This window comes from Sprattus sprattus (genome assembly GCF_963457725.1).
Source record: "Sprattus sprattus genome assembly, chromosome: 5".
NCBI classification, from domain to species: domain Eukaryota; kingdom Metazoa; phylum Chordata; class Actinopteri; order Clupeiformes; family Clupeidae; genus Sprattus; species Sprattus sprattus.
In genome coordinates this window covers 18,182,582-18,326,760 of record NC_137924.1, presented here as the reverse complement: position 1 = coordinate 18,326,760, position 144,179 = coordinate 18,182,582, and the positions used below count along the sequence as shown (strand labels likewise).

The following is a 144,179-nucleotide window of genomic DNA, read 5'->3' as shown; positions in this document are numbered from 1 at the left end:
TTAAAAATGGAGGCTTCGGGAAAGCTGGCTCCACACGTTATACACGGAAGGCATAAATGTTGCATAAATCCATCCCAGCAGCACTGCCGCGAACACATTTGGCTTAACAAGTCATCTCTGGCTTCTGCTCCCATCAAGCAAAGCAGAGCTGGTGTGCTGTTCTCTCTTCACTGACTTTTAAGTATTTTTGAAGGTACACACAAGGGAGAGTCCTGTGAATGCTTCATCTAGAGATGAGAGGCGCTGTTGAATGGGGGCCTCTAGTGGAAACAGAACTTACCTTCTTGTGGTCCAAAAAGATTCTAACAGTAATGTAAAATCTTCTTAATTCTATGTTTAGAGGAAGGCGTTTAGAGGACACTGGTGAGTTGATGTGGTGGAACTGAAGAAGGTCATGTGTTGGCTCAAAATAAACAAGCGTTTAACAGTTGCTTCTCAAAGGAAGACTTACATGACCACACGTTATCTCTAACACCCTGCAATTTAAGATGGATAAAATAGGTTTTCCAAAGTCCAAATCCCTCTGAAACATGTCTGTTCACACCAGCAGATGAGAGCTTGCTCAGTGTCACCAGCAAGCGCACTTCAAAAAAGCGTACTGAAGAGGTGTTATAATTCTCTGCTATTTATCACATTAACCTATAGTAAACCTCCTTAATGACAAAACAGACCGGCAGATCAATCACCAACCAAATATAACCAACTCTCTCTCTCTCTCTCTCTCTCCTCTCCCTGATGGCCCAGGAGGCCGCCGACTGAGGCCTGGATCTGTACCGGATCTGTACCGGATCTGTACCGGATCTCTGCCAGCTCTCTGCCGGGGTCAGGAGTTATCTAGGGGCCGCTGTACACTCTGACGCTGTGCTGGTCCGGAATGCTAATGCAGCGTGCCATTTTCGTGTTGCGCGCAGCACTTTGTGTTCCGCTGATCTGCGGCTGCGTGACTGGCACCACTGAGCTCAACTTTGATGAGAGGCCATTGCTGCAGAGCACCTCTTAACGTTCTCTTACGTAAATGGCAGCTTCCCACATCGGTAGGAAGGAAGTAGGGAGAGAGTGGGGGAGAGGAAGAGAGAGAGAGAGAGAGAGAGAGAGGGAATGAGGGAGAGTGTGTCAGAGAGAGAGGGAGTGTGTAAGAGAGAGAGAGAGAGAGAGAGAGAGAGAGAGAGAGAGAGAGAGAGAGAGAGAGAGAGAAGAAAGTGAGTCTGCAGCAGGGGCAGTTTGCGTGGGAGCAGGTGAGGGCCACTCCATGGCACCTAAACTCTGATGGAGCTCCAGAGCGGCTGAAGAGCGACCGCCGGGAAGCATTCACAGGAGGGGCAGAGGGAGAGAGAGAACACGTTTGGGCACATACAGCATGAGCAATGCCCATGCACACACACACACACACGCGCTCACACACACGCATACACACACACACCTACACTCACACACACACAAACACACACACACACACACACACACACACACACACACACACACACACACACACACACACACACACACACACACACACACACACACAGGAACAAACATACACAGCACTGAAGCAGAGATACAAGTAAAAAAAAAAAGAGGAAAGAAGACAGGAATGCTTTTTGGCTTCAAACAGCATACAGTGTCAGTGTACCCTACACACACACAAACATACATTCCTCAGAGGTATATTATCTTACCTATCCCCTCATTTCAGGCCAGCAATGCCTGCTTTACCTGCAATGCCTGCATCAGTAGATTTCCTCCTCAGATATTCACCGACAGGAACAAACCCAAATGAAACACCACATTTATTGACGTTTGAGGGGGAAATCAATACCCCTGGGAAGCAAGAGTGGTTTAATGAAAAGCTTCGAGGTGAATTACCCGTAGATCCGAGAGGTAAAATTCATACTCTGACACCACAGGCCCGGTAGGCCCCACTGACGCATTCCGTCTTTGACTCATTTGTGTTTGGTCTCTAAATAATGCAGCGCGCACCTTTCTCTCCATGCGACATTTGTGGAAAATTAGGGCATGTTTGACAGAGCAGAAAAGAGATGGCAGAGAAGAGCCAGGGGAGGGCTTACCTTTGAGAGGTGCTTTTGTACTTCTGCCTGCAAAAACAAAATTGGCATGCGTTAGAGAGAGCGCAAAAAAAATGAAAGTCAAGGACACAGAGCACACTTCACATGAGAGCAAGAATCTGCTGAAGGGTGGTATTACGGCTGTGCCATCAACAGGCAGAAGGGACATGTGCTTTGACGGCTTAGTCCAGAACACTCAGAGACAACAGTTCAGTGCAAATGTACATCAGGAAATTACAGCTTTTATCAAATCAGGTGATGGAATTGTACCAAAGGGGGAAAAAAACTGTCAACCGTTCTCATATATAGAGACCTTTGCAGGCCAACTTGTGGCTTTTCGACTTATGCTGCTGAAATCAGTTGCCCTTGACTTGGGACTAAGATGCTGTGTTCCCACTACGACGGCATTTTTGTTTCTGCGCTACTCTTCAGCCCACAGCCACACAGATTTGAATTGAAAATGAGACACCCACTTTCGGCTTTGGTTCCAGGGATTTTGCACCCATGTTGCCGCGAACAGTGTAGGCGTACCAGTCATTTTCATACGTACAAGACAAGTGTCAATGTCCATACATACACTTATGGGCCACACTTATGGGCCACACTTATGGGCAACACTTATGGGCCACAGTATGGATAGAACTTTACAGTCCATAAGGGCCCTTCTGCTGTGCGTGTAGGAGGAGGACATTCTACCTTCCATGGTTAAAAAAAATTAAAAAAAACCCTCCTGCCTCTTCTTCATCTGTTCGCCCTGGTGGGGTTGCGACACAGAAACCGCACCACGGCGTGCCTCTCTGGGTGTGAAAAACCCACTGAGCACAGCCATCAGTTCGCACATCCACAGCCATCATTTCAGAGCGGAGAATTAATCATCCCTTCCCCTTCTCCTCAGCACTCATCCGCTCAAAGGTTACAGACTTTTACGTGACGAAAAAAGAAAAATTGAAAAAAACCTACTTGTACATATCTGTCAAAGCTGATCCATAAAATGAAATATCGGTTAATGTGCAATAGGTTGTATTATCCATGTTTTTTGATTGTGTTATGTAAATATTATTTTATTGTTGAATATCATCCGCAGCACTGCTTTCCTTTTGTAAAATCAGAAACGTAAGGTCTCAAATGTCAGGGGGGTAGCTGCAAATGAATGTTCACACTTGCCCCTTGTTCCTACCACTGGTAACTACACCATAAAGGGTTGATTAGTAATGGAAGATATTGAATATCACTGAGTAACAGGGGATTAGGGTTACAATTGGTGTAAGGCGACATGTATACACATGGTACCTGTGTGTTCTTACCAAATGATTAATTAAAAGTAATGCTTTACTTAATGGTGTTATGTAACAAATGTTATTTAAAGTGTTATCTAATAAAGCACTTTTGAAAGAAGTTTTCTGCTCTTCCTCATAGAAGGACTCACTCTCTAGAACTGTCTGGGTCCTCTTCGAACCTTTCGCCTCTTAGTTTCAGAGTGAAGAACATTTGGAGGATTGTTTTTTCCATGTGTAGACATTTTACTTTTCTCTACAATACCATCAACATCAACATGGACCAACATCAACATGGCTTAAAATTGTGAAATGTTTCAACCCAACGTATTTAGGAGTTCTACTGTAAGACCACAGTAACTAAGTACCTCTGTTAAGAGTTCCATCATGACAACAAGCCTGAAAAAACTGACCCCCCCCCCCCCCCCCCCCCAAGGAATGTTGAACAGCAGAAGCATGTGAGTTACTGTGTTATCTAAAATGCAAGTTAGACCAAGATTGACTTGAATCATTCAAATTCAACTCACACCTGAGAGTCTTCACACACAAGCAGTAATTTGTGATGGGGATGAGGAGCAGGTGGGGAGGTGCGGGGGGAGGTTCATAACAAAAGTTGTTATGATGAGACAAAATGGAGGAGGAAAACTGCACATAATTGCTTTTTCATGTGCAGCTGCATGATGAAGTAGTCACTGAGTAAGTAGGTGAATAAGTGAGTGAGTGATCAAAAGAATGAATGACTGAATGTGCATATACACTGGGAAATGGAGAGACAGCGAGAGGGGGGACAGAGTGACTATGAGAGTGATATGACCAGTGAGTGAGTGAGTGAGTGAGTGAGTGAGTGAGTGAGTGAGTGAGTGAGTGAGTGAATGAATGATTGAGTGAGTGAGTGATTGAGTGAGTGAGTGAGTGAGTAAGTGAGTGAGTGAATGAGCAAGTTAGTGAGCGAATGAGTAAAAAAGTGAGAGAAGGAGGTAGTGGGTAAGTTAGTCGCCAGCCAGTTTGCTTTCTTGTGTGTGTGTGATATCTGTCCTTGAGTGTGTTTGTGTGCTGTGGCTATAAGCAAATGTGAATATGTGTGTGTGTTTGTGTGTGTGAGAGAGAGAGAGAATAAGAGGAAGAGAAAGAGAGAGTGTGTGTATTTCTGTGTGTGTGTGTGTGTGTGTGTGTGTGCGTGCGTGAGTGAGTGCATGTGTGTGAGAGACTCCAGTGTGACTTGAGTCCAGCTCTGGATGACTCCCGGGCTCCGCACCAGTGCTCAGCGGGGAGGCATGAATGAGCAAATGTGACCCCGTCCACACACACACACACACACACACACACACACACACAGACACACACAGACACACACACACACACACACACACACACACACAAACACACACACACACACACACTCCAATCTACTCCACGCTCCACAAACCCCACTGATTGGGGCCACTACAGTTCAGGACCACTTTTTTTAGGGGGAACTTTCTTTTAACAGCCAGCTGGAGCCACTATCACTCACACAGCCACACACACACACACACACACACACACACACACACACACACACACACACACACAGACACACAGACACACAGACACACACACACACACACACACACACACACCCACACACACACACACACACACACACACACACACACACACACACACACACACACACACACACACACACACAAACACACACACACACACACACACACACACACACACACAAACACACACACACATCCTCAATTGTGACTGCACACAGTCACCCCTACCACAACCGTCCTCCATGGAAACACTTCGTCAGCGGCTGCCCCATGGGTATGAACAAGGGATTACACATGACAAAACACTCCCACGCCCCATTAGCATCGACAGGGGTGCTGCCAGGGGGGGTTAGGTGCCCCCCCATCTTATCTGGCTATGCTAATAGAACACTGACACCTGCTGAATGTCAACAATAACAACTGATCAAGCCACACACAAACCACATTAGGAACAGGTTCAAACCAAAACGATCGGTAGTATGTGGAGTTAAAAACCTCGATTACGTAATATAGTACACAGATGGAGAGATAAATCAACCCAATAGGTGAATCCAAAACAACAGCAGTCCTTAAATGATCCAAGTGCATCACTACCTGGACTGAGCCAGGACATTCACAAAAGCATTTTAAACAGGAAACCAAATCCATTAAAAAAGGATGGATTGAGGTCATGGTTTCAAGGCTAATCTGCAAAGATGACAAAAATAATAACAATATAATATATACCTACAAGCCTGTCACGTCTAAATAATACACTAAGAGTACTTTAGGCAATAACGCATGACAGAATTGTTTATTGTTGACCGGGAAAAAAACAAACAGAAATAAAAACAATGAACATGCACGCTTGTATAATGAAGACAAAAGATGAACTGAGAGATGTGAGTGAGTCTTCTAGCGGAGAGAGTTATCGAGCATGAGTTGGTAGATCATCATCTGTCAGAATTGTTCTCTTCCTCGAGTTCAAGTGGATGGAAACCCGCTCTACAACTTACACGGTGGCTGCACTTACTCTAAAGACACTGTATCCAGTCACACATACACGCACACACAAACACACACAGAAGACGCTGATAAGACACATATCAACAACAAAGGCCAAATCACAAACAAACAAACAAACATAAATGACAACAACCAAACTTACATTCCTTTGACTCGCTTCCACATTTTCTCGGTTTGCTCATTTTTCGGGTACTTTATCGAGTTGTTCTCCAGTCCGTCCAGGGGTGCGCAGTTGCCGAGCAGGGCGTCCATGGTGTGAGTCCGTGGCCGATTCAGCAGGTGTCGGGTAGCGCATCGGCACCAGGGCGCGCGCCAGGTCCTCAGATCATGGCAGTTGCCGAGGGTTACGCGTGTCTCTGGGTGTTTTAGCAAAAGGAGCTCAGTGGATTGAGCGGGTGCCGGTGGCAGAGAGAGAGAGAGAGGGAGGGAGGGAGGCTGCACAGAGGCAGCGGGTGGTGCGTTCTCTCTCCGGATCTAATACCGTTTGCGCGTGAGGTACACGCGCAGCACTCTTTCCCTTTCTCTCCCCCACCTCTCTCTCTCCCTCTTCTCTATTGCTGCCAGTGAGGCAATGCACACTTGCTCACTGCTCTCTCTCTCACACACGCTCTCTCACTATCTCTCTCAAGGGTAGGTTGGAAGCGGCAGCAGCAGTTCAAACAATACCAACAGTAGCTGGAGTGTCTGTCTCTCTGTCTCTTTCTTTTCAGAAATCCCTTATTGGTTTACCTCACCACGCAGCGAATCTCTCCTCCTATCCTATCTCTCTATCTCTGACTCTCTCAGAATCTCTCACTGTAACCTACTCCTCCTCTCACTCTCTCTCTCTCTCCTCCTCTCTATGTGTCTCTTACTGTAATGCTCTGTCTCTCTCACTATCGTCTCTCTCTCTCTCTCTTTCTCTTACTGTGCTGCTGTGTTATGATGGCAAAAGCACTCCTCCCTCCTCATGCCATGAGGATATCTGCTCATAATAATGCAGGTGGCTGGTTTATATAGTACTGCGCCTCTAAGGACACACGCATACTCTTCTCTCTCTCTCTCTCTCTCTCTCTCTCTCTCTCTCTCTCTCTCTCTCTCTCTCTCTCTCTCTCTCTCTCTCTCTGTCTCTCTCCCACACACATGCACACACACTCTCTCACCCACAGACACAGAAACGGCACTCCCACAGACACACAGACACACGCTACGGCACCAGCCGGTCAGAGAGAGAGCAGCACCTGTGAGCATTGCCGGCACGGTTCCCACAAGTAGATGGCACCGTCAGCTCTGACAGCGACCCAAGAGAGTGCTGGGACAGATGGCAACTGACACCACCAAGGCGACGGAGATAACGACGATGATGATGATGATGATGATGATGATGACGGCACCCCTCTTCCCCCTCCCAGCTACACCCAGACAAAGAGAGAAAAGGAAAGATGCCAAAGCTCCAGCAGCGCGAAAAAGCAGAGATCGATAAAAGAGGATAAAAAAAGGGCAAGACAGCGCAAGAGAGGTATGTCTCCCACCACCGCACGCCTCCTCCCCCTTACACTGGCATCCTACCCTGCATGCTGGAGGGTGGGGTAGTGGGGGTGCGGAGGCCCTAACGCAGCGTTGAGATGCTCAGTCCCTGCCCAGAGTCGTCCCGGTCCAGAGCGCAAGCCAGAGCAGTAGCTGCCGATGCAGTGCAATCGCTGAGCGTATCTCCATATTTCCCTCCCTCCCTGCCTCTGTCTCTTGCTCGCTCCCTCTCTTCCTTACTCCCTCTCTTCTCCGCCTCCTCCTGCGGACATCTCTTGCTCGACTGCTTGCATTTTGTGTGTGTATGTGTGTGTGTGTGTGCTCGTCTGTGCAAAAAGGGAGGCTAACGCTGGGAATAAAAATAAACCCTTGAGCAGCTCCCGGACGTGGACGAAACAATCATGGACGCGCTAGGGGGAACGGAACCAAGCGCGGCTCGCGAGCCACAGCTCTGCACTCTTTTTCCTGCCAAACGGCCCCACCGCTAAAAGCCGCAATCTCCCTCATCACCCCCCACTAGACACACACACACACACACACACACACACAAAAACACACACACAAACACACACACACGCACACACAATCACACACCTCTCCAATCCCCTTATTCCAGCAGCACAGGAGCACAGACAGATGTTGGAAGTGACTGATGCAAATTTTATGACTGTTTGAGGAGGCACAAGGAGGCATACAGGCTGATTCGTGTGAAATGAATGGGGAGAAGAGTGAGGGAGAGAGCCAGTGCATGACCTGCCATACATCATCTCAATGTACCACAGAGATGCAGGGGGCTGGGGGGGGGGGGGGGGGGGGGGGGGCAGTCGTCAGTGGAGAGAGAGAGAGAGAGAGAGAGAGAGAGAGAGAGAGAGAGAGAGAGAGAGAGAGAGAGAGAGAGAGAGAGAACACATTCCACATGCCACTTCTTTGCCCACAGGAGCGTCTGTGGCACTGAACAAAAGGGGGTCAACCTCAGTTTCAGTGCAGCTTCATCAGTGACTGACCTGAGACCCAAACCAGGCTGCTTCCTCATTCGTTTTCCAAATGCGGACAAAACGCATGACAGTAGGGAATGGCTGATTGCCAAAACAAACTGAATACTGATCGGCGACTACTCAATCATGCAGTGTAATGAAAATGAGCTTAGTTGTAGAGAAATTAGCATAGACACAAAACAGAATGTTCCCTCGATTAAAACCACTGTGGGGCCTTCACACAGGGCCGGGTTACCTGCAAGCTAGAGAAAATCTCATTCCACATCTATGAAAGAAACTGTCAATCCAATTCACATTCTTTGCACTTCTCGCAAATAAAAATGTAAGTAAACATAAGGGAGATGTGGAGAGAAAACAACAACCACATCATATGTAATTACAGGGCTGTTTACAATTTTTATGACATAAAACGCGGAGCAAAAAGAAACATTGAGCACTGTGGATATCAAGTGGTTTTATTGTTTATTGGGTCCGCTATCATAAAGACCGATAGATGTTCTGTGGAAATGTCATTAACACACAGTCGGATAGAGCTCTGGGTGGTAAGTGCGTGTGTGTTCGTATCTTTTTTACTTTCTCTCTGCCGTCTTTATGAAATGCTGAATTGTTGCCGTTTTCTCCGCAACACAAGTCAGTTAATGAGCGTCTGAATTAGCCCCATTCGTTTCATGTGAAGCTATTTCAATAAGGAGACCGAAAAGTGGCCGTGACGCTCCGCTCGCCAGTAAATAAAACATTATTCATACTCACTCCCGGCTCCAAAAGGGTGATTGATGAGGAGGGGTTTCCATGGAAACCAGCACCACCAAGCTACACAAATGGCTATGCAGGGAGCGATGATAATTTCTGTGTAGCAGAATGGACCTGACACTGGGGGGGAAAGGCTGTTGCGTGTTAAAGTGCGATCAACGCATCTCTTACATTTGTCTGAAAACTCTCCTACTTTGCTTGCTCAAACACTGATAACATTCCGCTGTACGGAAAAGGCAGGAGCGGTGACTTACATTAGTCCTGCATAGCTGTAAATATTTGACTTTGATTTGTCTGGCTAAGTGTAGCCAATGTCTTTAAACATCTCTGTGTGAAGGCATACAGACATCGGCAAAATTCTCAAAATGACAAAGAAAACATTATTCCAAAGGATAATTCATTTTCATTTTCACTTGTTTGAAAATATATACTGCATATGGCCGTCATACTTCTGTAAGCGCACAACAAAACAAATGCATTGAGCACATGTAATATGCACACTTAGTTCATGACGATAGCCCAGGGCACTGACCCCATTACTTAACGGGCATATGTCACAGGTGGGTCAGTTACCGTTCAGTGGTCATGTTTCAGGGCCCACAGGCCCACAAGGGTCTCTTCACTCACTCTCTCTCAGGTGTCGCCGCTGTCACTGGGCCAGTTCATCCGATACGGCCACTGGCGCACGTCATGCACCCGCCTGCCCGCCAGCCTGCCCAAGCTGAGCTGTCACTCAAGCGTGCAGGGCAGCGGGGCAGCTCAGCCGGCGTAGAATAAACCACTCCGATCCCTCTCTCCACTGAGCACTGACAGCTGCCTGACAAGCCGCTGAGAGGCAAATAATGCACCTGATTATGCTCTTTTAACAAACATTTGCTTTTAATCTTTGTGGCTCCCCTCAGTCTCGCCATGGTGACGGACACTCGGCAGCCGTGACGTCAAAGCTAGCTTGGAACAATCGTCAACGGGCAGGTTATTGTTACCTCAACACGTGGGTGTTTGATTTCCCTTCTGACCCCCTCTGCAACCCCCTCTTAATTTAATTGAGGTTTAAAGTCCTCCCCTTTCGCAATATTCATCTCCTGCCTGAGGGACAATAACACATACTGTACCTTACCAAACATATTACACATAGGGCCATAATTTCACTGACAGGCAACCGTCAACGAGCACTGAGCACCAAGCAAAGTGTGCCACACATGAACTCAAGCTAGTTTAATAACTTGGCAAAATCATTTCGCTAATTTAATACCATGAGAAAGATCCTTAATGCAAACATGGGTTATCTCAGTGCTCCCTCGTGCCACCTGCTAGCTTTCGTTCATGCGTGACGGACTTGCTCCTTGTATGTTGCTTTGCTTATTGCCTGAATGCCTGTCAATGAAATTAGGGCCCTTAATGTACTATTTCAAGATGAATATTCTCACTAGATGAGTAAGATTATTCACACTTAGGGCTTTATTGGGCTTTGCTCAGTAGTGGCTTGTCCGTTCTGCTCATCTATATACTAATTTGTGAAACACACTCGTAGATTAGCTGTCTACCTTCACTATGGGTAATAATGGTTAACCATCAGGTGAGGTCTCTCTGCAGTATCATACAGCTGAGCATTGTTCCTGAATAGCTAAATTGCTGAACATTTTAGCATGAACATTAGCCTTCTACAACAGGTTATAAAGACATGCTACCAATGAGTTCCATTTAAAAAAAAGATGTTGAAGTCAATGCAAGATAACTATAGCCCATATTCTATTACTACTAAACAATATATCTGTAATGTTTTAAGTAACTGCTTGGAACCTCTCTGACAACTAGCTCTAATGGCTTAATGCACAGTCTGAAGAGACAAGTGGAATGACACTCTTAAACTCAAAGACACATCAATATTCAGCCCTGCTTTCTAATGTGAGGGATTGCGTTGGCTGTCACCATGGAAACCTACTCTGCAATGCCAGAGAGATATAAAAAACAAACACTTTGACTGCTATGTATTCTCTGGGTACTTGTAGCTGTTAACCGTATGAAGAGAGACCAATAAAAGGCGTGGTAGTCGGGGAAACTGCGAGTCAGGACCTGATGACTGTGTTCAACGACTGCCACATGATCACCTCGAGGTATGTATGTTGTATAGCTCTCAATGTCTAGTTGTCTAGTCTAGCCGTCAATGTAAGCCAAGTAACATTTGTGCATTAACTCTGTCTCCAAATCCACACCTAACACTAATTTGAACAATATCACAATTTCACAAATCACAAAATAAACATCATTTAAATGTCTGGAAGGCACAGTGTTAAATCCTCTATTTCTCATGTGACAGTGGCAATGATAAACCTGGATGTCAAAACTGTGGCTTTTGTGCGTCACTCTACAATATGATTAAGAGCTTGGCTGATCAACTACAAATGTAACAAAGGACACCAAAGCCTCTCATCGGCCTCATTAGTTATTGATTGTGTCCCAACGGGAACACTCTCTGACAATGGCTTCCACTTCACCACTTACACCGTTCACAAGCAGACACTGACAAAAAAGGGACAAGAGGCTCAAAGCCCGTCAGGAAACGGTAGAGATGTATAGCCTTTCTGTTGGCTTAGAGAGCCCATACTAATGTGGCTGTGTCCACGGCAGGCACGACAGGGAGGGCGACCGATCACTGAAATATTCCACAGGAATGCAAGTGAACTAAAGCAGATTTTTTTCAAAAACACGATGGCTGCTAATCGTGGAGCTACCATGCATGAAGTCATCTCTCATGGGACAACAGAACGCACACAAGTGCACAACCACACAAACACAAACACACACACACACACACACACACACACACACACACACACACACACACACACACACACACACACACACACACACACACATCATTACCCTGAGAGGAATAGGAGCTTTCCCAGTCCCAAGCACTCTCTCTCTCTCCTCTCTCTCTCCTCTCTCTCTTTATCGCTCTCTCTATCTCTCTCTCTCTTTTTCTCTCTTTCTACTCACATGTTCGGATGCCTGTGGGTTCAGCTGGCTCTAGAACAGTGGCACAGAGAACTGGATCTTCTTGGGACTGTTGGGCTCCATGCTTTCCTCGCACACACACACACACACACACACACACACACACACACACACACACACACACACACACACACACACACACACACACACACACACACACGCACACAAACACACATAGATAGATACACACACACACTGCACATGCTACATCTTTTTAGATTTAGCCTGGGTAATTTGGGGAGCTCTCTCGCATCCTGCCAATTTGTCCTTCATTAGCCTTGTGCATGTTTTTGTGGCATTCTCTGTGGCAGTGGAAGTAGTGTGTTTTGTATGTGTGTGTGTGTGTTTTGTATGTGTGTGTGTGTGTATATTTGTGTCTGTATGTGTATGTGTGTGTGTGTGTGTATATGTGTGTCTGTATGTGTATGTGTGTGTGTGTGTGTGTGTGTGTGTGTGTGTGTGTGTGTGTGTGTGTGTGTGTGTGTGTGTGTTTGTGTGTGTGTGTGTGTGTGTGTGTGTGTGTGTGTGTGTGTGTGTGTGTGTTTGTGTGTGAGTGTGTTTTTGTGTGTGTGTGCAAGGACACAGGATGGCCTACCACAGAGTCAACACAAACGTTGGTGAGCTAATTTGGCTTGTGCTGGGTGTAATTAGCATGCATGTAATCTAATTCTCCCAGTTACACAGCAGCCTGACTTCATCCAGTCGAGAAACAAAGAGAACATTACCTCGGCTCAGTCTTTCACTCTCTTTTCTCTAGTTCTCCTTTCTCTGCCAGACTTTTATAGTTCTATTTGTAATAATAATAAAAAAAAGGTCTACATAGAGATATGTGTACCCTTTGTCTATACATTTGAAATATTGAGGTACAATAACAAAGATAATTTTAAAACCACCTTTAATGTTGTGTCAACTCCAGTATTGTGACATAGCAGTGGAGACACTGGTATTATGTTCTTACATTTTTTTTATTTCCTAAAATTATTATTGGGTAATAACTATATAATATACATAATAACACATAAGTATAAGAACACAAGCTTCCTCTGTCCAAGGAAATAGGAAAATAGTATTAGAAAAAAAACAATGTTTTAATTAATTTAAGAGAGAAATGGAGACAGGTATGCAGTTCACACATTTGTCATAGTCCAATTTTGCACCCTTTCATGGCTCCTGGTTTAATGAGAGCAGGCTGTGTGTCTTTCGAGAGTGCTCTGACATTAAAGGAGAAAAGACTCCTGCATGGGCTCAAAGACAAGGAGGAACCTGAAGGATCTCAGTCTAGTGTTACGTAGACAGGACACACAGTCTCCAGTCCTGTTCACTATACTAGAGTTTCCTGAGGTTTAGTGAATGAGCCGTGAAAAATAGCTTATGGGAAAGGTTTGTATGTATGTATGAATGTATAGTACCAGTCAAAAGATTGGACACACCTTCGCATTCAATGGTTTTTCTTTATTTGTATTATTTTCTACATTGAAGATTAATACTGAAGACAATCTGATTGAGAGAATGCCAAGAGTTGTCATCAAAACAAAAGGTGGCTACTTTGAAGAATCAAAAATATAAAACATATTCTGGTTTGTTTAACACTATGCATGCGTATGTTTGTATGTATGTATGTATGTACAGCATGTGTTTGAATGTAATAGATATATATATGCATGTTTACAATGTAAGTGTCTCTAATACATCTGGAATTGGATGACTGGCCAGACTAATTCACTCACAGCAGCAGAGCAGTGCCCAGGCCTGAACAGGCCTCTTCATCAGCAAGACAAACTAAACAGGAGTACTTCCAGCCAGAAGTGACAATGAGTGTGAGATGGTAGGGACACATTCCAGACCCAACAGCGTGGACCACTATATGAAGGCTCCACATTCATTTCCAACACGAGAGACTAGTCAAAGAGGACATGCCCATCTACCAAGACTGTGAATGACTGTGAATCCTGGGGATGCAAAACAACCCCAAATGTGAGCTTAGCAGGAAGTGACCTCAAGCCTGCTGAGGAGACTTCAAAGCGATCTAATTAGCTGCTGTGAATTGTTGCCAGTATTTTTGTTTTTGAGGATATCAAAAAGATGGTCTTTTGCCTTTAGATTTTTGCAAAATTTTATGGGGCTAATGTTCTGAAGTCAATGATGCATCATTATGCTTCATTGTAGCTTCCATTATCATAATTTCAGTGCAGACACTGCTTGTTTCAGCGCAAGAATCACAAGGCCCTTTTAGTGTTGCTATGGCTACTGTACCTGTCAAGTTTCACTGAGAAAAATTCTAGAAGTGCACAGTGAATGGTCATGTGTGATATGTGTGTCCTTTTAAAAACACCTCCATGTTTCATGTGACTGCCATTGACCATCCTATCACACAAATCTGACTACAAAACTGCACATGTTGAAAGACACAGCTGTAAAACAACATTCTACTCACAATGAATCCACAAAAAAATACAAGCTTTTAATTAAGGCCAAGGGTGTTATTATTTCCACTATACCTAGTTGCCTCTTATAGTTTCACTATACAGTTGCTGCTTACTCTATTTATAGAGGTATACAATTCCTGTGCTTGCCAGCCCATAATTAAGCATGAAAGCTAAACTCATTTGAATGGGCTTCTTAAATATTGTGTGGCCAGGAAACTGCATTATGTTTTCGATTAGGAAAGCCCGTGGTTTGTTGACAGGCTTTACAGCAGCTGGAGGAGTCATTTCATGAAACACAGTCAGCATCCCCTCCCAGTTATCAACAATACCAAACCAAGCAAGAGAAATGAGATCCCATGTTTCTGTGATTACAATCACTATTATCAGCGGTAGCATGACTCAGAGATTACTATCCTGATTAAAGCCACCTGGTGGTCTGGATGCCTGATGGCTGGCAGTTGGTCACCTCACCTGATCCTGGGGTCTATGGGCACGGTGACGTACCTCCCCGCCTGGCTCCGGGCGTGGCCGCCGACAGCGCTGCACCTGCTCCTTTGAGGCAGCCTGGGGTCCTGGGGCACGGCAGAGAGGGAGTGCAGAGAGTCTCCTGCAGAGGAGGAGAAGAGCGGAGCGTTCACTCCTCACGCTGGGGAGTCGGAGCCCAAGCTGTGCCGAAGTGTTATTCAAACAAACAGCACAAAATGATCTGCGCCTCCACCTCCCCTCCCACTGAAGTTATAAGCAGTGCTGTCATAAATACCCTAAGAAACACAAATAAGTGTTCCATGAGTAAGTCTTTCATTTTGGAAACAGACTCCCTTAATTTCTCATGATCTGCTCGTAATTGGCAACCAAACCCTGAATTATCTTAAGCACAGAATCTGCTAAATATTCCCTTAATATTCTTGCTAAGTGTTTCATAGTTAGCCTGAAACATTCCAGATTTAAGGAACTTCTAAAGAAGAAAGTCGTTTTCCTCTGAATACATGCACAGGGTAATAATATTAATAAAAGACTCCACAAATTAGTCCACAATTGTAATTGAATACACTTTTTTTTTGTCAAATTCAGCTGGCTCCACACGGTTCTCTAGCTAATCGTTCAGTGTGTGCGCTCTGGCGTTTGTACACAGTCCTAGCACTGTAAATGGTAAACAAACATATTGGCTCGGACTGAGCCATAAACTATTCAGGCCAATCGGCACGTTGCCTCATGAGCACAGATGGATGTAATTAGATACGCTGTTGAACTAAAATATAAACAAAAAATGTCACCAGGCCGACTCCCCCTTCAAGATGATGGGTTTCTGTTTGAACAGCATTCATGATTTTAGAGACTTCAAGAGAATGCTAGAACTTCTTAGATGCTAGAGCAGACAGTTCACACTCAGAGGACGGAGACGGGGAATCAATCAAGGCACAACACAGCCACTTTAAAATTTAAATCACATTTACTCCGTCTCCTAAAACATTCTGCAGGCAAACTGAAAGTACAATAATCTGTAGGGCTTTATTACACATGACACTGACCTTCAATTGTTTTAAATGAAACACAGCAAGGACACAGTCTAGGCAAAACAAAACAAAAAAGGCCCCTGGAACACAAAACCCCACCATTTTAGGTTCTCTAGATATCCTCGGTTCTACTTTTTGCCAGTGGAGATATATGACGGTCTGACATTCCTATTACAATTACGATAGATTATTGCCATCTAGAGATTCTAATTATTTCCTGCCATTGGCATTTAGATATGCTCTCCATTAATCTCCCCTGAGTTATTTTGGTGAGACTGTTGAAATGGTGAGCCTTAGGGAGATCAGGAGATGAGGAGAGGAATAACAGCTATTTCAGTTAACTTGTTAATACACTGTACCTGGTAGTACTGCTAGGTGTACCACCTATCCCATCAGTATCTTACAGTTTATTGATCTAATCTATGTACTGTAAGTAAATTCCTAATATAGTAAATAGTATGTAAAAAACCTAAAGAAACATTTCAAAATGATTTGGGATACTTCTTCAGTTCCTCATGTAGCGGACGCCACAATTACTGCTTCATTTTGGACATGATGTCAGTGAAATAGGATATATTGTTTGCGATAGAAATAAACTGAGAGTGGTCCCTGCAAATTGAGTGCTGAAACCCATGGCAAAGCTTTTCATCTATGAAGTCAAATGGTATAATGTATAAATACTCTTCTTTTCCCTCCAGTGTATGAAAGCCACATGGAAGGTCTGCCTGCGCAAATGTGTGTCATCTGAATGGAACACACACACACACACACACACACACAAGCACACACATAAGCACATAAAAATGTCCAGATGGACTGGGAAACACATTCATGCATGCACACACACAAATACAGGCACTCTTACAAACACATGACATGCAAAGACACTCACAGAGAATAGTGAGAGAGAGAGAGAGAGAGAGAGAGAGAGAGAGAGAGAGAGAGAGAGAGAGAGGGAGAGAGTATGATGCCGACAAACAGAGAGTGAGAAAGAGAGTGAGTGAGAGAGAGAGAGAGAGTGAGGGGGAGAGGGGCAGGTGTGAGTGAAATCGCCTCAATTAAAATTTCACTTCCCGTCTTGGCCAGCAACTGTGTCCAACCATGTTATTTCAGCTGAGGTCACAGGCATGAAATCTCGCGCTGGAAAGCCGGGGAGCAAAGCAGCCGTGCTGCTAATCAGCAGAACAAGCGTGGAACATAATAGGCTTCGGGGGCTCACTGAAACACAAAATACTCTCCTCGCATCTCCACATCTTCGCAGATCATTAGTTTAGCAAAGGAGGACAAATGCTCTTATCTCACATCCCCATATCTTAAACTTCCTTGTGGGATTTATATGAATTATGTATGTATTTCTTAAAGAAACTGTTAAAAGAGGTTTTTTTTTTTAAACTTAGTATAATAATGGGTCAACAGCAACATACCTTAGCCTGGCAACATTAAGGGTAAATTAGAATACAGAATAAGAACAGGGAGTCTCAATGTATCTGTATCACAGTGATACCAACAGTATTAAACAGGGCTGCAACAATACCCGCATCACCGCCATACCGCAGTACTAGGAGTGCTGCCATCCGCATATGGCTTGTGGCTTGGTCCGTGGGCTTGACTACACGTATCCAGATACTTCAGAAAACTCAGCTCAACAATATCATCATATTAAGGGACAAGAACTGTCAAATGAATGAACTAGAGAGTGCAGGCCAAGGCCATATGCCATATCTAGCAACATTAGCGAAAATTAGACACAATTTGTAGATTTCTATGATTCAGATTCACTCCAAAATGTAAAGGGTTCTTCCTTGACCCATTATATACCTTTCTTTCTAACAAATTTCGCCTAATCCTGACAGACAAACAGCCACACTGAAAACGTAAGGTCTTTGGCGGAAATAAGTAAACACAAGGGGGGTATAACTGCAATCCACAAGGTCGCATTCTTTGAAATCTGCGGTAAAGAAATGTCTATACCGTTGCAGCCCCTTACTTTAGAGAATCACAATCATGTGAAATGATGTGCATTGACAGCTGCACAAAGCCCAACTCTTGCTACAGTCCATTCACTCAAATTGGCCTTCCAACATCGCTATTCACCAGACTAACTGCATGCCATCATCATGTACAGACTTTACATTACAGAGTCAATTTATTACTGATTCTTTTTTAAAATAGCCTATTAGAGCCAGTCCCTATGAGAGGTGGGCCAAGGCAGCAGCCCTCATATAAGTTCATTAGAGAATTCTTATTGCATTCCCATTTCCCATGATGCTCTCTGGCAAACAGAGACAAAACAGAAAATGAGAGGGAATCTAGAAGGGAACACACAAACTGAAAGGCAAAGGTTAACAACATGATTGTATGACTATCGGAGGACATATAGGTGTTGAAAACATAACAGTGCGGTTTGTTGAGGTAGAACAACTCCATAAAAGACTGAAAAGAAAAACAATGTTTTTTAGATGGTTTCGGAGAGGGGAGGTCACACTATTACCTCTCTCTGGCTAACCTCACCTCTTGTAAAGGGATTTTAATGCATTTCACCTGGCATGATTGACTTTCAGCACACATGACTTACACATCATGCAGACAACCATAAAGATTTTTAGATTATTAGGTCATGCTTCTGAGGTATGCCAAAAACTCAAACAATTGCTTAGATCTTGAAAGCAGTCATTGGTTACAAACTTTGCTGCTTTCCTAAAACAAATCACAACTGGAAACCTCCTTCCTGGGCACATCTGCCTGGGACACGAATAAATCCAGGCAAAGAGAATATCTCAGTAATGCTAATGCCCTGAAGCCCAATCAGTAGTGCATTGTTAGAGTGCATTATGAATACCAAATGACTGCCACTCGCACACACACAAGAGAACATATGGACAAAGAATGAGAGTCACTTATACAAGGAAATTGCACATGCTCACACAACACAGACAAACTATAGTCTGTCTAATAACAGTGTATAAGGGTGACCTTGTTACAGTGTAACTGTACTATTCAGTACACTGTTACATTTGAGCAGTGATTAGCACACACATTGATATTTCATACTTTAGGATTGGAGTTCCTGTTTTATGTAAAAACAGACTCGGATTGTTACACATTGTTATTCAGGATGTTACACTGTATACAATGGTACAATAACAATGTAATGGAGACCTATGTCTAAATGCATCTTTTTTGAAGAGCCAAGAACAGCTAGTTGTTTCAGTGAAAGGGATTCATTACAGGGTAAGTGTATGGCAAAATGTGTCCGATGTGTGTGAAAAAAATCGCCTGCATAATCACGTAAACATCTCATAATGGGCGCCATTGTGTGATTTCAATGTAGTGTGTTCTATTGAGACCGAGCTGCGACTCACAGGAATATGTTTATGCGGGGCAGAGGCAGTGCCTTACCCCGTTAAAGAGCGTCAGGCTGCTTTCTTCTGCTTTCTTTAAGAACACACACTGCTGCAGTCATTTTCACACCAGGGCATTTGAGAGCAGTTGATGCAAGGCAGCAGTCCAGCAGTCTGAGTGAGGAGACTGATGAGATGAACAAACTGTCAACCGTCAGAGGCCAAATTTGCCCTCTTCCAGCTCAGCCACCCTGTGGCATCTGGGTAATGAGAAGAGGGGGAGAGAAAGGGAGGGAGGGAGAGTGCTGGGCCTCTCCCCAGATTCCCATTCAATCTTTCTGACTTTACTGCTTTCACCTGACCTCCAAATACCCACACCAGGAAACCCCTGCTGGCTCTGCCACTGATCATCCTCCGCACCCCAAATCCCTAATCAAAAATGGAGAGGCTGAGTCACCTCATGCCACAAGCAAGGATGGACAGAGAGTTATTTTTCTCATTTTATATATTTTTCCCCACAATGACTAAATGTGCTCTTGGTAACAAAAGCAAGGTCGACTGTAATCTCACATAACACTAAAATGATTTCCATCTGATGCTGAGCGTATGCCACTTACCAATAAAGCAGATATTAATTAGTGCATTACTAGAAGAGCCTCATGCAAATATCATGATTCACATTCAGTGCACATATTGCAAGCTGTGCTATGCATTTAATAGGTTTCAAGACTGCCGAATGGTAGCATATCTGCAAGGGCAGAATTAATACCAAATCCAATCAAAGCGCTGCATGCGATCACAGCATTCCTGTCACAGAGATAGGCATCATTTCACTTCTGTATTTTATTGGACTGTCAAAGACGTTATTGGTCTACAATATATATAAATATTTCTCATGTTGTGTTTCCTTCATTTAGCATCTGGGAGGCAGGGCTCTGTGCTGCTGGACTTGGGTGGGGGCTCTGAATCAAATGATTTGACAAAGGGGTAGGGTCTGTGTGTGTGTGTCTTATAAAAGCTTAATCAAAAGGTTCCTTGCCCCTATGTTTCATTGCTCCCCTGTCACATCACAATTTAACCAAACAGGCTCTGCCAAAGATTGGGTAGATTCTGGTAAGAAATGTAAACCAAGGGCATCGCTGCGTAACATTTGAAATCCTTCCTGGATGCGTCGTAGTCTAGCCTAGGTTCTGACCATGTATTTGATTCTATATTGCTGTGCCATTTTTCTACCATGTTTGCAAAAGCAGAGTCCATTGCCCCAACAATGAACAGAGATGGTATCCTCATAATCTCCTACTGACTGATACCTGAGACAATGGGGAAATAAACTGCATATTAGCACTTGTTTTATCAAAACAGAACAAGAGAGAGAAAGAGGGACACAAGAGAGAGCGAAAGTGAGAGAGGGAGAGAGAGTCTGTGTACCTACACGTTTGTTTGTGACTGTCTTTGTGTGCTTTGACTTTGTGTACAGTTCCACCAAAAACAAAAGTCCTTGCCTTAATGAGAGGCTAACATGGCCTCCCTCCAGCAGTTAATTTAATTAATTGCACTTTTATCCTTGAGGTATCCTCCCCACTCACACTAACTCACGGCTCCAATCAATAACTCTCAGTGCAATGACGTATGTCTTGTCTGGATTGGAGGGCCTTATTTACAGCTGGTTGGGCGCCCGTATTTCTGATGTCAGTGAAAACGAAGAGACAGTACCGGAGGGAGCCCTGAAAGAGATCCGTGCTGTCTCCACATCAGCACTGGACACCATGAATCAAACACCTCCACTTCTTCAAGCACCTCAGAGGATACTAAAGAAGAGTCTCAAGAACCATAAACCAAACAGAGTGGGGGGGTCTTTAATGAAGACAGCACAAAATGTCTGGTTCATAAAGCGGATATATGAAAATAGTCTGAGAATATTGCCCATTGTGGGGTGATTACTAATTAACAATGTCTGCTCTGTGCCTCTGCAGGGAAAAAATAAAGATAAAAAAAGGGCAATCTGTGATTTATCATGATTTCAATGGGTCTTGAATTAAATATAAGACACATTAGGGAGATGATATCTTACTTCTTGTCCATGTAAAAATAGCCGTCTAATTGAAGAGCGAACATATTCAGCGTGTAATAAAGGGACCCACCACCCTGTGACTCCTCCCGCACTGAATCACTGTCATGCCACTGACAGAATTAGTATCAACCTAGAGGGATGGTTCACAGATCAATCTAAAGGCTTTCCTCCAGATGACGCCTGATGCCTTATCTGAACTCCGTTCAGCTCAAGCCACCGCTGCTTCTCACCCTCTGTCTTACAGCACAACCATGACTTTCATATATATACTATATATACTGTATATATATATATATTAACAGGCCTAGTAAAAGTGATTGAATGGTTATTTTGTCATTGTATTTTGGAAAATATAGTCATGTTGACAGCCGTGTTGTTGTAACAGGCACATTAAAGAATGCATAAAAGGCACATAAAATAATGTGTCGGTAATCAGACAGATACATATTTTGAGGGTGAATAAGTGGTGCAGCTGATGCTGCTTTGATGATGCTTGGTGCTAACAGGCCTTCAAGCTGACAGACGTCTCCACTCACACCCCGACCACACAGCAGTCACTCCAGGCATTTCTCACTATGCAGACATAATTAAGGCCTACGTCTAAGTGAGTCACTACATTGTTTTCATGTACCCTGATCAAGTGTGGGACAATTATGTAAAAATGAAATATTGTGTAATCATTACATAAGCAGGCTTTTGCTTTCTAGAAACAGAATTGGGACAGGTGAAAGGCTGCCCGTAACTGGTTTTAATTGTGCAGCTGAGAGAGGATAAAACAGGGTTATCACACTCTAGGAGAAAAGTGCATACGAAAGTCTGTGTCTATGTTCTCCAGAGGTGTGACAGACATTCGCATAGGGATGATAAATTGATTCACTTCGACCTGGACATTCAAATCATTCTTTTCTCTCTTTTTTTGTCTTCGCTCCAGGAGGTTGTAGTCATCAGCTCATTACTCCTGTAATTTGTTAGCGCTCAGGTCAAACCTTTGATTATAATCCTGTCACACATCACGATTGTTCAAAGGCCACTTCTAATCCCCTTGCACGTGACTCAATTGCTTACGTTTCGTGACGATACTCAATCCCGACACATGAAGAGAGATGAAGAGGGGGTGGGGGATGAAAAGGTACGTTAATGAGTTTTATCAAAGATCAGCTTAGGGTTTCTGGATAATTTTGTCTCATTAAAGAAGCCGTAATGTCAAACACTGCACATGGTTAAAGCTAGCATGAAGAGCTCAGGGGAGTTTGCAGACCTACCCGGAGGCTAGAGATGCAGCACCAGACAAACATGGCCTTTGGATGGAGAAGAAATGGATGGCAGAAATATAGTGATGAAACCCTGAACTATAGTGAGAAGTGATTTTTAATGGCAGATGTTGCTGGGTCAGAAACACAATTAAAGATGCCTTAGATCTGATTATGGTAGAAGATCTATAGGTGTGCACAGGGTACAATTATTTTGTAGAAATACTGTTATGTTACTCCAGCTGGAATAACAGAGCCTGCACTCCGGGTGTTGCAGACAAGTGAGAATACCAAAGTCTCTCATGATTGAAGGGAGCCACCTGATGGTCAAAATGAAAACTGCAGCCTGTCCACTCTTAAGTCTCCAGAACTATTTCAAGTCATACTTATCATAGAAGGAATACCAATATTCTGAAGGTGGCCTAAAGTATAGCTGATCAAACTGATAATTTGAAAGCATTTAGGCTACAACATATTTAAATTAAGCTGACAGGTACTAAAACACAATGGCAATAAATATATCCAGCATATTCTACAAAGAATGTCCTCTGCTCCCTCCCTCAAGTGGAATAAAACGTAGACAAATATTAAAAACGTAGCTCTCAGAAGGCTTTTTTAGACCTCACATCATAATATTTATCTCCACATCAAAACTATTATACCTCGTCTCAGAGCCGAAGAATGGGATCTGTGATCAGTCCCCACATGGATAATGACAGTGGAATGGTCCTGTAAGGCTGATGCAATGCCCCAAGTCCTGCTGACACAAAGACCAAGCTGCAGTACAATCTGGCAGAATAATCAGGCCTATTGTTCAGAGAGACACTCCTGATCATAAAAAGAGATGATGCGGGGGGCTCTTAGCTCTTAGCTCTTAAAAAACTCTCTCCTTTACCCCACTTCGTATTTTAGTTTTGTTAACTATCACAATAAGTGTCCACTCATCATATACGCAAGGCGTTGTATGTATAATGGCGTGATGGAAATATCACTGAAGGTCATCATCCGCTAGTAGACCTCTGACTGCGCTATAGGGTTGTCATGGAATATGTGATGAGCGTGTGGTTGAGCGCCCCCGGCTTAATAAATAATTGCTCCGGCTTGCATCTCCCGCTTGTTGCACCTTCGTCAGGCACATCCCATGGGCCCCCCAGTGTACAAGAATAGGCAGCAGATGTCTGCAAACAGAGTGTGTGTGTATGTGTGTGTGTGTGTGTGTGTGTGTTTCTGGGGTTGGATTGGCGTGACTCTTAAAGTACCATAAATCTGACATGTACTCCACACCTTGCAGCCTGACGGCTCATATACCGGCGGGCGGTTAGAGGCGGCTTCTAAATTACACGTAAATACCCATATGTGGAGATCATTAGCAGTGCTGGGACAAGTCATTACAGCAAGGAGACAAAGTGTCAGTGATACTGAAATATAGATTACAACATCAATTACCAGAATCACACGAACAACACAGATGCATCATGTCTCGATGGGGTGTGAGGGAGTGTTCCTTGCTCAGACGCTTTCCATTCATTAAGTCACAGGATAGTGACACTGCCAAAAAGAGACAGAAAAATGACATTGCTTTTTTTATCTTTGTAAAACAAAGCGTAGTCTTTGGGCCCCAACAACGTGCGACGGCTACAGCACGAGCTACCGTGCTGAGGTGATAAGTTATTTTGGTGGCATCTCCCTGGAAAAATACAGTGCAGATTGACCCTGGTGGCACTTATGCTAATCTAATGTCTAACAGCTCTTCACTGTGATTGTGAAATAAAGGGCCTGAATCCATTCCTCTTAATTATGCTTCATTTGGCTATAAGACAAAATCTTTAATTGCTTTCCTAGCAGCCATCCAGCAGCTCTGGCAAGCAAACACAGAGGACAGCAAATTAGACCTCCAATCTGCAGAGCACAATCTACTACCCAGAGAGGCCTAATAATGAATTCCACGGCTTTGTTCTTCCCAATCAACCCAGTGCTTCAAGGGGGCTTGAAACAAAATAGTAAGATTCAGTTATTATGATGCTCTCGCTATAAAAAAGGATAACTGTGTCATAATAATATTCTGCTTTTTTGTAGGCTTGGAGGTTGCCATGACAAGAGGAAACGTAAATATTGACCCAACGGCATTATGCATCTTCAGTATGTATGTTGCTAGTATTTGTAAAATGACCCACACTGTGGTTTGCATATAGTCTTGTCGTTATGAGTAACCAGGACGGACGGAGTAACCAAGAGAATAATTATTTTCTCAGCTGAAAGCTGACTTGTTATTGCTATAAGATATATTGTGGTTAACTTACATTTCTGAAAACTATTCAAATGTTGGTTATTAGTGCCTTATAATAATAATAATTATTATTATTATTATGTTATTACGTGGGCTACAATAGATGGCTATATGGTGTTTTTTCTTCCACCCCAATGTCTTGCAATTCCTTTAGAAAGAAATGTGTCATGTTTAAACTTTAAATCTTATAAACAAAAACAAGGTGCCTCACAAAGAAATCCCCAATTCTCAGTGCACTGTCACCAAAGTCCACTGGAGCTAGGAAACCCTCCTGTGCATATCCCAAGACCCTATGAGATTTATGCCCCTGTGGAGTGGTAGGTCCCACCTGTGATTCCGTCCCTATGGCCTCAAGTTTCTAACCGACACATACAGAGCGTTGTTGTTAGAGAAAGTGTTCGTTCCTTAGTGTAAAGATTGCAATGTAATAGTCCTTTTTTTTTAGGTCCCAAGGAAACAGTCTGGCTCACATCCCCAGTGCCTGCCTCCGTGACTGAACAACTACCTGAGAAAACAGGGTCGTCCCTGAGGAGTACCTCGAGGGAGTAAACCACCTGTGAATTATACCATACGCAATCCAACTATGCTTTTTAAGATTTGCTGAAACATCTGAATATTGTTAAAAATGATCAGGTAACGTTTACAAAAGTATGACCTTTTAGAGTGTATAAGGTAAACAAACAAAACCTAAAATACTATCCTACTCTGACACAAGTGACAGAACTGGAAAGAAGCGGCTCAAATATGTGGTCAATGTGTGCCCAAATAAGGAACTTCGATCGTTGACAAACAAATGATCAATCACTTGCCTTCCTCCGAAATGAAAGACACCTTCCGTACTTCCCGGGTGACCCTACGAACAGCATTTTTGATGACAGCGTTTTGGCTGTCAGCTACGTCCAAGGTTGTTCTGCCATCCGGTTCCCTCTCTTTGACAGCAACTGACGCAACTTTCCTCCTTGCGAGCGTGGAAGAAAGAGTGCCCATGTAGAAAGACAAATACCTCTCAAAACTGTCAACTGCATTAGATCCACAACTGTTCAGACAGGTTCAAACATACACGAAATCACTGCTCCACTTCATTTTAAGGTGTTTTCCTCCCCCTTATGCATCTAAATTAATATCGCGGTGGGTGTGAGGCATTCCCAGATCGCCCAGCACGCTCAGACGAATCCACGGTTGGTGAAGTAAATTAAATGCTGTTAGCATGTGCAACGCAGGAGGCACTGTGATACCAAATATCAGGACATTGTAATCAAAATCTCAAATTATGTATATAAAAAATATTTTATGAGATAGGCCTACCAAGAGACCAAAATGACGCTGGTAAATCTGAAAAATGCAGAACACACAACTATAAAACATTTGGCAACTGAACTGCCATTTATATCCTCAACTGTCAATTTATTCTGAACAAGTGTTACATAGGCTACACACAAAACAAATAAATCAAAACAAAACAAAAAAATACTCTGCTCCAGTGCAAGATATTTGGGGGGTTCACACAAAGCTTTTTTTTCTTGTGAAATAATTTGTCATAGGAACATAATAAACAACATTGCTGGGAGTTACTGGATTGGTTTAACATTGTGTAATATATACAGCCAAAGAAATAGAGGGATGGCAAATGGGGGTATCTTTAAAATCTATATGCATGAAATAGAATTCCCATGATGTACAATGGACTAAAGCAACAGCTAACATCCATCACAGATTCTTTAGGGCTACAGGAGTTACAGTATTGTTCCTTTCACTCACAAAGAAAGTCAAACATGTTGCAAAGGTCTAGTTCAAATGTTTTATGAGCAACAAGCCAAGTGTGAAACCCTTGTGTCAGTTAGAAAATGGGTACATGCGATTCAAAATTGCAATAACAACGTAACTGAGCCCATATCTATCCAAAGATAGTTATTTAAAAACTTCAAAAATACTAAAGCAAATATAAAACATTAAAAAGCCATTTGATATGAACCCATCTATCTGAAAAATCAATGGAGCTACATTTTTATTAATAAATTACATCTTTTAACCATAGAGCAGTGAGAGAAATCAATTGAAAGACAATATTAGGACCTATAGTCATTAAGACATGAATACAATTCACTTGAAATCAGAGGAGCCTTCTAAGTTGGAATCAGTATTTGACTGAAATTAGACTAGCCAAAAAATATGTTTCTCTTTGACTAATGTACACTTTAGGAGTAAGTTGATAGAGTTAATAGAGAAAGATTATAGGCAAAAGATTAAAATGAGCTAATGTTATGCTATTGCTTTGACCAAGGAATTACAGAATGGCGAATTGCAAGGCTAAGACTATCAAAATATCTTGTGGACTGAATCATTGACCATACTATGAAGATTGTAATTTCATAACAATACTTTAGAATTATATCAGTGTGAAAAAATGAAATGAAAAAATTAATCCATTAAAGCACATGCATACCAAAACTGGGAAGTTTGGTTCCATCACTTGCCATGAATAACACAAAAGTAAAATAGCTATTTTTATCAAGTGACCTTGCCCAGTATTTACAATGGTAGTTGTGCACTGTTTAAATTATGTTATGTGTGGTTTTTTTAGCAGTTCAAATACAATAATGCAGCCTTCACTCGTGCTATCCATGGCAATTTCATTTGTGCACCATGAATAGACTGTCAAGCTACAGATACATATAGAATTTTCAATGACCATTTATATGCGTGTTTGCTTGTGGTTTATAACTTTTCAGTTGTTCCAAGAAGCCTGGGTTTGGACAGGAGGCAGGTCGCGCCGACTTCACAAGGGCAAGTGCGTCATCGAATGCCTGGCCCTCTCTGGACATGAGGTATCCAATGACCACAGCGGCACAGCGAGAAACGCCAGAGTTGCAGTGAACCAACACAACTCCTCTCTAAGAAATGGAAAGGGGAAGACTCAGTGGCAGGGATATCTGATGAACACGCACTGTCATTGCGATGACACTGTATCTAGGGCCTCAGTAAGAGCCAAAGCACTTCTCTTCATTATACTTCTCAGGTTGGGAAAAACTACATTCAGGACCAGTAGTGCGGGATCAGATAGACTGGTACATGGTATGGAAATTCATGAAACCAACACCACTGATGGTGAACCACTCACAATGGCAAAATCACAAGTGGGAAGGTGAGAGAATGTTTCCTTTCTCAACTAAAAGCCACCACGTGTGATTAATTAAGGCAAAGCTACTGCCCATATCACTGGTTACATGGTAAGTAAGAGAGCGAAGAAACTACTCACTCATTTTACCCCAGGAATGGAAACTAATTTTGAATAGGCGCTGTAATCATAAACCCTTCTGAATTTGCATCATATGACAGTGTCAGGTTGTGGGCGACTGGCTCGTCTATTTGGTAAAGAGGTTGTATGACAAACAATGGCTGGTAGTGATATGGTCTTTCTACAACTTGCTCAATAATGCATGGTGAAAACTCAACATTCATTATTCACAATGCAGTGTGGATACCTAGAATAAGGGACGACGGCCATTGGCTAGCTTTTGAGTATCAGGTAGGCTGGGCATTAAAATCGAACACTCAGGAAATTACAGCACTTCGATGGGATAAAACATCACTTCTATGAGACTCTTAAAGAACACATCAGGTCAATGTGCTTAGTGCCAAGTGTATGGAGGAAAATATATTTTATTCTAACCCAATGAACTGTGACAAGCTACAAGCAACATCAAAGTACAGTATCAAAACGTACCTCAGCCTTGGCTTGTTCTATGAATTGTGTGCACTCCTGAAGATATGATATGATGTCGGTGTCAGGCTGATCCAATATGCTTATTGTTTTATAAATAAACAGATCTGGAAAAGCATTCTCGACACCGTAAGCAACATTCAATATATGCGTGACCTGAAAGACAAAAGGTAACATGACAACCAATTCATGTGACGTGTTTTAAATACTGAACTCTACATACAAGCAACAGCATCCTATTTAGAACTAATTTAACGTGACATAACTTTGACTTGTGCCTTTGTTTGGGTGGCAAACTAAGGAGATGAGACAGTCACTCATACCTTGAATTTCCTCATCGTCCCAAAGTCTTGTGCTGCATCTTGAGAGCCTGAGAGAATGAACAAACCACCTCAAATAAACTTCACTCAGCTCACACCTTTGGATAACATAACCTGCTAATGTTCATGGGCATGTTATTTGACATTTTAAACTATTACCTTACCTATAATGTCCTCTTGCCTATTGTAGGTTTACAGAGCGGAAAAACAGTTTGGTGGCCCATGTATACATAAATAATTTTAAAAACTCACCCAGCAATAAGTGTGGTTTAACAGTGCCGACTTGAAGGTCCCAGCTGGTGTCCTGCACATAACCAAATGTTGTCTCTGGCTGAACGGTATCCTCAACCACATGCACAGAGGATCCTTTCCAGGTCTCAATAATCCGCCTTCCACTCAGAGTCGTCACCCTGGTGCATTGTTTTCTCAGATTAGTTTTAGAGAAGGATTTTATTTCTTGGGCAAGCGACTGCATCACATGTGTCTGATGGTTTCCCCCACAGCAGAAAAAGTGAAGACTCCTGATGCTTGCTTGTCCCCGATGGAGCTGTGCTCTGTCACTCGTCCTGGTCAGCTGATACTGATGTTCACTTAGCGTACATTCCTTCCCCTTGGCTTTGCTGCAACCCAACCTGAAACTGAGAGCACCTCTTAGCCTACCTGAAAAAAGGGTCACTAATAGCACTGCCACCCATAGTGGGGAATGTAACTTCAGCAGCACCTATTGGTGATGATTAGTCTGTTGATGTTGAGGTCACAGGTGGTAACAAGCATTTATTCACTTTTGATGGTGTATGGTTCTTATAAACCCAACATTATTTTTGATAGTAGGTATTTAAAGTTTTTTTTTTTTTTTTTTTTTTTTTACAAAAATCAATAAAGACATTTAAATAAATAAATAAATAAATAGTGGGCTACCTCATATTTTTTTTAAGGGTATAAAATTAGACTTAAGGTCAACGGGCTGAACCGCAGTCCTGTGCTGAAGAAAAAAAATTAAACATCAAAACATTCAATCATTTTACAAAATAAAAATGTAATTTGAACAAAAACACAACTATTCTCTGACATAAGTAAAATATAATTTACCAATGGGTTTTGATAAAAATAATATAAATAATAAAAGATAATAATGTATTCACTTCCTTATATAGCCTAAAATGAACATATCATTTTGGCCTGTTTATCTCTACTATGTTAACGGGGTAAGAGGTTAAAGTATGAAATGCCTTATAGTGATCCCATTAAAAAATGTGTTAAATTCATAATTATACTTATTTGTGTGTATGTACAACCATCAAATATAAAGACTAATGTACCCTATCTATACATAAAGGAACATGAGCCTATATCAGTGTGTACAGGTCCTCAAATAAGAAAGAAATTGATAGCAAATAGTAAAATGAGCTTCTGCAAAAATATGACTGGGAATAGGCGGAAATACTGTATCTGCCGGAGGATGCTAGTCACGTGACATGCGTTGGTGTTGCAGGAAACAGCCTCGTTCTGATAGTTAGGGCAACACCTAGAAAAAACAGGGAGCCAGAGGAGGGGAGTGAGGAGTTGACGAGGATTTTAGCCCATAATATGGGCAAATTTTAACACTAAAACACATTTGTCTGCTTCTTTCTTTTGTAACACTACATCGAGTTTCTCGATCGGTTTCGATTCGTGGAGGAAATTAGCTAAATTGTCAGCATGTCGCGAGGTGTGTTACAACCTAGCCAGCAAAAGCTGGCGGAGAAATTGACCATTTTAAACGACAGGGGCATCGGGATGCTCACCCGCATCTACAATATCAAAAAGGTAAGGCGTTTGGAAGTGCCCTAAGCTATTGGTTTTATCAAGCTTTAATTAAATCGTAGTGCCCTATATTATTGTTAGCTATCATCATCTATCTCAACGACATTATTCCCAGTGAAAGATGACTGCAGCGATAGCACACAGGACAGGACAGCACCAGACAGGAATTCAGGGAAGGCCCTTACAGAAAAGGCTTCAATATCGACATTATTGTTAATTTGGACACTGCGCACGTTCTACTGATGACTTGGTTATTGTTTCTTAAATATTCATATATATAAACGATGCATTAACCTTTCCTCTCGGGACGTATTACAGCAAAATGGTGGTCCATGCTATTCTTCCCTACCAAGCTTTGGTTGTATGCATTTCTCTGACGGGTTTGATGATAACGTTAGCCTGCTTGCTAACTGGTTAGCTGGCTAACATAATCATTACAGCGGCAGCTTGTCACAAATCGATAGCTACATTTAAACTATGGTACCATTCATTCTGCGTCAGCCCAGACAGTCTCAGACTAAAGATTCATAAGCAAATCGCAGATGTTCGGACGCTATGTGATGCTTCTACCGTACAATCGTTAGCTGCTAGCTACTTAGCATGCTAGGTAGTTATCCTCCCTCAGACAGTAAATCCATATACTCACATACTGTGCTAACGCATAGTGAGTCAGTGTCAACCTGCTTGTAAGCCAGCAAGGAGTTTTTTTTTGGCTGAATGCATTTACACCAGACACTGAAGATGCCTGCTCCTCTGCGCAAGACTACGTTTTTTTATGTCTGTTTTATGTGTTTTCTGTTGACGTGGTGCATGTGGTGTTCAGTATATCAAGCATAGGATTGTCGTCGCTCTAACGTTAGCTCGCTACGTGACATATTACGCTGTCAAATAGCGAGCAACATCAGATAGGGATAATCCAATCCAGGCCCTGAGAGTTTGCTAAGCGTCCGCTGAAATCAATTAATTTGGACAGTTCGTGGCAAGCTACAGTTGCCAGCCAGGTGGATTGCAAGCGTTGAAGGTGCTTTAATGTTTTGGTGACTGCCCTCAATGATGACAGCAAAGGGAAGGACAATTGATTTATGAAGTGTAAGGGAAACAACAGCAGCGCACCAGACCGCAAGGATATTGACTAGTGTTTGTGAAGCACACTGGTAGTTCTAAGAAGACCATAACAGTTGTTCAGAAATGAATACATGGACAATAATATTTAAATGGGTTTATAATATAGAATCATGTTGCTGAGATTATGCACATTTTCAGTTGTTTTCTTTTAGGCTGTAGATTCCTAGTGTGCCTAGTAATTGTGGTGTGTGTATAACTATTCCTCGTTCCGAAGTGTTGCCCTTCTAGAAAATCCCCTCAATATCCAGGGTTCAAACGCCCTTGAATTCCTCTACAGGTAGTCTTGTGGTTTGGATGTGCTGGGTTGCCTGGTTTGTGATGACATGATTGACAGTATTTTAGAGCTACTGTGAACCTGAGATGGTAAAAGATTACCCTCAGCTGCACACAAAGCAGAACCTGTCACTTGGTTTCCTGCTGGACCTGTCAGTGTCATTCCTCTGTATCCACCCTCTGGGAGCAGAGAGAATATTCCTCCATTGGGTTTGATGCTCATCTCAAAGATGGAGGCTTCACAGTAAATGCTTTGGCAGTCTGTGAAACTGGCAGGAGCAAACTGGAAGCTGTCCAGCTTCAGTTAGCAGTAGAAAAGGAGGGTAGTTCAGAACTGTGCTAGGCTATCTGTTAGCACCCCCTCCCCCTGTCCACCCACTTCTGCCCCAACACCCCCACCCCTCAGCCCATTTGCTCTGTAGGCCTACTTTCCCTCTAGCCCCCACCTCCCCCTGCCATCCCCTCTTGCACATTGTCACCCCAAACCGGGTGGCATTGAACCCAACTCCAATGAGTGGTGCATATTCACTGCAGTGCCTTCCTCTGCCAATTAGGGCACAGAAGTGGCTCTATGCTGCAAAATGGGGGAGTGCACCAAAGAAGTTTCAGTCTCAACTGGTAGACACTGAACAAATAAGCACTATCTCACTCACTCACTCTCTCTCTCACTCTCTCTCCCTCCCTCCCTCTCTCCCCATCCAAGACATCCGACTTCATGCATTCAGCCAGTGCCGCCAAGTATCCAACCCAGTAGTGATCTTGCACTGCTCCATGTGTCCCATTTCTGTGTATTCCCATGAAAGCCATGCACCATTCACACGTTTTGCCATGTTAATCAGGAATATTTGAGTTCTGATAGGGCTATTCCATGTGGTTGAGTGTGGGCATTTTAGCGGAGCGCAAGCAAGCAGAGCATTGCATTTAGGTTTTCTGTTGCTTAGCAACTGTAAAGACATTCGCATCAGCACAGTCTAGATGCATTGAAAATTGCAGCAATCTCATTCAGTTGTGGCTGTAAATCAAGCGGTTGGCCAGCATTCAATCACTGCTTGCCTTAGATAGTGAGATTTCATCAAAGCGTTAAAAAAATGAGCTGCTTTGATTGGGGAAAAATGAAGATAAAATATAAATTCAGGACCATTCTAATGTGACATTACCATATTTGTAAAGGGCATACTTTAACTTGCTGTTCTGTTCATGGTTAATTGAGGAAATGTGTTTTGTGTATACAATTGCAGAATACAATGGCAGTTTTAATATCAGTAATTCGATAGATTAGTGCCAGTATGACCTATGTGATTATGGGAGGCTTACCCTAAATAAGCTGAGTAAAAAACAAAAACAAAACAAAACCAAGTCCACAGGAAAAGACACTAGGAATCCTCAGAAAAAGAAAGGAAGTCCATGTTGCTTATCTCACTCCCATTTAAGCGAACCACCCAGCCCTAGGGAGGGGAGTCTGTGTACCATGGCCGGTTGAAGTACCATTGAAGATCTGCACTGAAATACCGGAAGCTTATGTTTTTAAAAGAGAGTGGGATGCATCCATTTCTGTGGGTGCCACATAGTTTCATGTAATGTGCATGGGACGTTCATACAGCTTTGATTTTTGGTCTTTTATTTATTTATTTATTTTTCCTGTGTGGTAAATGCCAACAATAGGCAGGCATTAGCCTTTTTGTATGAAGTCTTTCTGCAAGACTTCATATAAAGGTCACGGGGAGGGCCTCCCACGGGACCAAGGGCTGCATATCCTTGACCTCAATCTGTTATTCCCAGCTATCTCTCCGCCCTGCTCTCGCTGGTTGGCCTAGGGCAAGTCTCCACTGCATGGCAGTCTTACAGATCTGAGCTATAATTAATTGTTGAGAAAAACATTTACCCCTGGCCTTTTGAAATCATTGGCAGTGACAGTTAGGCGTTTGATGGCTCAGATCGCTAGTTCGTGGTGCCTGCTAGTTTGTGGTGCCTGCTAGTTTGTGGTGCCCAGATACTATGTCATGCCATGTGTGCCACAAACAGTGCTGATGCTCTGCATGTATTGTTTGCCAGTGTTTTCATGTTGTGGGATCGTCCAACTGGCTGACATTTTTTTGTAGTGAAGTTCATTTGGGAGCCCACCTAAAGTATAGCTGAATTGTCACTGCAGATATTGCATGGGATGTTTCCAACATTTGATCAGTCGTGTGTATTGTTTTTTGAAATTCTCTGTTTAAATTCAGTTTCAATATTCTTCTTTTTATTTCTTCTTTTTTTTTAGTTTGTAATTATTTATTTTTTTGGCTTGCATGACTTTTTGATTTTTTTTCTTTGAACTAATCACGTAATTCCTGGTCTTTTCTGAAAACGTGGAACTTCAACCCTTGTAGTAGCCTCCTGTCTCCCTGTCCCTGGAGGAGTGGACTCTGCATGGTGTGTATGTTAGCTCTGGGAACGCCTCGCAGCTCTTAACAGATAGCCACCCAGTAACCCAAACAGTGTCCCTCTAAAGGAAAACTTACCTGTATGCGAAAACCCGCTATAGGACCGTAACGACTGACTAAGCTGAATCATCTATGACTTTAAAAGCAAAAGATAAGAAGAGAAATATACTCACACATTAGTTCCCAAAGCTAATCTTTATTTTGGACGTTAGACATGCATGATAGACATTTGGAAACCTGTGTTTTATGTGTAATTTTCTCTCTTTCTGTTACAATGCTTCCCCCCAGCAAGGACAAGTTTGGAAGGTTTGCACAGCTTTTCACCTTCCCTACACCCCTCCCCTCCCCGAAATCTCAGTCCTCCGTCTCCCCCCCCCCCCCCCCCTTTTCTGCTTTCCTTACCAGCCTCATGATCCCATAAACTCTGTATCAACTCACAATGCCGTAGCACAGTTCAAAGTAAAGGCCGTTCCCACTTCCCTTCCAAAAAAATCTTATATGTCAGTGCTATCAGGGATTGATTTGTTATAATTGATTTGTTTGTTTTGATTTATTTCCATTTTTTGGATTTTTGTTTGCTTCGTTGTTCAGTGTACATACATAATGTAGTAGTTTGCAAAATAGCTTTAGGTTACTGTTATTATAGGTCTTTGGAATTCTGGAACTCTTTAAGGCACAGCTGCAGAATCTTATACAGCCATGATCATTTACTGACCCTAGCACTTAAGTGCTTTGAGTAGGCTTTGGTACAGGTGGTACAGTAAATTGATGAAATCACTGTGATTTCATGATATGTTAGTGCCTGTTAGTAATTATTTAGTCTCAAATAATTCCCCCTTTTTTACAGTTGTATTGCCATACTCCATTACTCTTTCATTCAGTATTGGCAGGAGATTGCTGTAACCAGGCCTCTGTGTTCCCTGGAAACCAGTGGAGTTCCTCAACCCTAATGAAAAGGGAGCTGTAATATATCTACATAGCCATTGGAGGGAATATTCTGGAAATTCTGATTTAGTTGGACATATTGTTTTAAACTCACACTGAAAGCAATATTATTCACAACTCAACTATCTCTACTGTACTCAACGGGGATTTAATGGGAGATAAACCTGGGCGTCAGTTGCAGAAGTTTGTACGTATAAGAGTAGCCTTTTCAGTTCTCCACTTTGGTTCAATAAAATAGAAGAGTCTAGCACACTGTGGACGTCCAGCGTTGTGTAGTGCAGGTTTATTTGATTTGACCATCATTAGGTGGACGCTTTTTGAAGGTGTTACCAGGCATAAGTGCATGCCTTGCATCATGTTAACCATGTAATCATTCAACACCCCGCCCTGCACGTATGCCGACTTCCTCCGGCCCTTTCTAACCTCTGTAAGCCCCTTACTGCTTACAGAGAGACCGAGGCAAGCGCACCGGCCAACGGCCCACCTTTCTGTCCCCCCCTCCCCCCACCCCACCCCACCCTACCACCCCTCCACCCGTAGAAGTGCGTCCGCCCATGCACTGCCGTCTCACTAACTGCCCTCCAACTTATCATGCAGCACCCTGTCCGTCGAAAGAACATGTGAATCTACCACTCTCTCTCTTTCTTTTTCTCTCTCTTTCTTTTTGTCTGTCTCTCTCTCTCTCTCTCTCATTGCATTTTCTAGTTGTGACAAATTCAAAATCAATTCCCTGCACTCTGCCTTCTCATCCTGTTCACCTGTCGTCTGAAAACGTTCTATCTGTTTAGTTGTTTATTTTTGTATTCTCTGGCCTCTGGATGTGTTTTGTATTTGCCATTGTGTCTTGAGGCAGCTGTAGCATTTTGAGCGATCTCTTTTTCTCTTTCTCGCCCTCTCTCTCTTCTCTCCTCTTCTTTTCTCGGTCACAGGCATGCGGGGACCCCAAAGCGAAGCCCTCGTACCTGATCGACAAAAACCTGGAGTCGGCGGTGAAGTTCATCGTCCGAAAGTTCCCGGCCGTCGAGACGCGTAACAATAACGTAAGTGTCCGTGAAGACCAGTCCGTTGTGTCAGTCAATCAGCCCAGGCAATTCAATGAGAAATGTGTGCTAGAGTGTCCAGAGAGACCTATTGATTAATAGCGTTTGATGCATCTGACAGTGAAGTGAAGGTATAAATGCACATCTTAGTTACATGAAAATCAGTGGCAGCTGTATTTATTTGTGTAAATAGATGTCAGTGTATTTGGGTTGCTATGACTTTGCTTCAACGTTTCAGCAAGTTACGCTAAAGGACAATGACTGTGACCAATTAGAGACAGCTACTAAAATTGAGCTGTGCTGTCTGAGAAATGACTGTAAAATCAAATGGACAGTGTATGTTAAATCAAAAGAGAAGCCACCGGAGGGAATAGCGGAGATTTAACCAATTATGGCTAATTCTGGGCCGACCTGGCTGATTTTCTGTTCACTGCGCATGCTTCAAAAAGCACGTACTGCGCAGACTCAGGCTCCAGTTTGTTCAATATGGCCGACCAGTTTTGGCTTTACCTCTTCAGAACGTACGTGCATGACGCAATGCTGTCCATCTTTTTTCCAGTCATTGGTAGCGAGTGATGGAGTGTTTGTGTGGCAGAGCTGCTGACTGTTTGATTCAGGTCCAGGAGCTTGCATCAGAGAGGAGCTGTCTGAGTCATTCCTCTGCCCTAAGCCATCAGTGTGTTGAAACGGCCTCCGATAGGAATGTGGGCGTGTGGCTCTCTCTCTCACTCTCTCTCTATCCTCTTTCTATCTCTCTCTCTCTATCTCTCTCTCTCTCTCTCTCTCTCACCCTCTCTCTCACACACACACACACACACATACTCCCTTACTTTGGTCCTGTCATTTTTTACTCTGAGCTGCCCTTCCCTGTCATTGCAGTGTGTCTTTGTACCCTCTAATGATGCCACCCCCCCTCTAAAGGAAAAAACAGGGTCTGGTCATGATTTCTGCCCAGTTATCTCCCATATGATGTTCTCAAACATGCATTCCACGTTTCCAGTGTGACATGTCTGTGTTGTTCTGTGTGTGTGTGTGTCTTTTAATAATAATCAGTCTCCATTCCTGTTTATAAACAAATGTTTCCCAAATGCTTCTTTTTAGCTTTCTACTTTTGGTCTCTGCTGTGTATTTGTGTTAAAGATGTTTTTTAACTGCTACTTGGAATGACGTACAGCTTCCTCATGTTTAACTGTCTTTGAGTTTTTCCTTTTTGTGTTGTATTGTATTTTTACGTTGTGCATTTTTGTTTTCTTGCATGCTTAACATGGCTATTTTCTGGAATATTCTTTTTGGTAAGTTTTGCACTCCACTGGAGGCCATTTGCTTTGTTTGAGCGCCTTACCCACTTACTCGTGGGTTTTAACATTTTAGTTGTTCTCACATATATATCTGTATTCAGTCTTCAATACTGGGCAAAGGAATCTAAGAATAACACCTTCATTTTCATAAGAGCAGACACACAAGAAGAGAGATGTGAACACCATTGTGTCACAACAATTATCAACAGGCTACTTCATAGGGAAAGCATCACTATCATAAGCAATAAGAAAGCTGAACATCACCAGCAAGCTCTTTTTCTCTGAAAAGCAAACAAAAAGATTTATTTTTATCAGTAAAACATTGAAATGAGGTGTTATTTTTGGAAGTAAAGGGATGGAAATCATATTTCTGGAGATTGTGCTCTTCCTCCTTCTTGAAAACATTGAATGGTAGTAATGATATTTCTTGGTTGCCATATCTCCTTTTAACATAGAGAAATTGCAATGATTTATTTAGTGGAGTAGATACTAACTTGGTTCCAGGGCAAATCTGCACTGCTTTGCTGAGTAGCAGATGGGGGACACAGCTCATACGGAGTAAAGATTATGTTTCTAAATGCACCTTCAAATAGTCAGTGTAGCTGTTATGTACCCACTTAGACTGTGGAGGAGATGCTTGGGATTTCTTATGCAAATATGGCAATTCTCCAGCATCCACTTTGCAGTTGGATATGGGCTGACTTGATACACTGATTGGCTATTACACACTATCATTGCACAAAATGTAATGAACACGCCATTTAGCATTCAGCAACACGCCTGCAAAACATTGAATAGCTTATCTGGTTATCCAAAACACATACACTGTTCATTATTCAGAAATACATCTGTAATTTAATTCAACATTAAATGTTGGAAAAAATATATATAAAATGACAGACATAATCCGCTTAAGGCTGTGTCCAAATGCTCCCATCAGGTCTCTTGCAGTGCATATTTGTCCTGTGGTCGGAAATCTCATGCAAGTACCAACACGGAGAGGACTATTGGGCTTGTCAGGACTTGATGCAAGGTTCATTCACGTGTTTTACTGTCAAACCTAAACTTTGTATTGCTCACTGACTTGAATCTTACTACAGCCATTGCAATTTCTATTTAGGCATTTTCCCAGACAACCCAGACTTTAGAGGATTAAATGATATTTACTTGACATCTGACAAACTAAAGTGAATTAGCCTCGTCTGCGGTTTGGCTCAACCTCAGGCGTTCAAATTTCAAAAACTGCATTGATGACTCACTAACGAGTGTCTTCAGTGAATGAACCTTGCTGATTATATTTACAAAAAAAAATACTGTATGTCGTTTTCTCCTTTCCAGTGTCTGATTCATTATTGTTTTCCCCCCACAGCAACAGCTTGCACAACTACAAAAAGAAAAGTCTGAAATACTAAAGAATCTAGCTTTGTACTACTTCACATTTGTGGATGTTATGGAATTTAAGGTAAGACAGAACTCTGTAGTGTTGTATTTTTCATGATTATTTGCAGGCACAAAAGCATTTAATATAGGTTTGGAACACTAACCTTGGGGTCGGTAGCTAACTGAAAAAAAGTGAACCAGTTGAAACATCACTCAATTGGCTAACATTGACATTTGTATTTGGACTGGCTAGAAACCACAGCCAAGCAAATCATGAAATTAGTTACACAACCTAACAAGGCTGATATTAGATGGTATTCAGCTGACCTTAGCTTTCACAATGTAGTCGTCATTTACAAGCGGTTTTTGTTTGTTCAAATTGTACAGTAACAATATGCAAGACCTGCTGATCAAGCTAGTGCTAGCCAGACATTTGAAAACAAACCTCTCCTCCCAGCTAGCCCTGCCCCTTCTTCCACCCAGCCAATCACTTGCATTTTTAAGTTTGACATCCTGGGAGGCCAATCCCCTGCTGCCCCTGATTGCTTAAAACCCAAGGCTCATTATCAATTTTAAGGAGGAAGTAGATATACAGTGTTGCTTGGGCTGTACACAGAGTTGCCTGAAAGCAACTTTTGGGGACGCATGTCTTTATTCATATACGCTTTAGAACACATTTCAGACAACAACATATACTTACTCTACCATAAATGATATCGTTAACAATGGCTGTCAGAATGAAAATGTTCCTTATCGTTTGACACTTCTCTTTTTTCCAAAGGACCATGTTTGCGAACTGCTGAACACTATTGATGCTTGCCAAGTTTTCTTTGACATTGTAAGTGGAGATTACAACCCCATTTCAGTCATTGTTCACATTTCACAGAAATAAGTGGAGAGCCTTTTTGTGTGCAGTGTTCCAGAAAATGAGCAAGGTTTCTATTTTTAGAACGAAATAGAACACGTGTGTAATTCATATTATTCAAGCTTCCTGAATATTTTGCGTGGATTACTCTGCATACTAGAGATTCGAGTAAATACTGCCATACTGTAGATGCCCCTTAACCCATTTAAGCCGGGAAAGCATTACCGCTGTTCTACCATTAAAGCCGGGAGCGCTGTTGCGTCATTCTACCTTTAAGGCCGGGAAAGCGTTTGTGTCGTTTTCTCTGTATAAGGGGGGTTTTTGCCCAAAGTGTCGGCCTCTGGGCCAATGAAATGCATCAGAATAGACATGTGATAGTGCCTCAAATGTTTTGCCATTAGTAGTTTAAAAAAAAAATCGTTGGCTTTCTCGCTTTGCTAAGTAACGTCTCCTCCGCGACAGCCAGGATTATAGCTCAAAGTAAATTAGGCAAGGAGTGAGTTGTGAGTACTGGTAGTTACAGCATATGGTTATCTGTAGTTGTTAACGATTGTTACTTGCTTAAATGTAGGTTTACTCGAGGTAAATGAAAGGGAATATGGTATCATAGAGGGCTATATTAACACTAAGCTAGCTTGCTATGTTGTTAAAACTTTCTCCAGTGAGCGAGTGTGAACGAGCGAATTATATCGACAACTCTCTATTCTTTGCATTACTATATATTCTAGTATTTCAAAACAATAATCAGTCCCTATAGAATGTTGTTTATAATCAGTTAATGCTACTGAATCCTCGTTTGACTTTATTATAGTGAATGCTTTGGTTGCCTTCCATTTCAGCCCAGCATACAGTATTTATCAGTTGATAAATAAGATGTACTTGAAATTTGTTTTGTTTTTTATTTGAATTATTCCTGTTTTTTCCCTTTTAATGGAATATTTGACACTAAACTAGTTCATCTGTATCTCAGTGATAGTATCCAAATGAGCATAAAAATATCACTGGTATGTAAAAACTACATGGACAACAAAATAGTTATAATTGTTGATCAAAATCTTATTCCCTTCTGCTCATAATACAACAAGTAAACAACTCAGAGGTTGACACTGTCAGGTCCATTCTCCATCCATAGTGTCCAAATGAGCATTAAATATCCCTGGTATGTAAAAACTACACGGACAACAAAATAGATGTTAATCGTATTCCCTTCTGCTCATAATAAAACAAGTAAACAACTCAAAAGTTAAAACTTTCCCTATAAGAATTATATATTTATAATTATATAGTTATATACTTTATTTCACATTGTTATATACTTTGTCATATAGCTTATTACATTTTTTCCTACTGTTCTGTTCTGATCCTGCACTTTTACATATTTTGTTTACTTTTGAGAAGGTGTAGGTAAATATTGTAAATATTTGTAAATACAAATTCAAATTCTCATGAAAGCCACAGGTGTAAGCTCTCAAATACTTTTTGAATTGTGTTCCTATCTGTTACAGGGGCTGAGAAATCAGTAATGTAGTAGGCGTTGACACAATTGCTGAATTTCTAGAAAAACTTCAGGTTTTGGGGGCTTTTCTGAAATCGCCTATAGGTTTTACAGGCATTTTTTCCAGGCGCTTTAGGCCTAAATGGGTTAAAATAAAATCTGGTTTCAAGACCATGTTTTGTTTATAGATCAAACTCCAAATGCCATAACTGCCATCATTCCGTGAAATGGTCTAATTTTTATATTACTTCCTTTTTTGCAGACTGTAAATTTTGACCTCACAAAAAACTACCTTGACTTAGTCGTGACCTACACTACATTAATGATACTGCTATCCCGGATCGAGGAACGCAAAGCGATCATCGGCCTGTACAACTACGCACATGAAATGACACATGGCTCAAGGTAATGGAAACTTGTTAATGATGACATAATAGACCATTATGATACAGTTCCCACAATCCGCACACATATGTATTATCAGGGTTTTTAGCAGTCTTAACGTTTGTCCCCACCATCACATGGTTTCTTTTGTTTGTTTGTTTCAGTGACAGAGAATACCCCAGGCTTGGACAGATGATCGTAGACTATGAAAACCCATTTAAAAAGATGATGGAGGAGTTTGTCCCTCATGGAAAGGTAAGGGGAGATGAGAGCATTGCACTACTACACAACAAAATCTTACAAAAGTCTGAAGATCTTTGGCCCACTGCGTTGCCTTGACTCATCAGTGGGTGATCTGGTCTGTTTTTTTCTCTGGGTGCAGTCCTTGTCGGACGCCCTCCTCTCCCTGCAGATGGTGTACCCTCGCCGCAACCTGTCCGCCGACCAGTGGAGGAACGCCCAGCTGCTGAGTCTCATCAGCGCCCCCAGCACCATGCTCAACCCAGCACAGTCAGACACGGTGAGGAACACACACACACACACACACACACACACACACACACACACACACACACACACACACACACACACACAACTATGATCAATCCAGCACAGTCAGTCATGGTGAGGAGCAAACACACAAACAATCAAACACACGCACACGCACACGCACACGCACACGCACACGCACACGCACACGCACACGCACACGCACACGCACACACACACACACACACACACACACACACACACACTTATGCTGAACCAAGCACAGTCAGACACGGTGAGGAGCACACACACACACACACACACACACACACACACTCACTTATGCTCAGCCCAGCACAGTCAGACACGGTGAGGAGCACACACACACACACACACTCGCACACACGCACACACGCACACACGCACACACGCACACACGCACACACGCACACACGCACACACGCACACACGCACACACGCACACACGCACACACGCACACACGCACAAATACCAGTCACCTGTATTAGTCACTTGTTATATTCAGTTTTATTTTCATCAGGAACCAGTTTGGGCAGAATTGAAATTCCTCCCTCTTAATCATCACAATGCACCCAGATCTAATGAAGCCATAGGTTTTCATGTCTACTTACAATGATTCTAAAGCAGATTTTGTATACTGTACCTATTGCATCTGTTGACTATCAATTTCAAGTTAATTGAATGGTAAAATGGTCCAAATTCAATTTTAGGAGCCCTCAAATATCCAAAATGTTTAACATAGACTATAGAATGCCTGCAGTTTGATGGAATAATGGTCTGGTAGAGATCAATGACATTTTCTGTGTCGACATCAACTGACTGGTTATTTATGCTTAAAAAGAAAAATTGTACGAGGTTACATTTAAACCATGTGGGGAAATTGTGTCCCCATGTGGGGAAAAACGGTACTTCTTCAGTTGTGCTCAAACCAGACTGCTCCTTCTTGCAGTTATTAAATTAGAATAACTCATGAATTCATGCTTATGTAAGTTTACATATAATCTAATAAACTGTTATGAGCTTATAGAAATGAGTAAAAGCAATATGAAGCAGAAACATGTCCATGCACACACTCTTTCACACAAACACACATACTCTCTCTCTCACACACACACACACACACACACACACACACACACACACACACACACACACACACACACCCATGCACACACACACACACACACACACAATGATGAGCTGAACCGAGAAGGTCCAGTGTGAGCTGAGCCTAACATTTTCCTCTGTTGTGTTGGTAGATGCCTTGTGAATACCTGTCCTTGGACGCCATGGAGAAGTGGATTGTTTGTAAGTTTTTGGCTTGGAGATGAGAGACGACAGACCGGGGGGGGGGGGCTTTAATTTCAAGCAAAACAGGTTCATAAGGTTCTGATATTAGAAGGTTAAGGAGTTAACCTACCAAGGTTTACCACTTACTAACCTGAGTTAACCTACCCAGGTTTACCACTTACTAACTTGAGTTAACCTACCCAGGTTTACCACTTACTAACCTGAGTTAACCTAACCAGGTTTTCCACTTACTAACCTGAGTTAACCTACCCAGGTTTTCCACTTACTAACCTGAGTTAACCTACCCAGGTTAACCACTTACTAACCTTAGTTAATCTTCCTAGGTTTACCACTTACTAACCTGAGTTAACCTACCCAGGCTTGTCACCAAACCACATACTTGAAATACCTCCCCTGTACTGCCTTTGAGTTTGAAATATGTCATCAGGGTGCATCACCTTTGGTAATACTCCAGATATCAGATGACTAGATATTTGGACTTTTGTGGTACTGTGAGGGTTATCTAGGGTTAAGGAGGAGGTTTTATTCAGAAACTACTAAGCACCTCCATGTTCATTAGCATGAAACATAGCACCGTAGAAAAGCTAAATCACCTGGAACTGGGCATCATTATCTTGATCACTTATTACAAAGTTCCTCAATTTAATTTGCTGTTGACATTATGGGTGTCTCTGTCTCTGTCTCTGTCTCTGTCTCTGTCTCTGTCTCTGTCTCTGTCTCTGTCTCTGTCTCTGTCTCTGTCTCTGTCTCTGTCTCTGTCTCCTCTCCATCAGTTGGGTTCCTGCTGTGCCACGTCACTCTGAACAACGACCCTGCGGCCCTCAGCCTGTGGAAGCTGGCCCTGCAGAGCAGCACCTGCCTCTGTCTCTTCAGAGACGAGGTCTTCCACATCCACAAGGCCGCAGAGGACCTTTTTGTCAACCTCCGCGGGTAAGGTCTCCAGCAAGGACAGACACACACTCACACACACTCACTTCCTCACAGAGATACACACACACACACTCACTTCCTCACAGAGATACACATACCAAAACACACTTTTTGATTTCTGTCTTTGTCTTTCTCTTGCTCACACACATACTTACACATCATCTAATGCAGAGCAATAAGCAGTCACTCATCCAGAGAGCCTAGCACCATCGATCAAACTTTTATTTGTCCTAAACAAGCAGGCTCTGGTTTGCATTGCTGCAGTTGTTCTTAGTTATCTGCTGTTTTTCTTCTCCAGCTACAACAAACGTGTGAATGACGTCCGAGAGTGCAAGGAATCAGCCGTTTCTCATGCGTGAGTACATCTGTTGCACATTCTGCCAGCTGGACACAGACACTGTCTCTGATTTTTTATTTTTTTTTGTCAATTTGGGACTTTGCCTGAATTTCAAATGTCAAACATTCCTCCAACGTGTTTCGCATTATTGTCTCTTGAAGGGGTTCCATGCACCGAGAGCGCCGCAAGTTCCTGAGGTCGGCCTTGAAGGAGTTGGCCACGGTGCTTGCCGATCAGCCTGGCCTGCTGGGCCCTAAGGTATCATAATGTTGCAGTTTGTTAGGCCCGTCTGCCGTCTGAAATGGGCCTGAGCTATGTTTGAGTTGCTGTGATATAAAGATGAGTGGAAGGAGACTTAGGAATAGTTTGCTCACTCTCTTTCTTTCTCTCTGTGTGTGCGTGTGCGTGTGCGTGTGTGTGTGTGTGTCTTAGGCTCTGTTTGTTTTCATGGCTCTCTCCTTTGCCCGGGATGAGATCATATGGCTACTAAGGCACGCAGACAACATCCAGAAGAAGAGCACAGATGACTTTATTGATAAGTAAGAATCCTGCGACCTCCAATCTTTCTCTCCTCTCTGTCTCTCTCTGTCTCTCTCTCTGCCTTGAGTCTGACACCTGTGAATACACCTGTGATTGTATCAAAAAAAGACAACACAAAACTATTGAACATACACAATGGAAGTGACTCTTCAGATGATAAATATACATTCATCATGGCAGAAGCATCACTAAATGACAATGCTTTTGCAGTGAACCTCGCCATTGTTTATGTAACAACCATCTGGCCTTGCGTGTCCATTTTAAATCAGTCCCATTCTTGAACCAAGGGGCAGAACTAATGATTGTAATAAACTGTCTGGTTGTTGGGGGGGAAAAGGAAGTCACAGTAAAAAAAAACCTGCATTTTCAGATTTGTTTTTCATTGGATGAGGAATCCATGCTCAATGTGTACCTGTATGTGTGTGTCCCCAGGCACATTGCGGAGTTGATCTTTTATATGGAGGAGCTCAGGGCCCACGTGCGCAAGTATGGCCCCGTCATGCAGCGGTACTACGTACAGTACTTGTCTGGGTTCGATGCCGTGGTCCTGAACGAACTGGTCCAGGTGAGAGTCTTATGCAGCCTCGTCCTCGAGACGGACGTGAGCTTGTGGAAATGCTTGTAGCTACAGCTTTTAAGCTCGCAGCATACGCTTAGCCATATGCCCTGCATGTTAGCTTCTGGCAAAGGCTGTTTCTGACATACTGGGGGTGTTTTTGTTTGTTTATTTAGCCGAGCCAGACTGGATTATTGTGGAATTATGTCGGGAAGATGAGTGAGCTTGGGCTATTGTACCAGGCCTAGCCACTAGGTGGAGCCCAAGTCTTTTAAAACTTGTGTCTGCCCTTGCTGTATATAGGATTCACACTGTGAGATACTAGTGCATGTTGCTAATTAGCCCTCATGTGGAGAGACCACTGGGGTCACAGTCTGATGTGTTTGTCCCCCCTGCTTGCCTTCCAGAACCTGTCTGTCTGTCCAGAAGATGAGTCCATCATCATGTCCTCCTTTGTGAACACCATGACCTCCCTCAGTGTGAAGCAAGGTACTCACTCTTTTATCTTTCACTTGACTTGACTACTTTCTCAATTTTCTTTCTTTCTTTCTTTCTTCCTTTCTTTCTCTCGCTCTTGCCATCTTTTTTCTTGTACTATTCGATATTTTTCTTTCATATACCTCCCTTTATATCTCTTTGTTGTTTGTTTTTCTCTTTTTGTCTCTCAAGCATTTATATCGGCACACACGCACGTTCCTCAATTTTGAACATGTGTATATATAATTGGAAACATTTTACCCCCATGTTAGTTTAAAAGTCTAATTCAATTATATTAAGCTTAGCTCTTCTATCTTGGGACAGAAACATTCATTAAATGTCTATTAATCACACATTGTAAATCCCCAATTTTGCTGTGATGTTAACATGTCTTCAATTTGTCTTTGCGTGCTAATTTAACATGAAGTGAACTGGAATTTAAAAAATCACAGTGTGAAGGCCTTTTCAAGTGCAACTGTTGCCAGTTAGCAACAGTGTGTTAAGTTGTAACCTCCATGTAACCCTCTCTCTCTGTCTATCTCTCTCTCTTTCTTTCCCTCTCTTTCCCTTTCTATCTCTTACGTCCCTTCTCTTCCAGTGGAGGATGGAGAGGTGTTTGATTTCAGGGGCATGCGGCTGGACTGGTTCAGATTGCAGGTAAGCCATGAGGAACCTGAGCCCTGACCTCAGGTGAAAGGCCCCCATGTGGGCAAGATGGTGTTCCTGGTGTCCCCTTTCCCCTCGGCCCTCAACTGCCCTGATTATCACCCCATTCCCCAGTCCAGACCACACCGTGACCAGACCACGGCCTTCAGTGTTGTGAATCCTGCCAGCTCTTTAGTTCTCTGGGCCAGAGTGTGCTCAGTGTGGCCTCAGAAGGATGAATTTCCCCTGAGGTTTTAATGGGGAAAAGATGTTCTTCAACACGAAAAGACACATGGCCCTCGTCAGCAGTGACAAATGCCTGTCAGAACAAGGTTTGTTTTTTCGGTCGTGTACGCAAGGCTTGTCACGACATATGAAGGGAGAGTCGAGTCTGGAAGGGACCGGGAGTTTCCTCTCTCGGTCTTGAAAAAACGACATATTAATACAGCGGATCATTCCGAGGACACGCAGGGCTTTGGGCCTAAAAACTATTCGGAGCGAAAAAAACGGGGAATGTTAGCCCTTTTTGAAGGCCCGCGTCTGATTATTTAAACCGTTGCCTCAGCCTTTTAATCGCAACTCAGACTGAGCACAAGCGTCGCATTATTGCGGAGTGCGGTCCTGGCTTGGACCTAGCTTTCGGAACTGGGCTAGCGGCAGCGGCGTTCTGGTGATGCCAGAGAGACCCACTGCGCTCCTTGTGACCCGTTTCTTCGTCCGGCAGAGCGTGCCCACAGCACAGTCCTGAAGCACCGCGCCCGTTTCACTTCCAGGCCCCATGAGCGTTTGATCTCCATGGGTGCGGCCGCCCACCCCATCCCTTCCTGTCCCGCCCCGCCCCGCCCCACTCTGCTCAGTTCCGAAGAGATTCCGCAGTTTGGGTTTTCAGTGGGGACTGGAGGCAAACGAGAGGTAGGGATGGTTGGAGAGAGTGTTGGTGGTGGTAGGTTGGGGGGGGGGGGGCAGAAGGGGGCGGAAGGGAGGTACAGAGAAAGGAGAAAATCTGCCATGCATGCAATGGGAACTGCTCTACAGCTGAACAACTATTTTCTCAAGTCCCAAAAGCTTCCTCGACCAGTTTCGCTCTTTCACAGCCGGAACATCCTTTTTTTTCATTTTTTTTTTTTTTACCCCTCCTTTGTGGGGACACACGGCGTAGACACAAACCTGGCGGAAAGCGCAAACGTTTATTCGCTGCATGTGCTCGCTATGCATTCACTGTTTGCTGGGACAGAGCAAATTCAGGAAGTATTTAAACAGCTGGTTATGGAGCAGCTGACATGAGTGCGCACATGTGTGTGTGTCAGCACGCAACTATGGGTGCCATACATTTTTCATTTCTTTTGTTACGTCCTAAAAATAAGACTGAAGTTAAATGTCAATTGTCTGTTGTGCCCCCCCCCCCACCCCTCCCACCACCACATATTGGAACCAGTCGCCATTAAATCCACATGTTTGGATCGAAGCAGAATCTTTATCTGTTACACAACCACTCTCGGGTCGGAAGACACACATTCATATTCTCCTCAGAGCGCTCTCGGAGACATAACCCCATGGAAACCGCCGTCGCGGCTCAAGAATCCTGCTCTGTTTTTGTTTTTTGGAGCTGTTTTGCCATGGAAATTTTTTTCCGTGCGTGCGTTTGCGCTTCTCGTTTAGACAAACTGTCATCTCGGAGGGGGATGATGGCAGCGGCCCCCATAGTTCACTCAGTTCATTCAACATGAGTCTGTCGATCCGAGTGAAGGCTTTCCTCAGGCTTAAAGGGCTGGCTGAACGAGCCGAAATTTTGAGTGAGAAGGGCGGAGGTCTAAAAATATGCCATGTATTTCAGCACTCTCCTTTTCCTTCACTCTTAATTTGACTTCAATGCCTTCTGGTATGTTTATTGTCCTGCCCTTGACTTCTGAGCCGGTGGCTTTGTGAGTTTAGCACCTGCTGAATGTCTTTATGTGGCGTGTGGTGCCATCCTGGCACGGGCTGCTCTTTGACTTGGCAGCGCATGAGATGATGAAAGGCGAGACAGCCGCGCTTAAAAAAAAAGACAACGCTTTCACAGCATTCTCTCACACTCGCGTAGTGGTCTGCACTTCCAAAGGGAGCTTTTTTTATTTTTTTATTTAAAAGGCATTTCAATGCCGTATTTTCAGAACTTTCGTCAGATTCTCCAAGGTCACGGATTGTGCAGGCCTGGGCAGCTGTTTGTCAGCCCAGAATACCCACTCTGAGGGGATGGTAGGGCCAGCGTGTAGCTGATGGTAAGGGCAGTGTGTAGCTGATGGTAGGCGCAGTGTGTAGCTGATGGTAGGGGCAGGGTGTAGCTAAGTAGCGGTGGTCCTGCCCCTCTAACGTACCTCACTTAAAAGTGCCGTTTCGGCCTGCAACACCAAAGCGAGTCTGTTTAGCATACTGTCTTCATTTTATCCCACGTCTCGGGGAAGGAAACTGTGTAGCTTGGCCATTGTCTGAATCAACAGTATCAAGTTAAAAAACCGAATACTTCCCAGAAAAATTTCCTCAGAAGTTAACGATATGGTGGAGCATCAAACCACACGTTTGCCTCCAACCCCCAAAGTCCAATTTCCATTTGGATCAGATTCTCTTTATTGCTTGAGGTTTTCTCCTGGTGAAGTCTGGGCCAGATAATAACATGTTTTTTTTGTTGTTTCTTGCTTTTGTCATATGAAGCCCTCCTAGAGTTCACGGGTGCAAATTTGGCCCCTTGACTCGGTTAGCGGTGACATTGCTAACGGTGCATGTTTCGGTGTTTCGCAGGCCTACACCAGCGTCTCCAAGGCCTCGCTGGGCCTCGCCGACCACCGGGAACTGGGCAAGATGCTCAACACCATCATCTTCCACACTAAGATGGTGGACTCGCTGGTGGAGATGCTAGTGGAAACCTCCGACCTCTCAATCTTCTGGTAAGGAGACGTCCGTCCTCCTGTCAAATAAAAACATTTTAACGGTAAATCCCCCTGTCTTAATTGGTTTCAGAAAAACCTCCCAACCCTCTATATCACATTCCCAGATTCTCCCTTAGCAACTGTCTGTTAGGAGTGTTTGTTTGGAGTGCTCTGGCTTTTGGCTAGTAGTCTGGACAGGACGTGGATAGGCGAGTTTGGACAGATAAGATATGAATGTACCAGACAGCTGAATGTACTGGCAGCTCATGACTCTTCGCTCTGTCTTTCTCTCTCTCTCTCTCTCTCGCCCTCGGCCTCGGCCTCTTAATTTATCTGTCTTCCTCTGTCTGTCCGTGTCTTTGGGGTTTCCCTGATAGCTTTTACAGTCGTGCGTTTGAGAAGATGTTCCAGCAGTGCTTGGAGTTGCCGTCTCAGTCCCGCTACTCCATCTCCTTCCCCCTGCTCTGCACACACTTCATGAGCTGCACCCACGAGCTCTGCCCAGAGGAGGTGAGTCAGACACACACACACACACACACACACACACACACACACACACATACACATACACATACATTCACAGAATCACTCACACACACATACACATGCTGTTACTTACACACTCACATCTACACAAACACACATGTACACTCGGGACCAGTGTCACGGAAGGGGAACGTTTCCTGTGGCCAACATAAGAAAAATAACATTAACATTTTGGGGAGGTTTGGTGTTGTTTTAGAGTCAGACTGAAGTGTTTTTTAAATCAGTTTGTAGCCACTCGTAGCAGACTCTCTTTAAGGGTGCACTTACACAGTGTTTCAACACCCATGACCACTCCAAGTCATTTAGATCAGGAGAACATATTTATTTACTGTCTAGTTGGGTTGCTCACAAGGGTGCCCTTTAAGAGTGCACTTAAAATCAACAACGACAAAGACAAGGTGGGGGCGGGGGATCCCTCCAGGTTAATGATTTAAGACATGCCCCAGTGAATTTAGCCAGTGTAGCTCCTGTGTGTGTGTGTGTGTGTGGTGCTGAATGCTGGGAAAGTAGGTTTCCTCTCACCCAAAGATTCAGCAGGGCCAAGCAGGAGGGCCCTTGTGAGCGGGCAGGATGGAGTCACACAGACCTTCAACCTCCCCCACCCCCCCCTTTACTCCCGGCCTGGACTGCGGGCGCGCTGAAGCGGCGTGCGCTGCGGTCCGTGTATCAGGATGTGTACGGAAGGCCAGACGCTGAAAAGCATGATTTATTAAATTTGTAATTGAACCATACACTGGTGCTACTACCAGCCCCCCCCCCCCCTGACCTCCTCACCACTACACCCCCTCTTCCCCGGACCAGAGGGGAGGTTGAAGCCCCCGGCTGCACACACATGCCACACAACAGATTCCTGTTCGGCCGGCTGAAATACGCCAGGTGCATTCATGAAGTGTTTGTTCCTGCAAAATACCCATGACTGCCCCCTCCTCCTCCTCCCCCTCCCCCTCTCCAATATCCCGTTTAATTTTTCGGTAAATAACCCCGTATTTTTGTATCTAATTGGTCGACAAAATGGTACCCCCAAAATAAAGTGGCACAATGAGAGTTCTTATGTTGGTGTGCTCCCCTGGTCAAAGGAGAGCCTTTGCATGGAGCTGTCTGAGAGCACTTAGAGGAATAAAAGAGATTTATTGAGCCATAGAAGGCTTGGATTTCCCTTATTCAAACATGAAACTCCCTCTCTCAGCATGTCTCTGAAATGTTCCTCTTCCTATGTCCACTACACGCAGCTTTGAACAGCTGCAAGCTATATTTATGTTGGAAAAGCACTAAAAGTTTCCAAGAATATTTCCATCCCTTTGCACAGAAAAACGTTTTACAGCAGTTTATAGTAACAGTAAAAAGATCACGGCAGCTTCGGCAAAGGTCAGTATTGGCTTCGGCTTAAATAGATACGTTATTTTCCGGGCGGCCTCGACCTTCGATGTTCAAGACAAGACAAAAGGGGGAAATCAGCGGTTGATTTTTTTTTAAATATATATTTTTTTCCGGGGTCACTGTTTGAAGGTATGATACCATTTGAGTGATGTCCAAATGATGTCCAAAGGGCGGTAATTGCATTCTGCTGTGTGCGAGTACATTTCTAAGCGCTGGCCCTCGGCGCGCACGCAACCCGATCGTCGATGCTCTAACTAACCGTCAGTGTTCATCTCCTCCTCTGTGAATGAAGAAAGGATTGCCTCTCCCATCTGTGGAGCTTTTCCAAGGGACACACAAACACCACACTCAATGTGAATGATACTTTTTCTCTCTCTCTCTCTCTCTCTCTCTCTGCGTTCCCTCTCACAGGGGCAAACTTGTTTTGCATTAGTCATTTTTTGAGAGTTAGTTCTGTTTGCTCGGCGGGGGCCTGCAAAGGAAGCCTGTGTGTCTCACAAAGAGGCTCGCTTGTCCTGTCTGGCACTGGCAGGTCACAAACAGCCCTTCAGACAGACCTGCCACGCCACACTCTGCCACACTCTGCCACACTCTGCCACAGGCCAGCCTGCTGCTGCCATGAGCCCTTTGGGGACAAGTGGCAGCAGCAACCACACAATGTCTGACCCCCAAAGACCTAATGTTGTACTGACTTAAGTGTGTGTGTGTGTGTGTGTGTGTGTGTGTGTGTCTTGTGTCAACAGCGGCACCACATTGGGGATCGCAGCCTGTCCCTGTGCAACATGTTCCTGGACGAGATGGCCAAGCAGGCACGCAACCTTATCACGGACATCTGCACAGAGCAGTGCACGCTCAGTGACCAGGTGAGACAGCGCAGGACACCAGGACGAGCACCGATAGCCCTCATCTGTTCCCCAAAACATACACACTGCTCATCGTGGGCTTGAACGTCTAACTGACAGTGTCTAGATTAGTTGCCGGTGCTTGTTTTTTTTTCCGTCTTCTTCTCTGATCTGCATTACAAAGGGTACAACCACATGACGTAATTGCTTCGCATGTTTATAAGAAACCCATGTCCTAAGAGATGAGCTCACTTATCATGGGAGCTGAGTGGTTGCGTGGGAGCACCAGAGCAGGATGGGCAGCCTCACACAATTAACCCATCAACAACTCTAAACGTGTGAGCGGTGAAGCTACTGCCCTCGCTCAAGGGTTGTTTAAGGAAATGTTAAAAAGATGAAGCTTTCCTCTCCGCAACAAGACTGAATTGCCTGAGCTATTTTATTATTAGTTGGCCTAATTATGCCATCTTACCTCTCTCGGATTAAACCAACAGCTTGTTTGCGCACGTTTAGGGAGTCCAGCTGTTCAGCATTAGGCCCATTTAGTGTTTAATTCTTTTGTTGTGTTTGGTTCTGGACTCACATCTTAGATTCACAAAAACCTGTGGCACCACCCTTAAATACTGCAGTTTGTTATAATTGGATTTGCAAAAATGATTGTATTTTTAAAGACCATGCAAACAAGGTGTTTAGATTGTGTGTTTGAGTATGATTGTTTAAATGTTTCGAAGGATGACACTTTAATTCACATTTGTTTTGTTTCTAAGCAGTGATTGCTAGTTGCTACCCTCTTAACCACGTTTGATCCTTTGATCAAGTCCTTAGTATGCCTGATAGAAATGCATAGTCCTTGGTCTGGGGGCTCCATAGGGACTTAACCCAGATCATTGGTAGATCAATGTCCTTTAGTAATTAAGCAGGCTACTACACAAGAATTGTCACATTACCTGCAAACATAAATATAATAGAGCTGCCTTTGTGACTGAGGCATGAGAACTGCAGAGACTCAGCTTTCTCCATTTTAAAATAAAAGCTACTGGTCATATATTTCTTTTTACAAAAGTTATTAAAGTTCTGAAGAAACACACACTCCGCGACCCATTCAGAGTGATTTGGTCATGACCCATCAGGTTGAGAAACATTGGTATAGGCTTACACAGGAACCAAACCGGTCCATGTTTTATTATATTGTAACGATACCATTACCTGCTGGAGTGGAGACAGTTGGGATGTAAACTCTCAGGCTGCTGGGGGAAAATGTCCAGTCCTGTGTTTTTATGATGTCATGACGCGGCCTCCAGCACTGACATAACTCGTCTCTGGGGCGGGATATCTCAGCGTTTTTACGGCAGCGATTACCGAACAACCCCCCCCCCCCCCCCCCCCCCAAGCGCTCCCCCTTCACACCCGGCTCCTGTTGGCATTACCGTTTCTGTAGGACAGGCGAAGCGTTTTGTCACCTCATTCCTTATTGGTTTATGGGTGTTAAGAAAGGATTTCCCCTCTTCCTCCCTTTGCGCAGCTCCTGCCAAAACATTGTGCCAAAACCATCAGTCAGGCCGTGAACAAGAAGTCCAAAAAGCAGACGGGGAAGAAAGGCGAGCCCGAGCGCGAGAAGCCAGGCGTAGAGAGCATGAGGAAGAACCGGCTCCTGGTCACCAAGTAAGTTCTCCACCAGCACTGCTACTGACCAGTGCAGACCACTGTGTCCAGAGTCCACAAGCACTGCTACTGACCAGTGCAGACCACTTTGTCCAGAGTCCACCAGCACTGCTACTGACCAGGGCTGACCACTGTGTCCAGAGTCCACCAGCACTGCTACTGACCAGTGCAGACTACTGTGTCCTGTCCACCAGCACAGAGGACTATGCTGTTATGTCCTCTTACTGGACTTAGTTGATGTGGCGAACTTTCTGGACTGAACTCAGTCAGATTTGAGATAAGAAGTAACTTATTTTTGTATATCTGTAAAATATCAATCCTTGATTCACTTAAAGAAGTGTTTCACATCATCCATTTGAGATGTGCAAGTATATCTGCAGGTTGCACATTTGTTTACAGACCACCCTCCTGTTACTGAACTCCCAGTCCAGACTCCTAGGAATGCAGTCTAGCCATCACGTGTTTTAATATCATTTCTAGCCCTCATGCAAAGACATCTTATATCATATAAATTGGATATGATGCTAACTCTGGCCCTAGTACAGTAAATGCAGGTCTGAACAACAACAGCAGCAGCAGTAGCAGTGTAGAGGTGGTGTCGGTCTGTGCCAAAAAGAAAAACATTGGCAGTGATATATTGGAGGTTAAGCTGTCTGCCTGGACACTGATCCACCACTTTAATCTGGAGGAAATGAGTTTCTAAATACCTGCTTCTGTGTGTCTGTGTCTGTGTGTGTGTGTGTGTGTGTGTGTGTGTGTGTGTGTGTGTGTGTGTGTGTGTGTGTGTGTGTGTGTGTGTGTGTGTGTGTGTGTGTCTCCTACCCCCTCCAGCTTGGACAAGCTGCACACTGCTCTGTCGGAGCTGTGCTTCTCCATCAACTACGTGCCCAACATGGTGGTGTGGGAGCACACGTTCACCCCACGGGAGTACCTCACCTCCCACCTGGAGATCCGCTTCACCAAGTAAGTTCGGCCACACACACGGCCACACACACGGCCACACACACACACACACACACACACACACACACACACACACACACACACACACACGGTCACCAACAGTCACTTACTGGCAGCTTATTTTAAAACGGCTCTCTTCCCCTGTGAGTCTGTCTCTTTCTTTCTCTCCGTAATGAAGCATTTTTTAATTTCTCTCTCTCACACACTCTTGCCCATCATCTTCTTTCACTTTCCCTTTTACTCTCTTCTATTTCTGTCCCTTCAGCTCTTATCTGCCCTGCTGTGCCATCAGTTTGAAAGGCCTCTGCACAGGAGCATAAACTCTTGTGTCTTTTGCTCTTTCTTTCTCTCACACACACACACACACACACACACACACACACACACACACACACACACACACACACACACACCAGACACCACACATAAGCACACAATCTCCCATGATATCAATCAACTGATGAGCTAAGAGACGGGAGGGGAAGTTTTCCTTTTCATGTCAGGGAAAACTGTCATCCAATTCTCTGCCCGCCTATTAATTAAACTAAAAATTGGGGGGAAAATGAAAATAAAATAGAGGCCCTTGCGGGTTTATTATTTGATTTTGTGTGATTTATTGGTCCAGCGGACGAAGTTTGGGTTAGAACGATTCTTGACACGGGTCCAGATTCAAGCCCCATCCAACTAAATAAACATTGGGGCCTGAGGAATAACAGGTATTTTCCACTGTGGGAGTCGAGGCTCTGACGCGGGTGCCTTGGCCGGGCCCTTCGCTTCCCAGGCTGTGAACCCCCCAAAAATGGCCGCCCTCTCCCGGTGATGAGAGGGGCACCTATTAGCGCTGCTCACCCACTCTGCCCTGTGCCACGTCAGGTCCAGGTCAGGGGAGGATAAAACTTTTACTGCCCTTTGGTTCCCAGCCCCTCTCCTGCGTGCCGGACGACACAGAGACGAGGGCAAACTGAAGTGAACGCCATGGTTTGTTTTGGAGTAAACAGCCTTAATAGCCGGTCAGAGTGTTCCTTTTTTTGTTTTTAACCGGCGGTCATGTTTGATGATGGAAGCACCACGGTCCAAACACCACCCCCACCGCTGCTACCATCGTCACCACCATTACCGCCAAACAATTAACCTGGAGTGGAAATGTTCTGGAAAAGTCTAATGCAGCCCATTGTCAGAACGCTCCGCTAGAATCCCATTGCCCTCACACTCCTCCATTTTGACCTAACTGACATATGACCGGATGTCGTCATCGTTGTGTTCTTCTTCTCTGATGACCCTCTCAGGTCCATCGTAGGCATGACCATGTACAACCAGGCCACGCAGGAGATCGCCAAGCCCTCGGAGCTGCTGACCAGCGTGCGGGCCTACATGACGGTGCTCCAGTCGGTGGAGAACTACGTGCAGATCGACATCACCCGTGTCTTCAACAACGTGCTGCTGCAGCAGACCCAGCACCTGGACAGCCACGGAGAACCCACCATCACAAGCCTCTACACAAACTGGTCAGTGAGGGTCTCGAGAGGGGCACTGAATTAGAAGCAGGATTGAGAACTGCTACAGAGGATGTCTTTCTTTAAGTTGATGTAATGGTGTTGGTGGTCATTTACACTAACTGGTAACTTTTCAACTTAACAGTTACTTAACAGTTACAGTGTCATGAGCTGTTTTAGAGGAAACATTTTGGTCACGGAATTGTGTTATCCTACGGTATGTCACTCAACACACTTCTTTCTGAATCTTACAGGTATCTGGAAACACTACTGCGACAAGTGAGCAATGGACACATAGCCTACTTTCCAGCAATGAAGGCCTTTGTCAACCTCCCTACAGAAAATGAACTGACCTTCAACGCAGAGGAGTACTCTGATATATCTGGTGAGTGTCCTCACACCCCTCTCCCACCAATGCCAATGAGGTGCTAGTTCTGGGCTGGTGCTAGTGCTGGTTCGTAGTTGGTTTAACTTGCAAATAACTTCTTAGAACTGGTTTGACTTTCACGGCCTAGAGCGCCACCATAGAGCTACATCATTACATCATCGCCTTCCCAGCAACGCTAGTGCGAAGCACAACAACTGTGGTGGACTACATCATCTATTTACAATGTTACACTGATGGATACCTAGCTGTTGATCAGCTAACATTAGCCAAGCAAGCATAGCCACTAATTTGGTAGGATTCAGACATTGATTACATAACTGACTGAGCCCACCAAAGATCAGAAAATGATCTTATAGGGGTCACTGTAATAACATAATGTAAATTGATGTAAGAAAGAAGCCTGCTAAACAACTGTTTTTTAAGTTGGTCACAAAGTTTTAGTTGCTCTGGTTGATCATGATAATCCCACCCCCTGCTCCTGACTTCACCGGTTCTCGGTTCTCAACCAGCAAAGATTTGGTGCTGCTCTGGAACCAGTTTTCCTGGCCAAGAGCCGGTTCTTTGGCTTTCGAAGCGCTAAAAACCGGTTGGACATTAGGGACTGCCTTGGTGGAAAAGGGGTAACAGATGTGATGGCCTCTTACGGTTGGGAGTGTAATCTTAGGTTGTTGGGTATGATTACATTGCCAGTGACGAGTGTGCTGTTTTTGCTACAATGACCCCTATAAGTTCATTCTCTGATCTTAAGTCTTAGTCTTAATTAGAAAGAAAGAACACTATAAACCAGATTGAAGTATTCTACTCTGTGTTGCCCAATATTTGAAAACTCCCCAGAGAGGCCTTGAGAGACATCTACACAATTACATTTAAAGGTCTTATGATTAACGCAAACACATTTTTTGACGAAAATTACTTTTTTGCCTAAATCATCTCCTCATGATGCTGGACACCTCTGGTAAAATCGCCTACATCCTAAGTTGAACAGATCATATGATTGTATTAAAATAGCCTATGTCAAGACTGTGACTTGTGGCACTTTTATTTTGCCTAACTCAAAAGGCAATATGACTTAGGCAGTTTTACAAGCTTTTCAAGATGACTTAGGCAATTTTATAAGCTTTATTGTTGACAGAGTTGAGGTTTAAAATAGCTTAAGTCACAAAGGCATGTTCAAAAATGTGCCCAAGTAATTTATTCCTCTTGTGTTACATAATTGACATACATTGTTATTAATATGTCAAAAGTCATCTTTTGTCATAACCATTTTGATTGAAATTAGCCAAAAATATCATATTTCCAATATTTGGTTTTCTGAACAACCTGAAAAAATGACATAGGCAATTATTTTAGGAAGGTGACGATATGATTTTGTGATCGTGTTAATAGGATTCTTGGACTACAATAAGACATCAAATCCCCTTTTGAAGGCAGTCCAAAAGGCTAAAAGTATCATCCGTCAGCCTGATCATGTGTTAGGTGGTGAATTTGCATTAATGCCCTCTGGGAGGCGTTACTATTCTGTCAGGGCAAAAACAAAAAGGTATTCTGGATCTTTCATCCCTACAACCATTAGATTATTAAACAAGGTTGTAGGGATAGAGTACACTACTGACAATTTGATTTACTGAGCGCTGTTCATCACTGACAGGACAGGGTGTTTGACTGTATGTGTGTGTTAACTGTATGTGTGTGTTGATGCATATGCATATTTATTTATAAGCTTACTATTTATTGTTGATTGATGGAGACTGGGACTGCAAACTTAATTGCCCACTGATGGGATTAATAAAGTTTTCTGAATCTGAATCTGAATCTGAATCTGAAAAATGTAAGCTGACTGTCCGTCTGTCTGTCTGGCGTTGTGTTCCTCAGAGATGCGGTCGCTGTCAGAGCTGCTGGGGCCATACGGAATGAAGTTCCTCAGCGAGAGCCTCATGTGGCACATCTCCTCCCAGGTGGCTGAGCTCAAGGTGAGTGGTTGGGGGTCATAGTTCAGGGCAGCGGCTTTCTGGGCAAAAAAACATCACTGTTAAGAGTACTAAGTGGGAAGGGAAGACATTCAGTGTGGTGTTTAGCTTAAAAGTTTATTTATTTATTTTTATTTTATTTTTGTATTACAAACGGGCTGTTTCATTTGACAATACTCAACATACCGTATTGGATTTTTCAAATGTAGCCGCTCATTAGAGCACCTTGGACTTGTCCCTTATTTAACTCTCATGCATGACGCCAAAGGGCACCAAATTGTGTAACCAAACTCCCTAGTATGAGTTTACCGTAGATGTGGCCATTCTGTACATTACAGAATTAGGCAGGCTGGCCCCAGAAACTTATAACAACACCTCTCTACTGTCATTGCAGGAATATGAGTGTTAGAGGTCAAAAGGTCACTGCTGTAGGTCACGGGGCACACACACTCTCTTGGCCCTGGCTGTTGGCAAGCCGAGGCAGTGGGAGCTTCCAGTAACACACTGTTAGCCGGGAAACGGCCTGAGAGCAATTATGTTGGAATCTTTTGTTTTGTTTTTTTGCGTATTACTTCTTAATGAGGTGATTCCCAGGGCTCGTGTGAGGTACTTACTGGTAACTGGGTTTGGACTGTGTTCTTCCTAACTCCTACTAATTTGGTGTGATGGAAAGGACTAAGGCAGGACATTAATATTTAGTTTTTTTCTCCCCACATGTAGTACTGTTTACACTAAATACTCAGATTGCGAAATGTAGAAGTCCTCAGCAGGGCCAAAGAGCTTGTTTCTTTAGTGATGGAGAAAAGACAATGATATTTGTCGTGGAGGGCTTTCCTGAAGACCATTCACATCTGAACGTCATAACAACAGATGAATGTCAGCCATAACACATGAACAACCCTAGACCATAACAAGCGTTCGACATGGATTCTGAATGTGCTTAAAATGGTCCTGTATAGTTACAATAGTTTTTTCGTCCCCCCGAGGCGAAGGAGCTGTGTGTGTGTGTGTGTGTGGTGTGTGTGTGTGTGTGTGTGTGTGTGTGTGTGTGTGTGTGAAAAGCGGCTCTTGGCTCCGATCAGTGATGCTCACATGCAAAGCGCACCCCATCTGAAAGCAATTTGAGTAAGAAAATAAAGTTTCCTATCTGATCCACAATCAGCTGTAGACTGAAACAGTATATATATATATATTTTTTTTATCAAATTCGATTTGAGTCCACACTTCATGCCATGTTCATCAGATGACTTGACGTGGAACATTCGTTTTTTCTCAAAGCACTTGAGGTGGGAGAAAATCACACACACACACACACACACACACACACACAAAAATCCACTGGTTTCAGGGCCTCTGAAAAAAGCCCACTTTTTGCCAAAACGTCTCTACTGTAGCAATTACACAGTATTAATTGTCTCTTTATTTTATTTATTTTTTGTTGCATAATGATAGATGCATCTGGTGGTCATGATTGCTTCCTTCTGTGTGTGTGTGTGTGTGTGTGTGTGTGTGTGTGTGTGTGTGTGTGTGTGTGTGTGTGTGTGTGTGTGTGTGTGTGGGGGGGGGTATAGGGGAAAGCCATGAATAGGTTGGGGTTGCACAGGTTTGGATGTACTGTAGTTTCTTCCCCAATGCACAGCTTAACTCACAAGCCCTCTTTTTGTCCCAAATCTCTTCCCTTTCCTTTTCTCCCTCAGAAACTGGTGGTGGAGAACGTGGAGGTGCTAACCCAGATGCGGACCAGCTTCGACAAGCCTGAGCAGATGGCTGCCCTGTTCAAGAAGCTCTCATGTGGGTGCTGCAACCGCCGGCGCTCTGCTTTTGGGGTTTTGGGGTCTTGAGGTCCCGCTCTTCCCTCTGGCCACGTTGGGCCAGTGTCCTGTGTGGCTCAGCAGGCCAAACAGTCGATTAGCAGAGTTGCAGGATCACTTTGGTGGCCAGTAGAAAAAACACATAGGTCGCCTACCCTCTGGTGCTGCTGCCAGGGGTTTGGGGGTGGTGGAGGGGTGGCTGTGGGGGTGGGACTCTTGTGGTTTCTCTCATGGCTGCTGTTAAAAACCTGCTGCCTCTGAAAAGCAAACAAGTGCATGACCGCCATCGAGTTAGCGGTCATTCGAGAGGTTTGTCAGAGGACAAGGAACAGTCAGCTCACCCACAAGGTTGTGTGATTGTGTAAGCGTGACTTTTCTCTCTCTTTTCTCTCTCTTTTTCTCTCTCTTTCTCTCCCTCTGTTGGTCTGCACTTGGCTCTGGCTGCAGCGGTCGACAGCGTCCTGAAACGAATGACCATCATTGGAGTCATCCTCTCATTCCGTTCACTGGCTCAGGAGGCTCTCCGAGACGTAAGTTTCCCCTCACCTCCGCACTATCACCCAACACCCTTGTGTCACATGACTTCATCCCGCTTGTCTCTCCTTCAAAGATGGCTTTTTTTTCTTACCATCTTTGGGCATTTAAATTAAGGGTTTGAGTTGCATGTCGTCATTCTCTAAGCAAGCTTTGGATGGGTTGTAAGCTCAGCCTTCTCTCTCTCACACACTCTCTCTCTTTCTCTCTCCCAGGTGCTGTCCTGTCACATTCCTTTCCTGGTGAGCTCAGTGGAGGACTTCAAGGACCACATTCCCCGGGAGACGGACATGAAGGTAGGAGACAGCCTCCCTCGAAACCAGGCGGTGGGAGGGCTGTCACGGATGGTGGCACGAGGAAATGACTTGGATCTGTGTGTGCCTTTTTCCCACCCGCCCTAATGCCCACCCTCCTCTCTCTCCTCTCTCTCTCCTCTTCCTTCCTCCCTCTTTCTTCTGCTCTCCTCTCTCTCCTTTCTGCTCCCTTCCTCCCTCTTTCTTCTGCTCTCCTCTCTCTCCTCTGCTCTCCCTTCCTCCCTCTTTCTTCTGCTCTCCTCTCTCTCTCCTCTCCTGTCCCTTCCTCCCTCTTTCCTCTCTCTCTCTCTCTTCTCTCCCCTCCTATCCTCTTCTCTCTCTCTCTCTCTCTCTCCTTCTCTCTTTCTCTCTCTCTCTCCGCTCTCTCTCTCCTCTCTTCTCATCTCCACTCCTTTCTTCTCGTATCAATTCCTCTCCTCTCTCATGCCCTCTTTTCTTTCCCTTCCTCTCCTCTCCTCTCTCTCGTCCCCCAGGTGGCCATGAATGTGTACGAGCTCTCGTCTGCTGCCGGCCTGCCCTGTGAGATCGACCCCGCGCTGGTGGTGGCGCTCTCCTCTCAGAAGTCTGGTAAGGACCACAGACTCAAGGCCCACCGGCTCAAGGCCCAGCCCCAGTCACTTTGGCCATCATTGCCCCGTGTTTACACTCCTCACACCAACGTGTAAAGGAGAAAGACAAAAGATATTTAATCTTATTGTCTTGATCAGTCAGACTGGCAGGGCTTCAGAGCAATAGTCACCAAATGATGTTAGCGGTGAGTTATTTAATGAATTCCACTGTGAAAGAGTTCATCTGGATGGCCAGCAAGGATGGCTGGGTTTTTGTCCTCTCTGCATGACTCATACTTTGGCTATGACTAAATGAATCAAAACTCCAGCTGAACTTATCAAAACGCCGGTCGGAATTTGCTACTTAAACAGCCTGGCAGACAGATCTGTTTATGGAGGAGTAGCAGAATGTCCACTCCTCCTGGCCTTTTCCCACACTGTGGTGTCCACCTCGCTCTCTGCCATATCTGGGCTCCATCTCGCTCCGAAGAGAAAACATCATTACACTACAGCGCCACCATCAAAGGGCTCGCGGGCGGATGGGCTTCTCGCCCGTGTATATATTTCTCTTACATCCCCACGATAACGCTTGAATGTTTGCTGTCAAAACAGCGCCCAGTCTCAAGCACTGGTTTAATTGAATCACTCTTCCCAGTGTTGGGTCTGTTAACACAAATACGACTTAATTGTTGGCCAGTGCTACCGTTTATCTTGGCTACTCTCGCCCCTGAGGAGGCCAGTAGGTGCCCCCGCTAGTTGCGTTTTTGTTTTTGCTTGATCTCCGTGTCATGTCAAAGTAATGAACGCTAAGCTTCAACCCCTGTAACTTACCCAGTTGTGCCAATCACAGAGAACATCAGTCCAGAGGAGGAGTACAAGATCGCCTGCCTGCTCATGGTCTTTGTGGCCGTGTCCTTGCCTACCTTGGCAAGCAACGTCATGTCCCAGTACAGCCCCGCCATTGAAGGTACCTGTTTAAGCATCCACATAAATGTAGCATTTGTATAACCAGTGTAAGTGTAATAACTGTGTCAACATGTGTATGCAGTGTGTATACATGTATGTGTATGTGTGACAAATGAATAAATGCACAGGCTTGGTGTGTTGTATCCAGAGCTTTTCGAAACAACTTATATTAACCATCTCGTGATCATCCTGTAGGTCACTGCAACAACATTCACTGTCTGGCTAAGGCCATCAACCAAATAGCTGCTGCCCTCTTCACCATCCACAAGGGTAGCATCGAGGACCGACTGAAAGAATTCCTTGCTGTGAGTTCTTGTTTTTCTCTCTCTCTCTGTCTGTCTCTCTCTCTCTCTCTGTCTCTCTCCCACAGCAATAATTTGTTGCATTTTCTTCGCGTTTATAAATCATATTTGCATCTCAATAAACAATCGTTTTTCATGTGCTTTCGCGCTAGCCCTTCCACTTTGCCCTGAAGTGGCGTGGGAAGGCCTCACAATTTATTTGTGTGGTTATTTATGTAGAATGCAAATGTTTGTCTTCAAAAGGCAAACTGTCAGGGGCATGTCAATCTAAAATGGTCACACAGAAAACAGACAAACTGGCCTGTGGAGTTGTGGTCTGTTTCAGGCTGTAAGAAAATCATCTTTTAACAGCTGCCCCGAAGCACATTTTTGCACATAAATCATGTTCTAGGAAAAAGAAAAGGCCCCCAAATCATGCAGGGACCGTCTGCTGCTGACTTAGCTTGCACAGTCAGACATCGGCAGTGGAGAACACTAACTAGCCGCGCTGCTGCTAGGTTGTGTCAACGTGAAGGTGTCTGACCTTCACCTCCATCCACATGATCAGCAGGGCATCACAACACATGTGCCGGGCCCCAAATATTGGGCCAGCATAGAGTACTGTCTGTGGGTCCCACTTTGGTTGAGCTCTTCGGGGGAGATGAGAAGGCCACTATTGAGGCCCATCCATTGAGTTGATCTATTCAGTTGATCCATTGGTTGATGGTTGATCCATTGATCAATTCCACTGCTCCCTCACTCTGACAACCCTGGCCATCAACAAACGTTGGCAAAGACCATTTTATTGAGTCCTGTCTACAGAGATCTACACGAGTGAACCACTTTATCATTTCTGAAATAGCATTGGTCTTCACGCCTATAACAACGCTGTCTATCCCCCAGCAGCAGGAGCATGGCACCAAATGTTTAGCCTCATATACGATCTCCAGTCCCCTTTGGTTGAGCTTTTAGATGCAGAGGAGGGACCCTACTCAACTATGGTCTGTGCTTCCACTAGTCCCTTATTCAGACACCTCAGGCCACCAGCAAGTGTGTGCAGAGGTAAATATCATTGATGGTCCTATCAAGATTTTCTCTAAGCCTTTTAAAAAGATTGACAACTGTAGCTTGCTAGCTAGCAAGATACGTAAAGGACGCATACGTTTTTTTCCTGTTCTGTCTTGGCAACTGTGAGGTGGTTGTCTTTGGGGGGCCTATCTCAAGATGTCTGCAGTGGTCTGTATTTTTTTTTTCGCTCGTCAGCAAGCGTGGCTAGTGTCCAAACCTGAGACGAATCTGTCTTCATATATTTTCCCAATATCTTTTACACTTCATACACTTCATGTTTTGAGCTAACATGGCCACCACTTAGATTGTAAGCACAACACCCTTGGCGTGCTATGGCCAGTAGTCGAGTAGGAACAACTTGCTTTGTACAAGCCTGGGAACTTCTGTGAAGAGCGTTTCATGACTGAATTGCAGTCAATTGTGCGGTAGCTGTTTCCCCGTGTGACCAGCCCGGGATTACCAAAGCAGGTGTGGGACAAAGGGCCGAGGACCCATAATTCACCTATCTTTCCGTGACAACTGGCACAGGAGGACTTTAATTTAATTAATGCTTCAGTGGTCAAACCACAACACTTTTATTGCTTTTGTGTGTGTGTGTGTGTGTGTGTGTGTGTGTGTGTGTGTGTGTGTGTAAAACATCTCGTTGACGTGGTGGTGTTGTTTCCCCTCTCAGTTGGCCTCCTCCAGCCTACTGAAGATTGGCCAGGAGACCGATAAGACCACAACGAGGAACAGGGAATCGGTGTACTTGCTCCTTGACATGGTGAGTCACTCCAGCAGGCAGGACACACAGGCATTTCCTCTCCAAACCCTTCTACTCCCTCCCTCTCTCTTTCATTCGACCTCAACTCATAGGAGAAACACAGAGAACTTCCCTTAATATAAAATTATAATGATCTATAAAAACTACTGTTAAGAAAAGTATGTGTGTTTTGGTTCAATCTGACGTGTACTCTGCACTTGAGCATAAGAGGAAAAGTTTTCTCTCTGTGTCGATTTGTGGTGTCGGGGTTCATATTCTGTTTTTTCAAAGTTAGAAGTCTGTCGAGAAGTGTGCAGATGTGTCACAGACTGACACAAAAAGAAAGAAATAGAGAAGAGAAAAAAAAATGATGTAAGATGTGATCAGCAATAGATTTGTATGTATGCAGTCATGTGTATTCATCTGGGCTCTGGGGAGCTTGTGTGGGGATTTGTCTGTGGGGTTTTTGAGGCGTCTTTGAAGAGTAATACCCAGCGGTCTGCACTGCGAGTGCCGCACTCCGTAATGGAAAGGAAGAGCCGTCTTTATCTCCCAACAGGACAGAGGCCTCCTCAGCCCGTGCGCCAGAGCCTGGCTTCTGCATAATAGTTAGCTTTAAGTGACACAGGCTAGACGAAGCTCACTAAAATTGCTTTTAGGAAAAAACTGTTGTTCTCTGCTCTCACAACGCTTTTCGTATCTGTGTGTGTGTGTGTGTGTGTGCGCGTGTGTGTGTTTTTCTAGATTGTGCAAGAATCTCCGTTCCTCACGATGGATCTGCTGGAATCATGCTTCCCTTACGTCCTGCTTAGGAACGCATACCACGCTGTCTACAAGCAGTCAGTGTCCGCTTCCGCATAAGATGCCCCCCTTCCTCCCTCCCTCATCTTCCTCCCTCCCCCGCCTCTTGAACCCTTGGCATGTCGAGCGGGCAGCGTGGCTCCCATTCCATAGACCCGCGTAGTCTTCTTTTAACATTATAGTCTTATGGCTTTTGTGGGATCAGACCTTTCATAAAGAAAAAAGAAAAAAACAGCATCACGAACAAAAAAATAAACCTTAATTGTATAAACAACCTGTTTATTGAACATTGAAGGTAAACAAGTTTGGTTGTCAGGGACTAGTGGCACTACTATAAAATGAGTTTTTTGCGCATTTTTGTTTCTCAATTTGAAATGGAAAAGATGGAAACAAGAAATCTGTATTTGTGTGTGTGTTTTGGGATGGGTTGGGGTGAAATCATAAGTAATCTACATCATGCTAAAAAAAAATGCTTGTTTAATGACAGATGCCTCTATGATACACAGTGATTCTTTTAGATGTCGTTATAGATTTAATCTGTGTGGGTTACGGCGTGCTTTTCTTTCTGTGAATTTGCATTTTATTTTTACACTTTGTGTTCCTTTGAATTATTTGCCAAAATATTGAAATAATAGCATCTCATTTGGTTTGAAACAGCAGAATTGTGGTTAACTACATGTTATTAAAAAAAACAACAACCAGTAGTGTTGTTTGTACAAAGCATAGTATAATTTTTTAACTAACTCATAATGCCCAATTGGCATTACCACTCCAGTGTACCTGTCTATGCGGTATAATAAACATTCGTAAATATTTATTGAATGTTTATCAGTTGTTCTCCCCTAACCAGTTTTATATGTTTTGAATTTTTGGAAATGACCATGTATCTTCCATAACATGAATAAACATCAGGTCATATGCATTAATGAGTTCCGTCTGGAGTTGAAGTCATGGGTGTGCTACTGTGAAACGAGACACCATTTGAAAGCCAAATGCAATTCACGTAGACTGGCAACACCGGCTTTGATTATTCTCTGAAGTTATCCGTCCTGACGTTCTCTTATTAGATTAAAGTCGCTCTGCTGTGTTCACATGGTCTGCACTATTTCTTAGTCCAAGAAATCACCCAGTCTGGAGAAGTTTGCGGGGAGAAGGCGGCCACCACGTTGAATGTAATGCAGAATCCATCTCTTAATAGCCACCAAATGATGTAGGAACACCTGCAAATGAGTGCCGGAGTGCTTGAAGTAAAGTCCAGTCACTCTTGGATCCATCAAATGTGTTACTGCTCTGGTTGAGTAGGATAACTAAATTATTATGATGGTTGACATGATTTATCCCGAGTCTCTTTGATCAGATTCGGGTCTTGTTTAAATCTGTTCCCCTCTGCATTTACAAGAGAGGCGGTTGTGAAGCAGATGTAAAGCTTGAGCAGCCATGTACGTTGGTAAAGCGCTGTGCCTTACATTAACCTCCCCCATAAACGAAAGAAATTGGGGATTAAAGACAGAAAAAAAACGTCTCCTCTTAAGGTACACAGTCATACATGCCAAGAACGCGTTGCATTCCAGCTCTAAACATTCATTTGTACTCGTCAGACACTTCGGACCTGATGCCCTCTGCCCTATGTCAGTGCACTAAGAGTTATGGTTTAGTACAGTTTCATGCTGTGCCACCCTCCCAACTGTAGGCTATAACAATATTCACCAGGTGGTCCAGAGAGACACTTGTAACAATTAACAATTTAACTCTACTTGTGCTAAACAAACAAGTGAAATCCTCTTAACCGGCAGTTCGGCGAAAGCTTGATTGTACACACTGATTGGGCTTATTTGGAACATGTTTAACTTAGTATTTTTTCACAACTGAAAAAGCAAGTCTGCTCGTAAAACTACCCTGATAAGACATCAAGCCAGCGAAATGAATTCATACCGCTGTTTTAAAAGAAGTAGTCTACTGGACTTCATGCCTGCCTCGACTCTCGCGGTGAAGTTCCAGTGAAAGAGGGTGGGCAGTGGCAGATGCTCCCAGGCTAAAAAGGAGCTGATCGTGCACGGTGAGGTCACTTAACTATTGGTACAGCTGCAGGCGTTTGCAATCACTGAAGCGCGCACGGGCATACGTGGAGAAAGTAGTACTGCCCACCTACCGTCTGCACCATGAAGGAGTATGCACGCACTGAGTAAGGAACAAGCCATCAACTCCACTGCATCAGGCTTTCCTAGAGGACTTTTTTTGTTTGCCAAGCAGAGAAGATGACTTATTTTCTCCAGGTGAATGACGCAAATCTTAGCATGTCAGAATAGGCAGTTTCAGAACGTTTTGTGGTTGTGCACACAAGGCTTTTCATTTTTAAAGAGCCGGGTTAAATCTTTCACGGAGTCTCTCTATGTTGACAACATAAATAGGCTAAATTATTCATTTTTTTGCAACTGATTATCACGCCAAGAAGATGTTTTCTCACAAGCTGTACATTAGTTTTCTTGCGCTGGCCTGTTTGGTGAGGATCCCGCGCGCCACAGGAGCGGCGTGTGAGCCTATCCGCATCCCGATGTGCAAGTCCATGCCATGGAACATGACCAAAATGCCTAACCATCTCCACCACAGCACCCAGGCCAACGCCGTCCTGGCCATCGAGCAGTTTGAGGGCTTGCTGGGCACTGGGTGCAGCCCGGACCTGCTGTTCTTTCTGTGCGCTATGTACGCGCCCATATGCACGATAGACTTCCAGCACGACCCGATCAAGCCTTGCAAGTCAGTGTGCGAGAGAGCTAAGTGCGGCTGCGAGCCCGTCATGAAGAGATATAACCATACCTGGCCCGAGAGTCTGGCGTGCGAGGATTTACCAGTCTATGATCGAGGAGTTTGCATATCTCCGGAGGCCATTGTAAAAGCAGAGGGACCAGGTAATTATTATGAGTGGTAGTAGTATCCGCTAAATTAGTGGCTAAATAATTAGTGGTAATCTGAGGATTATTATTATTATTATTATTATTAGTATAGGCTACAGGTCTGAGTGAAATAAATACCTCATACCATTTAAAACACATTTTTATGCTTATTCTTTAAGATAATCCGTACCAAGACCCAAACAAGTGCTCCCATGGTAAGAGTTCTGATGTGAAGAGTATTTCGCATCTTTAGGGGACTTTTAAAACACATAAAGACTGCGCTTTGTAAATACTATAGACTAACACCAGTCCTGTTTTAATTTAGAATCAAATCCTGACTTTCCAATGGACTCTCACAATGGTAACTGTAAGGGAGCCAGTGGTGAGTCTTTAATATTTTAAAGCAGCTTGTGTATTTTGTAGCAGTCATTTATCTGTCCGTCACAGTGGTCTGTAGTCCATAGTTCGTGTTTGGCTGGTTTTACGAAAAGTGGGTGTGCAATTTGTTTTTCAGACCGATGCAAGTGCAAGACTGTCAGACTTGGTTTAAAAACCTATTTGAAGAATAATTACAATTATGGTGAGTAAGTGCTCTCTACGTACCAGACACGTTTGATATTTAATTTGTACAGATATGAAATCAAAACGTTAACAGAAACCGGTTTGATAGATACAGTAAAAAACTGTATCATAAAAAACTGAGTTAAGTGCAAATTGTGGCTGATTATCTGATTAAAAAAATTATAATTCCGCTCTTCACAGTCATCCGTGCAAGAGTCAAAGAGATCCGTACTCGGAATCACGACCTGAGTGCCATTGTTGAGGTGAAAGACATTCTGAAGTCATCGTTGGTGAACATTCCCCGTGATGTAGTGACCCTGTACTTCAACTCTGGATGTCTGTGCCCTGAACTCGTCGCCAACGAGGAATACATCATCATGGGATATGAGAACGAGGAACGCTCAAGGTAAAAAGTTTGCCCCCTTTGACATGGAAACATGCTCTGATCAACATGTTCATATGCATTTTATATTCAGGTTGTTTTCAATTGACCTATTGTTTGTATCTGGTTTATTTTGTATAGGCTGCTACTCATAGAAGGGTCAATTGCACAGAAGTGGAAGGACAAAATGGGGCGAAAAGTGAAGGTGAGGTCAAGCCTTAAGTGAAAAACCAGCCACTTCCACATTGTAATTATGAAGGCCAAACATGATTGAAGTGTGTTTTATTTGGAAAAGGAATTGTGCTGAATCAGGCATATCTTAATGATTATGCATTCTTGAAATGGTCATGTTGAAAATGATAACAAATAAGTTTTGTGAATGGTCCTTTATTTAGACTGACATTCCCATGCTGTTTGTTTAATTAAGATTAACATGTTTGCTCAAAAAGTGGAAATTCTCCTCACTGCCCACGTTGACACTTCTGGGGAGTCGAGAGCACTGAAGAATAGAAATGTTTCCCACAGTCGGGAGATTTATGCAAGGGTTACTTACTCTAGGACACTTGAGGCCTAACTGTGATGTCTCTCTCTACGGTCGGTTGCAGTTTAAGTAGTATAACCTTTAGCACAGAGCAAAACAGGATGCCATTGACAGAGGAAAGAGGAAATTGGCTCAGTTCAGTGAAATGTCACTTTTGTGGGGGTGAAACGTGTGAAAAAGAAGACGGCCACCTTTGAGTTTATTTAACAGAAAATGTATTTCTTCTCTGAATCTGTTTCTCAGGCAAGTTTCTGATGCAGCAATGGTTCCTAAAGACTAAGATCTTTAGGAATTGAACTGGTTTCATTTTATTTCCTCTCTCTCTCTCTTTCTCTCTCTCTCTCTCTCTTGTCAGCGCTGGGACCAGGTCCTTCGTGAGCAGAGCAGAGGAAACTCGGGCAGGAGTAACTCAAGACGCAGCCGCCGCCACTGATCCCAGCGCGCCCTGAGTTGGTGACACACACAAGCAAGAGGAGGAGAAGCGACCCATACAACTGAACAAAAAAAATTGCACTATTGTATGTTCTTTTCATTGTTGTCATTTTTTTATGAGTTGTAAGCCCTAAACAAAGTAGGTTTATTTTAGTTTGTCGCTTTTTTTGTATTATATTGTTTTATATTCTTTTTTTATGACTCGTTGCCTAGGCAATAGTGAAAGGTTTATGCAGCAGTGCTGTCTGCATAATGGTGGAGTGATTCTGTGTGTGAGGTTTGCTGGAAAAGGGGAGATGTTTGCAGATCAAAATAAGATGGTATGAGCAGGCTTTTTATTTTTTTTATTTCTAAACGAGAGGGACAGATATTTATCCAGCGGCGACACAATGGGAAGGAGTGGATGCCTTTCGAGATGACAAAGCTCTTTTTCTTTGACACTATGCAGTGCTCCGTTACAGCTTTACGCTTTCAAAGGGAGACGAACATGTTTTAGTCTTGCTGCAGCTGCATCTCTTCCCTCCAGAGGCTTGGAGAGGCTCTTCAAAAGGTGGAGCGAGTCGAAAAGGGGGAGCCATCTTTTGGCAACCCATAAAGAAGTGTCAGGATGATCCAAGACTGCAGAGTGAATGCTATCAAGGATTGAAGACGAAAGGGTGGAGGGAGAAAAGTCAAAATGTTGATGTTGGGGAGCTCATTAAAAATATGTTCATTTTATTGGAGCGTTATAATGCATAACATGTCTGTAGTGCTGTTGTTAGATGTCCCTGATTTGATTTTTACATTTGTTCATTTTTAGCTGCTCTTTGGATTTTGTTGTTGTTTTGTTTTGTTTTGTTTCTCTCGCTCTTTCTCTCTCGCTGGCTCATTCAGCCATCTTTTGAACATCTGCATTTTTAAACGTGCCTGGACTTTGTCAGACTTGTCTTATAAACTTTACACTCCATATTACAGAAAAGGCTTCAACTGTTGCTGTTTGTTAACCAGTTTTCATCCTCCATTAAAAACTTCTGGACCATGTCAAGAGAGAGTTATTCCCCTCCGTCCGCCCGCCCGCCCGCCTGCCTGCCCGCCTGCCCGCCTGCCCGCCTGCCCGCCTGCCCGCCTGCCCGCCTGCCTACCCGCACTTTGCGATGGCTCCAGCTTGTGAACCCCCTTTGACAGATTTGTCTTGCCTAGTGTGTCAGTGAACAGTGTCAGTGGCTTGTCAGTGGGTTCAGTTTAGCTATCTGGCCAGCTACAGAAGTGGAGTGAATCTGGCCTCTGTCCAAATGAGTGTGTCATCCCCGCTGTGTGTCTCTCTCTTTCTTTTTTTTGTCTTTCTCTCTCTCTCTCTCTTTCCTTCTTTCTCTCTCTCTATCCCTGAAAGCATTCCTCTCAGGGAGAGAGAGTCTGTTTATGCTCTCATAGCGCAGTCAGGGAGAGCTGCTGGCCTGGCCTGATGCAAAGTGGGGTCTGTTCCAGCTTAAAGCAGGGTTTCTCTGTGTAAACACTGGTATCTTTTTTGATCCCCCTCCATGCCAGTTAGGTTGCAGCAAGGAGGATGTGGGTGGGGGGGTCTGGGAGAAGTTCATGCTATGTAATGCTCAGTGTTGTAGGCCAGGCTAGCTCAGCATGGATTTATGAGCTGTCCCTGCATCATAGAACATGCATATCTAATTCACCCGAGTTTATTGGACCACACAGTGATGAGCCATCACTTTGAGCGCGGCTTTATGCTCTCCATCAGAAGTGAGAGATGGGCTGAGAAATTACTGTGAGGAGCAAATTTATGTGTGTGTGGGGGGAGGGAGGGGCGAGTTTGATGGGGTAGGGGGCTGTGGGTGACAAACTTCATTATGGATCAGGGAGTTTACGGCAGAATTAACTGAAAATGGGATATTTATTATGACATAAAAAACCTCGGAGTGACCTGCCTTGTCCACGTTTTTTTTCCCTGCGGCTGAGGTCGGTTTGTGCTGCTTCTCCGGGCGCAGGGCGGTGTTTTACAGCCACCTGACATGTGGAATAAAATGCCTCCACAATCAATCTGTCCCACCACCCGCACATTTAAACTCACTGAAATTATGCACCATGTGGGAACCATCAAACAGCTCGGCAGAGATGTAAATCTTCCCCCTTCCTCTCCACCCTCCCCTTCGCTTTCTGGGGTGTGCAAAATACATGGGTACCTCTCTGCTCTGCTCAATCAGCATCTGGCTTCGCATCAAGCCTACTGCTGCCCCTTTCACATGGCCTTGACTTCATAAAACACATATTTAATGACTTCCATGAGAGTGCACTTGTAGTAATAAGCCTAAGTCAGTGTCTTTCAGTAAATCCAGGTCACTTAGTGCTCATGACTAATCGCTGCATACGTTTTTCAGCCTTTAAATCAATCTTGTCTAGTTGGTTAAGGCTTCTTTTATACATATTCTCATTTATATTTAGTGACTAGTACTTCTATTTAGAATGTTCAAGACATATAACTTCTACACCCATGCTGTCTGCCTGACCTGACATGTAGATGCATGGTGTGGCCTGGTCTGGTGAGTTTGGGCTGTCCTGGGAGTTGACCTGCTGTGCGGTATGCTAGTGCCTGGGAGAAACTGCTGACAACAGGGGGCCTTGTGCCGTTGGACTCCGTCCCCTCCTCCTCAGCAGACTGGGCCCTGCTCTGCCACAGCCAACGATGAGAAAGTGCCTGAAAGAATAACTGACCTGTGTATTTCACACCGTACGGAACTGCTGACAAGAAAAACTGTCCTTCTGGGTCTCCTTGCCCCTTTTCTTTCATTTCCTGTGACAGGCCCGAGTAGGCTTTCATGAATATGAGGCGTGATCAGAAACACATGTTCGAATGTGTATGAGAAAACCTGCGGATATGGTTCACATTTGAGGTGTACAGTGAAACTAACACACACACACACACACACACACACACACACACACACACACACACACACACACACAAAATCTGCCCTTAAATTGTTTGCTGATAATGTTTCAGATGATGAAAGCGCTCTGTTCCAATGAAAGCACACACTAATGCTCCATAATATAAAGTTTGAGAAATTAAATCAGAAAATGTAAAAAACAAAGTAATTAGTATAATTCAGTGTAATCTGCATTGAGGTTATGTTACCATTATAATTCACCAGAATGTTTCCCCAAACCGGATTCATAGCAAACCACATTTGATGGATAATCAGTGTGGCTCTATGTTCCTCTGCCCATTCACGTGTTTCCGTGTACTCACGTAATCTTATATTTTTCTAGTGGTTTGACTGATGTAATCCTACGGTGTAGTTTGTCTGAAGAGAATGTTATAAATATTTTGATGTATTTACTGTATATATTAATATGCTTAAAGAGATTTATTCAAGGTCACATACAAAATACTATTCAAAGTCAACTTAAGCCAACGGTAGGTTACTGGTAACAATTACTACATTAGGTTCTATGCTCAGACAATGTGCACAGAAAATTCCACCATCCCAGACCTCAAAACACACATGAAGTTTATTGGAGAGGTTTTCATTAAAGTACCGTTGACCCACAGAAGATAACTACAGTAATTGTTAACACCAGTGCACAGCTTCATCATCTGTGCCTCTGCCTGCCTGCTTCAGTACGGATGTATTTGTTCTGGTCATAATGGCCATACAGTGAAAATGAATACGTAGCACAGGGATTGGCACGCCATGAAACAAGAGGCCATGGGGGAAAGAAAGACAAAAAAAACGTCCATGATCCCCCTCCAATTAGGCATCAAAGAAATCCCTCTGAATGTACAAATTGTTTGCGGTTATGAAACTGTTTATGAAAATGCTGAGCAAGGGAAAAGGGCACGGGAGAAGAGGAAGTGGACAGAGAGAGAAAGAGGGAGACAGTGAGGCAATGAAAGGAAGAAGGAAAGCAAAACGTTGAGAGAAAAAAAGAGTTGAGAAAAGGAAAGAAAAGAAAGAGACCGTGAAAAGATGAGCAAGGAAAGCAGAGCATCGGATAATGTGTGTAAGAGTGAGTTAATGTGTGTGTGTGTGTGTGTGTGTGTGTGTGTGTGTGTGTGTGTGTGTGTGTGTGTGTGTGTGTCCAATCCAATCTTAATGTGCAAGGAAAAGGCCTCTCGGTGCAGGTGCAGGTGCATATCAGATCACATGATGAAAGTTCTACTGTGGTTCTCTCGGGCACCTGGCTCTAACACATCACAGATGTTAACTGCTCTACACCGGCCCATCCACACCTGGAAATGGTGGTAAAACAGCTGCACTGGCAGATGTGGCGGTCGATGCAGAGGTGGAGGCGGATGTGGAAGGAGAGAGTGATAGAGGCAGAAGCACGGGCAGCCACATTAACCCCCCTACCTCCACCCGACCACCACCACCTCTTTAACTCCCCCTCCAGCACAGAAAAAAACAACCCGTCCCTTTAATGAGGTGAAAGGCAAGTAGAGGTTTCCTGAGGCCTTTAGCAAAGTCTGTTTGTGAGAAGAGATGACATTTTATTGAACAGCCAGGGCATGTCACAGGAAACGTTTAGTGTGGGCATGGAGACGTTATGCACTGGCTTTGACAGGTGCTGTGCCGTGTGCCGTGCTGCAGGGCTCCAGGGCTCCAGGGTCCAGGGTCCAGTGAGACATTAGATAAGAAGTGGGGGAGAAGGATGAAGACCACAGAGGAAGATGATATAAGATGAGGGAGAGGTGCTAAGGAAGAGGGAGGGAAATAGTGAGAGACCTAAAAAGAGGAGGACTGACGGCTGAGATGTGAGAAAAAAATTGAGAAGAAGGATTAAGATCTATGAGACAGAACACACAGACAAATGTGACAGAACATTGACAGAGAGAGAGAGACAAACAGAGAGATAGAGAGGCAGAGAGAGAGAGAGAGAGGCAGAAAGAGAGAGAGACAGAGAGATAATGTTTTTGTGTGTGTCTAGGAGAAGAAGAGAGAAAGAGAATGAGAAAAAGAGAAATGAGAATTCAGAGGAGGGGAGCCCAGGGAGACAGCTTCTCATCTTTCTGCTGTAAAGGATTTGCTGTCACTCCATCTATGCTCCCCCCACCCCAATCTCCATCTCCCTCCACTTCCCTCCCACAGAGAGCTTTGTGACGGTATCTCCTGCAAAACATATCAAAGCAGGCCCGTCCTCCATGTCATCCCACTCAATGGCTTGTTTGTTGACTGCCAGCCTCCCCATACTAATTGAATTATCAGCAGAGAGCAAGCACACCCTACCCCATGTCAAGATGTTGCTAATTACTGATTAACAAAAACCCACAATGAGTGGCTGGTTCCTTAAGTTCTCTGGTGGGCTCAGCACCTAATGAAGGGGCCATGGGCAGCCCTAACCTTCCACTGGGAAGAGACTGAGATTCAGTGAACTGTTTACACTTTCTTAATTATATGTTTGCTAATGTCTGGCTCGTGATAGGTAACTATGGCTAAATGTTTTATCAGATGGCATGTGATTAAACTACCTGAAAGCTGACTAACACATTAGTCCCCTGGGCAGCAGAGGAAATATTTGCTCCCAGGTTGTTGCAGTGTGTAAATAAATGCAGCAGTCAAATATTCGCTCTGTGTTTATTAGTTTTGTTTTTATTTCTTAGTCTAACTAAGTTCTGTGCTGTGTGTGTGTGTGTGTGTGTGTGTGTGTGTGTGTGTGTGTGTGTGTGTGTGTGTGTGTGTGCTTGTTTATTTATGCCTTCCTTCTTGGTTTGGGGATGTTGTGGATTGTGAAGGTAATTCAGTTGCTAAGGCAGTTCTTTTCTTTTTTTGATGCATTTACATTTCTTATTATAGGCCGAAACAAACAGTATAAAAGGGAATATATCCTTATAGTTGTCATTGTAGGATCCAATCCAGCAATCTACTTTACCATGACAGTATAAAGATGAAACTCATTTCGTTTAAAATGAAGCACTCCCATCATGCAAAGGACGTGTGGCTCGTCCGTACAGTGATATAAACACTAGCGCTCAGTGATTGCTTGGGCTAATTTTGTATATTTTGAAAATGTCCCATGTGGGCATAGGCAGGGATGCTGGACGTTCCATTTAGAACCAGTGAGGACCTAAGAACATAAAGATGTTATCCTTGCTGGGAAACAGAAAGAGTCGTTTTAAACGTGAATTCGGTCAGCATTTAAGATAGATATAGGCCTACAACAAATCTGACGAATACCTGACACATGGCGAGAGACAGCAGAATCATCCTTCTGCCCCCCTTTCAACGCCCACTCCGTCTCAGAAGACCTGTAAATAAGGGCCTGTGATGTTGCAGTCAGTCAGTTGGAACTTTACTGCTTTTTTAATTAAGAAAGAAAGTCAGGCACCTGATGGAAAGAAACCATTAGGATTGATCGAGGGCTCCCGGGTAACCGGTGAGACACATAAACAGATAGGATAGAGGCCACGTGGGAGTCATAAAACTCTTTTCCCTGTGTACGTTACCCCACCACACACTGTTCCATGCGAACCATATTCTTTCCACAAACGGCAACAAAACATGATCAAAATGAACTGAACCGGGGCAATGAAAGCGTGTGGGTGTTTTTCCCTCCTCTTTTTTTTGTTGGTGTGACATTTCATGTAATGGACTTTTAATAACAATATAAATTACAAAATGCATCTTTTGTTATTGTTTCATATGACGTGCGCATTTAAAAGTGCATTGTGTGTTTTCCGTGAACTCTAGTGTTCCCCTCGTAAAAACCACACTGCGGTTACAAGGTGTTACAACTCGCTGACGCCAGAACTGGTGGACACGCTGCCAGCCTCGAACCTCTTCCAGTGGCCCCAGGTGGGATTTTTCCACCTCGGAGTGGAGGAAAATAAACACAGTGCAATCATTCAGTCACCCTGAACTCGGGCCGCACCAGCGGGAACAGAAGTTCTTGAAGCCGAGTTGCACATGGGCAGTGAACGAGTCCACAGGGGACCTTCTGAAAGTCTTTTCACAGGAATTCTCTGGAACTCTCAGTAGTAACATCCTGTCTTTTATATTTTCAAGATAAACGTTTCTTTTTCTCCAAACGTTTTTTTTTTTTTTTGCTTTGTTTTTGGTCACTCCACTCTTGACCTCCTTGACCCATCATTTTGCAGATGAGAAGGTTGGAACCTGATCACCCCGCTGATGTCAGTAGGGTCCAGTGCGGTCATTCTGCTGAAGGAGTTTGTTCCAGTGGGTGTGAGCGAAGGCCTGTGTGATCCCTTGTCCAGGGCAAGCAGCGTGTCCTTGGTGTCAGCGATGTGGCCACGGGGCGTGTCCTGTTCCACCGGCTGTGCCAGGACACACACTATGCGCGCCCGGGGCTGTGAGGAGAGTTCCTGACAGGGGAAAAAAAAAAAAAGAGGTTTGGGGGTGGTGGTGGTGGTGTGGGGTTGAGGGTGAGCTGATGTGTTGTTGCTGCGGCACTCTCATTTCTAAGTTTTTCATCCGTTCAACATCTGCAACTTTGAGGACTTTGAAGCTCCCCGCAACCTACGTCTGTGGCCGGCGAGCAGTAAGTCAGAAGTGCATTCAGAGGGTAGAGATTCTGAAGCTGAGGTCCTCAGAGAGAGAGAGAGAGAGAGAGATAAAGAGATGGAGAGGAACAGATGCATTTAGAGACGTGTGTGACAGACAGAAAGGGACTGAGTGATTGCCTGGGTAGACTAGATGAGCGGAGAGGGTGTGCAACGATTGGAGATGGAAAACACTGCACAGGCACTGTCAGAGATCACTTACACACTCTGTTTAAGATCAACCTCTCCATGCAGATGACAGCAAGAATTATTCATGCGCAGTGCTGCCTCCCACAGGATACAGTAGCGCGGCACGACAGGTCTGGGAAGAACAGCTGTCTGACTGTCCTTTGTTAGACACTTAACGAGGGTGAATGGAAAACGAAGTAAAAACACATTTTATGCTCATTGCCATCTAAAAACTACGCCTTTCACCTCTATTAAAAAACCTTACATTTTAACATGAAAGTATATTTAAAAAACTTGACGATTCTTTCAAACAATACACGACCATCACACTCTTTTTTTTTCTGAGGCAGTTAGATTTATGTGTCACCTGCAATGCGCAAGTTTGAAGTACTGCATAATTAAAAAGACCAGTCATTACATCATGTTGTACATTCAACTACGAGCAGCATTACACTGCACTACCCTCCAGTGGAAGGAGAAGGAACTGACACTCAACTAAGCATTTCGGAGATGTGGTCGCGATGGCTCCTTCAATAAAACCACACAAGCTTAAAAACAAACAAACAATTGCTTTACTAAAAGGTTCTGTGCAAATAAACGGATATGAAACAAACAAAATTGAAACTATCAATGGGATTCTGTAAAAGTGACACTGATGACAATATAGGTCAAGCTAACATGTTTCTAAAAGGGGATGTCATGTTTTAATAACTAATGTTATGACAGAAAGCAACAACCTTTACTCAGTTTAGGCACACAGGGATATCTTCTTGATTACCTAATAAATAGAGGCTCCTGTAAAAAAAAAATGTAGTTCTGTGCATGATCGTAACAGTAACCAGTTGAGGTCCACGGTGAAACACTGTTACAGTTATCAGATAAAAATGACAGTAGCTTTAACCCACCATTGCTGTACAACTCATAAATATAGCACGACATAATCAAACAGTACATTCAGATTATAAGGACAGATGTCCAGTGACTTTGGACAGGCATCGTATGGAGTACTGGCGTCCTCTTCCTATATCAGTAACTTTTTGGTAAACCGTCTTCTGGAAGGTGAGGTGCGAGTCAACTCCGTGAGTGAAGCCGGTTCCAAGATGACAAGAGTTTAAATGGAGGAATCTCATCTGCTGATCCTTTGCGATAAACCTTTAACAAACCTCTGAGCAGAGTCTTTTGTTTGTGTGTGTGTGTGTGTGTGTGTGTCTCTGTGATTTCCTTTTTCCTCCAATCCCTTCCATCTGCTTGTCAACTAAAAACTTGAATTTCCTTAGTTCATTTCCTTGATTTCCTTTTATAATTCATCCTGCGTAACAAGACAGACATAAAAACGTTACACACTTTAAAACAGCATGTCCAAGTCAATAGGTGACCTCATCTATACAACACATGTCATAAAACAACTCCTACTGCAATGCAAATGGCAAAATGAAAGCACTAAACAACAACCTTCCGTTAACATCACAAAACAACATGTACATTCACCTCACTCTTAAATGTGTTCGTTTATCATAATCCAAGACGTCACAATTTTGTTATCAGTTTACACGAGCATTTTCTTTTTTTTATCTCTTGCATATTGTGCAGAGAGCCTCAGCAACTTTCATCTTCACCTCACCTCACCTTTCCCATCCCCTCCCATCCCATCCACCAGCATCACACCCAGCTCTTCAGCTCCTTCATTACTATGCTAAGCTCTGAGAGTAGTGGCCTGACACAAACTTATGACACCCGCGCTCCGCCGCACACGGGCCTAGATTAAGAGCCGCCTGTTATTGCAAGAGTTCCCGTAAGAAGCTTATACCCCGAGTTTGGTGGACTTGGCCTGTAACCATGGCGATAGTTGCTGGAGGCGCTGCCGCAGGATGTCGGCGATGACGCCAGCGCTGAGGCTGTTGATGGGCTCGCCGCCGTGGTCCCGCTGTCAGGGGAAGCACACAGGGAAGAGGAGAGGACAGTGGATTAGCGATGCTACGGTACGCACAAGGTGCAGCATGACAAAAACTAGCCACACTGCTGCCAGTCAGTAATAATGCTGACAGCAGCTATGTTGTGCTTTTATGGGTGCTAAAAGAGGATTTACTTTAAAACGGAGGCCTGGGTGAACAAAAACTACAAGCAATTATACTAATATTTGCAAAGGAGGGAGTGCCAAAAAAGCAGCTATTAAAAAATAACCCCACAGGATTACAAACAAGTGATCCAGAACATAGCAGTTGTGACACAAATATGTAATACTTGGAAGACACGTACAACAACTGTTTGAGAACATTGAGAAAACCAAAAAATGCAGGGGAAAAAGACTGGACTCATGGAGACTAGTACAGTGCTGGGCATGTGGCATCAACATGGCGACTCACCCTTTTGGTGCCAAGGTACGGGTAGAAGCGGACGGTCGGGTAGGCCCTGACTCCGGCGCTCTGGCAGGCCTGATGGTGAGCCTGACAGTCCACTTTGCCGGCCCGCACCACGCCCTTCATCGTCTGCAAAACACAGAGACATGACAGGCGCATGACTCTTCCCCTCTCTACAGTGTAAAAGGCCCATATCCACCCAATCACTCGCACTCACTGCAGCGCCCAGCTTCAGCCAGCTATGACAAGGCCGACACGCCGTGACAGGAAATATCTTTTCCATTTAACCTCTTGGGCACATGGGGCTTTTGCAATGGATAATTGATAATGACAGATTGGAGGGAGGAAGGAAGGAAGGGTTTTCATACCCGTGCGAGGGCCTCAAACTCTGGGGCGAAGTGCTGGCAGGGCCCACACCAGGGGGCGTAGAAGTCCAGCACCCAGTGCTCTGTGCCCCCAAGGACCTTGTTCTTGAAGTCCTCTGGGGATAGGTCCACTGACGCCCTGGGTAGGAACCTGTTGGACACGACAGTAGACACTGAGGATAACTTTATTTGTTAGGGATGAAGGGAAGGACTGGACTAGTACAAAAACACATACAAAGGCAAAAAGAAGAAAATAAATTACCCCATTGCCCAGGTGCGAATGGAATGTGCATCTCTGTGCCAGCCACTGTAACCTCTATTTTTTTTAGAGGAAATAAACAAAAACACAATTAAACAACCCCCCTCGTTAACACCACAGGGCAAACCAAAGCACACACCGTGCACAACCACAATGATGTGTAACCACAGAACATGGGTACATACTGGTACTGGTCGCTCCGGGCGGCACTGTGCGAGTAGAGGCGGATCTCTGGGTAGGCCCGCACGCCCTCACCCTGGCAGAAGGAGTGGTGCTTCTGGCAGTCCACAGTGCCCACGTTTATCATCCCGTTCAGCATCTGAGGGGTCAAATACAATTTAACTGACTTTCCCCCGTTTTTTATAACATTTTTACATTACATACACGAATATGTAGTAAACAACCGTTAGGTCGGGTAGAACTATTTATTAATTTCTAATTGGACAAGAGTGTGGGGATATGAGAGGGGATATCCTGACACAACCCCACTGTGACTCTTCGCCGCTAGTTATCACTCTGCATTTGATCTACTTTAACCGTTGAACTGAAGAACGTCAAAAGTTCATTCATTCGAAGTGAGAGTGCAGAATGGCAGGCAGTGATTTTATAATGTTACATTTGACAGTTAATGGGTTAGTGAGGAAAAGGAGCCCATGAAGTAGGGTGAGTGTACAAATGAACATGTAACATGAACAAAGGTGAGGTGAGTGTACACATTAACGTGCACAAATAGCCTCTCGCTCAACTTGGCCTCAGAGTGACAGTATTCGTTAATTGTTTTTTTATGGGGGGGGTTGATGACTGATATTTTTAACCAATTTTCTGAACATTAGCGTCCTATGGCTTGATTCTAAACTAATTTGTCTATCCTGACAGCAGGCTGAACCTCATCCAGAATCAGATCTGCAGTGGTGGAGCCTTCACTGTCACTTGGAGAACACCTTCTGTCAACCACCTCAATTTGCCAAAAAAACACAAAACTTGAACAAGGAAGAAGTTAAGTTCAATGCCTGGATTGAACAAACCAAAACATTTACTGTGTGTGGGAGACTTTGGAAATGTTTATTGCATTTGAGTCACTTTGCAGATGTGCTAGAACGTTGCAAATGTCACATGCAAACACCTGCCTACGACATTTACAAATGTGATTATTTTGTGACGCCACACTTGGTGCCCTTACCCGTGCCACTCTCCTCCACTCGGGCAGCAGGGCCTGGCATGGGCCGCACCACGGAGCGTAGAAGTCCACCATCCACATCACTTCTGACTTCCTCCTCTTCACCAGCTCAGGGAAGGTGTCCGGATTCAGGGTGACCACCACCGGGTGGACCAGGTCCTGTCAGGCGACCCACAGGAAAGGGAGTTGGGAGGGACAGTAAAAATAGAGAATTGTTCTTTCTCCCCAATGCTTGAAGTTTGTGCGCCTTAGCCATACAAATGTGAGCCACGATCCGACACAAAGAAGTTGAGACCAAGATAGAGATGGACATAAATGAGAGAAAAAATGAAGAGAAAGCGAGAGTGAGAGTGAGAGTGTGTGTGTAGTGTAGTATCTATGTATTTATGCAAGTAAGTGAATCCAAAAGACAGCAAAGGGGAATAGGAAGTAAGTCAAATGCAAGGGCAGAAAGCTCACAGATCTTAAGAGCCCTCTCACTGCCTGTTAGTGTGACGGTGCAAAACTGAGTCACAGATGAATCACCGAAGGCGCAAGCCGCGCACCCCTCACCTCAATAAACTCCAGGATGCCATCTGCCGAGTGGTGGCCCTCGTACTCGTGGATGCTGGACTTGTTGAAGATGACAGTGGTCGGGTACGCTTGGATATTATACTGCGAAAAAGAAAACAATCCATCACGGACCAATATGACTGCGGTGACTCTGCCCATTATCACCACGGGGCTCGCCCATAAACACGCACACACCGGGTGGGTTTAAACATCAGATCAGTGTACGGGATTAATTTACAATTAACCTTCACCACATCAGGAGCCGTTCGCTAGTAAATGAGGGCTGCAATTAGGGGCCGTCTTGAAGAGCTAAATTTTTTGTTTTGTTTTTAAATCACTGTCTACAGAAGCACGCAGCGTGCAGTTCAATTATCTTGACGAGGTTTCCTGGAGAGTTCCCCCAGCTCTTCTGCCTGAGAGTGTGGCCATCTGTGCCTGTGCTCTCAGGCCGGGGCTGAGCAGAAGGCGAGCCGCCACCATCCAGGCTGCTCCACCCCGCCTTGCTTCACCCTCCAACCCCCGCCAAGCTCTCCATTACACAGGCTCAAAGATGACTCACTCTCCCTCACAGGGCCAAACTCTGGGAAGGGCAGCAAGGGGGAGGGAGTTGAACCGAGAGACCCACAACAAAATGCTGCTCTTTCTACCAGGGGGGGGCGGCCATCTTGTGGCCCCTGTCTGCAGGTCACATAGTTCTTGGCTAAATTCATGTTTACCAAACAGCAGCCCCTCGCACTCAACCAAATCAGACCACATTTTGGTAGAATGAGACAAGCTCAAGCTCTATGTTCACTGGAGCCGGCAGCGGGTCTTGCATCCTCATTCTCACCGTGCTGCACAGTCTGTCGTGGATGGTGCAGTCCAGCGTCCCGAACTTCATCTGTCCAACCAGCTGAATGGAGGCCTTCCTCAGCTCAGGCAGCAGGGCACGGCAGGGAGGACACCACTGCCGGGAAAAATGGCGGGGGCAAACAAGTGAGTCAAAACACACTTCCGTACGCAAAGCACACCCTGATACGCACGCAACCACACACAGGACCTTATCTTGTACACTGCAGCTACATGTGATATTTCCATAAGCTCAGCAGATTAAACCCACAGACAACAACACAGACAGACATCAAACCAGCAAGAGACTACTACTGTGAGCCAAGGCCTCACTGCAAGCACTGCAACACCCCTCGGCAGTCAGGGGAAGGGCTCACTCATGGAACTCACAGGGGCGAAGAAGTCCACCAGCCAGGGCTCCTTCTCGTGGCTGGGGAAGTTCTCAGGCCTTAGTGTGGTGACATGGGCCTTCACGCTCTCCTTAGCGAAGGCCACAATGTTGTACAGCACGTCCTTGCCTGTGATGCGGAAAACATGAGGGGTAAACTGACCGTTGCTACGTAAAACACATGGAACAAGCGATGACCCTGAGAATCTGGTTTCCTGGTCGGTGTGACAGCGGAAAGGGACATATTCCTCTCACCGTGATGAATCTCAAAGTCGTGAGTGCCAAGGCCTTTGAAGACGGCGAGGCAGGGCTTCTGAATGTAGAGGGAACTACAGAGCTCCACCTCAGTGAGACAGTCGACCTTGCCGACCTGTGCAAAGACAAAAGCCCCCCTTTAATATTCATCCCCCACATAATATCTGGCATGGATGCGTACAACTAACCTGCTGTTCTCCACAAACACATTTAAATGTATTTCAAATTTTCATCTGAGGCAATGTCAAAAACAGTGAGCTATTAATACACATATTGTTAGGCAGCGCATCTGCTTCCATGGAAACAGAAAACTTGTGCGAAGCACCTGAATGGGATCTCTTAATGTTTAAAAATACAGCAAATGTGCAGCATCCTCCACATGAATTCCAACCAAAATGCCTGTTAATTGAACTTGTACTCCACCTGAATGTTATCGTGTTTGAGAAGGGCGCTCAGCTTCTTGTATTCATGGGAAGCCAAAACAGTCTGTCCGAATGTGAAGCTAACCAGCCAGCGATGACGAGCCAGTTTCAGCTATGAGACATGAAAACAGGCAAATAACTTAGAAAGCTACCCACCAACGATCAACACACATCTTTACAATGGCCACGGAGGCGACTACCAGCAATGGGTCAAAGAGACGTGAAGAGTATTTCAAAGATAAATAAAAAGAAGAGAGTGAAAGAGATTGTCACCTCAAAGGAATCCTTTGAGAGGCTCTCCAGCTCAGGGAGATGCTGCAGCACCTGGGTATAAATCTCTCTTGCATCCAGACTTTCGAGGTACTGTGTAGACAAGGCATCAAACATGGTGTGTGTAACTTCAATTGGGAGTGTTGGACAAACTCTTCACTTCATAAACCAAAAAGCCTTGGGCATTTCTCAGAGATTTACAGGCTCCATCAAAAGGACATTGGAAAACAAAAGTGAAACATTGGAAAACTAAAATTACTTAAGACATGTTTCCATGCCTATATGCAGCCTATAATCCTGGCCATAGCATTTTAACCTGACTGTCAGAATGACTGCTTCCACAACCAAGCAAAAGGCTGAACTAAATGGAGGCCTGGAAAAGCAGTTTGACGAGGCATCTGCTGCCCTTAACCTGTATTGCATCTTTTTTTTAAGGAACTTTAGCAAAAATCCACTTAAGTGGAAAAGTCCCAGGTGTTCTTTAAAACCATTACGTCACCGACGTGCTGATGAACAGAGCAGTCCTTACCAGCACACTTCCTTTGTTTTTCAGCATGCTTCCAGGGGGGAAAAAGGCTGATGTGCTCGAGGTCACCTCAAAACTCTCACAAAGCTCAGCTTGCGTGGAGCAGTCCATCCAGCCAACATTGACCAGACCCTCCTAGAGACAACAGACACAGAAACACGGGAACATTCTCAATACTGTGGGCAGATGTAATAACACATTAGCGCCTATGTTAGACGGAATTACGCTGCATCGTATACCTAAAAACATGGCACATCCAAACAGACCTTAACATGGCTAAAACCGCATTCCGCCTGCTGCAAGTGCAAAGAATGACAAGTGCATTTGATTTTTGCAGGTGCATGCCGGGGAGGGTCATGGATAAAAGTTTTGGGAAAAATAATTGAAAGGAGAATTGCTGCCCTGTATCATGTCTCCGTTTGATGACACCTTATTATCATGCACATCTATCCTGATAGTTTAACCTTTAATTACTTTTAATGTCTGTTGGTGGTTCCACACCTCCATTCAATTACGCATATTATTGAGTAATTCCATTCAATTGCATGTACTTCAAATTTTTGTTAGAGGGAAGTGACGTGCGTAATTGAATTGATTTTGCAATTAGCCACAGGTTTAGTACATTCCACCAAAAAAGAATAGGGAGAGGGGTGCGTTTGTCCCGGACTGCACAAACCAGAATCTCTGCTTCCATAATAGTCTTGTGTTTCTGCAGTCTCATGACACTTACCAACATTCCAGCTAGTTTCTGCCTTGTTTGAGACTCCAGGCAATCTGTGGTAGAAATACACCCAAATTACCATTTTGATAGTATTATGTGTAATAAAGGCTAAATATTTTACATGCTTAAAAAAATTGCATCATAGTGACCCTTTGTCCTGCATCCTGTATATTGAGAAAATACCCTCCATTTTCAATAAGAACACCTGGATGTATTCTTTTACCTGCCTGGTAAAGAGCTATTTCTACTCTATTTAATAGCGCTACATCAAAAACAGCAACCAGACTAATACATATGCAGCCTAGCCAAGCTTTTATAAAAGTCTGGCAATTGATTCGAATACAAAGTATAAGTGTTTATCCCACAGTATATGAAATATTTGTAGTCTGTCTTTTGGCTTCTAAACATTGCATCAAAGTTCCCTTAAACCTACTCCTCCTCCCACAGTTGGTCTGTTTGCATCTGGGTCACCTCAACCTACTGTCTTCATTATGTTATTACATTTCCGTTCACTGTTGTGCCTTACAGTTGAGACTTCAAACTTTCTCACCTCCCGTGTCTGCACAGAAAGTAATCAACCATCCTATCCGGGCTGCAAATGCATTGTCGATCTCAGTGAAGATGTTTCCTGTGAAAGAGGAGTTGATGAAAGCCCTCAAGGTTAGACAAGCAAGACAGGGAATATAAGATTCAGAACCTTAACAGATGACGAGCCTGACCTTGATTTCAAAGTACATTTGAGAGGGGGAGAATATATAGACACAAACTCTGACCTCTGCCTACTGGACACAGACATGCAAATAAAAATAAAAACCTGGGTCATGCTCACCTTGCCAAAGCTCAGTGACTCTGCTCTTCACAAACTGCATGGCAAACTTAGTCAAGCTCTCTTTCGACCGGTCTCCATAGTACTTCTCAGCATTCTGTTGGAAACAAGAGCATCTTGTTACATGAAAACATTTGCAAAAATAAGACACCTCCACCTGAGCATCCTGTGTACTGAGCATTGCCCCTCACCATTCCAGCTTTGAACATGTACAGGCTGGGATAACTGGAGACCCCCCTGCTGCGGCACACTCTCCCGTTGTCGCCGCAGTTCACAGCACCGATCCTAATCACACCATCCATTTCCTTGGCAAACTCCCTCCACTGCAGAGGCAGCAATACATGAAAATTAATTCAAAAAACGCATACAAACAGACAGACAGACAGAGAGCCAGGATAAAAATACATGCCCTGAACACCTTAAAAACGCACTGCTCAATTCATTCTCACCGTTGGGGCAAGGTCATGGCAGTGCGAACAGCGAGGGAAGTAGAAGTTTATGAACCACAGCTCTCCAGAATTTACAGCCGCATCTGAGAAACAGCCAAGCATGATACACAAAAGAGCATGTAAGATGACTGCATTTGAGCAAAATCCCCATTTACATTTCTTAGACTTTTGGAATTGAAAGACAATTATCATGTAAGAACATTAAGTCGCAATAAAATAACAAATTGGGGATGTGAAAAAGAACATACCAAAGTCTCCTCTGTCTAAAGTGATGACCTCCAGATCATCATCATAGATACCTGCAAAATACACATACAGAGAGATGCAATTCTTTCACACATTAATACAGATTATAAGAGATTCTCTGAGAAAGGATGTTTTCTGGTGCATTTACCAAAATCGTTTTTGTAAAAGTTCCAGCTTTCATATCGTCCACTTTGTTGCTCATCCAGTCCCTTCTCTCCATACTTGTCATACTTTTTCCTCAGGTCCTCATCCTTCAGCACCTCATAAGCTCGGGTGATCTTCAGGAACTTATCATGGGCAGTATTATCATTCTGAGGGGAATGGAAGGCATTATGAATACAATAATTGAGCAATGACCGAATCATCTGTATCCTCAGACTGTGGTGCGTACACTTACTGGATTTTTGTCTGGGTGCATGATTAGGGCCAGCTTCTTGAAGGCCTGTCGAATTTCTCTAGTGGTTGATTCTTTTGACACATCAAGTAATTTATAATAATCCTCATCAGAGACAGCTACAGCAATGAGGCATAGTACTATGCAGGATACCAGTATTCTGTTCAAAGATCTTCCACTCAGCTGGACCACCTGGCGATTTGTCTCGTTTCTGTTCATCTTTGCAGAATTTCCAAACGACTCGTACTCAAGCTTGGTGGACTTCAAACTCGTTCGACTTGAAACTCGTCATCTTCAGGGAATTTACCCTGGGGAATCTCTGGCTTGCAGACGTCCTGATGACTGTAAGAAATCACACAACGTAGCACAACTTTTACAATATAAGTAGAATCAGTGAATCAATCTAGAATAGTGGCTACGAAAACAAACTTGGCTTACTAAACCTTGATCAAACATCATCATACCAGCAACATAGTACTGGTATTCAAATAGGCAAATGTCTGGTAACGTCCAACTTAGAGACAAGTTAGCCACTTAGCAGAGTTGTAACCAAGAGTGAGAGTGAAATAGGAGAAGCCTTGACAGAACCTTACATCTACAAGCCAGCCCTTTTCATTACAGTTCCCAAAACGCTTTTCCAAACATTGTTCATCTTACCTGAAGTTAATTGGCTGGCTAACATGGGATAACTTTTCAATAAAGCAAGGATTAGCAAGCTAGCTAACAATGTTAACAATAAGGCATGGACATTCACCTTTCACGCCTCCCAAGAAGCTCCTACAATCTTTGAATGAGGAACGCAACTTGCCGCTCTGTTAACACAAGATCACTCCGATAAGCTAGACTTCTATCCGGGTTTAAATCCGGGAGTAGCTCTATTGCTGACGCTTGATATGGTGTCTTGGCGCTGTTAAATGCCGGCGGTTCCTGCCTATCCAAAGTTGCGTGTGAACAAAATGCCACCATATGACATGACGTAGAAGACGCTCAGGGAACGCCACGTTAGCTCCAATTTCCAAAACAAGCCAATTAGAAACTTTGATCATACATCTCTCTAATAGTGACCTTCAACATGTTTAACGGAATTAATTCGTTTTCAAAACGTATACAATTCTGCAGTGGGCGTCTCTTGATGTCAAGAACTGCACAACACACCCAAGCTTGAAACAGCATAATTCATTTTTATAGTTATAGGTATGTGTATTTAGCATTTACCAAAACCAAAAATGTAATACATATAGCTAACACCATGTACGCTCACTGAAACAATAAGTAAGCACGATCACATGCTCACTATTTTCTATCACTGCAGATATGCAGTTTACGTTACGTACACAGTTACGTTTGGTTTGGGAACGTAACGTGCGCACGTTGCAGCATGTCCCCGTGATCCTTTCAGCACGCGCAATTTCCGCCATTATTTGAATATTTTGCATCAGTGAAGAGGTCTCTTGGCACTTTCCGTGGATTTTTTAATTGTCACTCGTCGTTTTTTCTAGCGATGGAATTTCAAGGTCAGTAGATTGTTAATCAATCTCAAAGAAGGGTGCTTTGGTGACAAGCTAACTAGAGAGCTAGCAATAGCTACCACCAAGTTTCATATGGAGGTGTTATCTAGCTTGCTAGCCGGTGTAACGTTAACCTCACTACGACCAGACTAAATTAATTAAAGGATTGCTAATACATCATTAACGAACTTAATCAAATCGGTGTCAGATATTAACTGATTTGCGGAATGCTGAAATACTTGTAACTCTACTTAGTTAACGTTAGCTTACCTCTGTTAGCCCAAAGCCCTTGCTTAGCCCCTAGCTAGCTATAATAATATAACTGTCTAACGTTATGTGAATTTTGAAGCCTTGCTAGCCAGTTAACTTTGAGTGTCCAGGGTAGACTTTCTACCTGTCAGCCTAGCCACCAAATCTTAGTGGGATATCTTTAACGCTATCTGTCTAGATATATGCAATTTCGTGAATTGTGGTTGACTAATCTGACACAATTTTTGAAGTAGGCATGGAACCAATGACGCTTGGCTCACCTACCTCCCCGAAGTCCGGACCAGGCGCCCAGTTTTTACCCGGGTTTCTGATGGGCGACTTGCCAGCACCTGTCACACCCCAGCCTCGCACTTTTGGGGTCAGTGGAGGTGGAGCCGAGACGAGATCCCCTCTCGCAGGTGTGGAAATGAATTTCCCCATTTCATTCATATAGTTTTTCTTTTAAACAAGCTGTGTGCTGACTTTCTAACTCCTGTTGGTCTTTCCAAAAGGCGCCTCTCCCCCTCAGCCTGTGGTCCCTACTCCTAAAGACAAGAGTGGCGCACCTCCAGTCAGAAGTATATATGACGATCTAGCCAGCCCAGGAGTTGGGATGTCTCCTCTAAGTTCACGAAAACAAGTAAGTACACACAGTTACCACATTTCCAAGTTCATGTACAATCCAAAAAGGTGGTGCCAGGAATTGCTTCTAACAATGTTTTCCTTCCACAGCCATTTTCTGTCTTACAGACTCCTTTGGCAGGTTATCCAGGAACCCCTGGGTCAGGTGAGCCTTGCTGTGATTGTTTGTTTCTTTCCTTCTCTCCCTTGTACATTTACATTTAGCAGACACTCTTATCCAAAGCAATGTACAAAGGAGAGAACAATCAAGCTATGAGCAATAGAGGCCTAGTGTAACAATAAATACTAATAATTGTAGAACTAAACCCCTGTGTGTGTGTGTGTGTGTGTGTGTGTGTGTTTGTGTGTGTGTGTGTGTGTGTGTGTGTGTGTGTGTGTGTGTGTGTGTGTGTGTGTGTGTGTGTTCTTTTATAGCCTCTAGTATGTTTAGTCCAGTCAGCGTAAGCCAACAGAGGATGAACACATTTTCTCCAGCACAGATCGACCCCTTTTTCACTCAAGGTGATGCGCTTTCATCTGAGGACCAACTTGATGACACGTGGATCACTGTATTTGGGTAAGCGTTTCAGCAGCAAGACTTTGCAGTATGGTAAACATTTTAGACCATGTTAGTAGGACAAGCTTATAATGTCAGATGTTTGAAGAGCTTGAGAAACTGGTGTGTGGAATCATCTTATTTTTCTATGTCTTCATAGACAGGTTCCCAATTACTAGTTCCACCCCAGCTTTTCTCTCTCTAGACCACACCATGACATTGTTTTTGTTTGCTTTATGCAGTGTTGTACACTTTAGTTTGAAGTTGATCTTTGTTGTAGTTTTTCCCAAAAGTCCTTATAGGCAAGTCTAGCCGCTCGGCAGCCATCTTGGCAACATCATGTGAACCCATGTTTAAATCTTAAACACTGTGTAAACATTGTTTCCACACCTGCTCAAATGGGGCTACAAAGACTTTATTATTTGTGTGGTCTTGCTCACTGCGCATGCACCATCATGTGTGTGCGTCTATTACTAACACCAACAGTGGAAATAAACAGAATGTGCAGGGGAGGTGGAACGGCAGTTATGCCAGGGCAGGACGTCCAGTTACAAATCAGCCATGTTTAGCGTTACGGAATCCCTCCTGTTCCCCCTACTCATTTCCCCATCAGTGAAGTGTCTCCTTCCTTATAACGTCTCTGGTTTTACTCAGGGATTGTTATGAAGTGGCAGGTGACTTGTTTATGCATGTAAATGACCTGTTACCTTCCTTCACAGGTTTCCTCCAGCCTCTGCTTCTTACATCCTTTTACAGTTTGCACAGTATGGGAACATTCTGAAACACGTGGTAAGACCTGGCTCCGTTTATCAATCAATAAATAACAGAATATAATTCTGTATTGTATACTGTATTTTCTGATTGGCTGGGAGGTGTTGCGATATTTCTGTATAACGGGACACCTATGAAGTAAATCAGATCGAAAACATTTAATCACTGTTCTATATCAATGTTGAAACTTTGAATGGTAACTCCATAGTAAAGAACATTTGATTGGACAGCTGTCCCTGGCACGAGGCTACTTCAGTGAGTGCATTCAGGCAAGCTAATGAACAAACTAAATAAACATGTTTTCTGTAGTAAACATGAATTCTGTAGTTAATAACAGAGGAAACTACACTGTCCTTCACTGTACCTCAACGGCCGTTGTCCCTTAGATAGTTATTGGAATGGTTAAATAGCTTGTTCTATCCTCATGAAGGATATCCACCATTAATTGCTTTGACAGATGATTCCAGAGGCAACCTCCGGGCTGAGCTTTATATCATTTGATTTGACAACCAAAGTCATCTTTTACCAGCTGTGCGTATGTCTTTTACCAGCTGTGCGTTCAATTACAGATGTGTTTTCAATTACAGATGTCCAACACAGGCAACTGGATGCACATTCAGTATCAGTCCAAACTACAAGCAAGAAAAGCACTCAGCAAAGATGGAAAGGTTTATGGCGAGGCCATTATGATTGGTGTCAAACCTTGTATTGATAAGGTGGGCTGCTTTTAATGGAGATATTTTTTGTCTGTTTTCATGTCTGTATATTGAGGTACATGCTTTAGGCACTTATCAACATGCCTGAAGGTACTGGTAGGATATTTGGCTGGCCACTGACACTATTATTGCCAGAATTGTTGAATCGGTTTCAAGGGTTGTTTAAGCACATGTTTTTTCCCTCACACTGTCACTTGGGTAAAACCGTCAGTTAGAAATACATTTCATACAGTTCACACGCAGAGAAAGTGCTTGACAAATACTGAACATGGCATATATTGATTCATTTGTCGTGGTCAGCACCTTTCTTTACAAAGTGTGTGCATGTTTGTTTTTTTCCCCTCCCCCTTCATCTCCCATGTTAAGTGTGTGACTCTTGCTCCCGTTGCAGAATGTGATGGAGGGTTCTGCTGAGAGAGGCAGCTCCTCTAGCTCTGTGTTCGGCACCCCGGCGAAGGCCAATGGCACCCCCTCCCGCCCCGTCTCTACCCCCCGCTCTGCCATGAGGCCCCTCAGTGCTGCCTACAAGGCCTCCAGCAGTGATTACCAGGTACACAGCCTTGGGCTTGGCCGGAACAAATGAACGATGGATGGAGCTGGGACGTGCGTGTGTGCGTGTGCGTGTGCGTGTGTGTGTGCGTGTGTGTGTGTGTGTGTCTTGTCAGAGAGGACTTTCACTGTCTGTCTGTCTGCCAGGTGCAATACAGTATTGAAGAGGGTGCAAATTGTACCCTGTAGTAAGCATCTCTGTGGTCGTGCACCTATTGATTAGAAGTTGTTGCCCCTTGTAGCCTGATTGATTCAGCAAAGTACAAACATTGTCAAAGATTTACCGTACACAGGGAGCTTGTGTTGGGTGCATTTACTGTACTTTAGTATGAAAAACCCACCGACCTGACTTAACGTAAAACAATTCTCTCTCTCTCTCTAGGTTGTTGCGGACCGACAGACCCCAAGAAAAGATGACAGTATGGTGTCCAAAGCCATGGAGTATATGTTCGGCTGGTGAGTGGTGCCCTTCTGCACAGGACTTAAGGCAAAAGGGTAAACCATCACCACCACTGCCGCCAGCCTTCAGTGCTCTAGTTCAGGGCCTGAGGCAGGGCACCAGGACATGAGGAGTACACAATATGTGTGGGAAGCAAAAGCACTTTATCAGGTGAATGACTTCAAACAAGTTTCCAGGTTTTGGGTTCACAATACTCTCAGCAGAAATGCACCGTCTACAGGGGGTTGGGATGCAGCAAAGCTCTTGATTATGTCTTACAACTGTCAACAACAACAACAACAAAAAGAGACTGCTATGGTGTATTTAAAAGATCTGTTTGCTTGAAGTTTGCACCACTGCAGGGCTGTCTTAAGTCCATTAGCTAATTATGCACTAGCAGTTCTGTGCTTCTGCTGTATTTGAGCTTATTGAAAATGTAAGAGTCTTCATTTCTTTGGCCTGAAGTAGTGCTCAACATATTCAGACTTTTCACGCACAAAATAAATCAAGGTGCTAGATTTTAACAGCGCACAAACTCAGTGATGAAACATACCTACATAGCCATAGATAGGGTTGAATTATTTGTTGGCCTGATGTGATTGAAGTTTTAAGTAGCCATAACGGTTTTGGTTTTGGGTCCGTTGAACCGAACATCAGCTTTCCAAATGACTGTCCTTCTGGAGATCCAAGCCTTACACTGAAGACATTTTGAAGGGACTTTCATTGGTTCATAAGGAAATATGTGGTGGTGTTTTAGATCATATGGGTTAGATATAAACACATTTTTTTATATATACATAGCAGAAGACAAAATCATTTTTTTTAAAGGATGTGTGCTGGTTTAAAGAAAAAAAAAAATCCTTGTACATAGAGAGTGTGTATTACTTCCCTTTGTTGTTTGTTTGAAGTTGTCTTCATTCAAAGAAAGACAGTATCCAGTGTGTCTATGACCCTTGCCCCCTATTCATATTTTTCACTATCTGCCTTTGTATTGCTGTTTTTCCAAATACTTCATTTGCTTTGTTTTAATATTCTTTGTTAGTTTTTTTCCCTTATTTTTTGTCATAATAAACAGGATATTGTTTTCTCTGATAACTGCACGCGTCTCCGACTCTCCGTCGCTCTCAGTCTGCGCTGAACTTGAGATCTCTCGTTAGTTTGTTGTGCGTGAGGGCTGTGTGTTGTGCGGGTTGCGACGTTGAATGGCTGTGACAGAAAGATTGATGAGGCAGTAAAAATGACAGGGTGAGAATGCAGCTGCTGCTGAGGGCTTGGACTGAATGCGAAGCTGATTAGGCTGGCGAGTGGCAGTTAAGTGCAGACTGGAAGTGGTGAAATCTTCACTTAAAATGCTCAATTAAACATCCGCTAATGAGCCCCCTGATTGCTGTTTGTGTGTGTGTGTGTGTGTGTGTGTGTGTGCGAGAGAGAGAGAAGGACCGAGTGGAAAGCTTACCCATGCTAAAAGATAAGTCTTTCAGAGGTGATTTCCTATAATGATCCTTAATTACAAAGACACAAGCTAGCTGGCCGTTCTGACTTGATTTCTGATGTGTTGTCTACTGGGTTTGGAAACCCCCCCCCCAACACACACACACACTGTTATTACCTGAGTTTCTTTTATGTTGACCCGCACAGTGGATTTATTTCACAAGAGGCTTACTGTTTCAGTGTGGGTTACGTTTCCCTGTGCCCTGGATTTGGGGCTTGACGTTGACCTGTAAAATTGAAAGATTTTCTTGTCCAAAAAAAAGAAGCGTTATAGACTGTGTTTTTGACCTGCCTGTCTCATGCTGAATGCACAAAGCCCAAATCCAAGTATCTGAAATGAACAAGTGCCTTGGATTTAAACAATAATGTGGGAATTATACTTGCTGCTGTTAGCTCCGGATTGTATTAACATTTCATTGAGCATCTGGGGCCTTGTGTTCAAAGCCCTGCAAAGAATGTATACTAAAATATAACCTGTGCACGAAGCTGGAAACAAAAAAAAGTCTGATGTATGGGATATGTACATCCCGATCAACAGGAAATTGAGTGCACATGCACAAGTGCCACTCTTTACCCCCTGTCCTCATCTCCTTGCTCTCATTGAATGCTTATGAAAATAAATAGGCCTAGGCTTCCCAAGTGTTAAGACTGAGGCAAAATGACATAAGAAAGCAGCAAATCAACCAAAAAGAAAATTTCAGCAAATGCGAGTTGAAAGTGCTCTTCTCCGATGTAAAGGCAATCAAAACAATTTTTCTCCTGCAATTTGTCATCTGGCATTAATAGCAAAATAAAATTTGTTGCAGGGGATATCTTGTAACAACAGTGTTTTGATGGGCAGTAGAATAACTGCACCCATAATTTAAAAAAAAATCCGACTTCAAATTAATTGTGGCCCAAGAATCTCGCACCCTGTCCCACCTTAGGATAAATAAATAATTAGTTGATCCCAGCCGTCTTGCCACTATATTAGTCAGTCGCATTTCTGCATCACATATCATTTGCACATTGATGGAATGAGAATGCTTTCTACCTCTGACGACGCCTTTGTGTGTGCGGTCACTCGCTCCGATTACATTGGAGAAAACAGCCCTTGCTGCAACTTGCGTTTTAAAGTTAGCCTGGTCGAAAAAATCGAAGCAACTCATTGCCTTTTAATTCTGCCATTGTCAATAACCTTTAATCAGCCTAAACCTACCATTGTTTATTATTAGACTCTGCATCGTATAGCATTTACGTATGCTTACATGGCCATTTATTTAACACGAGGCCCCTGGTGTCTAAGTAGGCCTACATATCAAATCACACAACACAACAACGGCCAAATAGCACAAGTCTAGTCAGCAGCATAAGTAAACACATATAGTAGGTTGTGGCAATGTTCTCACAAACCTACCATAGGTGCGAGAAAGCTGCGGGTGAAAAGCAGAAGTGCTACTACTCCTACACTGGCACTGAGGTGCTGACGGCCCCTCTTTTTCGCTCTCTTCCTCCTCCTCAGTATGCCCTGCTACATTAGGGTCCATTGTTTGTTGTTTTCAAGCCCGGTGTTGCTTGCTGCTTTTGAAGGTCAGGCAGGTGAGTCCGTAGGCGTCAGTGAAAAAGAAAAAATCCTTGGGACGGACGTCAGAATAGAGCCAAGCTCGCCTCGTACCCACCCCCCACCCCATCCCTTCCTCTGTCCAGCACAAGGTGACACGGATCCGTGCTCCGGAGGTGAAGCTGGCCTCACCTCTGCCGGGGCTGAGGCTGATGCGAAGTGCCAGCGTGCTGTCTGGCCGATGACGCTCGGGGATGCAGGGTGCCCCCGGGGTCGGCTCAGACATAATCCATCCTGATCAACTGTGCTTCTCCTCAGGCGTGATAGACCTGTAACCTTGGAAGAGAGGAGGAGAAAAAACAACTACTCTTTTTTTTGTTGTTGTTGTTTGTTTTGTTCTCCAGGTCACGTTAGCTCTTGGTGTGAATTTGAAGACAGCTGAGAAGTTGTGTTGGTTTTAGGTGTAACCTGCTGACAGGTAATTCAGCCCTTTTTGGCTTTTTCATGCCATTTTGGATCCATCTGTTTAGAACCACCTAGGTGGGCTAGGATTAAGGTGATTAATTTCAGATGTTAACTGTAGGAGTGTTTTGCATTGCCAGCAAGACGTTCTGCCTAGGAGTCTGATAGCTCGACTGGAATGAGTAATTTCTGTGTCAGTGCATACTCAGGCCTGGGACCTCTCTCTATTAGCATGTATATTGTGTTTTTATTATCGTGCAGTACTACAAGAGTGAAGCCCAGTGTCTTCCAATGAAGGCCCAGTATTGGCTGGTATGCTGGGAATAACGTGTCCTATTAAAGTTCTACACAGGTGAGTCTTCCATAGATTACAGTCAAACTGAGACTGTTATTTGACAGATCTGAACCACAAGATGGCAGTGTTTACTTTATGTGTAAGTGATATGCATTCCAATTCTTCTCTCACACACACACACACACATACACACGCAGCTGCACTTAGGAAGGAGTTTGTAAGTAGCACTGAGTACTAAAGCATCTGGCTAAAATATGAATTCTCAGCTGTCCTACTTTTCTCTTAATTTTATACCTGCTCATTTACTTTTCAAACCCATAAACAGGGTGATGAGGAGGCACAAAGAGAGCAAGATCAAAACAACACCTGAACAACTGCCTTCTGTTTTGTTGGATGCTGTGCTAGTTCTCCTGGGAAAATGTAGCAAAATATCAGTAGAGATGGAGATAGCATTAACATAACAATAACATTTGTACTGCAAATGGTTTGGGTAAACACGCATTCCTCTGCAATGACCGGCTTATGCTGGGTATTCAGTATTGAAACAGAGCATCTCTTCGAGCTCACAGAAATTATTTATGATTAATCTCCTCGAACAGCATGCATACAATTGGGTGGCGATTCAGGTTTATTTCAGAGGGAACCCCTGTCTCCTTCAGAGCTTTCTTTTTTTGGGGAGAAACAATCATTTGTTTCTGTGTTTGTAGCTTTTTTCCTGCTCAATGTTTTAATCAGAGCTAGACTGTCAACAGACTCTCTGAACGCTCAAGTCATTGCGTTAAATAATCGTATCCCTCAAAAGTTTAAAGTCCTTCTAGCTGTGATGCCCCCCCACCCCCCCTCCCCATCAATAGACACGCTGCTCAACTCCCAAACACATTTTAATTCCCTGAGATGCTCAGCCTAGTTACCCAGCACATCACTAAGGAATAAAGGCACTTGAGCACGTTGAATCAACACTAAGCTTGATTGGCAACCTACGCCGACTGCACTTTGAGCTCAAAGAGATTCTAAGAGGTACTAATTACACAGCCTCCCTCTCTCTCTGGCTCAGGGGCCACACTCGGCGCACATCGCTGTCAGAGAACATCCCCCACCGCCCCAAAAGCAAGTGGAGGAAAAAAAAACTTCCCATTTTTCCACACTTCAAGAAAAGCCCTTCGTTTTTCAGTACAGTTCACCGTTTACGCGCTCTCTCTCAACATCTTCTTGTAGTTCGTTATGTAGCCTACTGTGAGACGTGACGTGAGTGACCCCCACTCCCAAGGCCAGCCAAGTGGGCCGTAATTGACTCGGACTCTTCAAAGGGGCCGTTTTGCTTTGAGATGTACGGGGGCTAATTCAAAACAGTCCGGATGCAGGCCTTGTTAGTTTCCACATAATCTTGTATTAGAGAAGGGATCAGGATGGAATTAAAGGAGAATTTGACCCACGGAATAGGATTTACACCGCCCCCCCCCATTACTGTCATTAATTTATAGATTGAATTACATCAGGAAGAGCAGTGACTGGAGGCAGAGGAGGAGGAGGAGGAGGAGGATGAAGAGGAGAGAAAAGAGAGGCACCTGTTATTCGATCATGTGGTTCTGTAGATGTGCTGAGCAGAGGCCATGTCAAGAGATGTCTCGCTGGAAATGCCACAGCAGCCTGGCCTAGGTAATGAGCTAAAAGTGAATTAAGCCGGGCCTGTACGGGACAAAAGCACTGGAGGGAAGGAGAGCGCTGCCATGGAATGAAATGATCCTTTATTTAGCACACAGTGGGATAAAGAGAGAGAGTGTGTGTGTGTGTGTGTGTGTGTGGGGGGGGGGTCCAGAGAAAAATCAATAATAATATCTCCCGATTACAATCATCAAGGTTTACTTCTCTTTTGAAATGATTCTCAGCAATTCCCTTAAGGGCAGCAGCCTGTGTGAAGGATCAATAAAACAATGGTGCTGTGGTTTTGCTTAATGCATTCAGCCTAGGGGTTGTGTGTGGGAGTGTGTGTGATTGTGAGTGTGTGTCTGTGTCTGCTCTAGTGCCCTTCTGCACAGATCTCTATTCCCAGTGAATTAAGCGAGAGAAAAGGTTGGGATGGAGCTCTTGCCAACTCTTATTCATTCCCGCGGGCCGGGCAGTGGACCTGGGGGAATGAGGTACTGTGTTTTTAGGCCTGCGCGCTGTTGGTGTCCAAAGTCGAGCACATCTGGGTGAAAGCAATGTGCCCCCATTCGATTCGGTGGGCTGCGGGGGAAGGAGAGAGGGGTGAGGCACCTTTCCTGATGGGCTGGTGAGAGGGCGGGGAATGGAGACAACATCCCATCGAAGGTGCGACAGCGTGAATCACAGCTCCAGCAACCCCTCTGCCCCTGTCACCTCCCCTCACTGCACGCTGACACATGTAGAGTGACACCCTTAAAAAAACAGAAGAGTGGAGGAGGGAAGATGGGGGGGGGCTCAAGAGTGTTTAACCAAGTGCAAACAGAGGAGAGTGGGGGGGATATGCCAGTTCACACACGCACACAGAAACACACACAGACACGCACACACACACGCACTAAAAAAACTCGGTGGGCTGCGGGCTGGAGGTTGGTGAACTGGAACGGGGAAAACTCTGCTCAGGTGTATGCGGCCAGTGATCCGATGGGAACGGAATGCGAATGGACTGTCACATAGCATTAGCGCTAGCGTCACCTGGGATTACGCGCCCGTGTTGACAGTGGCAGCCAGCGAGAGGGGTGTATTGTTTGGAGGACAGGCTGCGGTTCATGTGCAGAGGCAAGTAGCTTCCCAAACATGACCGGGGACGAGACTATTTGATTTTTTTTTTTATTGCAGAGACACATTTCAAACATTTCATCGCTCAAAGGGTGCGTTTCCTGCAAGTGTAGTTGTGCAGCAACCATCGTTATTATAACCTTGGTTAAATCGTCATTGAAGAACAAGTTTCTTCTGTGGTTTGCAAGTTTATTGTGACTTAAATACAGTCGTAAGAGGCTAAGTTATCCTTTCATTGAGCCTTGTGGCACTAACCTGATTGGTTAACAGTTAACACATAGTGAATCATTGGTAGCCACTAAATGCTGCTTGTTCAGCCCTTGGGTACTTTTAGGCAGTGGTGGTCCGTCAGGGCCTTCAAGGCCTTCTCTGCTGGCCTAAACATCATCAGAAAATAAATGTAATAAAATAAATTTAATTTTAATATTTTCTTTTCATAAATATGCATTAAATTATTCCCCATAGTCCATTATCTTCATTTCATAACTTCCAGCGTTGTTAATTTATGTTAGAGCTTTCATCCAATCATATTTCAGTTATCATGTGTTGCCATGCTCCAAGAAATCTTCCCCGAGAACAGAAATCTTCCCTGAGGCCTTCAGAATTCACATCGAACATCTGATTGGTTATCACAACTGGCTGTTTCAGTTCATTTAAGTTGAATGAACTGAAACAGACAGTTGTGACAACCAATCAGATTTCAAGTTGGCGACACTGGGCCTTCTAGAAGGCCCGGAAGATTTCTTTCCTCGCGTTGAACGTGACACGTAAACGTCCTTTGATTGGATACTGAGGCAGACCGGTGCAGCGCTTCAGTGCTCAGTTTAGCTGGCTAAAGGCATTTGCATGGTTATCCAATTCACCTCGTACGACTTCACGAGAGACACGCCCTTTCTAATCTGATGATTGTACGACTCACCTCTACCTGCATGGTTCTACGAGGGGCTGTGGAGATTACCAACGCTTTATTATGATGTTACAAGGCCATTACATCATCAACAACAAACTATAAAATAAGAAATCGTTTGTTTTTATCCCGTGTATTTTTAGTTAATGATCAGAGGCTGTTGTTGTGAAATTAATTACTAACGACAATGACCAAGCTCGCGGTTATTGTCGAATATTTTCTATTAGCCTATTATACCACACAAACAGTTCTGCTTTTTTACGTCTACAATTCAGGTTCTTTACAATTTAATCATTTACACTGCATGCTAACTCAAACACAAAGAGGCTGTTCGAAAACCAAGAAATGTTTTTATTATTGCTGTAATTAGACGACGTCTCCCTATGCTTTATATGCGGCGAGAGCCACGATGGAGCCAGGAAGAAGGGAGATGTCGGTTTTCCTCCTGCATCGCCGCTGGTGCCCTTCATAGTTTTTTTCATTTTTACAAACTTGTCCCTGATCTTCCTCCAACTCCTAATGCACTCCAGGACCTCCAGCCCCAGGTTCCCAGCGATCTCTCAGCGATTTTTTTAAAAACGGAGGTGCTGTCATATAGGGAACGAAACAGGAAACGTCATTTTAGCCAGGGGTGTCGGACAGCTCGGATCGGATAGTGAGAAAATTCAAGCGGTGCTCCAGAGGCCATCCGACACCCTCGGATGGCTCTCCGAGGTGCTCAAAGGTGTGGTCCCACTTCAAGGAGGGCGTTTAAGGCGTGCCTCGTGAGATCGGAGAGCACGATCGGACAAGCATGTGAGCGCCTTAATGCGAAAACGTCGTACATCGGTTTCAATGCTTATTATGCTAGTTGTTTCAAGACTAAATATAATTACATTAACCAACTCAAATAAACTATTTTACACCAACTTGATAATTCCAGTTTTTGATACAATTACAACGCCATTTTCAAGACGGAACTTTCAAGAAAAACTGGATATCGTGAGGATGGGAAGTTTAATGAAACTGCTTTGCAGGTGGGACAATGCGATGTTTAGTGGACAAACGTGTTAAAGCTCACATAGGCTACTTTCGGTGGACTTAATAAAACTTTGTAGACTAATCCCTGAAAATCGCCTTTTATTTTTAAGTTGTGACAGTAATATCCAAGCGATCATATAACTGAGAGTTTACTACTCTAAATGTATTGTTAATACGGTTGTATTGATTTTAAATGCTCCGGAAATATTAATAAAGTCTGTTGTACTCGACTATGTTAAGGTGATGCAATGCTCACTTATACTGCCTTTCTGTATAAATATAATGGTTCGAGAGCCATGGCGTCGTAATGATGGTATTAGGAGGTGGATTCACTCAGTTTAACATCGTGTAGGACATCGCTGAAGGCCTAGTCGTGAAATGCACGGACCGCCACTGCTTTTAGGTACTTCAATTCATGGGTCAAGGGCCAGTTGTTTGGCATGAATGTTATCGCTTCGGCCACAGGACTTCTTTCTTACCAACGGTAAAAGTGTATCTACCTTCGATATCTTTGTGTGCTCCTTTAGGTCATTGTGTGTTTTTCCTCTTACAGCTATGGTATCCTCTATTCAGGAGGCAACACTTGGTTACAAATGATCCTTCATGAAATGCCAATCAGTCGAGCCGATCGTTAACAACCTGTAGGCAGTACTCGTTCTCTGCAATCTGAATTCATCCCATGCCTTTTGTGTGTGTGTGTGTGTGTGTGTGTGTGTGTGTGTGTGTGTGTGTGTGTGTGTGTGTGTGTGTGTGTGTGTGTGTGTGTGTGTGGTGTGGTTCTCATGATTATCTACACATCTACCGATAATGAAGTGCATCATGTGAGTCATGGGCACTCTACAGATGAAGAGGGATGTTAATAAGAGAAAAAGGAAAGTAGTGAAAGAAATAAGTAGTACCAAACACGAGTCAGAGAGGCCTATCCACTTTTAATGTCATGTCTCGGAATGTCAGGTCTCATCCCACAAGTCCCTGCATTTATCTCCATCACTGTTACCCCCACAACACCCTCCCAGCTCCTCGTTCCCCGTCACTACACCAGTCTCACTCTCAGGCCCGACTGAACCCTTCTTCATCCGCAATGTCTTTAGACCTGCAGCTACAAGAGGGACGACACACACTCGTATATCCGGGAGCCCCAGGGATGAGATTTGTGTATGTGGAGAGATGAACAAGCAGGCGCCACACTAACATGTGTCAGCTTATATACTGTATACAGAACTTGCACACAGCAAGAGAGAGGTGGGGAGAGAAGAGGTAGATTTAAGTACATTGCATTCCGCCAGGGCGTCATGGTGGGTATTTATGTACCAATGCAGTGCGCTCTGGCAGAGAAGACAACACTTATGCTGCTTTTGCAATTCATACAATTATGGAGAGGTCAGCACTTTGTCACGTTTCGAAACATTTACATCTCAGTAGTAGTCTAGCTGTGTCTGTATGTGAGCCGCCGAAATACTATACTAAGCCAAGATAGGTTTATTTTTAATTTTTTTGAAAGGCATTTAAGGTTTGCGTACATCATGCTTATGGCTGGCTTAGATGGGGGATTTGGGGCAGTGTGGGCAGATTCAGGCCTGCCGACTGCCTGGGGGGATAATTTCCTGGGCCCCGGCGTCCCTGCTGCTGTTACCGTGTTACATGCGTCCGTCTGTTCCTCAGGACACAAACAGCTGCGCCCTCTTACTGACCAGCTGCCTCCTATCCCTCTGCAACTGACGGAGAAGGTCACAGTCTCTCTCTCTCCTTCGCTCTCTCTTATACACACACACACTTACACACTCACCCACACTCTCACATGTACACACACACACTTGTATTATTTGTGGCTGTTGTCAGCTTACACAAAGTCAACCCTTTTGCTCCCTGTGGCAGTGTGTGTAAAAGTAATTCTGGGAGTGAATGTAAAGGCACTTAGGTCAACAGTGCTGTATAAGTAAGGTGAGGAGAAGCACAAGCATTCTCTCACAAAGCAGAAACTGCGGTCAATGTTAACCAGTGACTTTGCAAAAATGAAGTGTAGCCTACTTCTTAATCCATCAACCATCATGTTAACCAATGACTTGACATAACCAGTACAACAATTATATAACAATTAACCGATATGAATTAATGACATCAACAAATAATAAGTATTAATCCATCAACCAACCAATGGCTTTCAATTGTGAATTCAGTTGTGCCCATTAATTATATTACAGATAAGTCATACTCCAGTAACCCCTCCATGTGAAAATAATATGATATGCATTTATAAATGAACCCAGTCAGTCCTTAAACGAAGGTTTAACAAGTAAATTCAGGTCTAGGATTCATCCTTGTCAAGAGGCAGGCACACACACTGATTTAAAGTACAGTAGAGGAGTCCTATTCTCTAGTATGTGCTCGGGGGAAAGAGTCCCAGCCACAGGACTGGTGAGCTGACTGGAGTTCCTGGGGTGATTTATGGCGGAGTGGAGAAATGACATTATCTCCTCCCTTGTTTGATCACCTGAATGACAAGTGGCAGCCACCCTGGGGAACTTGTTATCGCAGACCTCACCAAAAGAGCACGCTTGGCCTGCCAGGGGCCTCTCCACTGCAGATCAGTCAGATGTTCATTCATCCCTGGTCCAGCCCTTAAGAGGAGAGAAGAGGAGAGAAGAGGAGAGGAGAGAAGAAGAAGAGAAGAAAAAGGCATAGCCCACTTGATTAGAAGAGGGCAGGAGGAGATGCAAGAGTGCACTCGTTCTGTGGTGTCTGAACTCGCCTGGCCTTTGCTCCAAGTTTACGGCTCGATCGGCTGAGTGGTAGAACTTTATACCCGCCAACAAAATGAAAACAGGCGATGAGATGAAGTATTTCCTTATTATCTGTATGAGAATGGCCATGTGATCTTCGCTCCGCACACACACACACACAAACACACACACACACACAAACACACACACACTCCTTCCCTACAGCACCTCCTCTTCATCTTACAGCCAATATGCCCTGGTTTATTCAGTAAATGTTTTAATTCTATACACTTTCTGGCAACACCTCCAGCATCCCCCATGTCAGCCCCATGTAGAACCGCTTTCATTCTTTCATAGTGGTTAGTATCAGAGCACACACTCCCCTCTTAGGGATCATCATGGCAGTAAGGTTCCCTTCCCTAGGTCACTGACACAGTGCCTGGCCCTGGCCATCCACTCAGATGAAGGCAGCAGCCCTCCCACCCCCTGCGCTTCCCTTCCCGTAGCCCCTTGTTTGCAGTATTTACTGGTTGACCTGTGTCATCCATCTTGTGCACATTTCTCAGGCGCTCAGCGCGAGGCGAGATGGCCTTCAGCCAGTGCTGTGGGGGGCTCGCTCTCGTTTTAAATTTAACAGCATTGTTTGCCGTGATGCTCAGCCTCGAGCAGTCTGTCATCACGAGGGGGCACGCTCAGCTTGAGGGGAAGTAGGGGGGTGGGAAGAGACGCACTCACCCCTCACCACTCAGCTCCTCTCTGCTCTTTTCCTCTCAGCCTCACCCCTGGTTTCCACTCCATATTAACTGAAGCGAACAGATGGAAAGTGAAACATCAGATCGGAGACTTGGCAGTCTTGTTGTTTCCCGAGTCCTATCCCTCTCTCTATCTCTCTCTCTCTCTCTCTCTCTCTCTCTCTCTCCTTTCCTCTCTCCTCTCTCTCTCCTTTCACTGCAGCGGCTGTCTGTCTCTGCCTTTGCTGTGGGTGTTAGAGGTCACTGGTAATCGCTGCTTTGTTCATGTAACCCGTCAAGATAACAGAGGTCACAGTACTCCCCCCCCAACCCCCTCGCACAAAAGGACCCCTGGGCCCCCGACTGCTTTGGAGAGCACCAGAAGCAAAAGTGTCAGGTGGAGACCAATCAATGCACATTTGCAGATCTTTCCTGCTCTCTCTATCTCTCTCCCCTCTTTCCTCTCGCTCTCTCACTCGTTCATAATTTCTAATGGACATACATTTCACCCAACTGGAAGAAGCATGAAATTGAAACCTCAGTGGAGCTTGTTAGTTTTTTTTCCCCCCTCGTCCTTGTCTCCCTCCCGCCATCATTGGGCTATCCAAGCTCCTGACATGTAAATTAAATACCCAGTTTGACCTTAGTGTAGGTGGCACAAAGCTGGCGCCACCTTCCCAAAGCCTTTGCAGTTAGGAAGGTGGATGACGTTGATTGATTGGTGTCTCATAGGGATTGCTGGTGAGGAAAAAAAAAGTGGGGCTTCATCCCTAGAAAACCCACTGAGCGGAGGATAAAGGAGGAAATAGATTTCCACCAGCGGCGGATGATGACAGTCAGCAGAAAATGAAGCTGGTGTTCGAAATGGAATGAAGGAGGGATGATTTGACACTCTCTCCGGACCCCGTCTCTGCCCTTCTCCTGGGAGGATAGGAGGACAGAGAGAGGGAGAGAGGGAGAGGTGGGGGGGGGGGGGAGAGAGTGAGATAGGACACAGAAAGCCAGAGAGAGAGGAGAGAGCAAGTGTCAGAAACAGACTGGTAGAGGGAGGTAGAGAAAGAGATAGAGAGAGAGGAATGTGGTGAGAGGATGAGGAAACATTTATTCTCAGGGACACAGTAACATAGTCTTCAATCCAAATCCTTTTCTGCCCACGTTTTAGATATTCAGAGGATTTGTTGTTGCTCTATCTGTGTGGGCTCTGTGGCTCTTGTTTTGTTTTTCCTCCGCCAAGCACTCTGGGCACAGTGTAATTTGCCGATTAGCTTGTTAACATTCCCACCAAGTCAGCCTTTAAATGTATACTCCATTGCAAACATGTCGCTCCAAAAACACAGTTAATGAAAAAATAAAACAAAACCCCCCAAAAATGATGCCATTCGTTTGTTTTCCACTGTGAGAGTACGCTTAATCCACTTACTCTAAGCTTTATAGTGCACAGTATCTACCTCATGATGATATATTTTTCATGTTTAAATTCTTCATACACACACACACACACACACACAGACAGACAAAATAATTGAAACATCTGAAATCTGATTTGATTCCACTGACTGCTGTGGGTTTCCTGTGATCAGACAAATTGCTATTCGAAATACCCGCAGCCATCAAATACAGCCGCCAGATAAAAACCCTGTTTATCCCAGTAAGAGGGAAGCCTTCCGCGTTAGAGACCCTACCAGGAAAAAAAAACACTTATCGCACCGAGCCAGAAATACCTGTGTTCGCAAGCACAGGATGTGTGCGCGCCCGGGATTAGCCGAATTGATCCCATCAGACGGGCAGAAACTATTTGAAAGTCAGAACAATCACAGTGCGTCCAGGCTGGGCAAACAGGTATGGGCTGTGAAGTTGGGGGGTGTAATATCCTGTTGTGTGAGCCGCAGCTGTGGGACTGCCTTTCCAGCAACGCAGTTGGGATTTAGCATTATCGTCGCTGGGAGCACATAGCGCGTTCATCCTCTTACTTTCTCTCTTGCTGACTTTTGGCCCTCTTTCTCAGTCTCTGCAGGGGTGCGGTGCGGTGTTTTGAAGGGGTACAGGTGCACTAGTGTGTGGGAAAGTGTCCGTAATTGTTGTGTGTTACCATGATGTTAAAAATAAACCTGGGATTATGCTACGTACTATGCGCACCAGGCATTTTACAGCCTGCTGTTTTATGCAGGGCTTTTTTTTAACAAAGTGTATTGGTTTTTATAGGAATCGTGCTTTACTTTGCAGATAATTTGTCCTGAGTGACTGCTGTGTTAAAGATTTTCTCTGCAATGGAGGGGAAATGGACAGCTGGGGAGGATAGGCCTCAGAGCTCATGTAAGATTGAACCTCTCACACGCACCGTATTGATTTGTGATATGTTCAATCCACACGCCTTGTCTTCAGTTTAATAGTCAGAGTCCAGAGAGAAGTTCATGCCAAAACATCACATTGTACGACCAGGCTATTGCACATACATTCTTATGGTCTTTTTTTTTACACATGGGCAAATGAGCATTTTCACAGAAGGCAGAGAAATCTCTACGGTATTACCTCAGAAGCCAGATAAGTCTCTGTGGTATTTCTCACCATTATCAGATGACAGAACCTTTGTTGTTCTTATCAACCAGACATCATCCTTCTGCGTTTGAGAAGACGGTGATATTCTCTTGAGGGAGGCTGGGGGGTAATTAAACACGACACTGGCACTTACAACAAAAGAAGAGCTTCTTTAGTTAGGTTCACCAGATGCACACAGGGACATAAAACCTGCCAGGTCTCCACTTTGGCCTTAAAAATATTCCTCACTGCCTTCCCAGGGACGTTTAATATCCGGTTAGTGATTATGTTCAAGGGTACATGCATTGAGAGTTCATGCTGCCCCCTCTCTTGCACTCTCTTTGGAGTGATTATTTAGTATGTGATGAATATATTTTGTTGCACAGACAGTATCATTCCACTGTGGTATATTCATGGTAACCACTGCCGCTGTGGGTTTTCTGTGCAGAAGAAGCTTGAAGATGCTTTGAAAATGTCAGGTACCCATTTATTTTATTACATGAATGGCACTTCAATCCAAAAGACCTCACAGTATAATACAAGCAGGGTACCCATTTATCAGTGTGTGCATGGGTGTTCCCTGGGGAATTAGTCTTGCCCGTCTAGAGGATCTACAGGAACACTCTAAAAAGAACCTTTGCAGTGCTTCTGTGACCTGTTTGTCCAAGCAATACACAGCTGTGATAATCTTCACTGCATGGGTGATACACTAAAATGTGTTTCTGACCTTAGTCTCCCACTTATAAATAAACATCACAGCATATTTTACGGCCCTGGTACATTTTGTGAGTCTGTTTGGACAGACAGCATAATGGACAGGAGAGAGGCTTGAATTCACTCCTTGCTCCCAACAGCATCTCGTTCCCAAAGTCCTCCGCGTCACCAAAGTGCATTAATGGTGTGCTATTGATGTGCCATCGGTGGAAATGCTTTATATGGATTCTGTCCATCGCTCAACAACAAGCCCTTCTCTCCGCCTGGGGAGGGGAAAAAAAGGCCCGGCAATTTCCCCTCCAGACATCCCACTGTCATCTCTCTCTCTCTCTCTCTCTCCCTCTCTCTCCCATTGGACGAGGCCTTTTTGCACCGAGTCCTGTCCGTTCCTCCTCTCCTGCAGTGATTCCTCTAAAAGCATGACTGTTCCCGCCTGCACTTAAGGGATGTCACTCGCTCTTTTTTTCCTGACTCAGCACCACCTGCACTTTTTGCCTATGTTTGTGTTTGTGCTGATGGCAGTGGGGGGGGTGTTGGTTGGTTGGTTGTTGGTGGTGGTGGTGGCAGGGGGGTGCCTTTAATTCCCCACGAGGCCGCGGCTAAAGTGGAGCCGGACTCAACCGGAGTGCTGACTGACCAGCCATCAGGGGCAAAAGGGGACTGTGGCCTGCCGCTCTCCCTCTACACCCTCCTCCCTCGGTCATGGTGCTTAAGTGTGGCATAGACAAAAAGGCTGCAGGAACGCAGTCAGAGCCAGTGAGCCTGATAATGCACTGCCGAGAAGTCTCATTCATGGCCTCTCAGAGCAACAGGCGTCTGCTCCTTCTCTCGCTCAATGGGGCACAGAGACTTTGGGCCTTTGTGTGTCGTGTTGTGTTCGCTTGCCATTTTCCCATGAACCTTTTTCAAAGTTTTCTTTCGTTTTTTCAGTGATTCATGCCGGAGGGGACACTTGTCCTCAAATTAGGTGCAAAGCGAAGACCTGTCATCCTGTCAGGCAGTTTGTTCTCTTTTTTTATTTATTTCATTATGACGCAAGAGGTCATATGATGTTTTTGTTTGTGTTTCTTCTTCTGCTTTTTTCCCCACCAATGTTAAGTCATCAACCCACATGAAACCTGCTATGCTTGTATCTGATTTGAAATGTAAGGTTTCTAAAGTGGGCTTGAGTCGAAGCACTTTTTGGACAATAGCTCAAATACCAGTTTGCCAAAAATACTAAATTTTTTGGGGCACTTCACTAACCATTCTCTTGTGATGGAAAGGTTCAAACTTCACAGAATTTAGCACCCTGCATCACTATTCTATTCTCTGGACACACAGCTCATTTCGTCTCATGTAGGCTGCAGCTGATAAATTCTAATATCTCAAGAACTGCTTCAGGTAACATTTTTAAATTTGGTATGCTTGGCTTCATTTGCTCACATCTCCTAAAGTTCCATTTGGCTCGCTCAACAAAATCGCCGCCAAGGGCCAATCAAAATTCAGCGGCCAATACCTGCCTGTGGGAAATCGTAAAGAAAATGTGAAGGCTCATTCATGATGGCATATAGAAGCATATGTAACATTTACTATTTTATTCAAACATATTCTTGCCTCAATTTATATTTCTAAACTAAATAAATGCCAAGTACAGTTACACAATGAATCTCATATTTGCTTATGTATACATATACATTTTGGAATTCTTTAGCACAAGCATATATGTTATGTTATAGTCTGTTGAGTACCTGTGAGTTACATTGTCTTTTGAGACCTCTCTAGTGAGTGTGACTTTGTCACGGAATGTTACGAACTCCCAAGAGATGATTCAGTTAACAGAGTTTATTGCAGATGACAGACAGCCAGGGACACACAGGACAGACAACAGGATGCAGACATGTAACAACAGGGCAATGTTCATCCTGAGCAGACTACTCAGCCCACGGAGGGGCGCAGGCTCGAGGCTCTGCCGCTAACTGAGTATACTGGTTACAATGACGCAGAAAGTAAAACTGAGAGGCAACCTCTGAATAAACAAAACAGTAAACTATAAAATAGATGGTCGTATTTGTACCTACAAGTTGGTTGTTTGACTTTTTTTTGGTTAGATTTTTTTTTAAGTTAACGAGAAATAGACACTGTACAAACCCCTTTATTGTAACTTGTTATTGTATTGAAAAATACGTCTCATAGGATTTGCGAGGTGTCTGAGCACCCAATCTGATGATCGCATGCTGACCTGTCAATCTCACTATAACGTCTCCGGTATCAACAGAACCCCACACGACAGACTCCTCCGCCTTCCGTTGGATCAACGCATTCCAACGCATAGGTGTGACCGACCCGTTACACACCTTTCACACGTACTCGTTGGAATGCGTTGAGCCGTTAAGGGCGATGGATCCCCATTCACTTTGAATGGGATGTGGTCATCCTTTGCCAAACTGAATTGTGGCTCCGTTCAGTTCGGCAAAGGATGACGTCACCCCATTCAAAGTGAATGGGGATCCGTTAACCCTGACGCATCAACGCATTCTAACGCGTACGTGTGAAAGGTGTGTTAATGAGCTGAAGGGGGCGTGGCCAGGGCAGAGCTCCGCAGGGACTTGAGAGACTTACTCAATGTAACTCACAGATACTGCTCATTCCCTATCAGTCTGCAGCCCGCTACATCCATAAACTATAGTTCCTCAAATATTCTCAGAAGGAGATGTACAAGAAATGTTAGTGAGTATATTGTTGACAGAACGTAATCATTCAAGATAACAGTTTTCTTTGAACAGAAAGCATCTTGTTATTTCACTTAATTCCTGCTCATTCTCTCACTTTATGTGGTGGTCATGTTATGAACCGCTATGCGGTTCATCTTGTTTATTTAACTGAACACTTAATTGAACTGAATAGAGTTTCTCAAAGCTTGAATGCACCTTAATGCCAAGTGTTCGCAAACGCAGTCTCTCCAAAACACACTTAACTTCAGTCAGCCTGTCAAATAAGGCTTTTACCTCTGTGTGGAGGTAATGTATTACTTCTTCAACCTGTCACACGATTGAAACTGTCTGTCAGAAAACCAGTCCATTCACAAGGGCCTTGGTGAAAATGTCAAGAAATGCTATGCTTTGCTTTCTGGCAGTAAATTCTGCATGCTGCAAAATACAGATTATGTTGCATGTGAGTCTCTTGTTGAATCTTATGGGTATAGATTGCATCCATTGTGTAGCGTATGGTTGGCAGCATATCCTCAACTAAAACACATTCATAACTCAAAATGCATAAAAGAACATGAATAAGAGAACTAATGAACATATTTAATTCTGAACTTGCCTCTATGCCTGAATTGCTATGCCTGAATTGCATTTTTTTAAATTAAACTTCTATTAAACAGTGCAAAAACTCCAGTGTTGGCCACGCTATTCCGCTGTTTTGTTGCTCTTATAAACACACTAATTTGAGCCAGTAGCTTTTAATTTAATTAGTTCAGTGGCTTGTCAAACAAACACAGTTTTATTTAGGATGACAACAGAAGTCTTTCATATTCCTGTGTGACCTTTTAAAGCCTGCAGGTTAGCTCTATAAAGCAGAGTGATATACAAGCCATAAAAGTATTGCATTGCTGTTATACAGCATATCTGCACTCATGGAGCGTCTTTTGTCCAATCAAATTACCAGAGCGGAACAAACTGCAGTTTAATACACATCTCAAATTCAGTACACATAGAGATACACACAATACCACAATTAACGAGGGGATGATGACAATGAAATGGGGACAGACAAAACTCCATAAAATAAGATTGTGGGCATGACAGACATTTAGTTTGTTTATTATGACACGGCTGTTCAGTTTGCAACAAGCCTTCACCCTAGTTAAAAATGATAACGTGAAGTTCCACACATAGCCTGCTCCCTGTGTTCACCTCACAGAATAGCAGGTTTCTGTCAGCAACACTTGCAAAAACCCAAGAAAAAAAACCTCCTCATAAAGACTCAGACATTTGCATGACGTCAGGCACGAGACAGTCATGTCGATCCTGGACTTTACACCACGGGTGTCATATGTACCAATGCAGAAGTGTATGCAGGAATTCCCTGAGTCTGAGCTGAGGTGTGTTTTCATGAGAAAGAGAGAGAGGCCTCCCGGGGAAATGTCGGGGGAATCAACAGCAGGTCAAACGCTGTGATCCAGAGTGGATTGCCTTTATTTCATTCATCGCAAACGCAATGGAGCAAGCATTTCAGGGACTGTAGGGAAAGAAAAGAAAAAAAAAGACGCACATACACATACACATACACCTCCTTTTCCGTGCATCGTAATGATCTATTTTAATAGGAGTCAGCAGCTTGCCTCGGTGGAATGTGAGACCATTGAAAGTGACAGAATCGATTGCTGCTTGCCTTAAGGCAAAGAATTAGACTTTTGGCGCTCATGTGATTTTGTTAATGGTTTTCTGGCACAGTGATGACTTAATTAACCTGGAATTGTAAAGAAATTCTTGGCTTGATATTGTGTGGCATGTAAGGATGAAGTATTAATTATGGATTTCACACGCATTATCTTTCTCTGGTTTGAATTGAAAAATCACATCTGTGATGAATATTACAAGTGTTGTTGCCACAGCAACTAACTTTCTACAGTTAGCAACTGTGAGACAGGTCGCGAGCGTTCCATTTCATTTCCTTCCTGCCACGCAAAAAAGGCATTTGGCATACAGAGCTGTGTATAATAACCTGAGTTATAGTTTCTGTTGTTCCTCATTGCAATCGGCACCTTCATAGAGAAACCACACAGATAATTTACTATATTTCCAAGGCATGGCTCCAGAGGACTCCTCTAGTGTCTAAGTAAGCTCATTACCACTTCTCCTGAGATACACTTCCTCATTGTTTTCCAGGGGAAGAAACGGTGTGAAGCCCGGGTGCATATTTACGTTTTAAATCTCACTCTGTGGCTGTTTCTCTACTTTTTCCGGAATTTACTTTTTGCAGTCGGCACGGGTGCTGTCGTTTACGCTCAGATGACACGCAGAAGTCGGCCTGGCAGTGGTAGCACCTTATTCCATTATGAATGACATTATTAATGTGCATGCCTAAGCCCTTTCACATCACATCCCTCCATGACTAGGCGCTCAGCGGATTGCTGTAGTGACAGCCAGGCCGTCGCTCCTGCTGAAGACAACCGTGGAGAAAAAAACGACGGTGCTCTGAAGAAACGCACGCCATGTTAGAGCTGGGTGCCTGTGTTTTTTGGTAAACAAATGTGTTATTTTAACTTTGGACACAGTCTTTAGAGTGGATCAAGTGGAGGCACAGACTTTGAAGCATTATGATACTGGCTGGTTAATGGTTGCAGCATATATAGTCCTATCGTTTATGAAATGTGAGTGTGAGGTGTGTGTGTGTTAATGTTGTGTTCCCTATGTTAAACAGGGACCAACCCTGGGAGCAGCCAAGAGTGGATTTGAGCACAGATCCTCCAGACTGGCCCTCCCTCTCGTGAGGCTGCCGGCGCCCACTAAGCCAGACCTGGAAGCTGTTGGGCGGATTGCGGCGTCAGTCTGTGCAGCCCTAAAAACCATCATTTGGGAGAGATTTGGAGCGCGGCTCAGCTATGCTTTACCGGTGGACTTAACCCTTTCCTCACCTACTCGGTGGGGAGTGGGTTCTTGTCATTAGGGGGCTGATCTTGCGTCTATCTTGCTGTTTTTCCCCCTTCTCTCAGGATTGTTTTTCTTTAAGAAACACACACAAACACACAAGGCGTCCGCATTGCACTTTATTTTTCTTGCCGCGATGGGCGGATGGGGTATTTATGTGGACAAGCGTCAGTGAACTGTGAAAGTGAAATGGAAACCTATTTGCAGGCACATGAAGTCGGGGGGCCGTTATCTGCGGCGACTGGCTGCCCCTCTCTCTCTCTCTTACTTTCTCACTCTCTCACTCTCTCTTTCTTTCTCTCTCTCTCTCTCTCTCTCTCTCTCTCTCTCTCTCTCTCTCTCTCTCTCCTTTGTGTTGGCACTCTCGCTCAGGCTTGTTTGTTTTTTTTTATTTTAGTTTTTTTTGGTGTGCCGCTGTCTGCTGTTTCCCTACATCCTGATAAGTGAATTACATCTCCGCAGGCGTGGTCACTGCGAGCAAACAGCTCGGGGAGATGTCGCCGATTTCGGAAAGCCGCGTGCGCGCCGCATTGCTGCTTATCTGTCCCCCCGTGCGTTTGTATTCTGCCACAAAGCTACTGCACAGCCAAATGGGAAGAAATAAAGTCATTCAAAAGACAAAAATGATGTACAGGCAAACAGGCACTGCTTGCCACACAACACCCAGCCCCATTTGCCTGACGCTTCCACGATAATTCTCCACAATGGCAGAAGTGCCCTTGTCTCTAAGGCCATTGCTATGACTTATATTTACTGCATATTGCCTCAAAAAACATCCCCCTTCTTCCCTTATCTTTCAAACACTTTTTGCATATATTTTTTATCTTTCCCTTTTCATAGGGGCAGAGGAGGGAACTTTCTAACTGCATACATTTCTTAGGTCTATTCAGGACACACACTGTCTGAAACGCTCTACATTTTTCGCTTGCACAATTGCAGAATATATATACGCTCTACGATTTTTGTGTAACTTTCAAAGTTCTGCTTGCACAATTGCAGATTATAAGGAGGCCGAGTATGAAAAATACTCCAGACAGCGCGTCAGAATCCATGAACTGAAGCTAATCCCATTGAATAACACTACTTAAGTCTTGCAGGATGCCACATGTAACCCTATAGGCCTATCTGTCAAACAAAAGAGAATCTATTCTATTCTATGAATTCCACCACCACATAATACACTGCACCTGGCGTGTGATGAACATAATCCACACTGGTTGTTTTGTATTTCATAGTGGGCCTCTCATTGTTTTTCCCACTAATGGGAATTAAATGACCAAACATTGTCAGACACTGAACAGGGATTAGCTGAAAATGCTTTTATACACACTGCCACCTAGACGGACCTGGAGGGTGAGGCTGGAGTCTGGTGTTATTCAGCATCACATCGGATCTTCACTGAGGCAGTGGCCCCCTTTCCCTCGTCTTGTTGTTGTGCTGCCGCTGTGTGTATTCAGTATTCAGGGAATCTGGTGTGGAGAGAGAAGGCGCCCGGGGGGGGGCGTGTGCATCGTGGGTTACGGCTTCTTGTGACATTTCAACTTTGCATAATTTGTTAGCAGAACTCCTCCAGTAATGGCTGTTCTACTTTAACCTATTATGGAAACTGAGAAGCTGTCACAGAATTACATGTACATAATGATGAAGTAGTAAATAATTTATTCTCTGCCTGATGCTCGCTTGTAGCAAATGGTAAAAGAAAAAAAAAACACACAGAACAATGGCTAATTCTTACCTGATGTGGCACAGACATTATGGTTTTTGTCACTTATAAAGTCGCTGTTTTTTCAAGATTCTTTCCCTTTAAGGATTTATTCAAAAGATGAGTCATTTCAGCAAACTGTGTGTTGTTACCAGAGCTGAACAGTGCTTTCATTCAGGCACGTCCCTTTCTGCACTAGAGTACAGCGAGAGAGGCTCCAGGTTCAAGGGCAGTGCCTGTGTTTCCAAATTGTAATGCCCGAGTGTCTTTGGCCCTGCACATGCCACTTCTTTTCTCATTGTCAGGGATATGTTAAGTTCACTTCATCTTCCTGTGGAATGGTTACCAAGCATTTGTCACCATAGCAACACAGGGAAGCAGAAGAGAGAAATCTGATAACTCAGTTTTATATAGTAATGACAAAAACTTATAGAGTACTAATAAATACATAAGAATTCCAAATTCAGTCCATGTTCAGTTAAGGAATGGGAAATGCAATACTATTGGTAATTCGTCAAAGGAAATGTTTTATATAGTTTTACCACTAATAAAAGAAAAATATTCGCCGACTTGCTCAGGGACAAGAAGATAATAAGGAATGTAATGACATAATGTGAAAATAGTAGTAAGAATGCTCTACACTACCTATTTGAAGCCCTCCCCTGCTATGCAGTGTAATAGCTGCACAATGAGAGCGAAATTATACGCTACAGCTTTGCACAGCTCACGGCAGAGTGATTTAAAAAGACTGGCAAGACATGATTTATATCTGTGTTGTGCTAACTGTTTGATTTAAAGCGGGTGGCACCCACACAGAGGGAATTGAGTTAACCTTTTGGTCCCTTTTATTTGGTATCCCCGAAGGAAATAAGCATGGCTAAGTGGACTTGATTATCATTAATCTTACCCATGCATTACCCTGAAGGGGACTTGTTACGTAGCCTCACTAATCCACGTGCACTGGGACAGAGAAAACTCACATCTTTGACGATGGTGGATTTTGACTTATTTTTCGCTCTGATTGCTCGCGTTTATATCGACGGTGGCTAGTTTTCCCCACATCTCCAGTTGGTAGAAAAAACACTAAAACTTGATGAATTGTGAATGTAAGACACACATTTGCATGTTGATTTAAAGTTTATGGCTCCATGCATCAAGATAAGTGCATATTTTTTTTTAGACAAGGAGGTAAGCCTCTTTCACCCTCCGGCAGTTTCTTTGGCTCTCAGAGCTGAGAGTGGGTGTTCGGTGACCAAGTTTATGATGAGCTTTTCCAAACAGACCACTGAGTTCTCAGTTTTGCGTCTAAGCTACTTACATGTCTCCTCTCATCTTCTTTATTTCCGTCGATAGTGATGGTGGTGGTGGTTGGGGGGAGGGGGGAGGGGTTAAAGGAGTAGCCAATAGACTGACTGGCACGTCTTTGTTCGACATTTGAGTGCCTTTAATGACTTCCACTGAAGGTGAGAGGGTCATCCGTGCAGACAATGTGTTTAATTAGATCAGCCTTCTCTTAAAGCTGAAAATTATGGAGGCATTTCTTTCTTTCTTCTGTTAGTTCTTTTCTTTTTTCCGCTTTCTCTCCAGTAAAGATTTATGATCTTGTCAAAGAGAAGGCTGATGAACTGTCCTTTTTTATTATTGTCCTTCTTTATCTTTCCTTTTAAAAATCTCCCAACGAGCGCCGTCATACGTTTCTCTCACTTGTGTTTGTCTGTTTAGAGTCAAGCGGACAAAGGCCTCATTTCAGCACTGACAATTAAAAATAGAAAACAGAATATTAAAGGAAATGAAAAAAAATCAAGTAACATACAACCAGTACATCCTTTCTCTCTTTCTTCGCAGACACAGCTCTTGTCACGTGTTTGTGCATACCCTCCCTTCGGTTCTGTGCCTCGCACAATTAGCCTCTCTGTGTTCTGTTATTTCCCGTCTATAGGCACCCACTTGCTCTTAATTCACCTGTCTGTGGCCTCCAGGAGAGGGGAACATTATGGAGAGGCCGCCACACGCACTTCTCCCCCCCCCCCCCCCTCAGTGTTTCTTCATTATCTGATGTCCTCGAAGCAGCCCTGTTCATCATGGCTTGAATGGCCACAGAGCGGGAAGGAGCAGGAAGCGTCTGGGCCCTGAGTTCCGACCACTCGCTCTCCCCTCGCGCAGCCGCATAATGGAGTCATAAACCTTGAGCCCTGATTGATTGAATCACATCAGACATAAAGAGGGGGCCTAATAGCATTACAGGGCCCACCCCATAGCCTCCCACTATTGCAGGGGTGGGGAGACTTGGTTAAGGTTTTATGACATATCATTTAACAATTATGGGAACTTATCTTTTTGACCTCAGGATTTTTTTTTCTTGAAGAAAAAAACACGTGGCAGACTGGGCCGTGATTTGATAAACTTTCAGCAGTGTGTTTCACCATTAGCAGTAGCCTACAGGGCTATCACTATGCAAAAGACAAAAAACAGATGACAAATAAATTGAAGTGATATTTGTCATAAATGGCCCTCCCATACATGAACTGTGTAGTCTGATACATCGGTTTAAGGTAATCATGCCTGGATTATTAATTTTAAAATCTAACCATAATGTCTGTATTGTTCTCATATTTAGACAAAACAACAGAGATACATCTTAGAATCCTGAGATACCCTTAACTTAAATATATTGCATTTGAAATGGTTTGAATTCCTTTAATTTCTGAGAGTTTTACTTTTTTACTCCAGGCAGTGAGCAGATAGTATTCAAAGGCCTATGCCCACAGCATTGCACTAACATCTGTCAAAACTCGGGGGCAAAATAAGAAACGCACTTCTCCAATGGTACGAGTAGAAATCATATTTATTTTCCTTTGCATTCTCATTTGGCTGTAGTCTCCAAAAATCTTTACATTTTCTTTTTCCCTTTGTGTGAGACGTCTTACCTTTTGCATGCAAAACAATTGGATGATACATCTTTGATGTCAGGATAAGTGCTTTAACTGAGGTGAAGTTACTTTGACAGAGGTAGAAAAACGACTCTATTTGGGTTGAAACCTTTCCTGACAGCCTTCTCTGAAGGCCTTTTGTGATGTGTCTTAGCAGCTAAAGCAGATTTCATTGTTTGAGAGAGATGACACAGCTACAATCACATCTGAAAAAAAAACCCTCATACATAGATTCACAAGATTGTCTCAAATAAAATACCATTTACACCTCTAAAATATTTCAACACAAAACATATGTCTCATATCTTTGTTGGTTTTCTTTTTCACAAAGCTGCTTTAATTGGATGTGGAGTTGTGAGACGACTGAGTAATGACATTAATCTCATCCAATACTCTGCCTAACTGTTGACCTTTTCCTCTCATCCAGGCTCAAGCATTTTAAAATTGCATTCCGTCAAGTACAGGGGAAATGATGAAACCGCAATGAATCAAGCAGATCACATTTACATTATGTGGGTGGGAGAAAAAGTGCTAAAAAGTGAATAATTTGAAGAAAATTTCCTAGCAGCATATTACACAATGAACTCAGAGCCCATTCATCTTTGCTTTGTGGGTGCAGAATATCTCTCTATTGCAGAGGGTAAGAGGGGAAAGATGCCCATGCCGCCAATGCCTTTTGGTCTTTGACTTGTTTTAAAGAAACAGAAATCTCTCCTCTCTGGCTCTAAGACTTACCACCAACATGCCCACACACATACACACACACACACACACACACACACACACACACACACACACACACACACACACACACATACATCTTTCCTGGAAAGCACACTTTTAATCCACAGTATCACAATATGCAGCATACTCCCGAACACAAGGCATATGTTTAAAGCTCCCCAGATGTGTCTCTTCATAAAGGTGTATCTACATAACCCAGTGGCTGAGAGCTGCTCTCTGTCTTGTTACCATAAAGAGGCGCTGTGTTTACATTGCTGCTGCCTACAGCTGCTTTACATTACCCAATGCTAAGCTTCACGATGCTTATGTCTTAGCAGATCTACCCAGGGGTAATCATTCTGAGGAGACTCCCTGTCATACATTACGCCACTCCTACAGGCACAGAGGAAATCCCCCAATTTCCCAAGAGCAATGTTTTGTCCGCCAGTGTAGATGTCAATTGATTAGCTTTAAGCCAAAGGCTAGGTATGTAAATAGGGCAATGAGGCCACACCTGAGCAATAACTGAAATTGAAGAAGAAATAGCTTTCTTCCATGCGTTCTTTTGTGTTTCATGGAGGTGGTCACACACACCCTAGCCTGGGTTGGCCCAGTGTGGATGTTTCTCACCATATAGAACTTGAAGGGTTCGTCCCCATGGGGACCCGGGTACAGCAGGTCCCACCCACCCATGGTCATTTCATGATACCCCGCCCGTGTCTTTCCCACTCATTTCCTGTGTCTCCTGCGTAGAAAAAAGGCTACAAAAAGCCCGGAAATAAACACAAAAAATAATCCTTTGCAATCTCCCTCCTAGTTGTCCCTTTGTGTTCCCCTCACCATTTGATCCCCACTGACTAAGACCAACAGTGAATGTGCATGATTCACGTGAGGATGCACAAGATCCAGAGACCAAAGAAGAAAAAAAACATGCAATATGCATCCGATTACTTCCTGACATCTTTTCCCTTTGTTGTCTGTACTTTCAAAACGAACAAGTCTCCATCTGCCCGAACCGAAGGAAGAAGTGCAATCTGGAAGTGGAAGATGAGTGTGAAGAGAGAGAGAGAGAATGAAAGAGAGAGCGCTCTCCCTTGAAATCTGCCTGCTTGATGATGTCAATTGCGAAGACGGTGATGAAACTATGAACAGAGACTCCAATAAATCAAGAGCTTGTCAGAGCAATAACCGGTCCGGGGGAAACTTCACACGGCGCAGCCCTAACGAGGCGTGGAGAGGGCCGGCAAAGCGAGCTGGGCTGTCGGCTCCGTGCACCACTCAGAGACAAAAACACATCCGAGCTGAAGGCGCTGAGGCCATCCAAAAAAAAAAATGGAAAAAAAGAAAAGACAAACAGAAGAGTGTGGAAAGGAAGAGGCAAAAAAAACAGAAGTAGAGGGCAGTAGAAGGAGAAGTAAACAGGGAAAACAATCTTGGAGGAAGTCTTGCGGCTAAAAGGGAGAGAGTGAGATGTTTGGCAGAGGAGGATCCTCCATGCGAGCGGGCCCCTGTGCATTTCAATCACTCTGGGTCTCGGGCCGCGGTGCACCCAGGCATGGCTTAGGTGTCAGATGGTGACTTGATTGGGGGGGGGGGGTACCGCAGACAGGTCACAAGCATCTGCCCACCCCCAGAGCCCGGCAGCCACAATCACATGCACCTAGAGCCGTGACACATGTGTCTACACACACGCAGACAGATAGTAAGACACAAACACGCACATCCACACACACATGCACGCACACAAACACACACACACATGCACGCACTCACACACATACACACGTACACACACACACACGCACACACACACATGCTGACCTTTGTTTCTGATTTAACTGAAGAATGTGTATGGTGCATATACAAAACGTATATAATGTGGCAGATGTCTACTCCACAATACAAAACAAGATGATTAAAATGACAAAATGTCTGTCCAAATGTGAGGAAATAATGATCTGTTATGTAGGACATGGTGTTAAAATCCCTTTTTTTTTTTTTTTGCATACTCGAGACTCTGTGGGTTGGTCGAATGATTGATGGCATCCTATGGGTTATCAAGTGGGCCCCCTCCTTCTTTGATGTTTCGCTGATTGACCCACGACACCTCCAGAGGGTTCAGCAGTGAAATCCGGCGTCCCGGGCTCACTCCCTAGATGCCATCACTCATCCGACAGCCCAGGTGGAGTCCTTCCTCTTTATCCACAGCCACTGACTTCCCTTTTCAGCAGCCCTGGAAAGGTCTTTGACTGCCTGCCTGTGGTCCTTTCCCCGCACTCCCATCTCTCGGAGAAGCCTGGATGTTGAGGTGGCTACAAATCCTCTGCAGCCTACCTCAACTGGGCAGACCTTAGCTTTCCAGCCTTGTTGTTGTGCATCTGCTGCCAGCTCTGCATACCTGAGCTTCTTGCGCTCGTAGGCCTCCTCCACTGCGCTCTCCCAGGGCACCGTGAGCTCGATGATGTAGACCTGCTTGAGTGAGGCCGACCAAAGCACGAGGTCTGGTCGCAGATTTGTTGCTGTTATTTCTGCTGGGAAATGTAGCTTCTGGCCTAAGTCTACCAGCATCTTCCAGTCCCGTGCCCCACCTAGCTGTCCAGTTTCTGGTCTTGAGGAGGTGAGTGTGGCTTGGCCCCCGCCCTCCCGGACAAATGTTGTTGCCGGCCTACGAGATGGTGGAGGAAGGGCATTGACGCTCATCCGTCGACTCTCCAGCACTGCCGCAAGACACTGTAGCACCTGGTTGTGTCGCCAGGTGTACCGGCCTTGAGTGAGGCCGGTCTTGCAGCCCACCAGGATGTGCTTAAGTGTAGCTGGAGTCGGGCAGAGAGAGCATGTTGGGTCTTCTCCGTACCACTGGCTAAGATTCTTGGGAGACGGCAGTACATCATAGGCGGCCCTGATGGTGAAGCTAGCCTTGAATGCCTCCATCTCCCACAGCTCCTGCCAGGAGATCTTCCTCTTCTCCACTCCCTCCCAGGTCATCCATTGCCCCTGCTTTGCCTGTGATACAGCTTTTGCACACCTTGCTGCCTCCTCTTGCTGACGTACCTCCTGGACCACCAGCTTGCGTCTCTGGAACGGAGTAGCCCTGTTCCAGGCTGGTGTACTGGCTACAGCTCCAAGACCACTCCTCCCATGTTGCACTCGGCCCACGATGTCCCTGTGCTTGAGTGCTGACTTTGCCTGCTTGGTTGCCTCCAGTGGGGTCCACTTTCTCCCAGTAGCCAGGATGGGGGCAGCTTGGGCTACAAATGGATCACTTGAATCCAATAGCATCATCTCCAGTCTAACTTTGGCGCATTTATACTCCTCTGCTAGACTGGAAATGGGCAGTTCTAAAACTCCTTTGCCATAGAGCCCTACACTGCTGAGGCACCTGGGAAGCCCAAGCCACTTCCTTGCATATGAGCTGACCGTCCTCTCCAGCTTTTCCACCTTCGAGATCGGGACTTCATACAGGGTTAGTGGCCATAAGAGGCGTGGCAGGAGCCCGAACTGCATGCACCAGAGCTTCAACTTGCCAGGTAGTGCGGTTTTGTCAATGTTCTTAAGGCCGCTGGCTACATCCTTCCTGAGCTGATCTACCTGCTCTTTGTCCTTGAGGGAGGCATCATACCATCGACCAAGGCTCTTCACAGGCTTCTCGGAGACAGTTGGAATAGGCTCATCGCCAATGAGAAAGCGTTGGTCTGATAGCTTCCCCTTGACGATGGAGATGCTTCTGGACTTGCTCGGCTTGATCTTCATCCGAGCCAGCTCGATGTTATCTTGTAGCTTCCTCAGCAGCCGTACAGTGCAAGCCTTGGTCGTGGTGAGGGTGGTAAGGTCGTCCATGTAAGCTCTCACGGGCGGCAGTCTCAGGCCAGGTCTTATTAGCTGTCCTCCAACCACCCACCGAGATGCTCGAATTATCATCTCAATGGCCATTGTGAAGGCTAGCGGGGAGATGGTGCAGCCGGCCATAATTCCCACTTCTAGATGCTGCCATGCTGTGGTGTACTCTGCACTTGTACTTGTAGAATAACCATTTATCTCTTCAAATCCTCTCATCACTCTGACATCCATGAGTGCTCATCAAGTGAATGAATGCAATAAGCATCCAGTACACAGACATCATGCCTATAAGCCCCCCACAAAAATCAACATTACTGATTTATTATCAAGGGGCTGCAACAACTTCACATTAATACTTAATACCCCCCAAAGCACCTCATGTAAAACACACATAGTCAATTTGATGATGCCCTTATTGCCTTTAAATAACAAGGAGTGCGATTGCACGTCGGAAGATCCACCCCCACTGGTAAAGGTCACTCCGTGGAATTGGCTCTACATGCTGACAATAAGAAGATGAAAGATGGTGATGAGACACAAATTAGATTTTTTTTTCTCTCGCTTTCTTTTTCTCCGTGCTCCCTCCGTTTCTTTTTTTCTTTAACACAGATCAGCTTCTCCGATTAAGAAGAAAAGAAAAAGAAACGTGTCCAAGGCCAAATGAAGGGCAGGAGTCGTGTCTTCCCATGCCCACTCTCAAACCCTCCCCCCCTTTTTTCCCTCTTCTGGTAAGGGAGTCAAGAGAGGACAGCTGCTGTCATCCACCAGAATGGATCTGATGACTCACCGAGGGCCCATTTTTTAAGAGTGGTGCGCCTTAACGCCGGTGTCCACGATATGAATCGCCAGGACATTCACGCTCATCATTTCTACAAGGGCAACTGGGAAAGGCCACTTCTCAAAGCCTTCAACTAATCCACAGAGAGTGAACATGAGTCACCACTTCGCTAACAAGAGTTTTTAGTTCAGTAAAAAGCATCAAATTGTGCTTGAGAGAATTGATCCGTAAAAGGTCTGGTATGTAGGTTTGGTTATTTATTGACATTCCTTTGAGGTGAGAGGTTGTTTAATGTAACCCAGTGGACAAGTGAGTGTCTGTGTTGAATATGAACTGCTCTCCTTTCAGTGAATATTCCACCCCTAGTGACCTTCTGACATACATAATAGTCACCAGTTTGGTTCAAGGAAGTAGAAAGTCATGCTATCATGACATGCTACCAGCCATATTTACCCATTATACTCTAAACTCTGACCTTCTGTCGAAGGATATTCCATATCATAAATAATAAAGCTTCCCATAAATGTATGGTGTTATTCCGGGGATGTTATTGACAGGGGCTGTGAGCTGTTCAGTGTGAGATGTGAAATGACCCAGAGAGAGCACCACGGCACGGGAGCTCGTTCTAAATGAGCTGTGTTTAATGGAAAGACGTTCTCTCTGGAGGAGCTGGCAAACTCCATCTGCTTTTTCAATCATTACCTCTGATGATCAGCCCCGCGCTACTATATAATGGTGACAAATTTGTTTCAATCTACTCGCAATCAGTCAAAACCGTCAGACTGTGCCGGTTCATGAGGGCCAGCCACCTCAAAAGTCCTCATTTACATAATGTCTCGGGTAAAAAACTCTGGGAATCGTGTTCGACATAGACTGTGATGGTGTGCGTGCCGTTTCTGATTTTTCGCCTTTTCGGTCAAGTTGAAGACATGGCACAAATTGCTGTCGACACTGAGCAGATGCAGATGATCTGTCCATTACCGGGTCAGTGGTGGAATTAATATTATTTTTCTCTCTTTTTTCAGACATGAAGAGGTAATTCATTATGGTTGAGAGGATTATCTGGGAAGCCATGCATGCCTATGCCATCTGGTGTGGAGCATGAGCATCCATCATGGAGGTCGTGGGCACAGTCAGAGTTCGGGTTCATCTTCACCTTCTCTTAAGAATGCTGTGGATCAACAGTTCATGACAACACTGTAGTCCTACAATGTGAATGAATGATGTGTGCATAGCCACAAAGAAATACTTCACCATTATGCTCTACTTCAAAAGGCTTAGTGAGTGCACTATGACCGTGTTTATTGCCCTCAATCAATCATATTATACTATCAACCATCAGTAGCATTTCTCTACAAAGATGCTAAAGGATCAATTGAGTCAATTATTGACCAATAGCACTCAAAGTTCACCTGATTTCTAACAGATGAATTGATTTTAGGAGCTTTGTTCTTAGCTTGCCCTTAATTGGGTTTGGAAGCCATTGCAGTAGAAGGATAGCGGTAATGGCATTCTGGGGTCCTCTCTAAAAAGCACTCAAATCAAGATAGTACACAAATGGGCTTGGTGGTAATGGGTTGACCTTTATCATGGCCTTTTGACTTGTATGAAATGGCTAATGAAGCACTGAGTGCTGTGGTCCAGCCCTTCTCTCAGAACATACTGGATGGTAGTGAGAGTGGTGACCTCAGCAATGGTCTCATAAGACGAGAAAAACCCGCAAAGCTTTCTCCTGGTCATTTTTTTATCACATGATGGCATGTATCTCTGGAATCACCTTTACACAAAAAAAAGGTGTGAATGTTCTTTCTTGTTATAAGATCTCCTCATTACCAAGAGGATAGGGTCTGGTGCCATACGGGCCTAATTGATGCCTCTCTTCTGAAGCCTTACAAGAAGTTCCCATGCGACCCCCTGGTCTCGCAGGCCCTCCTCCGCATCCTGCTCCCTTAATGAGGTTGAAACGTGATGGATGCGGGCGTTTGGAGTTATGTTGAGCTATTTGATGTGTGCATGATTGTATGAGTGTGTGTGTGTGTGAGAGAGATAGATTTAGAGTGTGCGCGGGAATGTAGTCGGTCAATGTGTTGCCAGAGTCTCGGATTGGTTTGTCAATTATTTTGGGCTCATCTTATTATCTTGTCATCACACGCTATTTCATCTGCCGTTGGCAAGCCATTGGCTCTGACTGACTCGGAAACCTGCCTCACGACTGACTGCTGGTGATCGGATCGACGTTTAGACGGGTTGGTTGCTTCTGAGATATGTGCATATATTGTTCAGAAACACCTAATTTCCTGTTGCCTTTTCCATTAAACTTCCACAGATGCTAGGGAAATCACAGAGGATATTAATGCCTTGAATGAAATAGTATAGCGTACATATAAATGCTTTATAATGAGCCTCTCACATTTATTTATTTATTTTATTAATATGGTTTTCCGCTGACATAGAAGCGGTGTCAAGTCGTTTATTGCTGTCTGTTAAAAGAAATGATTGGAGCTACTGGTATTGCATATCTGTTGTTGGAAACGACCCTGAAGGATGAAGAAAATGAGTTTCCGTTCTGTCATGGGAGAGAAGAGTGAGTCTCTCTTCATTTAAGTCCTCTCCCATACGCTTTATCATTTATTCACACAACAATCTGATCAGTTGCCCCTTCCATTCCCCCCAGGACAAGACAGGCCTGGCGAGTGGGTTTACTGACTTATATTTATAAACATCCTCGCTGGGTTCATTCCCAACAATTTGTGACTCATTCCTGTAAGTGGCGGAGGAGAGAAAATCTACGATGTGATCAACTGCATTTCAATTTGGTAGAATTCCTAAAACTCCATAACGCAGATTTTCATCAGCCATACAGCCATCTACATCTGTTCTACTCACATGACCGTGTGCCAAATGCTCCCTCCCCCCACCTAAACATCAGGCATGTGTGTGGCCTCTTTGATATGGCTCAAGCTCTGATAAAGTGAAGTGCGTATTGTGCAGTCAGGAAATAAACATAGAATAACCAAGTGACTCCAATATGCTAATTGAAACTGACCTCAGGGCCCTTTTTTCTGTCCCTGCAATCAATGACCCCGCGAAACTCAAAATGCTAATATAAACAAATCAATATCCATCTCATTTATACAGGTGATTAGACTCAGAAAGGATTTTATAACCATCCGCTGCTGCCAAAAACTACCCCTGCATCTTTCCGCTCCCGCGCTCTTAATATAATTTGAACCGGCTCCAGTTTTCTGTGCTTTTGTTTTTCCCAACCTCTTTAATTTCCTCATTCAAGGTATGCAGGAAATAGCTGCATTCGAGCGCAGAGGTGCCTGCATAAACATATTCATTATTTCAATTGATCCGTGTGCTTAGAGGCTCTCTGAGGAGCGGCCATAAGACCGTGAGCTATGGGGACTGTGAAAGGTTTGATAACATAACTCTTTGTCAGAGGGACTGCAGAAGCTCCGTGCATGTAACTAGGGAAGGGGGAGGGGGGACAAAGCGTTACCCCAGCAGCAGAGTTCATTAAAGCCTCCTAATTTTTTTGCTCGGAAACGTCAGGCCTGGTCGGTGCGAAACATGTACCCGCCATATGTGACAATGGAAGCAGGTTTCCATCGCGATGTCTTTGGTGCATGACGGAGCACAATGGGGCTTTTTTTTGTTTTGGAAACCTTTTATCCTTTAATTACATTAGCAGATGTGCCGCGGGGGAATTCTCTGAAGCAGTCCAAGAATCCCAGCATGTCTTAGTCAGCACATTCAATTGGAGAAATACTGTGCCACTTATGACTATTAAGTCCCATGCAGGCTAGAAGAGAGAGGGAGAGAGAGAGAGAGAAATAGAGAGCGAGAGAGACATATCTGCAGTGTGTGAACCCTGGCCCATTCTGCAAACGCCAGCTCTGCATTAACCAGAGGACTTATCAAGCCCTTTTAAAATATTACCGTGGATGCATTAGACCTCATTTGCCATTGATACTCCTGCCAGGCCATTGGCAGGGTTGGGGATGAGGGGTGGGGGCAGAAGCAGGCCAGGGGCTGGAAGTGTGGAGTCATCACATTCGGGGCTGGCCGAGAGAGAGTGAGGCGAAGCCCCCCTTCACTGAGCCGTCCTTCACTCCTCTTTGACCCCCGCTAACTGCTCTGCTCTGCTCTCTCTAATGACTCCAGCCCCGCGTTGCTACATGTCCCACCTGCATGCAGCACCCTAGGGACACGTTCACTGCGGCCGCTGGCTGGACACTAAACTCCATTTTTGCTGGAGGGCGTGTCAGAGCTCAGCAGGTTGAGAGTCGATCAGAGTTGGGCTAATCCTCACACACACGCTTAAAATGACGGTGTGTGAATTTGTGTCCATTTATGGGGTTTTTTTTTGACACAAGGAGGAACAATTTTTATTCACAGAAAACACACAAATATCGCTTGTTTCGGCAAGAGTGAACTGATAAGGCTAATGATGTATGTATTCTCAAGCCGAGTCCATTTCTTTTTCTGCATGCTGGAACCACTTCACAGAGATGACTAATGCATTAATAAAGATTGTTATGTAAAACACCACGGCTGACATTTACATTTTCTCAGACTGTCATGCACTTAGAGCCATCACTCTATATGTCACAGCTTTGATTTGTAATTTGGCTGAGCCGCCACAACCCACCTCAAGTCAAAAAATGGGAAAACCAGTCAGAGCGGGTGGAGGAGAACAGGGCTCTTGGAGGGGGACCCAGGAAATGAGATGTCCATCACGTCATGATTTGGCCCTCCACTGCGAGAGCCTGCCGGGGTAACAATGGGCAATCAGGTAGTGCAGCCGTGCCCCCCCACTTTTCCCCTCTTTTCTGTGGAAAAGTTTGGTCGGTCCAACCCCTCAAGCGCTCCTTTCCCCTGACCGCTGCCAATCACGCTGTCCCAGCCCCTGGGCCGCTGTCTGTAGACCTAATGTCTCACTCAGGACTGCAGCAGAGAGAGCGAGAGAAAGGGAGGGAGGGTGGGGTGGCTGTGCCAGAGGATTACCGTCTCTGGTCATTGGCACTTCTCCACCATGGCAAATTATAATTAAATCCTTCAGCACGCTCATCGAATCTAATTTTCCATGTGTAACTTAAAGGCAACATCCTGGCTGTTATATCACTTAAATAATCATTAAAAGGAGAAGGATTGGTGGATTGACGTAATACATAGTTTGTTTGTGTATAGATTGAAGGCTGTATGCACTTTAAATACGACGTAATGGTTTTGTAACCGACTGTAATTTGAGGTTCCATGGAGATGCAATAAGTTACTGGAATGTTTGCCGCTTATTCCAATAATTAGTATGAGTTGTTTGGTAAATGCTTTGCTTGTTTCCCAAATAATGGGGCTCGACCAACAGCCTCTGCATCGGAAGTGTGGCTGCACTGACCACAGAGCTAAATTGCCCATTACATTCAAAGATGATGCATTCGCAAACAATGAGCTACTTGGGTGGATATCCCAGGGCAATTGGTAAGGCCTGATTGGAGTCCCTTGCCAATTGATCTCCAACGAGTTGACATGAATGCATTTATGATTGCTTATTAGTCATCTCCTTTGCCTGTTTTGTCCTGTGCTGTGTGTGACCAGAGATGTTCAATGCAAGGTCAAGGATTGGTGTGTGTGCTCATTAAGACTCCAGGGATAATTATCCCTTGCCAATAATGCGTTTTGGATCGCAGATAAACTGCTCATGAGCTTGTCCATAATATAGCAAAACTGCAATTATGACATACAATTAACATCTATGACTAATTAACGTCTACTTAACATGGCGCAATTAAATTACTGCATAGCCTACTAGATGTTCCTGACATCCTTTGGTAGGATACTGTTAGGAAAAGTATCTGATGCCTCCCCCCTGCACGGGGGCGTGGAACGGAGACCTCAGTGACGATATATCAATATTAAATCAACCAAATTAACCAGAATCCTCTGAGAAAGTAGATCGTTTTTCATCGTTAGCCGACAAAAAAGGGAAGGCTAATTCGCGACGGCTAAATGAGAATTAATGACAGTGTCTTGAGTCACATGCCTGTCAGGCTCCTGCTCCTGAAACAGCCTCGCTAATAAATGTCCCCAAATCCTTGCTGGTTAAAATGTGGGACGAACTCAGGCTTGGAATACCTTCATTCTCCTTAATGTCCCTCTCGTCTCCTGGGAACCAGCTAAACAGCCTGCTGGGAGAAAGACTCTTTGCCTCTTTCTTTTTCTGGGGGTGAGGGAGACAAATATTTGAACTCACATTACCATGAAGGTGACATTTCATCTTCCTCCCCTGCTTTTCTCTTTGCACTGACAATTTTTTTTCCATATTATCTTCACGCAGCCTGCATATCCTCTTAAGATAAAGATCGGATCAGTGCCTCTCCCTGCACCACTTAATAGGTCTGACTAATGGAGAGTGGATTTCCGATGGCACTGGGAGTGTATGGTAACGCTTGCCACCAAACCTGCTTTTATGAAACATTTGCCTCTTTTAAGATGTGCAATTAGGGCACTTTAATATGTCAATGCACACCACCACCCTCGGACTCAACCAACAGGGGGATGCCTTGGGATTTAAAAAAAAAAGACTAATTGCATGTCGGGAGAGCTCTTCGTGGCTTAGTTCCACTTCTGCAAGTGTGTGGTTTGAGCTCTCTCTCTCTCTCTATCGGTTCTTTGGTGCAGTGAAGATGAAGGCTTTCATTTTCTTCCTGTATAAAAGAAGAAAAAAAATCTCATTCTTGGTCCTCTGATGCAAGGATGCCAACCTTGGAGCTGTCAAGGACACTTTGTGTATGACCCCTGTCATGTCTGACCACCGCCGCTGGAGAGAGTTTGTCACTGCAGAAAAATCTTTTTTCTTTTTTTTTCTCTAATTGCAATAACCACTATACACTTTCACCAGCATCTTCTAAGGGCAGGAAATGTTTAAGGAGGAAGGCAGGGGGTAGGGGGATGTGGGAGCTCACTGAGACTAGTGATGCCTTCAGAAAGAAGAGGACAAAAAAACCCTCCTACATTTATTTGTCAAAAAGACCTCCCTGCAATTGGAAGATGAAAGGAATCCAATAAGACTAGCCCTCCTGCATCATTTAACCAAATTACTCCTTACACACACATTCTCCTCGAGGTCAAGAGGGGATCAGCCACAGACTGATGAGCCATTAGAACTATGCTGGCGTTTTTTTCCTCTCCGCTCCCATAGCCATTGCTGATATGCATGCAAAACAGCCATGTAAAAACTCCATTAAAAGACATTAACGTGTGGAACGCTGCCTAACCAAGCAGAGCTGGGAGGCTTTTGCTTCAGGAGCCATTCGCCACAGTCAGGAAAACGAAGCTTTACCTGGGAAAAAAATGCTTATTAAGCACAGTGGTGCTGGTGGAGTGTGAGCGAGGCCCTTTTGTTATTAACTCCTTCCTTTTGAAGGGGGAACACAAATCAGTTTAAAGAGAAACAAAGAGTACAAAACTGATGGTTTGTTTCTTGCTGGCAAAGTTGGCGTAACGCAGAGGGATACTGCAGTCGTAACACCGAAACAACTTTTAAACTCCATGGTGCTTCAGTAACATTATTATTCATGGTTATGCTCTGGTATAAAAAATAGATATAGCAGAACAACCCCAATTAAGTTCGATTTATAAGGCATGATGCCAACGACCTCCCTCCAAATGATCTTAAAATTTTATGGGCATGTGCAGTAGTCTGCCTCTGAATGTACCTCAGAATAATTTACTTTACTACCGCTATCTTGATTCATTGAGTTCAAATACTTTTCGTGTGTGGGGGGTGTATGTGGTGTGTGTATATAATTGTGTATGTGTGTGTGTGCTCTCTCACATATCTAATAATGTATCTGTTTGTTGTTGTTGTTGTTTTTGTTGTGTGTGTGTGTGTGTGTGTCTGTGTGTGTGTGTTTAATTCATTTCCACATGTCTACAAGTGTCTAAAACAAACTAGCTCATTTCATAAAATGACTCAAAGAACATAGACAGAGAAGAGAAAAACCTCAATGAATGACACTAACTAATTATGCCGACCTGACCTCCTTTAGGACAATTACTTCCTCCCAAACATTTTTTGTGTGTTCAAAGTCCGCCACAGTGCGGGCATGGCCCATTAGCCAGCCATTACTCTATGTCTGCGTCTCCAAGCTTTTGTCTCTGTGTCTCTGTGCCTCAATCTGAACACCTCATTACATGTGATAGGACCCCCCCCTCACCCCCCCTCTCCTTGTAAGAAGGCTACTGTGCACGGGGGGATAGAAATATGTCAAAACAATTGATATGCCGCTCTTGATGGGGTCAGGTGGGGGCTTCTGTATCCTTGTGTAGAAGCTATTTTAATTATCTCTCGGCGGGTTTGTTTACCGGTTTTCCCAATGCCAGTGCACAACATTGGCGGGAGCCAAAAAAAACCTGAGAAGGTAATAAATGGTAGTTATTAATCCCGTGTGGGGAGTGGGGCAAGACATCACATCAGAGAGAGGCAGCTGTGTTTGCTCTGTTCAGGTACATGCTGTGTTCAGGTACATGCTGTGTTCAGGTACGTGCTGGTTTAAGGAACATGCTGGAAAACATGCTACTCAGGCTGAGAGGCCTGGGGGATACACCTGTGTGGAAATCAAAGGACCAGTGTGACAAACAAACTGAGGGAATTTATCATACTGGTACATGAATGGCATTCGCCATCTTAGCCTACTCGAGAGTCTTCAACAGGTGAAAAAAATGAGTTTGTTATTCGATAACCTTTTAAACAATTATACACTTTGCCAATGTCTACATGATTTGTCCACAATATTGTGCTCTTTTAGAGGCCTAAAACTCCAGTTTAGCTGGTATTTATAAGTTATTCAGTAACTTAATTTTAGGAAAGGTCATGGCATATGTTTAACTGTTTAGTTGACAGGTTCACTGATTTACTGAACAATAGAAGAAATCCTTCATTCAGTTTATGGTTATACTGTGACAAGACCAAGTGAAGCCATATACTGCTCATATACGAACCAAGACACGTTAATGGGCATGAATATTAAATCACTTGACTGCTAGTGTAATTTCCGTGATCATTCTATCGCGTTATGCTCATTTGTGCCTTGCGTCCATTGCCTGACTTGCCTTGGCTCATTCTTGTTATGGAGATATGATGACAGTATGGGGAAAGGTGAAGCCGTAATACACCACATAATAAACAATCATTATCTCTGGGCTTACTGGTGGTTAACATGTGTAATATGCTGATTCCACTGTCCTACATACTCAGACCACTGAAACAAAAGAAATGGGGAATTATTAACACATGCTTGCATATAATGGATGCAAAATGCATGTAAATGTAAACACTCCGATCTTTGAGCCGGCACAGAGATGTACTGTTGCTATGCGGCTGAAATAAAATGCGCCATTTCAAAGCTGTAGGATTTGGATGCAATGCCCAAGCCTCACTCTTCACGCCTTGTGTGTTTGCAACGATGCATTGACTCAAAGATCACAGGTAAATGACCTGTGCAGTTGTGGAATATGATGCAGTCAGGTGAGCGAGTAATCCCACTAAGTTGCTAAAGCGTGCAAGCCAACATGTAGCACATATAGCACTGGATGGATCTTTCAAGCTGTTGTTTTGATGGACTCTTCCTGTTCCATGTCAACATGAATGTAAACAAAGAACTCTACAAGATGAATACTCACCTATGGGTTATTGGAATGGAAGTGACATAATAGCTTATTTCTAAATTAATCTATGGTGGGCGTTACAGATGTTTTGTTGCATGATGCTCCGAAGACACACATACTGTGACACTTGTTTATGTTTGCCCTCTTATTTTTATACATAACATGCATCAGTATGAGCTTCTGTCCCTTCTTCTCTCTTCCTTTCTCTATCTTTCTTCCTCTCTCTCTCTCTGTCCTGTCGTATGCCCACCCTGCGGTGCTGCACTCCTCAAAAGGGTGTCATCCCATACCGCACTCAGCCAGCAGCCTCTCCGACAAGTCAGAAAATCAGCAAAGCCGTGACTTTGTTGACTTTCAAATAATGCTGATGGCGAGAGTGAGCGAGAGAGCGAGAGAGGTGCGGCTTTAGTGCTGAGTCCTGTTGACAAATGTCGGGTAATAAGAGAGAATGGCAGCGAAACGTGGATCATTTTTCTCAATATTGAATTTTGCACATTGCTCCATTCTTCCCATTGTTTAGCTGATCCTGCTAAACCTGGCAAAAAGAAATATTGATCTGTATATCACTTTTAGTGTTGCATGGATCAGGTTAAAAGGCCCAGTGAGACTGCATATGATTTTATGAAGTGTAATGTTTAATTGTCTAGTGTGATTGACTCACTTAAACTCACAGGATTTTTTTTTTCTTGTTTTGCAATCCACAACCTCAGCCCTGGTTGAACTGACTCCAAATATATATTCAATGAATTTATGCTGACTATACAGATTACAGTATGACCTTATTACCCAAAGGCTGTTTTTTGTGAGGTCGAGGTTGATTTGACTTGAAGTGCTGGTTGCCCTTGTGGTCTTGAATGTACAGGGTCTGTGAGCTGTAACACGATGCCTTGGTGCGGAAGCCGCAAGATTGCTTGTGCTGTGCGCGAACTGATACCCTCTCAGATACAGCCATTACACCCAAAACAACAAGGACTCTACAAACCCAATACAGCACCAGACGCAGTCTGACTACTGTAATGCACCAAATGTAAAATACCAGACCTGTGTTTCTCTGGAGCATCTGTTACTCAAAGGTCAACTGATTGCAACTATCTCTTACTGCAATGCTGCTCTATGTATTACACTTTAGGCCTGTCATACAAAATGTAGTTATGGCTGCACTATTGGTTGAGAAGCATTCTAACTAAGTTTTTTATATTTTCTTTCTTTTATTTCTTGTAAGTTTGCGGTTTTGTCACCTAGCAGTTGATGACCTAATATACCTGTAAACAGCATTTGCTTTCGGGTAGCATTAAGCTGTTGCATAGCAATAAACGACTTGTATTGTAAAGCATAGAAAAAAAAAAAATATTTTTTACATTGTAGAACCATTAGACCACTTGAAGGTCATCTGGCCTTTGCAGCCATGATGTTATTTTTAGATAACAAACTCTCTCTCCTCTGTTATATTGCTGAAGTGTCTTGTTGTTCAAGGTGCTTAGTCGGAGGTTAAGAAAGAGTGTGCCCTCTGAGCGGAGAATGAAACCCGTGTTGGCTCTCCAGGAGCAAAAGAGGAACGGAATATGTGGCGCCTTGATGCAGTCAGATAGATGAACAGATGGCATGTTTATTTTTAGCTCCCATTATCACAGTCCATCAGACGCCCAATTATACGACATGTAACGGGATAACACAAACAATGGCACGTCCGTGCCCCCTATGCACCTCGTTTAAAACCTCACACAGTTGCACCGATTTTTAAGTTTCTTTAAGCGTTTCCCAGGTGGCCCATCGGCATTTTTTTCGGTCATCGGTTATTTGGACGTTAAGGCGCAGCGGTCAGTGTGGTTGTTGACGCAGATGCCGCGTCTCGGGGGGAAGAGAAACTCGGAGGGACTGTGAAATGGCTTCCTGACATTTGCTTGAGGATCATACACAAGCACAGCCCACTCTCCCTTTTGTCAAATGAGGGTAAAAAGCCATTGACATTTTGCAGGCCACTGGATGGCATCTGCGGCTGTGGCCCCTCTCTGGCTGGGTTAAAAGCACTGTGACATTTGCCTGACATGTCAATGATCTTTCCCACTGCCTCGCCTCCAGCTCGGCCATTACAACTAGCTCTGCATTAACCCCGACCAGAAAATAGATTTGGCAGCAGATATCTAATACTGCAGTTTGCATCTCCTCTGTTTTTACATGGCCATCAGAAGAGATGTTTAATAAAAGGAAATTGTAAAAAAATTAAATAATAATAATTAGTAAATAGTATGTACGTATATAGAAAATAGTTTCTTCAACGTGTTTCATTCATTACTGGATGGGGGCAGCTCTTAGTTTTGTAACAGCTCAGTGCCTTCTCAATGCACCTTCGATAACATACACTGTATATGTTCTTATATTTTAATCACTGTATTGATAAGCAATATTTAGGGAATAATTATTGACTTAATTGTCTAGAAATGTAATTATCTAGAAAAGAAAAATGTCTACAATGCTATGTAGTCCCTGAACGTCGGTGCACAGAGCCATCTAGTCCACCTACAGAGACTGTACAGATGGTTTGTTGAAATTTTAATTCGGTCCCCAGAGTTTGATTATAGTGTGTCTATCTGTAGATAATCTATAGGGCGCCATCCAAATTAAGTGTGACCAAAATGAGCATCTGTAGATTATCTGTAGGGGACTATCCAAATAAAGTGTGACCAAAATTAGTATCTGTAGATTATCTATAGGGGACCATCCAAATCAATTGTGACCAAAATGTCCTCTCTTGGTTCCCATACATCAATGTCCAGCTCTGCTTTTTTCCTCGGACTTATGGTCTGCTAGAAAGTGCTGATAAACCCACTGCATACAATTAACAAACTATTTTCAGAGCGCACACCCCCTGGAAGTTCTGGCACCAATAACGTCTCACCTTTTTCAGAAGCCTCAGCCAGTTTGGCTCACCTGTGCGGCTTCAAAGACATTCAAAAAGTCTGCTTACCCCAACAAAGGCATTATTTATATGTGGGAACTCCTTCATGAATAATCCTGTGTTTATCCTTATGAATGAGATGTATAGCAAAAAAATTGAACAAAAATAAATGCCCTTGCTATTTCAGGACTTTGATTTGATCTCCATTTCTGAAAGGAACAACCACGGCATACCCATCCATGTATGCTACAGATCCTCTGTATGTTAACATCACCCTAACATCTCATGTCAGTGTTTTAATCTCTGTGTGTTTTTCCCTTAAGCACATCCTTCCCCTCGAGCAGCATACTGAGAACGTGTTTGCGTACATCTGATGTACACGAGGGAGGAAGGATGTGCGGCCGGGCGGGCAGCATCTGTGGCAGCGGTGCGCTGCACGCGGCGATCTCCTGCTTGCTCTCCTAAGCAGGATTAAACTGTATTTACATAGTGGCCCCTGCTCCCCGGCCCTGGCGGCCTGCAGTGAGCACCGTGCCGAGCGTTGCGCCACGCTAGCCCTCGTTGCAATGCATCAGTAGCGCCGCGCTCAGCCGGAGCTGCGTTTAATTGATCTACAAGCTGTGCTCGGCAGCAGGGAGGCCCAAGCGCCCCTGGGCTGCACGGCGCGCTGTAACATTAGATCCCTCCAACAGCCGCCATGGCCTCTCTCTCCACTCCCCTCTTCTCTTCCTTGTGAGCGAGCCCACCCCCTCTCTTTCCGCGGGGGCTGCGGCACTGAAATGCATAAATGTATCAGAGAGGGGGACGGCATCCAAGCCAGGCCCCTGCTCTCTCTGTGTCTCTCCCTCTTTATCTCTCTGGCTGGCCCGGGCTAGATCAATACTCTGCCAGGGCTCACATCTGCTGATGTAGCCTTTACCAGCGCTAGCACACTGCTGGCTGCTACTTTCTGGCTTCTCACATATGTCATGTGAAATGATTGGATGCGACAGGCTTTTTAACATTGATCAGCTCCAAATGGCTGTCCGTACTAAATGAGGGGCCTTAAATGCTTACTTAATCAGCCTGGGACACTCTAGAGATCGGCCAGCATAGGAAGGAAAGAGCCGAGAGCAATGGCTGGATTGCAATAGTATCGAGAGATGTCACGGACGTACATACAGCGGACACTGTTCACCAAGGCATCACTCACGCCGCTGAATCTCATATGTGGCAGGTTGCTGATCCTCTCCTCCCCTTTGCCCTGCTACGCTGAAAGCAGATGTGGCAATCTCGTGTGTCTGGGCTTCGCATTGTGCTTTGGGCAGCAGTTTATTTATATAAATATATATATATATATTTATATTCATATATAATTTTTTTATATAGCATGACGTGGCAGGAATTCCACTGGGCCCAGGACTCAGCTGTGCTTATCACCCCAGTGCAGCTGCAGAAGGAGGTTAAATGTGGAGTTGCAACACGAGGCTAAGCCTCTGGGACAGGGTTCAGTTCATCTTCAACTGCAGGAGGGAGAAAAAGGGGGGAAAAAAGCTCCCCTTTCGAAAAAAGTTTGATAAAAAAAAACAATACACGTTTCATTTCCTGCAACACACTAGTGCTATTTTCAGAATGTTTCACACCAAGCCACACTGTCATTTCTAAATGGGATGGGACAAAAATGTGCTGCAATATCTAAAACAACACATAGTATTATTAAAGGTGGATTATAATGGGTCAAACTCATTTGGAAATGTTGTATGATCATAAAGGGTATATTCAAGTCTGATGCTGCACTCATTTCAGGAAATATTGCACAACCACTTCTATTTTAAGTCTTGCACTATTTCTGTTTTTCTTTTCACACTAATTCTGCAGTAGTAGCAGTCGAGTCTGGCACAGCTGCCTGCCTCTCCACAAACACTGCAGTGACAAAACACTATTGTTTTCTCTGTGTGGAGGCATTAACTTGCTTGTGGGCGATGTTGCGATACAGTAGGCCTACCATGAGTTGGCCCACCAATGCTCTCTCTGTTTCTCTCAGCTCAGCAGAGAAGAATGAGCCTGTGGGTCGGGTATAAGTCTCCTCGCACTGTAAATATTTATAAAGCCAGAGCTCAACGATCAACACAAATCAAGATCTACACCACTCTGTCGAGAGAGGGAGCTTTTGTTTGGTGTTGTTAACATTTTGCTTCAACCTCATTGCTTGCAGAAAATTCTCCGGGCCCACTATTTTAAGCATCCCCATGCTCTTACTCACAGGGGATATCAGATTTCATCACACTCTGACTGATTAATATCTCATGTAAATGTTGATGTGTTTTGGGGCACAGCCATGTGTGGAGATAGGAGGTTATGACTCAAAAATAACGTGTTTGTTCTGAATTGGTAATTACTTGCAATTGTCTGGCCTCCACCACGGGTCTGAAGACATGCATCAGTGTTAGAGTTATTTTTGCAATTAGGCCTTGAAAGTCATCGAGGAGTCATTAAGAGTTATGCAGCGGATGTCGTCATGGTGCATTTGCTAATTTGCACTGATGTCTTAATGGGGAGAGCACTGCCTGGAAACTGCGTGGACAGCCCTCACAGGGTGCCTCATGTTACATAGTGGCAGCAAGGTTTTCTCGCTCTGTTTTTTTTCTCACTATATTCTCTCTCTATTCGTGCGTCTCTCTCTCTCTGTATCTCTCTCTCTCTCTCTCTGACTACTCTGTCTTTAAGCACACAGCTTGTGCATGGCCTTCATTTTGGCTGAGGAGCCGACCAATTACGCACACAAAGACCGGCAGCACTTTGCTAAGCCATAAGCACAGCAGTAAGCCCCCCCCCCAGTCATCAATACAGTTAGCGCAGTCTCGTTTTGGCTGAGGTAGCCCCAATTTATTTCCAGAAGGCTCTTTCAGCGGTGCATGAATCAGGAAGTGCGTCGGGACAAAGGCAATATGGATAGGAGCCCAGGCCCTGCAGTGTGAAAGTGACAGGCTGTGAGTGGAGACAGAGAAAGAGAGAGCAAGAGGGAGATGGAGCGACACAGAGCAAGCAGGAGATGGACTTGTGATGTGAGCGCTGACAGATTGGCCGTAAGAGAAAGGGCCATCCAACTGGATGTTGGCCACCCTGAAGGAAGTCGCACATAACTCTGATTTCCAGGCAGTCCACCCCCTTACAAAACACAAAGGGCACATCGGCGGCATTCATGCGCTGAAAAAAAAAACCCGGGCACAGAGGAGAGGCACAAACACACAGGCAGTAACCCATGAGTTGCCTTTTAAGCCTTGTGGCTCGGTTGTAAACATCTCCTGCAAAATGCATGAACATCTCCAACATCTGCGGTGTGAAATGTGCACTGGATTTCCTGTTTAGGAGACAAGGCTGTTCTACACAGTTTGAAATCATTGTGGGGTGCAAGTCGTTTGATTTTTATCTCTGTTAATGAATCCTGTTATGCAGCCCGCTCTTTTGTGGCTCGTGATTGGCTCGCGAGAAATCAAAGGATGGTTGCAAAAATAGCTTCAAAGACTCATGAAATAATCATTACGGCAGGAAATAAACAAAAACTCTCAATGACCAACATATCAGCATTTTGACCCAGTAAAGCCAGAATCTAATACTCCTTGTCTAGCACTCAACCCAATTACAGACCCTTACTGTCTGTAATTTTCCACTACTTCAGCAGTATTTCAAGTAGCTCAACATGAAACGGAAAACTTACTTGTCAATGAGCTCAATTTAATATTCACAGTTCACGCAGTCAGGTTGTGAGCATATCAAGAAGAGAGCGTGCTTATCTGGCAGGGTGCAGTGCCTGTTTGTTTGTGTACTTTGGAATTCAGCATTAGCACTATGCATACTATGTAAAGAAACACGATACAGATGATTGATTTACCATAAAATACTCCTTGTCAGTCCTTGGCACTCAGCTCAGCGCACTGAAATAAAGGCAGATAAATCCCATGTATTATTTTGTATTGTTCATGTATACATATTTATATTGCTTGTGATAGGTGCTTGAGCTTGTTTTTTGCCTTAAAAGAATGTTGATTCAAGAGAAAGATGGGGAAGGAGGAGAGGGAGAAAGAGAAGCAGAAAGATAGGGAGAAATAGAAGGAGAAGGAGGGATCTTGGTGGCAAGCCAGGTTTGATGTTATTTTGCCACCCACTCGAAACCTCTTTCTTCTCTGTGTCAGAGAGGGGTGTCAGGATGAGAGAGAGAGTAGCAGTGTTATGGGGGTGGGGGGGCAATCTAGAGGGGGCATTGATTAAAACATGATGAGATGAAGATTGGATACGATAGATATTCTTCACGTCTTTTGCATTTCCCTTAAGACCATCGCAGAACATTCACAGGTTTTTTTTTTCTTTAAAGAAAATTCTGGAGAAGCTGAAAGAAACGCCAAAGAGTGTGATATTTTTTTTCTCTGCACACCCCTCACTATCTATAATGCCTTGCTTCCAGGGGCATTCATGCTAAGTAGTGTGACAGAGTTGGAGCACCGCTGAATTTTAAGATGGAATACATAAAAAAGACACCTCTCCTCTCTTGATACCAAACCGGCCCCCTAAAACTTCCAATGAGAGAGAGAGAGAGGCAGAGATATATAGAAGGAGAGAGAGAGAGAGAGAGAGAGAGAGAGAGAGAGATAGGTGTCCCCTGAAGTCAAATAAACAGCACAGTGGGTGACAGACCTTCTCTTCCTTCAGTTATAAATGACAGGGAGAGGCAGAGGACTCCATAAAGGGTGTAACTTAACTGAATGGTTCAAGTGTCCACACCTTGCCAATCTGCTCGCAATGTCTCGGGAAGCTAGCTAACCTCTGCTCCTTTTAAAAACTTAATGATGTGTCCTTCTTTGCGCCCCGTCTCACTTTTAATTAGCAGACGCAATGAAAATGAGTTTAAATTTTGATGCCAAATGGATATGTTATTAGTGCCGGAGACAGAGTGAGGCATTCGGAGAGAGAGGGTGACATCACAAATTCACCCCCTTGACAGATAGCGTGTGGGATGCCTATAAGTTAGTGAATCATGTGTTGTTGTTCTACTAGTTGCTTGTGCTGTTATTGCTTTTCTGAGAACTGTCAAGTGTGTCGCAGAATTTCTTGTGAAACACAAAGTAGTACCTACCGCCACTGATGCTGTGGCACCACTGTGTCATGAAGGTAAAACTCCTGACCTCCTCGAAGTTAATTACGGATATTGCATCTGTATCGAAGCTCCTGCACTCAGCCTCATTCTCAAGGCTTTCACTGGTACTTACACGGTTTCCAGACTAATGTGGCCCCCTCCACTCAATCTACCTTGCGTGATTACTGTTCCTTCACCTGACCTCATTTTCCGCCAGACAGAGCGAAAGAAATGCCGGGTTGCAGACAAACCCGCACCACAGTGATGGCTGCGCCCCTGAAGGGAGGCGTAGGGGATTAGAGGAACGCCAGGCAGGAAAGCAGGCGAGGAAGAAGCCGAGAGAATGTGTCGAGAAGGCATAAACAATATGGCCAGAACACAGGATGGCTCAGGACACAATGTTCTTGGACTGAAAGATTTGTATATCTGTTCCACTGGAACATCTGGAAAACATCTGTCCGTGCCTTGCCGTGTATGACGAGGGAAACTACGAAACTCAATTGTGCAATTCCTCAGAGGGATGAAAGCATGTTTTAATAGACAGGTTGTATCAAGTGAATTGTTAATGTCACAGCAACCTGATTATTTAGAACTGACTGTGGTAATGTTTGATCAAGTCATAGTTTAATCCTATAATAGCATCATAATGTATGTCATGAATATTGTAGTAGGATGCTTAAATCGAGCCATGTGAAAAACATGCCATATGGCTAAGTGAACATGCAATTTCTGGAACATAGAACACATGAATGGTGTGGCCCCAGGGGATCTGCTAAGCCCGCTTCTTGCTTCTAGCTCCTGTGATCCAGTTTTTCTGTTCTTTGCTTGTGTTCTGGGGGCTTTCTCAAGTGCGCACATGGAAATCTCATCATCTATCCATTCATGCAAGGCCTCACTCCTACACTGTAACAAGAGAACCCATTTCGCAATCAGGGCGAGTGAAGTGGCCTGTTGTTCTCTGGTTCGTGTTTGAAAGACCCATCCAGATGCCCCAAGACGGGAGAGGCCACGCTATATAGCCGGCCCCCACGTCTGCCAAAATTACTTCTGCGCAATGTTTCTCGGAACTCACCGAGTCGCCTTCAAGTTCATCTCCTTTACTTGAGTGTGTCTGACGTGTATCAAGGAGGAAGTTCACGTACAC

General features: G+C 44.2%; 6 protein-coding genes across 8 annotated transcripts in view; 3 read left to right on the top strand and 3 right to left on the bottom strand.

Annotated features, from left to right (window-relative positions):
• The window catches only part of pde1a (phosphodiesterase 1A, calmodulin-dependent), a gene marked incomplete at its 5' end in the record, with an annotated part of 40,007 nt that extends 33,866 nt beyond the window's left edge, over positions 1 to 6,141 (bottom strand). The window contains 2 exons of the mRNA XM_080839986.1: positions 2,067 to 2,093; positions 6,032 to 6,141. Coding sequence (XP_080696112.1) covers positions 2,067 to 2,093; positions 6,032 to 6,141 — 137 coding nt within the window. The remainder of the gene's footprint in view (positions 1 to 2,066; positions 2,094 to 6,031) is intronic.
• A 21,587-nt stretch (positions 6,142 to 27,728) lies between these two features.
• On the bottom strand, positions 27,729 to 30,055 carry dusp19a (dual specificity phosphatase 19a; the record flags this gene model as incomplete). The annotated part of the gene is made up of 5 exons (XM_080838326.1): positions 30,007 to 30,055; positions 29,341 to 29,726; positions 29,092 to 29,138; positions 28,772 to 28,924; positions 27,729 to 27,938 (listed from the first exon to the last, which is right to left on the bottom strand). The coding sequence occupies exons 1-5, from the start codon at positions 30,009 to 30,011 to the stop codon at positions 27,729 to 27,731; spliced, it is 801 nt and encodes a 266-aa protein (XP_080694452.1). The 5' UTR covers positions 30,012 to 30,055.
• A 563-nt stretch (positions 30,056 to 30,618) lies between these two features.
• nckap1 (NCK-associated protein 1) lies at positions 30,619 to 67,524 on the top strand. Of its 2 annotated transcripts, XM_080839421.1 has the most exons (32): positions 30,619 to 30,894; positions 35,001 to 35,018; positions 36,587 to 36,697; positions 39,371 to 39,457; positions 40,157 to 40,213; positions 41,998 to 42,140; positions 42,284 to 42,374; positions 42,502 to 42,639; positions 43,908 to 43,956; positions 44,733 to 44,889; positions 45,188 to 45,244; positions 45,388 to 45,484; positions 45,659 to 45,765; positions 46,199 to 46,331; positions 46,730 to 46,811; positions 47,398 to 47,456; positions 50,220 to 50,365; positions 50,725 to 50,857; positions 53,014 to 53,133; positions 54,635 to 54,774; positions 55,606 to 55,737; positions 57,024 to 57,242; positions 57,485 to 57,615; positions 59,491 to 59,588; positions 61,283 to 61,376; positions 61,844 to 61,926; positions 62,146 to 62,226; positions 62,718 to 62,811; positions 63,643 to 63,759; positions 63,954 to 64,063; positions 65,781 to 65,870; positions 66,594 to 67,524. In XM_080839421.1, the coding sequence occupies exons 1-32, from the start codon at positions 30,787 to 30,789 to the stop codon at positions 66,708 to 66,710; spliced, it is 3,399 nt and encodes a 1,132-aa protein (XP_080695547.1). In that variant the 5' UTR covers positions 30,619 to 30,786; the 3' UTR covers positions 66,711 to 67,524. The 2 variants fall into 2 exon arrangements, with proteins under 2 accessions (XP_080695547.1, XP_080695548.1); XM_080839422.1 differs by lacking the exon at positions 35,001 to 35,018.
• Positions 67,525 to 68,755: 1,231 nt separating this feature from the next.
• frzb (frizzled related protein) lies at positions 68,756 to 72,477 on the top strand. Of its 2 annotated transcripts, XM_080838622.1 has the most exons (7): positions 68,756 to 69,556; positions 69,721 to 69,756; positions 69,867 to 69,923; positions 70,056 to 70,121; positions 70,304 to 70,508; positions 70,626 to 70,689; positions 71,381 to 72,477. In XM_080838622.1, the coding sequence occupies exons 1-7, from the start codon at positions 69,103 to 69,105 to the stop codon at positions 71,456 to 71,458; spliced, it is 960 nt and encodes a 319-aa protein (XP_080694748.1). In that variant the 5' UTR covers positions 68,756 to 69,102; the 3' UTR covers positions 71,459 to 72,477. The 2 variants fall into 2 exon arrangements, with proteins under 2 accessions (XP_080694748.1, XP_080694749.1); XM_080838623.1 differs by lacking the exons at positions 69,721 to 69,756; positions 69,867 to 69,923.
• A 6,995-nt stretch (positions 72,478 to 79,472) lies between these two features.
• On the bottom strand, positions 79,473 to 90,060 carry dnajc10 (DnaJ (Hsp40) homolog, subfamily C, member 10). The gene is made up of 23 exons (XM_080838389.1): positions 89,922 to 90,060; positions 89,171 to 89,509; positions 88,922 to 89,084; positions 88,776 to 88,826; positions 88,528 to 88,610; positions 88,270 to 88,401; positions 88,082 to 88,175; positions 87,803 to 87,880; positions 87,262 to 87,305; positions 86,535 to 86,666; positions 86,009 to 86,098; positions 85,737 to 85,847; positions 85,314 to 85,428; positions 85,061 to 85,188; positions 84,672 to 84,788; positions 83,843 to 83,944; positions 83,294 to 83,449; positions 82,299 to 82,432; positions 82,117 to 82,170; positions 81,858 to 82,005; positions 81,496 to 81,618; positions 80,940 to 81,056; positions 79,473 to 80,441 (listed from the first exon to the last, which is right to left on the bottom strand). Exons 2-23 carry the CDS (start codon positions 89,384 to 89,386, stop codon positions 80,430 to 80,432), a joined length of 2,400 nt encoding a protein of 799 aa, XP_080694515.1. The 5' UTR covers positions 89,387 to 89,509; positions 89,922 to 90,060; the 3' UTR covers positions 79,473 to 80,429.
• A 480-nt stretch (positions 90,061 to 90,540) lies between these two features.
• nup35 (nucleoporin 35) lies at positions 90,541 to 95,531 on the top strand. Its single transcript, XM_080838876.1, has 9 exons — positions 90,541 to 90,681; positions 91,179 to 91,343; positions 91,437 to 91,564; positions 91,657 to 91,711; positions 91,981 to 92,122; positions 92,821 to 92,890; positions 93,460 to 93,588; positions 93,980 to 94,138; positions 94,520 to 95,531. Exons 1-9 carry the CDS (start codon positions 90,669 to 90,671, stop codon positions 94,595 to 94,597), a joined length of 939 nt encoding a protein of 312 aa, XP_080695002.1. The 5' UTR covers positions 90,541 to 90,668; the 3' UTR covers positions 94,598 to 95,531.
• The last annotated feature ends 48,648 nt before the right edge of the window (positions 95,532 to 144,179 follow it).

Bases quoted from the DNA above. Each gene is read 5' to 3' on its own strand.
- nckap1 (XM_080839421.1), top strand. From the start codon at position 30,787: ATGTCGCGAGGTGTGTTACAACCTAGCCAGCAAAAGCTGGCGGAGAAA. The intron at 46,812-47,397 runs GTACTCACTCTT...CTTCTCTTCCAG, and splicing joins CTCCCTCAGTGTGAAGCAAG to TGGAGGATGGAGAGGTGTTT. The intron at 54,775-55,605 runs GTAAGTTCTCCA...TACCCCCTCCAG, and splicing joins AACCGGCTCCTGGTCACCAA to CTTGGACAAGCTGCACACTG.
- frzb (XM_080838622.1), top strand. From the start codon at position 69,103: ATGTTTTCTCACAAGCTGTACATTAGTTTTCTTGCGCTGGCCTGTTTG. The intron at 69,557-69,720 runs GTAATTATTATG...TTATTCTTTAAG, and splicing joins TGTAAAAGCAGAGGGACCAG to ATAATCCGTACCAAGACCCA. The intron at 70,122-70,303 runs GTGAGTAAGTGC...CGCTCTTCACAG, and splicing joins GAAGAATAATTACAATTATG to TCATCCGTGCAAGAGTCAAA.
- dnajc10 (XM_080838389.1), bottom strand. From the start codon at position 89,386: ATGAACAGAAACGAGACAAATCGCCAGGTGGTCCAGCTGAGTGGAAGA. The intron at 88,611-88,775 runs GTATGTTCTTTT...GCTGTTTCTCAG, and splicing joins TTTAGACAGAGGAGACTTTG to ATGCGGCTGTAAATTCTGGA. The intron at 85,848-86,008 runs GTGACAATCTCT...CATGTCTCATAG, and splicing joins TCTCAAAGGATTCCTTTGAG to CTGAAACTGGCTCGTCATCG.
- nup35 (XM_080838876.1), top strand. The intron at 91,565-91,656 runs GTAAGTACACAC...TTCCTTCCACAG, and splicing joins CTCTAAGTTCACGAAAACAA to CCATTTTCTGTCTTACAGAC. The intron at 94,139-94,519 runs GTACACAGCCTT...CTCTCTCTCTAG, and splicing joins CCTCCAGCAGTGATTACCAG to GTTGTTGCGGACCGACAGAC.